The sequence below is a fragment of the Trachurus trachurus genome (assembly GCF_905171665.1).
Source record: "Trachurus trachurus genome assembly, chromosome: 10".
Classification (NCBI taxonomy): domain Eukaryota; kingdom Metazoa; phylum Chordata; class Actinopteri; order Carangiformes; family Carangidae; genus Trachurus; species Trachurus trachurus.
Genome location: NC_139894.1, coordinates 22,190,144 through 22,334,322, shown reverse-complemented (window position 1 = coordinate 22,334,322; position 144,179 = coordinate 22,190,144). Strand labels below are relative to the sequence as shown.

The following is a 144,179-nucleotide window of genomic DNA, read 5'->3' as shown; positions in this document are numbered from 1 at the left end:
TCAGGGACCCTGTATTTGTTACAAGATACAATGATTATTATGACACAGGGGTCATGGAAAATAAAGTTAACTGATGTCTTAGCAGGAAATGCTGTCACTTGCAGGGGAGAACATGCCAACCTGCATCCATAACTCTGGAAGTTTAACCAAATCTTATAGAGCAGTGTAGTCTGTAGTCTGTACTCTGTATCCTACTCAGTATACCCACTGAAAATGTATTAATATTTCAGTATCTAACTAGTCTATGTGATACGGGTAGGCTATTTACCCACCTAAAAAGCAGTATACCCACTACAACAAGGCTACACTGATGTAGAGGCAACCAAACAGAAGACCTCAGGCCTACATCTAGGCTACTCTAGTTGCATATTTTCATTTTCTAAATATAAACTTTGGCTATTCATGTATTGATTTGAGCATCATGTAAAAGCCTACCTTTTAATGTTTATTTGACAGCTGTAGATTTGCAGGTTAAAATTTTACACACAACAAATTGATGCAAATTTTCATTTTCAGATTTTCATTTAGCCTAATCATTAACTTTCCTGTAAAGTATCTCCACCAATGGGTAAATTCTTAAGGGTGGAAGAATAAAACTGAGTGTCTTCTCACCTCATTTGTAGTTATAGCGAAATCTAAAAGCTGAAATTTTTGTCTTGAATTTCCACGTTCTTTTTTCCGTCACATAGGGTAGGCTACACAGCATAGACTGTAAAAGGTAGGCTCCACAGTCTATGGTCACATCACATCCTAGTTTCATTAGGAGAATCAGAACAAAAAGCACAACAGCATAACAACGCCATCTAGCGTCGGGCGAACGAACAGTCTCAAAATGAAACTACAACTACCGGGTTGCATTGTTTTCCGTACGTCGGTTTTTACGTAATGGACAGCTCCCCGGATGCGGCTGTGATTGACTATACCAGGCAAAAAGAGATCGAAAGCCAAGTGGCGGTAAGTCACAAAACCTTCAGATTTCACCCTTACTGCATATTACCGCCCTCGGGACACACTTTAAAACACAGTATAATTTTTGGGGTAACTTGTGGGGTGTTATCGGGTCAGGAACAGGCGTTTCTAAGGAGTAGCTTGCAAAAAAAACTTTGAACTTGTTTGCTAACTAGCTAGGCTGTTAGCCACCTAACGCGCTAGTTCCTTAGCTTGGTGCTAGTTAGTAGGGGAACGCCTAGTATCACAAGTGAACAGTGAGAAATAAAACTCACCAGAACTCTGGTGTCTCGTTTCTGTTTTCGCTACCTCTGTTTTGCTAGGGGGCCGGTTTTATACACTTTCCAGACGTTGTAAATCAGTGAACGACGGGGATTTGTCGCTAATGTTAACATAAGTACCGTTACTTACGTCGATGAGCTAACGTCGGCGGCGGTTAGCTCGTCTGCTAGCTGGCTGAAAAGCTGGATTTACTGTACAAACTGCTGCCTCAGAGTCACCAGCCGGTAGTTTTACCACTGTCTCTTTAAGTGTAGTGATCACCCCACCTATCACTGGGAATGAATCGCTGAGATTGGCCTCTCAGAGCGAGAAGTGTTGTGACTACAAGTTACCCAGGTGTCTTCTTTCTCTGTTGCCAGGTGCTGCAGCCCCAGTGGTCGTAGGCAGGATGCAGACCATAAAGTGTGTGGTGGTGGGCGACGGGGCAGTGGGTAAAACCTGTCTTCTCATCTCTTATACCACCAATGCTTTCCCCGAAGAGTATATCCCCACAGTGTTTGACAACTACAGCGCTCAGATGAGCGTGGATGGCCGCACTGTCAGCCTCAACTTGTGGGACACGGCAGGCCAAGAGGAGTATGACCGCCTGCGTACCCTCTCCTATCCCCAGACCAACGTGTTCATCATCTGCTTTTCCATCGGCAGCCCCTCCTCTTATGCCAACGTCAGGCACAAGTGGCATCCAGAGGTTTCTCACCACTGCCCCAACGTGCCCATCCTGCTCGTGGGCACCAAGAAGGACCTGAGGGGCGATGCAGAAACAGTGAAGAAGCTGAAGGAGCAGAGCCTGGCTCCCACCACCCAGCAGCAGGGCAACGCCCTGGCCAAGCAGATTGGGGCTGTTAAATACATGGAGTGTTCTGCTCTGCTGCAGGATGGCGTCAGGGAGGTGTTTGCCGATGCTGTGAGGGCGGTGTTGTACCCAGTCACAAAAAAGAACCCCAAGAAGTGTGTGCTGTTGTAATAAATGGTTCCCACATTTGGACTGCGTAGAGAGATGATGGAGATCCACAGATGCAAAGGAAGGCTGAGGAACGAAGGTCGTCACCTGGCTGCCTCCATGCCACCTCCAGCAGTTCGGACTTTGTCGTCAGCTCCTCTGTAACTCCTCTCTTCCTGATTCATCTCCTGGAGGATTTCTCTCCGTTGCCATCATCACCAAAGTGACTATGCCAAAATGGGGGCAACAGACAGTATCTCCTCTATTTTTCTTACATTTTAACTTTTTATATTTACACCTTTTTCCAATTTTACATCTGTTCTAGATTTATAGCTTCTCTGCTTTGCCTTATAAAATCCTGATCATGGTTGTCACAAGCCATAATAACATCCAAACCAACCAACAGACCAAGCTACCCTGTTTGACTGGAGAGAAGAGATCTGCCTTTGTTCAGGTGGAGAAATAATGACTACCTCATACTCTCACCTAGGTTGCATCTCATGAGTCTCAAGCAACGTCACCATCAAAATGCTTTGACTTGCCTATTTAGATGTAATAAACAGACAAGTAGAGGGTGAACAAGTTTTAATTTCAAGCAGCTTGATTCCAGACAAGGTGTGATGACTCCCGGACGAATGCCAGTACCCCTTACCCACTATGCACAGATTAGAGGTTAAACTCTGGAGCTGCAGTTCCCCCCTGTGCTCAGTCTGGCATGTTAGAGCTGTTTGGCAGGCTGCCGCTCCAGCCTTTCGCACCGCTCTCACTGCCATGCATGGAAAAGCTAGTAGGACTTTGAAGATAAACCAAATCCATTAAAAGCAGCCGGCCATTTGCCCTCTTCAGTAATGGAGGAGCTGGTGTCATGAGGCTTCTGCCAAATTAACCCACGCTGGTACTGGATTTCTTGGACTGACATCATCAGAAAGTCAGGTTGTAGTACAGCTCTCCTCTGTCTTCATCTTAACTCTTGATGCTCACACAGAGTGCCATTTAAAACATGCCTAAGAATAACTTTTTGACAGTGTGGTGTCAAAGAGACTCTATTTTGTCTAATTATGTTGAATTTACTCTGTAAATGATTTTTTTTTCTTCAAATGTTTTTAACCTATGAGTGTGGTAATGGCCAAAGTTGAATATATTTTTTGTAATAGCCTATGTTTATTTGATCAGTAAAATTTGTTTTGTAATACACGGATTTGTTCAAACAGAACTCCATAACATTTCCCATCTCAATTCCGTTATTGCCTTGTATTTAAGGTCAGCAGACTATTACCACTGCATAATTGATTCAGTATAGCATATAATACCAGAATATGTTTTAACTGGCTTATGCTAGGCTATATACTTCTTTTCCTATATTTTTTTGGTTTAGATGAATATCATTTCATCTTGGAAGAAGCAGTGCCATAGCTGCCTTGTTAACCACGTAACAGCAGTGTATCTACAATATGGAAGGAGCCTTACATTTGGTCAGGTGCCTTATCTAAACCAAAGACCACAGCAGTGCTCCTCTGTCAAACCCAAAGGTGGACAATTATAGCGCTGCAAGTGCCACGAGACCTTTACAGGTCCGACCAACTTTGGGTTTCATTCTTGTAGTTTTTTCAGAAACTTTCTGCCTTTAGTTCCCTCCAGTAAACACACTCCTCCTCATGCGGCGCTCTTTGTAAGACACAGGTGCTAAACTGACATCTTGCGCGGCAAGTTTTTGTGCATTTGTGAAACGGAGCGCTGGTGGCCCACAGCTCTTAACAGATTGTGGTTTACATCCCTGCATTGCACGGTGCAGTGACGGCAGAGGCACAAGCACAACTTGCACATACGGTTAGCAAGAGCTGCATTGGTGACATGTGCCTTGTCATATCTGAGGATTTTTATACATTTTATACAAAAAAATTTAAGTAATGACCGGTTGCTGATGTGTGGTCACAGACAGTTTCCATTAAAATAACAGCAGCCCTCTTACTATAGTTATTTTCATTTACTCACTCGAGTGGGGTTCATAAATCAGCCTAGATTGTGGCATGTGTAAAGTCTAGAATAACCGAAGCGCAGCACAAGCGAGACGTTTTTTTGTGTAACAACAGTAATGCGGTTTGAGATCTGCCTAAAGATGTGTGAAAATTTCCCAGATCGGTGTGTGTGGAGGGTTGAATGTAAGTGCACAATTTGTCAAACTGTCAACTGTGGTGAGCTTGTTTTTTCTGCCATGTCCTGATTTCACTCAGATAATGCTGTTGAAGTGGAACATACACCTGTGGGCTCTGTATGTCTGTGTCCCGGAGCTGTATGCTACCGTGTGCGTGGTACTACGCTTTTACACTGGGAACTTGATTTGTAGAAATCTGTTTGTAATTGTTTTATATATAACAAAAGCATATTTGTATAAATGAACTAACAGTGAGATGATTTTAAATTATGCCAAATAAAGTGGTGGTTAAAACCAGACACTTTCCTTTTTTTCGTGACCTGACAAAAGATCTCTAGTGTTACTTATAATCAGCACTTTACTACACAACTATTTAACACTGGGTGAATAAGGTCAAACCGAGGTGTGAGAAGTCACGCATTTCAGCTACTTGTGTTTTCACTTGTTCTTGTTTGCCGGAAACCAAGCTGTATATGTAGCGTACACACTCTAATGTAGTTCATTTTCTTTCACATGGTGCAACTTCAGTTCCCATGTCCGAACACTAGATGGACACAGCCCACCAGCTCAGCTCAGTGGTATCCTGAATGAGTGCCATTCTTCAAAGCCTGTGTTTTCTGTTTTTTTCTTGCTGTACATTTGGAGTTAATGGTCTATACCGATCCGGTTTTCAGGGCCATCATTCAGTTTAGCTGACACCCACAAGTTCAATCAGTTGCAGAGACTTAAAAAAAAAAGTGTGTGCTGCCTACACTGAAAAATTCCCTTGACCTTTATGGGTGGTGGCTGTGACAAATGACAGATGTGTTGAACTCCACCAAAGGCTCATTACAACGTCACTGCAGCAACATTTAGAGCTCATTTCCTCTGCGGTCTGTCTCCAAAGTGTTTTACAACCAAGACAATGCCGAACGTATGTTTACAGCCTGTAAAGCCTTTGTTATTGCCTGTGTTGTCGCCTGATGTATTATTTCGGTGAATTTTGCCAAGTACCAATTGTAAGGGGTCTCAGGAAAACTGTGCTCAGAGGCAGTGTGATGGTTAAATAAGGTGGGAAAGAATGAGCGCATCCTGCTGTCTGCAATACGCTTAACTAAGGCAGGCGGATTAATGGCACTTGGGTCGGTTAAGGTGATCCATTTTTAGGTGAGTGGACAGCAAACGGATTGAAATGGGGACTGTACATATTTCAGTGGCGTGCGTCAACAGTTTTCTTGCCCCTCACCCCCTTTTTTTTGTATTGTAGTCAAATAAGATATTGGTTGGTTTGTTGTATCAAAGAGAACAGGGGAGTGGGCTTCAATCTCATTGTTGACGATTTGACATGAGCATGGATTTTTACTTTTTATTTTTTATTTTTTACAGTTGTTCAAAAACAGGCTTAAAAATTATTTGAAGCTGTAGTCATGGCAACAAGACGTAAGGCCTGCAAACGTGCATACGTATCAGTTAGCTGGATTATGGGATGGTGTCTGACGCAGAATGATGATAAACAGCATGTGGATTATTGAAGAACATTACAATCAGAGTGTAATTATCACAATTAAATTTTCATGACAATGTGGAAATTACTAGGGAGGGTGCTGAATCCTTTATAAACGAGAAGGGCCCTCAGAGAGTTCAGACCTGTATCAAGGCCAGTGTCAAACAACAATAAAAATAAATAAACTTGTTTATAGTACATGATCTGGTTCTGCCCCAAAACCGAATGGGTTCTTCTCTGGCCCACAACCCAGCCTTAACTTTGGTGCAACGTGGTTCACTATTTTTTTGTACAATCCTTCTGACAAATAAACAGACATGGGTGAGTAAAAAGCAAGATTCACTGCAGCCATATAAATATTTTCTTTAGACCCTCCTCCCTAACTTTAAAAGGATACAGCAGTAACATTTCCACAACCTATTTTTTTTTAACAGTCACCAAGTTCCTGTGTATAGTAGTTGTGTTTAACAAAATAGATCAAGAAAAGATGTGATTACTTTGTCTTACACATTTATTGAATGCACTTAAATGTCCTATTAGTGGCAGACTGTATGTAGTGAGGTTAAAATCATGGCCTTAAATTTTCCTGTATTCCTGTAAGTGCTGATCATGCTGATCATGCTTTTATGCTCCTGTTGCCTTTATTTCATGGTTCAAGATAACATCACCCAGGATGAACAAATTAAAGACGAGCTCTGTGCTCCATGTTTGTGTCAGACACCGGAGCAGATGGGGGTTTAGTTTACAGTGCGCTGTAAATGATGTAACTGTAGATGTGTTTCATGTTCAATAGTCACACAGCAGACCTCGTGCTCGAACATAGCAGGAGGTGAATTTCTCTCTGTGTTCCATCTCTGTCTGTTTGATAGAAGTGTGCAGCTGAGGGTAAAGCGGACCAGCAGATATCGTTTCTGTGAGTCATCGGCATGGAGTGAGTGGGAGTGCTGGCCTCCGTTGGGACCTTGATCTCAGCTCTGTCTATCGCCCCTCAATCTCCCTGGCTCCTTTCCTCCCCCTCACTGTCCATTTGATGATGCGCTTGGTAAAGCCAAAAGGCCGGGCAGCTCCTGGCTCTGTTCAGTCAAGGAACTGGGGAGATTCCTCCTCTTCTCCTTGTCTAAAGATGAAAAAGCAAAAGGCCTTGATCTAATAGAAGGCCCGCAGCTAGAGTGAGACTGAGAAAGCTGCAGTTCTGCATTCAAATCAAACTGTTCCAGCAGAAGGAGAGGGAAAATGAGATTGGAAAGGGACGCGGTGGGAAGGGGGGTGAAGGCCGGTGGCTGTGTTTGCAACAAAATAGGACTGAGAGCGGAGAAAGAGTGAGGTGCTGAGACAGTAATGGAAAGACAGAAAAGGGATGTAAATAATGATGGAGTGGATGAGAATTTGAAGTTTTTTCAAATGGAAAATGAAAGAGGCTGGAATATGGGAGGAACAAGTGATGTGGAAATAAAGAAAGAGAATGGTGAGGTCAGATGGGTTTCGTGACTGGTTGAAAATATGCTTAGTCTTCCTTGCACAGAGGAAATTGATTTGTTGGGTAGTTTAGCTAAGCATGAAGACTGAAAACAGGTGGAACAGCTTGATGGGTTTTGCTCAAAGCTAACAATATCAACAAACCAGTAGCCTACCTGTAAAGCTATCTAACTAACTGTAGGCCTATGCTATATGGACTCCACAAGGGCATGTCTAGACTCTGGCCAAGAAATAGTTTAGCATGTTATCATCTGTTAAACAACAACTTCACACTTTTACACTGACACAGAGCCAGGCTAGCTGACCCGCTCTGTTTATGCTGAGCTAAGCCAACAGACTCTGGTGTTCGCTTGATATTTAGTGTGCAGACAGAAGAGTGATTGATAACCTAACTCTTGATATAAATTCCAAAAATACAATTTTTCTAAAAAAAAAAAATTATCCACACCATTTCATTTACATGAACAGTTTATTTTAATGTTTAACATCAATATTCTTCACATTGCAGCTCTCAGGACAGAGCAGAAACAGCCCAAATCAAGACCTGTAGGCATGAGATGACAAGGAGGAAAGTGAACACATGAGTAGACAGAGCAGAGAGAAGAAAAGAACCAGACACCCAGGTCTAGTCTTTGCAGCTATGTTGATAAACTGATGCCTGTGTGAATCACTGAAGCAACAGAGCTGGGAACAGAAAGTCCTCAAGTGCTCCCTTCACATTCTTGTTGCTCCGACCCCTCCTTTGGGCGCCCCTGAGAAAACAAACGCAGAATGAAAGCGGGCTGATCAGATGTCCCGTGTTATGCGGCCACCCATTGTCAATGCACAATCCCTCTAAATCCATACGAGGATGTTCACACGCTGTCATTCACTGATGTCTGGATCACTGCTGCGGGTAGAGAGGCCAGATGGCATGATGGCATGAGGTGCCAGAGCAAGTCAACTCTGACACCCACACCACCACAGGTTTGGAGTGATGAAGTGAGAAAAAGGGAAAAATCTTTGCTGTGGTTGGATGAAAGTGAGGGAAATTGATTGAGCTGAGTTTGAGCTTTGTGGTTCTTGATTAAGACTGGTTGGGGAATGTGACAGACCACACACAGGGAGCCCTTTGCCCTTCCCAATTACCAACTATAACTTTGGTGTTATGCTCTGTCTGAGCTGTCATAACTCTAAGAAGACAGGACAGCATGAAACACATTTCTTCACTCATCACCCTCCTCACTTTGTTTGCCTTTCATGGGCGTGTGTCTGTTTCAGCTATCCCTCCCACATCTGTCTGGAAGAGAGCAGAACCTTTTCATAAACTTTCCAATTCTATGCAGCAGCGAGCAAAAGGTCACATGGCAATTTGGGTTGCGCAGCTCTGCCCCACACGCTGCCAACTCTGAATCCCCCTGCAAACCTGAGCCCGATTAGCATGCAACCCTGGGGAGGCGATAGAGCAATCACACACTTGCTCATCACTGGGGTCCTGATGCTTCACTGCAGCATTGTGAAGTTAAGCCATTATGAGAGAGAGAGAGAGAGAGAGGGGGGGGGGGGGGGGAGAATTGGTGCTTTGGGGACTGTGGCCTCCGTGCACGTCAAGACAGAACATCCTGTGCTGGCTTGCTTATTGCTCTCCTGCAGCGCCGTGCCTGCTTTGATCTCCCTTGTCTCGTCTTTGAGGAGTAGATTTTATCGTTCCGCTCACATTGTGTAGTTTGTTGTGTAGCCAGGTGGAAAAAAACTTTATAGCTAGAGGAGAAAGATTTTTTCCCCCCTCCTATCTGGACGTTGGGATTTTTCTGTGGTCAGACACAATCTCCTTTGGCTCTGGATCTTTGCTCTTTGCACTGCACATTTCTTTTTCTCATTTGCTCCATTTCCTTTGTCAGGGTTTTGTTGTGACAGTGTTACGGTACTTTCAGGTGCTATAAGCCGCAGAGGAAGGACTCCTCACAGCTGATGTGTTAATCCAATCCTCTCTAGTCCCATGTGAAGAAAAGGCGATTGGGTTCCCTGTGTGCATATGTTTGTGTCTGAGATGTTTATGGATTATTGAGAGGTCAGCCTCTGCAGTTGAGCCTCTTCTGAACAGGGAAGACGTCACTGGTGTGGAGACTGTTGTACTTGGCTCTGAATATACTATAAACCTTGCAGGCCGCTCTGTGCAGTGTGGAAGCTACATTTCAACAAAAACTCAAAATGAAATATGATCGGCTGATTTCTTTTAAGCTGTTTCTTCTCAAGGAGTAATATCTGACACTGGCCTCACTCTGTAGTGCAGCAGCAGTCAGTGTGACTATTGTCTGGCAAAGTTTAAATTAGGTAGTGAGGTCTAATTCACATGAAACATAAGAAAAAATTGTCCCTTTCCCTGGGGTAGCTGCTTCTCTCAAAGTGAGCAAGTAGATGGTTTTTCTTCTCTAATTCTCCCTCCTTTATTCAATCTCCCTCCATCCTTATCTCTTTGTTCCTGTCTGTGATGCAGCCGTAGAGAAATTTATGCATTTACTGCTGCCTCTGTTCATTGTTTTTGAATCTTATCCTGATTTTAACTTGGAAGCCCAACGGATCCCAACATTTGTGGATGGATATTTTTATCCTCCTATTTAGAATCAGGATTCATATTTTGAGAAGTTCCATTTGTATGAAGTAATCATCTAAAATGAACAAGTAGCTTATTGATACTATAAGAAATTGACAGACATCTGTTGATATAGATCATGTGATTTGATTGACAGCTCCTGGCAGCTAAATGACCTGTTCCCCCTCTGCTGTTGCCAAGATCAGGAGTCAATTAATGTCCTCAGTTTCATGACATGTGAGTAAACTTCTGCTGATGATGATCATGTGAATATTTAATTGTCATTATATCGCCATATACTGCTGTAACAGCCTCCACTTTATAGGGACCTGTGAGTGGGTTCAGAAATAATGTCTGGCTCACAGTCCAGTTCAAGTTCCTCCCAAAGGTGTTGGGTCGGGTTCAGGTCAGTATGTCAGGGCTCTGTGCAGAACAGCCAGTTTCTTTCAAAATAAGACTCAGGAAACCATTTCTTTCTGCACATGACTATGAAAATGGGTCATGTTGAAACCGGATATGCCCCCTCCCCCAAACTATTGTAAAAAAGTTTGATGAATCACATTGTCTGACTTATTGTCTGATATATTGTATTAATATAACAGAATTGCTGCTTGGAGAAAAATATGGGCTGGTTCTCTCGTACATGAGCATACATGTTGTATCTAAATGTGGCATTTGTTGATTTCAATGATGAAATCTTCCACTAATATCCATACCAAAGTGGATTTGCATTCGAGTGGCTTCATCACCAAATCCCCATGGTAATCTGACTCACATGTGATGTTAAGTATCTGTATGTAAATACCAAAATATCATGCTTAATATTGTTCTTTCTATGCATGTCTGCATGTGGATAATGAATTAAATGAGTATTGCACAAACACATCGAGAGCTGGAGTCAGAAAAAGTCCAATACACATATGCACCATTTGATAAAATGCACATCTGCTGAAATATTGACTCAAAGAACGTCAACAGGAAGTATCATGGGATGCAGCTTTTCTAGGTTATCTTGCACTGAATTGGCGGAGATGCTCAGCTCAAATGTGTGGTTGTGTTTTCTGTGTTGATGTTTGTGCATGTATGCGCATGTTCGAGTGCTAGATGGTTTGCTTTTATAACATCTGACATACCGAGACTGACAGCTTTTTCTGTGACCATGGAAACGGGAAATTAGCCTGCTCACTGGCTACGGTAATCTGCAGGCTGACACTTGAGATGCTTTTCACCCTGAAGAGCATAACTGAGGACAGGAGGTAACAGCTAGATAGAGAAAAAACATGTAGATGAGAGATACACTTAGAGCTGACATTTGGGTGTGAATGGTAATCAATATTCCACCGTCTCTCTCACAATATACAGACCTACACTACTCTCTTGTGTCACCACGCAATGTACTTGCCCACTTGTGGAGAATATAATGAGTTTTGACTCATGTGACTATCTAATTATTTTCACATCTCTGTAGACCAGTGCCTATAGGGTCAAATAGAGTTGCTTACATATCACACTAATGCCATCATCACACGGTCAACCATTATTTACCTTATTTACTGACGTCTCTCCCATTGACCTTAATACAGATGTCACGTAGTAGTTTCTGTTTCTGTTTCTGTAATAAAAGGTTGCTGAACAGTCATGACTGAAGCTCATGTGATCTGTGTCTCTCAAAGTCAGTTATATCTTTACATCTTGATACAAAATCAGAATGGCCTGCTCAGCATTTACATAGCTGCCACCGAGCAGGACAGGGTGTTAATTTCTCAACTGTACCATACAGTACACCTGTGTAGAAACATCTGCATTTATTATATTTCTCCACTCATTTCTTTCCTTTAATATCGTCCCCTGTCTGTATTTACTCCAGATGCGGTGTGGTTAGCCTCCCTCGTTGGCGTGGGAAGCAAGCTGTGTGCAGTAATTGAGGCAGGCTTCCCCTGGGGCTCTGAACTAATCGCAAATAAAGTCTACCTCCTCCCACTGCCACCAGTGAGCAGAGTGTGTTTGACCCCTGCCTGCCTTCTCTGTGTGGTCATGTACTGAAGGTCAGGAAGACCAATACACACTCAGCGTAGACGAGAAGAGGTCTCACTAAAACACATACAAATAAAGAGTGTACTGTGGCACTGTAATTATAGAACAGAACCATCATGCATGAAACATTTAAGCTGCTCAGACATGCAGTTTGAGCATGCATCACTGGACACAGATGTACATGCATAAGGTCAAGCACACATTTCCCCTCACAGCATCTCTGTGACACCCTCCAAGGTTATTATTTTTTTCCCAGAGTTTTAATTTCACAGCTGAAGAGAGGAGACAACTCTGTCTACTTGGCATAAAGCACAATGGTAAATGAACAAGATTTGTACTGAATAAAACATTGAGTGAGAATCCCTAATGCCAACAGTGCTGAGCTGAATGTAAGCCTTAGAAGTAAAAAGAGGATCAAGAAAGGAATCTATTAAGACTGTTTAAGTTGGCTTCATACCCTTTAAGACATGGACACTGTGACCTCTGCTCATGTACTTGAAAGCCTGTTATCAATGTGTGTATTGCTGAAATCTTTAAACACGATGATTCCTACATATTCTATTGATTTTTTGCTGTGTTTGTTTTGGCAGGTTTGTGACAGTGGAGAGATGAGAGGGAATGAGGGGAGGGATAACATGCAACTGATGTCCCCAGCCAGCCCGAACCAGGGATGTTGTCATGACACTGTCACTGTGTGAAACCCTGAGGCCTCAGGGACGTCATGCTTCTAATGAACTTCAACAGTAAAGCACCGCACAAAAGAGCACATTAAAAATACATGAGATGGCAATAATTACAGATCACCCCTCCACCCCCCTCCCAGCCAGTGGTCAGGCAGGTCGGCCATTTGCCCTTCTTACACAAAGTTTTAATTATACAAGTGTAAAGCATTTTCTCCCCTTTTCAAGTGTTAACTTTTAAATTTTGTTTTGTTTTTGTCATAAGAAATATGTCATCAACAGATAATTTGATCCATATCCTGGTTTTCATTCACAAAATCAAAACAGGATCACAGAACTGTAGATTTCAGTCTTTAGACTTGGGTGAGAGCTTGGTCAAGACTTGACTGCCTGTAGACTTGATTTAAGCCCATAATTAAAAAATTAGATGTAGTCATCATTTACTATAAAGCGCACTTTCCGTTGCACTGGCCAGCACAAAAACACATTAGCCTTTCGTTATGAAATAATTTGTTTACTTGAACAAATGACTGACAGGTATTGTCATAGTCGAAGGAGCTGCTAGTGTGGCTAAAAATAAAAAGATAAATGTCCCTGTGTTCAAGGTAAGCAGTCAGCAGTTATACTCAGAGCTGAAAGCATACATTATTCATCATACAGTGCCTGTTGTTGGGTTTCTAAGAAGGTTCCTCTCCTTGAATGAGTACTAGCATCTTAGAAGTAAGGATTTCAAGATGAATAATCTAAAAAAAAAAAAGTGACCAAAGCTTAATTTAAAATAGTCTGTTTCCTTTGATGGGGAGGTGTACTGACAATCTCTCCTCACCAAAAAGCTATCCTGGGCAGGGCTGTCTTTGATCCATGTTGTGCAAAACGTACTTATAGCAATGAGGAGGAAGTTAAATTCAGATGAGGGGAGACATCCGTCCCCCAGTGGGCATATCTTGAGGGAAAAGCCATGTTTAATTTTCACCTCAGATATCCCGCTGGGCTCCGGGGATACAGACTCTTGAAATTAGACTTCTCTTTCAGAGCCTTATAGCCGTTTTTGAATTTGACTCTACAGTTGTCGACCTGTTTAAACGTGTAAATGCGAGTTACTGCTGAGTTGTGTGTGTGTGTGTGTGTGTGTTTGTTTTTTCCACGAGTGTCTTTCAATCAACCTGCGGGGTCCATCATGTCCTGGCCTCCAACACACTTCCCGTCATTGCCAGAGATGACTGCAATTATATGCTCAGCATTGCTTCCAGAATAGATTTGTGATTCACTAGCCCACGCAGTGTCCACACATGCACAGACACGTGCTCACAAACACACACATAATGCCACACCAACACACATGCACACAAACACACACACACACACACACACACACACACACACACACACACACACACACACACACACACACACACACACACACACACACACACACACCTCGCCAGTAATCAACTCTGATGGAACACAATTAATATCCAATTCCACCAGGCTTTGTTTTCGGCTGTGGAAAAAAGAAATGAGGAGCTCATGAAAACCAATATTTAGTATTTAGTCGTGACATTGTCTGCTTAAGGTCAAGGATAACCCTGCTCAGGTCTGAATTGTCTTTGTGTGGGAGTGACACCAACGGGATGCAGCTTGCACAAAACCGACTCTGTGGTTTTACGTATTAGACTGTGAGAGGCCTTGAGTACGCCCGAGGCCCCAGGTGTTGGGGAACACAGGAGATTCCAATCTTAAGCTTCTCGTCTGGGTCTTGATCACATACGGTGGACAGCCAGCCAATTCATTCCCCCCGCTAGTCTTCAATCAATAGCAGAAGCAGCAGGGGAGGGAGAGGTATCTCTGCGTCTCCCTGTTTCCCCTTTAAATCTCACTTACTATGCAGGGAAGGAAGACAGCCCCTTCATCCTTTATCTTGTTGGAAAGACAAGTCCAAGGAATGCCTCAAGGCAAACTGTGTGCTCTGCACTCTCCTGCCTGGCTGCCTCAGCGATAAACAGTGTCTTTGTAGCCAGCGGTGGAGTTATGTGTTTGTCAGTATATTTGGCCGCTGTGGTTAGACATATAGATAGACTGGTCTCAGGGTGAAGGACGATGACATTGCAGAGTTTTTAGGGGAAAAAAAGAAAAAGAACGCTGTCATGGCTGTAGTTGTGAGGTTTGACCTCGAGGATTGTCAGACTGGTGGACTTGTGTTGATGGTTGACTTAATCTTTTTGTAATGAGAACACTGTCATGGTTCCTGAAGAGGAAAATGAGCCTGCAAGTCCTCAGTGTTTAGGGTCTATGGATGGCACTGTTGCTCTGTTCACCACTTTGGTTCAGACTGAAACATCTCAGTCTCAGTTAATCTTGAAATGTCCCCTCAGTATGAATATGATAGGAGTTGAACCTGTATGAGTTTTTAAAACCCCAAACCAAAGACGTCCCTGTCAACCTGGGATCGACTTTGAGTTCAGTAGCCTACTAACTGTGTTAGCCTCCCAACTTGTTAAACTAGAATGATGAACAAGTTTAACATTAGGCTACACCGGCTACACATCTACATGCTGGCATAATCATGAGCATATTAGCATACTCATGTTAGCGGTTGACTTATGTAAAGCAACAGAGTCGCTAGCGGCTAGACTGTTAGTCTTGTTCAACCCGAGTGTGTCTGCAGACATTTTAATGATTCATAAGAAGTGTTTTGACACAGATTTTTACTCTTTGTTACTTGCAGGCACTAAATTAGGTGTGGTATTTTTTTTCCAGCAGCCTAAAGGGAACTGTCATGAACAGTTTGTTACAGAAAAGAGCAGAGGATACCAGATAATCTATTCCACCAGCTATTCAGCAGGACTAACTTGAGTTTCTTCCAGTCTTAAAGGAAACACTCCTTTGGCTGGCTCTGCTTCAATATATCTGTCTCCCTCAACACCCATATTTTACTCGACTGTCCTCCTCCTTCCACTCCTTTTTGCCAGAGAGATGGATGGCCATAGATCAGGATGGAGGCGGCTGCCTTGGACAGCCTGATGGCGAATGTGAGTGAGCCATCACTCTTGTAATAAGGTGTTGGGACAGAAACTAGGGTGAGTGGGAGTGAGGAGGGAGGGGAGGAGAAAGCAGGATCAGTCAAGTGGAGGTCAGCCTGGAGGTCAGAGCAAAGGGTGTGGACGGGACAAGGAAAAGCATAAACACTGTGGTATTAGTGGGAGACAGAAATAGCTGCTACAGAGGGGCTTGGTAACAGATCGAGGTCAGGTTATGTGAGTGTGTGTATGTTTAACACAAGAGGGAGGGGGGGTTGAGGTGGGGACCCCTCCCAAGTGAGCCGTTTAGAGAGAGAGCGGTCGTGTTACTGTGTGGATATGTCAGAGTCTTCAGGACCTGCTGCGAGGGGAAGGGTAATGAGAGCAGCTCCAGTGTAGAGGTGTTTGTTTAGGGGGCATCAGGAAGCATCTAATTAATGCCACCTCAGAAGCCCTGGAGAGGCCTGACCTTCTGTTCAAAGCCCCAAGCTGCCTCCACCGCCTCACCCTGCCTGGGCTGCTCTCGGTGAGGCGTGAATTATTGATAAGTCTGAGAGGAGAAGCAGAGAAAACTAGGGGAAGGATCAGGATTTCTCCATTGCTTGTGCATTTGTGTGTGTGAGTTTGCATGTGTGCCATCAAACGAGTCCACAGGAAGTCGAAAGATCTATATAGGGAGAGTTAGACGAGATGAACCCCAAGGGCGGGCATTTATCAGGCCTACAGGGAGAGCAGTGTCCTAAATAACATGTATTCTTATGAGACCGGGGTTAAAGGTGATGGGAGAGAGAAAGATGGAGGTGAAGGAGAGCAACAGGAGCGGGATGAGCGAGGTCAAAAGGAGAAACATGCATCTCAGATGGAGGAAGGAAATGATAGGCAGTGCAAACAGAGATGAAAAGAGGAATGAGAGGATTTGTCCAAACATTTAGGAATGTGCGTGCGTGAAATGCAGCAAAATGTGCCCCGGCACGACAGAGAGAGGAAAGGGGGAGTGCTGTGACTCTTAAATCAGGCTGATGCTTTTCCCAAATGCTCTGCTGTTATTTTGCCGCAGCTGGGGCATGCTCACAGGAAACAGATGGAGGTAATAAAGCCCGGAGCTGGGTGGACGCTGCGATCTCGCTGGGCTGTCTGCTAGCAGGCACACTCTATCCCCGCCCTGACACACATAGAGCCCAGTGAGCATTGAGTAGGGCACGAATGGCCTGCGGGCAAGGTGACCAGTGGAGCAGGGATTCAATCTGGGGGGAAACAGGCAGTGTTTAAGGTTTAAAGTTTAAGAATGATTCATGAATGGACTACAGCAGTAACAAAATGCCTGGGTCTTAAATATCAGCTGTGCAGTCACAGACACCGGGGGCTGCATGGAAATGTGGCTCAGGTTTTGAATTGCAACACATTGAGAAATTAGTACACATGATGAATCTTGTAATATGTAATGTGAAAAGGAATATTTCAACATTTTGGGAAATTCACTATAACTTTCTTGCTGAGAGGTAAATAAAAAGTTTGATACCAGTGTTATCGTATGTAGCTTAGCATAGAGACAGGACACAGGGCTAAGTTTAGCGGTGCTGGCTTGCCATTTCCCTCTGCAGTCTCAATGCAACAACAATACAATGCATGCTATGAGAATGGTAATGATCTTCACTGTCTGCAAAGAAAAGGCAAATGAGTGTATTTCTCCAAATTCCTTTAATTAATTAAACCTTGGCCTGAAGCGCTGTTTTATACTTAAAATTCACCATCTACTCTTGAGAAGTCAAATGTAGCAATAATTTGACAGTAATAAACAACACTGTCATTGGCTGAGTTACCTTGAAATTGCACAGATTGCATGAAATCTCTCCAGACTAGAAACCTGAGCACTTCTGCATAAATCTGAAAGACTAATTAGCCTTCGGTGATTAGCTCCTGCTCTTGCTTTTATTCCCTTCTCCTTTAATCCCAACCCACCCACTACACCTACGCTCTCTCTCTCTCTCGGCTAAGTCATTAACAGCAAACCTCCCGTGGGAACTGGAGCTACCTCCGTTGAACAAAACAAATACTAGCTTGTTTCATGCATCAGCCACCGGAGCTCTTGGGACCGGCAGAGTATGAAGTCAGGAGACGGCCGCTGTCGCTAATGTATTTTTAATCTTGTGTACACTTTTTATTCTCCAGTCCAGACAGGAGACAGATGCAGTCAGTCCTCGCGCCACCCCCATTATCTAATATTATTAAAAAAAAGTCTTTTTGGGCATGTTTTAGTCAGGAAATAAGCCATGCTCACATATCTTTCTGGCTTTGGTTCACTCTGTATAAACATTTCATGCAGAAGCAGAGAAGTGGAGAGATACGTGCCGCTGCCAAAGTGCTGTTGTATGTTCCTAAGGCCCTGAAAAGCTTCATCCTTTGACTCATCGAGCATCCAGTCAGATGAGAGAAAGGGAAGGAGAGTTGTCAGCTGTTCGTCCACATGCACCATCTACTGAATAAAGAAACATTAACTTGGCACGAAGGGGGGGAACTTTGCTACCTTGGTGAGATCAGGAGCGATCACATCCTATTAGTATTATACGCCACTAACTCCCTGCACACCAAGAAAAGTCACAGTGCAACCAGGACACATCTCTCTTTTAATTCAATAAACAGAACAAATGTGTTTACATATTGTAGACACTTTTACTCGGTCCCAAGCTATTCCTTTTTATCTCAGCCAACCTCTGGCCTTATTTTGTTTGGCGAAGGCAATTCCAGTATATGTTCACATTCCTGAATATGTAAACACTCACAACGAGGAGGAGGCTCTGACATCCTGTTTTCAACTCACCTTCTCTCTTCCTGTGGGGCTTGCAAGTGATAATGCTCTCCGATCTCTGATTCAAAGTTCAAGCTGCAGCTCGTGGTAAAAGAAACAAAGCGACAGAGTGAGGTGAGAGGTGTGTAAGGGAAATAATGCAAGTGATAACAAGGATGTCGGTGAGGGTTTGAGCTTTCACAGAAGCAGCGCCAGCCAGCTAGATGTAGATGTAACAGCCCGGCGTTTTGTCTTTCCTGACAGGGTGATTGATGCCTCCTTTGATCCAGCAGAGGATCTGACATATTCTCAGCCCTTATCTGAGCTCTCAACACATCGTCACTGGCACGCGAAAGCCCCCCAAACATGTTGCTGTTCGTAAACAAAGATAGTACCGTAGGCTGCTCGAAACAAAAGTCACAGAAAGCCACCTGTCACGGGTGGGATCTGATGTGATGTGATTACAGATTGTTCCATTAACTCTCATCTTCTCTGGGGCAGACTCAGCGAGATTTTCTTGACTCACGGCAGAGCGGCAAAGAACAAGAAACTGTAACATGGGAAATTTACTCCAGCGTGTTCACATCACCCGATGTTTTGCTGGCATTCCACCTGCAGCAAAGTAAATGTTATCATTGCAGAAAATGGACTGGCATGCATGTCTATATGGAGGAGAGCTGTGAAGCGGAAATCCACATATAAACAGCGAAAAGGCCCCTCTTGAATCTCTGTAAACAGTGGACAGGTGCTTCACCCTGTGGTTAAATGTGGGAGCTTCTTTCACCCTCTGTTTGTGTGCTGGTTGACAGACAGTATAAACTCTCCCAGCCTGTAAGTAAAACAAGATTTAGTCCACCTTTCTCATTTTTTACAGCGCGGTCTGATTGCAGGGTGACACCGTGACTTTGTGACACACTCTAGTACTCAGGCTTTGATATGGAGTTAAGGAGCTCTGAGGGATTTACCCCCAGATGCTCAACCGTGTATCCCCATATAATAATGTGCATTTCTGTGCATATAGAATTCCTGTAAGTGCAGATGATCCTACAATACACACTTAGTGGTGCAGAGTAAAATTAATTTACTGGAGCACTGTTTATTTATATATTACTCTATTTTTAATGGATTTTCTCTCCACTGCATTTCAATGGGCAATGTACTTTTTTTTTTCTTTCTTTTTTTTTTTTTTTTTACAGCTGGGTGTAAGTGTTATTTAAGGTTGATGGTTTTCAGTTTTTAGCCATGTTTACCACACGACTCTAGATGACCAGATGATGAATCTGAGCAACTTGAATCATCCCTTTGAGATACACATTGAGTTAATTGGTGACGCTTAAGTGGTGTGAAAATGTGTGAGTGTGAATGTGAGGTGGTTTGTCTACCACCTTAACCTATCAGCTGCTCTGACTCCAGCCCCACTGCGAGCTCAGCATCATCAGCAGTGTAGCTAATGGATGGATTGGTGAACTAAATACCAGTGAAGCCAGCAACAGCCCCATCAGTCTTAACTGTACTTTGTTTTGTGCTCATTACTAAATGTTAGCATGTTAACATGCAAAACTAAGATGATGAATATAATGAACTATGCATGATAAAGAATGGATTTGTTGTCAGCATTTCCATTATTATTATGCTGATGAGTATTCAGATCAGAGCACTACAGTAGCCACAGGCTTAGTCTTGTTTTATTGCACCTCAGCAGAAACACCTTTTCATGATACTATTTTTTTCAAAAATTAAGTTGCCATGGTAATAACAATTTTGATGTATTTGTTTATTTTAGTATGATATCTCTTTTTTTCCCATAGAATGTCCAATTTACTGTCCAATCTAAATTTGTAGTGTACCGAGGTAAAGTCACTTGCAACAATCAAATGCGCTGCTTCCATATAAATGCATAGGGAATATAATGAATAATTAAAAAAAAATTAAAATCTCACATCATAATGAGGACCAGAGTTCTGTTCAGTTCTGTTATGGGGGCTTTGATCATATCGAATGATGTTTAACCCTAACCCTAACCCTACATCTGCATTAGTTTCACATAGCCTAGTATTTCTTTAAGTCAACATGGAATCTCTAGATAATGATTGTGAAATATAATTTAAAGAACCAGAGCAGTCACTAAATGACCCTTCAAAAAATTGTGAACATTGAGCTTTTTTTTTTTTTTTTTTTACTTTTGCTTCTCAGACAGTCGGTAGCCTTCTTCTTTTGCGCGGTATCATCATTTTAATTCCATAAAAGTTTCTGAAAACTTCTTCCATCAGAGGCATCTTGTCACTGAATTTGTCCGTGGGCTGATGTTGCTGCACCATTAATCTGATCAAGCTAATCTTGAATCTTCTTATTCTTCCAGGAAGTAAAGATACATTCTGCACATGTAGACCTGTTTCATTTTAACAGCAGCCCAGAGACTCATTTTGTGTCGCAACATAGGAGTTAAATGTGTTTTGACTCTAACAAACTAGCTCTTCTATTCATTCTCTTTGTCTTGGGCTGTGATACTGAGAATTACAACCTGTAAGCATCTTAAGTGCCTCTTATCATCAGCATCTGCCACATGAAGGATCAAATTGGGCTGCTGATGCACACACAGCTGATCCCTCACCCTCGAGACTTGAACCAAAGAAAATGTTGCAATCGTGAGCCCTGGATTTAGTCTGGGTAGTGTTTATCCACCAATCTGTATGGATTACCAAATAGCGCCGAGGATATTGGTCAGATATGGGTCCCTGTTGTGTGGAACAAAGCTCGTAATAAGTCTGTCTGTTTGCTCAACATACAGCGGAAACCAGGGCTCCAGATATAATCCACCCAGACAGTTTCACAGTGGCGTCACAGCTGTCGGAGGGTTAGTAAGTAAATGGGAAGACATTGAGTTGAAATGGGGAAAAAATGTGTATTGTTCAATTTAAATGATAGATTTCAAATTCTCATGACATGAAAAACTGATTTAAAATAGTTATTTATTTAGTTTTATGTTAAATTCAACTGAAAATAAATCTAAAATGACTCAAGAAACCTTAAAACATCTATTAATTGGGAAAAGGCAGTTTGAGTCTGAGTGACAAGAACATTAAAGTAAGTTTTAAGCATAAATTTACCTGCAGTGCACCATTCACATTTCATTTTTGGTTTTACTGAGCACATAATTCATGTTAAATCTTTCCACTGCAATGGTGAAGGAGGAAAATACACAGTAGTTAATGCATCAGAGGATAGAATGAGATATATATTTCTAAACCAAAATACAGAGCGTGTAAGGGTTTTACTCAAATAGGGAACAAGCTGAGGAGATGCAGTGGAGGATTGTAAGCACTTTATCCCCTGACACGGTTGCACTTTGGAACTACTGTCGTACTACGGTACTGAATCTGTAGCCTATTATTAATATTGTACTGTAAACTGAATGCTGCTATTTTATAACATGCTTTTGTTTTTATTTATTGTATTTGTACCAGGGAACATCTATGTATGGGACAACGGATGGAAATTAGCCTGTGGCTACAATCCGGCTTGTTTACGATTTTATGTTTTGTTCATGAACATGCACTGTCCCACCTCAAATAAATTGAATTGAATTGAATTGAATTTGTTATTGGACGCATCTTTATTACTGAGTTGTTAGTGTTAGTGTTCAAATTTCTGTTTTTAAGGAGCTGTAACTACACAATTGTAGCCTACTCAGGCTTATTCCAGATTCCAGTCATAAAGTCCAAATATAGTTTGTGTAATTGCTCAACCTGGTGAGAGAGAAGACAGGGGGCAAGACATTTCAATCATAAACCTTCACACTTCCCATGACAATTTTTGCAGTGGCAGGAAAAGGCAATGCAATATATACTGCTGTAATGTGAAAATATTAGTTTCAACCTTGCTTCCACTATCACAAAGTGAACGACACAGCAGAGGAGGAAGTGTCCCACCCTCCACCCGCCCTCTTATTTTGACTGGCATATATCCAGTCTGTCAGTTGTGGAAACATACACATCTTTTCCTGTTTTGACTTTTTCTGTCTTGACTGTTTCCTGTTGAGCACTTCTCAGCTGCTGTTGTGTTTGTCTAAAACATGCGAGATGTTGCATGCGCAGCAGCTGGCAGGCGTCGCCCCGGAGACAGAGGCAGGTGGGATTGCTATTGATTTTCTCCATGAGCTGGTGCACGTGCATAAAAGATTTAGGGAGAGAGGGAAAAAGGGAGAATGGACAGATGTGTTCATTGCAGATCATTGGAGCAGAAGCTGTCTCTCTCTCGTCCAGGAGTTCATCAGGTTATCTCTAAGGCTGCTCTCTGACCTCCAACCCTGTCCACACAGACAAAGGCCATCCTGTGTAATTCACTCCGTCTCATGAAGACTCCTGTCCTCCTCAATTTCAAACCAATTTTGCTCAGCAGAGACTAAATGCAGCCACTATTTCAACCAGTGTTGTCAGGTAGACACATGTTTTTGCAACTCCTGCCACTCTCTAGGACTGTAAATATGATCCTTGGGAACTTGGACAGCCTCTCTACCATGCTGCTTGATTACTGTTGGCAGGTTGTGAATCTGTTGGTGTGAGGTAGGAAGAGGTGTGAATGCCTTCCTTCCTGTCGTTAATTTATGAGGTTTGATGAAATGTTTCAGAGACTGCGTGCCAAGGTCTCTCAGCAACCTCTCCATCAGGATACAGGGAGCTGGTTAGCAGGCAACGTGAAGGCACGTGCATGAGTGTGTACACTAAGAATGAATGGCGAGTGAATGGATTCAGCATTACTGGCAGTGGAGTGTGGTGCTGTGATGAATCGCTGTAATTTGTGCAGCCTGCAGAGGAAGCGATACCACAGACTATTAAAGACAGCAGCCCTGCATTGATTACCATAGCAGGTAATTGCTTGGTGAAGATAAAATCAGTGCTAATCCGGGGATGTTGTCAGGTTTTGAAACAAGAAAAACTTTTGATCTTCCCAGCGGGTATGTAAAAGCCTGGCCATGCCAAAAGAGATAAGCTGAAGTGCACCAAATCAATTCCTGCAGTGGGTTAATTGCTTTTCTGTGCATGTCTGGCACATTTTAAGAGTGAGTGGGATTGTTTTTTTTATATATTGATTCACTGCACAGGGAAGATTTTAATTTCCCCAAACCTCGGTGATAGCGCTGACAGTCTGAGGTTAGGAAATCCAATTATCAGGGCTTGCCCCAAAACTAAACTAAAACCACAGGAGAACCATGATATTGAAATGACTGACATGATTCGATTACCCTTTTGAAATTTTGAATGACTGGAGATAAAGATCAATAGATCAAGGTCGCACTGACTGAGATAAACAGGTGTAGGAATGTTGTGTCCTCTGTAGAAGATCTGGTGCTATGTTGTTGAGCTTACAGCATGTTGACTCTGAAAGAATAAAGTGAAAAGCAATTAAAAATAAAGGCACGCACAATAAAAATGTTCTTTTTTCTGAGTGAAATTGAGTTTTTGATGGACAGTATTTTTCTCAGTGCAATTTAAAACTAATTGTATGCGGAGGAGCTGCTGATGGCAATGAAATAATGTCGGACAGGGGTTAGACGGCTCAAGCAACAACTAAATATCTCGTCTTTGATGCATCTGCATAAGAAATATGTTTTTTTTTATTTGAAATTGACAAAATATATTCACATTTGATCTTTTGTGGGATGCCCACCAACAGAAATGCAACAAATACGCATATATATATATGAGTGAATGAAAGTCTGTGTTTTCAATATTTAGCTCTTTGCCTTTGTTTCATGCTGGTTCCATCAGCCACGTTGCATCCATCACATGAAGTAACATGCAGCAGAAATCTTTCGTAGTCATGGTTTGATAAAGCACCTGACCGCCCAGCAACACCAACATCAATGACTATAATCTAGTATGAAACTTGAAATGTGGATTGCGCTTGATTTCATTATCTCCAGTAAACTCGGGGTCTGGGTGTTAAAGAGTGCATTTAAAAGCATGCTAAAAAGAAAAAAGGTTAAACGCTTTCCCATTTAGAGGTTTATGACAATACCCGAGCTCTAAATGCAGTTCTGAGAATATGTGGTGGGTAACAGACAGGAATTAGCATTTTGCTTTTTCAGCCCTCCAGTAATCCAGTAATTTAGTCTTCCATTAATTGGTGGCATTCAGCTGGAATGTTTCAGCGCGACAGTCTCTGATTTAATCTCAATAACTCCAGCATGTTCTGTTAGTAGTGTTTTTTAATTGAATTCTGTCTGTACATTGTAATAGCCCTGCTTCAGGCTAGAGCACTCTTTTTGTTCACCTTGATGTGTTAGCGAAAGAGACACAGCCAAAGGCCATAATAGAGGCTTCACAAGACTGTAGGAGAAGAATACAGCAGTGTGATGATCACTTCAAAGCCGTCAGGGGGCCTATACATAATGGATGACACAAGACCAGTCTGAAGTGCATTGTTCTTCCCTCCCAATTAATTTAGAGGTAATTATTCCTTAGGCACCTTAATAAGATGAGAGGCCACCTTTGAGAGACTGCTGCTGGAATTAGAAAATACATTCGTAAGTGATCACATGTCAATCATGCAGACGTGCCGTGCAAACTTGTCAATCTTTTTTTCTGCCTAGTCTGTAACCACAAGCATTAATATTTGGCAACCTGAGAGGAAAAACACTAAGAGGGGTGTAACTGCAATTCAGCATTTATTCAGCACCTCAAGCCGAAATACTTGAAAAAGACAGATAAAAAAAAAAAAAAGCAGAAGAGAGTTGTGAAAACCAATGTGCGTAGCAGCTATGTTCTCACATTTAGTGGGCCATACTGACACTGCACCTGACTTTTCCCACAATTCAAATCAATAGAAATGCTCTGTCTGGTGTCTGACATCTTACCACGGCTCCCAAATTTTTTGAAGTCTTAAGACCAATTTGATACCGGTGAGAAACTGATGACATCCCTTCGACATCACCAGGTTTTTGAAAAAGTTGCTTCAGAGTTACAGAGGATACATTATACAACAGTTTTCTCAGGTTGAATACATCATATCACTTTTTAAAGTCACAGTGATGAATGTGTTGGCAAAACATACTTTACTGGTTTGTTGCTTTTACATTTCACACAGAGGGTTTTCATAGAAAAATATTAATGACAGTCATTATGTATCACATTGTAATAAAGAAGTAAAGTCAATTTTTGGGAGATGGAGTACCAATTTTTCCAGGAAATTGTTTGAGATGTGAACTTGTGCGCTGTAGTGTTGTGTGTTACTACACTGGCAGATTGCCAGTCGGAAAACAGCATCACTAATGCATACGGGCCCATTTGGATGCAAAGAGAAAGGAAGCCAGCAATCTTCCTGGTTTATTAGGGAACGACGGGGGAGTCGGGTGGGGGCTCTGTTGTTGCTGCAGTGTTTGTTTGTTGCTGAGGAGTTGGCAGGGCCTCGTGGGAGGCTCGCAGACAAGACACACATACACACACGTGGTACATTAAGACTGATGATGATGTACGGCCTCGGTGTGTTGAGAAGTCTCCTCAGCAGTACATGCCAGAAGATTGCAGTGACTCAGGCTGACGCAGCGGGAGTGCGGGGCCAAGGAAACTACAGTCTGCTCTCAGTGCACCACAACTCCTCCTCTGCCAAAAATAGTGCCACTCTGCAGCTTTTTGGGAGCAGAGTATCCAAAGACTCCCAGGTCCTTATTGTTCATGATAATGTTGTTTAATGTGGTCTATCTTTTGTAGTTCTGAGATTTAAAAAAAAATCTATTTCTTGCTCCCCAAAGAGGCTAATAATCTTTATTCATGCTGTGTTGAATAAGTCAAAGTCTGGGCCTGCAGACCTTCCCTGTAAAATAATGATTCACTTATTAATAATAACAAAAGAGGCTCAAACTTTGGAATTATCACCTTAGGGCATGTGGGTAGAAAAATAAAGCAAAGACATGAGGAGATGACAGCAACAACAGCCCCTGTAGGAAAGTCACAGAGCTTCAAAGACTCTGACATTTTGGTGGGAATTCTTTTAATATACTTTTAATTATGTCGGTGTTGCACATTGGGGATTTTCTTCAGACAATAATATCAGTATCCACTGCAACTCTGCTGCAGCTACAGGCAATGTTTTCTATCTCCTGTTGTTTGTCTGTAAAATATTTGGGCCGAACTTTTCAAGGCCGCATAAAAAATGCATGGCTTCCGATTCTGGGTAGACTTAACGTTCCCTTTAAAACAATAACAACACAACGATACTGTATTTCCATATTTTAATGTCTCTGTCTTCTGTTTTTCTACGGTCATGAAACGTTTTGTGGAACAGTAACAGGGCAGGAGAACATGATTATGCATTCATGCCGGATTTCGTCAGCTACTGTGTACGAGCAGGTGACAGCAAAGTGTTTGATGTTCGGTACAGATGGGTTTACCTGGTGAGGATCAGAAGGAAACCATCTGAAGTTGGTGTGATGCAGCAAATGAAAACGTCTGATTAGAATTTAGTTTTCAGCAAACTCATTAAGATTTCTTTTTCAAAATGTCCCTTTTTTCCCGTTTATCAGTGTCATGTAATTTGCATGAATAGTTTTTTTTTGAGAGAAAAAAAATCACAATGCAGGCAAATGATTCTGCCTGAAGGAAAAATCTACTCATTATGTGGCCACGGAACAGGATTGTTTGTGTTGCTTCTGAATGGCAGATAAGACTCCAGCTAATGAGCGACTGAGGGACTTGCAGGTAAGGTTTAACAGTCTTTAAAATGTCAAGGCAAAGTCATGTCAAATAGGATTAAGGGTTTTGTGTTGTAAAAGGCAGCTTTCTCTTTAGATGTCAAGAGCCTTTTCTCCTGCAAGTGTTGGGATATGAAGGTGTTTTAAGCACAATTAGTAACTTAACCATGGTCAAGCCAATGTGTCTGATGATACACTTACTATAGTATGTGACTAAAGGGTGAGCATATGCAGCAGAGAGAAAAGTATGTGAACCTTTGGGAATGATGGTTTTAATTTATCATAAAACTCACACATATCCCTAAACTACTATTAAAAAAAAAAAAAAAAATACTTCCTTTGTGTCTTTATTGAGATAAGCATTCACAGTGAAATATCTTTCGGCACCAACTACATTAAACAAGCTCTTCCAGGAGCTGCTGATCAGACCTGAACAATTCCCAGGAGGACTTTTGTTCTTCCTATAGTGCTGCTTCAGCTCAGCCATATTCTCAGGGTGTCTGTGTGAGCAGTTCTCTTCAGGCCAGTCCTTGGCTTCTTCACTTTAAAGTCTGAACTCCAGCAGGTGGATTTAGAGGTCATTCTGCAGAGGGTTGCGTCTGATCTTTAGGGTCTTTGTCCTGCTGCACACCCACCTCCTACTGAGCTTCAGCAGCCTGACCTGACATTATCCTGTAAGACACCTGGATAACCCTGGGAATTCATTTTTCCCTCAGTGATGTTGAGCTGTCTGGGAAGAGGTAGAAAAGCTCCACATTGTCGGTGTGTAGTTACATTTTTACACCATATAGTGCTGCACATCCTTTCTTAACAATCCGGTCTCCCTTTTGTTGGTGCAAGAAACATTTTGGCAGCAGTGGTGTGGTGTGTCAGACTGATCTTTGACAAACTTCAGGTGTGATCTTTTTCTGGAGAGAAGTGTCTTCCTCTGACACCATAGTCTTTAAAATACAGAGATTTTGACCCACACCAATGATTCCTTTAAACTTTTAGCTGTTACTCTTTATGTTAATGATCATTTTGTATTGCTGGACTCAAAAGCTTTGATAACTCCAGTTTGCTCTTGTTACAGTCATTAGGCAACTGGTTCATACACCGACCTTTTCCAACATCTGCATGTTGTTTTCAGTATGCACAAATATGATTTGTATGTTATTAGTTCCAACTGATTGTAACTTAATAAACACTTTTAGTACACTTTTAGTACACTGTACTGTACTGTACACTTTTAGAGTTCACTTCATTTTTCTTGCCACTGTACTCCACTGCAATATTGTGAATTTAGTTTTTGCATTCATTTTCTCCAAATGACTACTGCATCATTATCATCAGCATAGTGCCTGCTATTTACAACATTGGCATGCTTCTGTTGCCTATCGTCACATATGCTGTATATTTTTAATCCTGTTTATATTCACCTCAATAAAACATCAAAACAAGCTCCAGCAACAGGATGCCTTGCCTCATTTCTATACACAGTGCAGCAATACCACTACAGTTCATATTCTCCACCATGGTTCCCCTGAATTACCATCCTAGTGCTTCACAAAACAAGGATGCTGGACCAGTCAGAGGACAGCACAAACAACTCGGCTCTGATAATGGCAGATTAAACTCACGTCAAGCTGCATTCGCTGCCCCTCTCCTTTTCCACATTGACAGCAGATGGCCTGGAGGGTAACATATCAGCAGGGCACTCATTGCTATGCATAAAAACGCAAGTATCTGCAAAAGCCAAAGAATAATATAGAACACAGTGTGGTGATTTAGAGCAAGAATAGCATTAATGAGCAACAGAGCATCCTGGGATGACTGTCAAAATGACGTGGCTGGATTTTAATCAGTTCAAATGATGTGCTGTATCACATCTCCACTGCCTGGTTATGCCACTATTACAAGTTCTTATAAATATATTACTCTCCTGCAGGAGGCTTAGCCTGTTTGATATTTGTTTCTAAATTTGGTACTTTATAATTCCCATGCAGAGCGAGGGGGGCTGGTCCAATCATGGAGCACTCTCTGAAAAACAGCAACGAGGCAGTGTGCCTTGCATTCAGACGGACTATGACAGTGGACCAGGCTCTTGGCTCACGTATCGGACTACTATCAGGCCATCTGCCGCGCCATCCCACAAATTCACTCTTTTATGTGACGCCTGGTAATCAAGTCATCTAATGTTTCTATCTACTTCATGCAATTTCTCATCTCCACATGCCTGCTACCCTGCCATTATGCAGCACTACCCATGATGCTGCTGTATATCCTCTTACATACCATTAATCATGTTCAGTGGTTGACAAGGAGCAGAGACAGCTGGAGTGAGCATCCAAACCTCTGCATGCACGGCTATCACATGGAGGCATATTCATGTAAAAGGATTTAAAAGCAAGTAGAGTGACCCTACTTATATACTGGAAGTGTGATGGTGTGTGTGCGTGTGGTGAAGAAGGGGCTGCTGGAAACTATAAACTCTGAATCTATGGAAATGCATGATTTTAAATCAGCGAGGAAGAGAGAGAGAGAGAGAAAGAGAGAGAGAATGGGAATGTAGTGTATGCAGAGGGAAAAGGGCCCAGAATTAGGAGATTAAAGTATCTGCAGGATTAGGCTCCAGGTTTTAATGATGGAAATGGAAAAGCTGTGAAGAGAGTCTGACACGTTCTCTCTGGCCCCTCTTCTCCTCTTCACTGCCTCTCTCCAGAGCATGTGTCTCTTACTGATTGTGTGGACAGCCTGCAGGGAGAGCCAGCTCTGCCCTCCATTAAATAACATACATTGGTTTACAGAACACTTATGTGTGAACACATGTTTCCCAAAGCAACGCCTCCAACTCTGGATAGCAAACAACATGTGGACTGGATGGCACATTTTATGTGTGAGTTCCATTTTTATGGTTGTTGCCACTGCGCTTGCTCAGATACACACTTAGTACATTTTCCCTCCATGCATAACGTAGACACTGTAAATAACAGGATTAAGGTAATAGTTTGGTTAAAAGCACATGATTCACAGTAATCAGACTTCCACAGCAACCTGGGTTTACATAATCAAGGTCTGTAAGGATGTATAGTCCCAACTGGAAACATCTTACTAATGCCACAGAATGAGAGAAAAATTAAAGCAGAAGTGAGTGATATATTTGTGTTAATATAAGTCTTAAATAGTTATATCTTCCGACAGCAATCACTTACATAGAGTGTTTGGACTGAAACACGGGTCTCTCAGTCCCTCTGCTCTGCTCTGAGCCGAAGAGAAAACATTTCTCGTATCCTACAGTTTTTATCCAATGAGGAGAGAGAACGGCATGCAGGGCTGTGTGTGCAGCCAAGGAACGCCGTGAATGTGGTGACGTAGCGACGAGGACTGTTATGGTGCGTTCAAGGAAACTCGTATTTTTCCGACCGTGAAGTGGTACCAGTTCGATCTGGTACGAGTTCACCGGTCGGAAGTTACGAGTGGCCGTTATAGTGACTTTCACCGGTAAAACAGGTCGGAAAAACACGAGTGGGTTGTCTGGAACGCTACAAAGTCGTAAGTTGTGACTTGAAGCTGTAATTTACGATTTCAAAAGCCTGCCTGGAACGCAGCATTAGCGAAAACGACCGGATCACTCACTTCTGCTTTAAGCATCTGTGTTGTTCATTTGTTTATATTTCTATGAATTTGCGGAGCCCTTTAACATGACGTATGTGGCTAATGCCATAAAGTGAAAGCTGTTTTGCTGCCACATAATTTCCCCACCTAATGGTGTTATTTATTCCTTCTTAAACTAAAATAAAGGTTGTACATGATCTGTATGGCCTTTAAGGAAGATGCGCAAAATCAAATCAGACACATTCGAATACTGACGTGTGAATCAGCACAGTATTTCTTGGAACTGGGTAAAATTTGATAAAATCACTGTCAATGGCGAACCGTATGAGTTGCTGATAGTAAAATGCTTGTATAGTGTTCTTGATCTTTTATTTAAAGTTTATTTAAGTGGCTGATCACCTCTAAAAATAATTGTAGCAAAATACATGTAGATAAGAGTCACACCAAACCACTGATGTGAAAACAGCAAGCAGGAAATGTTTTACACCAGTATGAGCCTGTGGGTAGAGACAGTTTGACTGTCAGCTCTGCATTCCCATTTCAGGCGTAATAATTAGGCCTCAGTTCTCTTATCTGCCCTAAAGCCACATTTCATTAACACATACGTACCGCACAAAGTTTATCTTTAAGTGTGAAACTCTTCCTGACTGCTGAATTACAAAAATAGCCCAAGACCCTCTCTGCAGCACTGTATTTTACAAGGATCACTTTCAGCTGAGCTTTAATTGTCAGGAGGGCCAACTGTACTGAAGATAACTCATGCCCTGAAGAAATGAGATGGTAATGTATTGCTGGCCATTCGAAATAAATCTGCAGGGTGCTGTTTCATGCAAATGCAAGGCGCCCTGTGTGTCAGCAAAAAGGTATAAAAAATATATACATCTCAGAAGAGTAGATGGAAGATGATGCGCAGGATGTTTGTGGCAAGTTTATCTCTGACATTCTGTTCTTGCTGAAGGCTAAAGTCAAGCACTACCTGAAGAAAAGGGGAAATTTCACTTAAAACCTGGTGTTTTCTCCTCGCGCACCCGTTGCTCAGAATGTGATATGGATCAATGTCAGTCGTAATTGGAGACACTTTTAAAATTGGCCACAGTAAAATTCAAACTCTTGGCTTCGGGTCCAACACAGTTGTTGGAACATCATAGGGGGAAGACTTCATTTAGTCCTTTTTGCGCAGGGTGCCAAAACAGTAACAAGTTCAAGTTTAAAGAAAGAACCCGTGGTTAGCACTACCTCTGTCCACTGATAATCTCCACAGCTACAATTCTCAGGTTTGATCTCACATGCTCAAATATTCTGTCAAAGAATGTTTTTTCTCTCAGTCCTGTTCCCACCAGACTGCTTTACCTCTTCATTTCAAAGGATAAGTATTCCCTTTGTTGCAAGGCTGAGCCTATCAACTTCAGAGATAAAATCCTCATAGTCCATCCATAATAAGTCAAAAGGCCAGCTTCAGAGGCTTCCACTCAAAAAAGACAAAGGGTGAAAGAGAATTGAGAAGCGAACAGATTCTTAAAGAAAGGCCCAAATGCAAATCAAGGACACTGGTATTGGATATGAATGTCTGTTTTGTCTAACAAGACCCAAGCACAGCAGACTGCGCAGCTTCTGCCACAGTAAACATGAATTTTAAATCGGCAGGACTTGTTGTCAATCCTCTGCATGCATCCTGACTGAGGCGCGCTCTGATGACACTCTTTCCAGCCTGGGAGCCCGGCCAGCACGTTATTCCTGTCCAAGCCAACGCCGAGTGATGAGAAATACGAGAAAAGGAGCTGATGAGGCAATACCAGCTAATGAGTTGCAAAGTGGAGTCTTTTCTATGGATTTCTCAGCAATCGACAGCCGGTTGGATAGACGGTCTGCGCGTTGATGTTGGTGTGAAATCAGCAAAGACTGACTGGATGGAATAAATTGTCACCACTCCGTATCTTGTAAGAAGAACAGCCTGCTGTTTAGGGACTGTGACAAACCCTAATCTGTTGTTAAACCGCTACTCAGAGCAAGAGGATATCTCTATCGTTTCTTAGTGGTTTCCAGTGTGCTTGATAAAACTATTCTATTTGTCTGATGTTTAACAAGATAAAACTTCCCTCTCGGCTAACACTCGAGGATTAACGTCTTAACCTCAATATTAACCTGAGGCAACACAGAGCTTAGCTGCATGAGGCTGGACGTGCAGCGCTGATAGAAAGCTCTGGGTTAAGACAACATCATTAGGACTTCCAACCAGGGGTGTTGTGTACAGCCAACAGGCTCATTATGACCAGCTGCGGGGAGGGACCATGACTGTAATGAGACAAATAGGGAAAATAACATCGACCAAATGACCAATGCTGCATTCAATAAGTCACTGCTCTGTCTGAGGCTCTGTGTAATATTTGATGTTCTCTGGAAACTTGATATGAAGCAAAAATTACACATGAATGTTTTTGTAAATCACAAGGAAATAGCAATTTGATGGACTCTTGTATCAGTGATTATTTCCAGTGAAGGCTGGATGCTGGAGAATGCATGAAGGAGAAATGATCAAAAAATCCAGAAGTACTCTGAGAACTATCTTGAGTTGTTATTATCTTCAAGTTCAGATTGAAGAAAAGTAATTAAGATGGAGTTGCAATGGAAAATGGAGAGCAAAGAGTTTTTGGGGCTTGGTGCCAGAGAGAAACAGCTATAAAACCATGATGGGCAGAAATATATTATTTAGTTAATATTTAACTGTGATGTGAGCACTGTTGTTTGCAGTTACATATCCCAGTACCGTTTTTTTGTTTTGTTGTCTCACATGTTTTTCTTTAGCTGGTTTTAGCTGGTTTATTGGTGGACCTATAATCACCTGGTTTTGTTCACACAGAGGTCTAAAGTGAGTCTCACAACTTCACTGTGAACACAGGGCTTCCTGCTGTGTGCAGCCTCCACTGTTAACATTACACTGGCTGTTAATGGTCAGCAAGTGCTTCCAAAACGCAGGCCGACTCCCTGTTAAACCGCACTCCACATCTCATATTCTGTTTCTACTCATGTTAGATAAAGAATACATGACGAGAGGTTGTGAGGATTTGGGAGTTTTTAAGGTTCTGTGGTGGGTTTTCATCAGCCATACCATGAAATGTTACTGGCTTAAAGTCCAGTGTTGACCTACTGGTGGGCCATGATACTGAAATTAATGATTTGTGTCATGTGAGAGTAATATTGAATTAATATTGAAACATGGGAAAATCATTATTCTTTCATTCCTTCATCCTGGAGAATTTGTTCTTGAGTCATAATGAATAATGAGAAGATTAATACCACTGTCATGTCTGTCCACTGTAGTAGGGAGGTTAAGCCCAAAAAATAGGCCTTTGACTTCAAGTCATGATGCAAAGGTCCCCTTTGGCATGGAAGTACCTTAGGGTCATACAAATAAATCTATCCTAAGACACAAGTGAGATCACACTTTGTATCCGAAATAAACACGTTTTTAAAATGCCTTTTTTTAATTGAGAAAACGCATGCTTAAAGCACATTCCATTTAGAATGTCCATAAACTCAGGCAGATCCCCTGATGCCTTCAGCTCCTGGATGTTGTCTACAGCTTCTGAGACAACATGCAGCTGCTTGTGTGACAGGATATTGGGTTTTATTAATGTAAAAACATTAATAAAACTATACTGATACTGATTTGTTGAACATCAGACGGAGTGCAACAAATATAGCCTACAAGTAGTTAAATAATAAGATGTAATTGATATCACAGTGGTGTCAGGAAAGACCAATTAGCCAAATATTGTGTTGGTCAAAATATAGGTCTACCTACCTATAACTAGTTACTGCTTGTGTATGTTGATTTAAAAAAGTTGAATTTACATGTATGACATGTGTTTGACCCATTCTGGGTCATATTAGAAGTCAACTTTAAGTCAAAGGAAAAATGTTTTTATTTCGGATACAAAGTGTGATCTCACTTGTGTCTTAGGATAGATTTATTGACCCAAGGTACTTCCATGCCAAAGGGGACCTTTGCATCATGACTTGAAGTCAAAAGTCGCTTAACCTCCCTACTACTGAGTAGTGTTTGGTATGAGTGCCCACAGGCACAGAGTTTTCTTAGCTTAGCATACAGACTGGAAACAGAGAGGTAGCCTGGCTCTCTCCTAAATTTTTATAATACAAATAAACATGTTGTTTTTTACCTTTCAAAAGACTCCATTCCAGTATTTATGTTAAGCTAAGCTCCTGTGCTAAAGCCCTATATGCAATACAGACACGATGGAGGTAGCGATGAGCAGCTTCAACTATACCTGGGTATCCACATCAACACCACACAGTCAAGAAGGCCCAACAACGACTGTACTTCCTCAGGAGACTGAGGAAGTTCGGGATGTCACCAAAAATCCTCTTTTACAGCTGCATTGTCGAGAGCATCCTGACCAGCTGTATCACCGTCTGGTACGGCAGCACTACTGCAATGGATGGCAAACGCCTGCAGAGAGTGGTGAAGACTGCTGAAAAGATCCCCCACCCATCCCCAAAACAAACTGTTCACACTTCTACCCTCAAGTCGGAGGTACAGAAGTATGAAAAGCAGGACCTCCAGACTGAAAAGCTCTGTCTTTTCCTCTGCCATCAGACTCCTAAACAGCTAAATAGGAGTCTAATACCACCTTCAGTTTGCACATGCACAATATAATAAAATATACACTTTCTTATACCGTTTACCGTACCGTAACTGTTACCTCCATCTGTGTTTAGCTTTTAGTCTTGCATTCTTTTGTATTATTATTATTATTATTATTATTATTATTATTATTATTATTATTATTATTATTATTATTATTATTATTATTGTTATTATTATTATTATTATTATTACTACAATTGTTGTATTATTGTTGCTCTTTAACTTCCTATTTTAATACTTAGTTTTTACCTTTTTACACTGGCATTTGTGATGTGGACACAAAGTAAGAATTTAATTGCCAGGGAAACTTGTTTTTCTACTGTGCAAATGACAATAAACACTTGAGTCTTGAATCTGACTCATGATAAGTGAGTGCATGGATTTCCCAAATGTCTGTGTACAATTAGCCTACCTCACATGGTGATAAAAAAACAACAACAACATAAATGGCAAGCAATTTTTCATTTCAGGACTTATACAATAACGAAGCTATAATAATAATGGTTTACATTTATATAGTGCTTTCTTTTTTATCAATACCCGATACCCAAAGCGCATTACAGAAATCATTATTCATTCATACACATCCACACCAGTGGTGGTAAGCTACGTCTGTAACCACCGCTGCCCTGGGACACACACACACACACACACACACACAAAACACAAAACACACATATACACACCTGGTAATTCATTAGTGAAGCTGGATGAACATTTTATGCAGAGCAGATAGAGGAACAAATGGCACGGTGCGCTGCTTCATGTAGTCATTACTGTCATTATTATTCCACATTCTGGCCGTCTTTAATTACCCACTTCGCTTCCCGGTACATCGCATTCTCGTTTCTGAATTCTCTCTGTCACTAACTTGGAGATAATGCAATCACAAAATGAACAAAACTGCAGAGCTTTCGCATCACAGGCGGAGAGGAGAGGCTTTGAAGTCATACGGTTAATATTGATGAGGTGAAATAGTTTTTGAGTCGATGACGATGATTAGCAGCAGAGATTTCACTTTTTTCCTTTTATTTTGCATCAGCAAGGTCAAATGCCTAAAAAATTCACACTTAGCTCACATTTTCCAGCTGCTTGATCAGTGAACATGTTACAGAGAGCAGGGCAGAAATCTCTAATTAATGACATTACATATATTAACATTTGACTGAGTGCAAAGAAAATGATGATTCAAATAGTTTTTGATGCTTCCAAATGACAGTGTGGAGCAAAGAAACGTCACTAACAATCTCTAAAGGGAAAAGACCAATCTTAATTGTATCATCCTGTATGTGTGGTTGCTAGACTAGCTAAGCCTAAGCACAACACTTTTAAATTGTTGCTCTGATTAACATGCAAAAGCTACTACATAAAATGTGTAAGTATACTTGCTTCAGTCCATCACTAACAACAGACTCCCCCCATAGAAAACCCATGTCAAATTTGATCACCATGTTGCCACAGCAAAGCTCTTTAGGCATTATGCTTCTTGAGCAAGTCACTTTGCCAGTGCCTCTTGCGATCCGGAAAAACTCTGGGCAAGCGGATCTTTTTAAAGTCCTCAATGCATTTCTTCAGATCCTCCTCCAGCAACTTCCTTTCCTCTTCATCCTCTTCCCCCCCAACAGCTGGACTGCCATTCTCCTTCACTACAGGCCGAGGCAGTGTCTTTAGCTGGAGGGTGGTCGGGCGTTGGGGGCTCTCAGCGGGAGGCGGCGTTGGGGGAGTCGAAGGGGCGCTGGAGGTGGACGAAGGTTTGGATAACGGCAGCCGTGGAGGCGGGACTGGAGGTGATGGAGGTGGGAGGTCAGGGCTATCTGTAGAGGGAGGAGGAGGAGGAGGAGGAGGAGGAGGAGGCGGTGGGGGTGTTAGAGGAGGAGGAGAATCCAGGGGTAGCGGATTCCGGACATCCACTATCGGGCAACTACCGGTTTCTGGAAGGCTTTGGGTTCGGCCAGCGCTGTTGGACTCCACTGCGGCAGCTTCAGCAGTAGCAGCAGCAACAGCAGCAGCAACAGCAGCAGCAGCAGCAGCAGCAACAGCAGTTTGAGTGGTCTCTACTTCAGAGCTGAGATCTGGGGGGTCAGAGGTCATTGCCTTGAAGTTTAGTGACGAACCACCTGCAGCAGAAAGAACAAATTAGTTATTCAATTGTGAGCGAAATCATTTTGTGTTCAGTTCAAATCATTCGAGAGCATGAGTCAAATGAAGAAAGATTGATGCACATTCACAAATATACTCAGCTGTCAATCTTCTCATTTAAATCTCAGTAAAGAAGAAGATTTCCCAAAATGTAATTCAGCAATTTAGGAACTAGATCTATTAAAATTCATGAGTGAGATGATGAATAGAATATTCATACTCAGGTATCTTATGTGATTTTGAATTAAGTCTCAGCCAACAGGGGAGTTCCTCTACATAGAATTTTGATTACATTTAGCCTTCTTCTTTTTCTTTAAAAAAAAGGCCTTATCAAATTGTGTCAGTAGCGTGTGGTTGGCACAGAAGCAAACACCTCAGCTCTGAGCTTCACAGTTTCCAGGAGCACAAAGTGAAGTAAACAGACGCTGGCATGAGAGCATTAGGGAAACAGAAATGAGCACAGAAAGGAACTCCGAAAGAGAGGAAAGGAAGTGGGAGACAAGGAGAGTAGAGGACAGTTTGACTTCATTTCCTAATCTTTGTTTTGCATGTATATTATCATAGAAGGAATTCAGTGACTGAACGGAGAGCATGAGACCTCTTCACTTGAAGCATGACAAGCCATTTTTCACGGGATGTTGGTTTTTCATCGCATCTCAGTGTGAAGACTGAGAAGGTTGCTGCTGTGCGACTTCTCCGAATAGTTGGAGTGGCACATGCACATTCTACACCTCTTGGTATTTGAGAGCCCCATCAACCATTTTTGAATTGCCCCTCTCGCTTTACAAACAGCCTATTTCTTTTTTTTTTTTTTTTTTTTACACAAGTGGGCCGTCTGCTCACCCTCCGCTCTTTGATTTTCACTCTCTGCGTCATCGGTGCACAGCCTCAGATTTTGCAAAACAAACTTAGCTCATGCCCATCCATAAAGCGGATAAATTTCAAAATGCATCTTCCTTTTTGGGAGGGGGGGCTTTAATTTTGCTCTAATCCTGAGGACACACCATACTGAGCACATTAAAAACTGACCTTTTTGTGTTTGGCCAAAGATGAACTGGGAAAACAGCCAATCCAAATTCTTAGTGTCATGCGTGATCTGTACAGCGTCTCAAGCTCTCTTGTTATGTCATTTTGGAGAAGATCCACTGGTGCAATTCCTCATGCTGGTTCTCTATACAACCAACAGCATTTGAGGGAACTGCAAAGCTGTCGGCTCAGGAGAGGCGGTATGAGGCTTCTCTTATGGTGGTGGTGCTACTTCATGGCGAACCTTCCCTGAGAACAATCAGATGATGCTTCGTGGACTGAAGAAACTTAATACATAAACATTTTTCAATTCAACCATGCGTCAGGCCAGGGCCGTGCACGCAAGTTAAATGGTAATGACAGCCTTGCATTCATACTGCTCATTGCACTGCATCATCTGATAGAGTCACAGTCACACAACATTAAATCACACCCATTCTCACTCTCACAGTGCAGCGGCCACATACACGACATGCTGCGACTGTATATGAAAATTCAGAGGAACAGCAAATGTCTCCCGCAGCCTCTTGCACAGACTCAGGCAGAACTGTGCAGGTACAAAGTGAAACACACAGAGGCAGACGCACAATACATGCACACGCACACTCATGTGTAATGACATACAAAGACACACATGAGCCTGCACTGTTTCCTTCAACAGGGCTCATCGTCACGGTAACACGTCTTATATAACAGGAAAAGCTGCTTGTGTCAAATGGAGGCGGCACAGAATATTCTCCCACTGCCTTGGCTTTCTGAATACCTGAATATGAGTATGTGTGTGTGTGTGTTTATGTGACAAAAGGTGCACAATATGTGAGAGTAAGTGTTGTCTTGTGTGTCTAATCACATGTGTGCTTACTGTATGTGTAAGTCTGGTCGTGTGTGTGTGTGCGCGCGTGTGTGTATTCTGGGCATGTATTGGCATTTGAAAGAAGGACAGATAAAGACCGAGCAAAAGAAAGGGGATGTAGGAGAAGGAGGGGTGGCAGAGGCATGCTCTCTACTGTGTGTGTGTTTGTGTGTTCGCCACATTCAGTGTCTCTCATAATGAATACATGTGTTTGAGGGCCGCATGGACGTGGGAGTACGGGGGCTTAGCAGTGTTGGAGGAATAATCCACTGGGGGATGGGCTCCATGCTTTCCTCCTCCACTAAGCCTCATGGAGGAGAACAGCGAAAGAGAGCACTCAACCCTTTTCCCCGGGCCACTTCTCCAGGGATATATGCAAAAGCCAAAGCACTTTCTCACACATCCTCTGCCTCTCTCTCTCTCTCTCTCTCTCTCTCTCTCTCTCTCTCTCTCTCCCATCTGTCCACTGTGACACATCCCTCCGTTGCCATCATTACTGCTATTAGCAACTCTAACGTGTCACTGTTGCCAGAGTTTAGCACCTCTCTGTCACAAAATCTCTCCTCTGTGGTTTTATGCTCACCTCAATCTTTACATTTCACTCAGATCATATGGCACGGTGTGAATTCCCACATGCAGCCTTCATAAAACCATGATGAGGTTTGGAAATAGACACATCATAATTTATGGAAAATGATGTTGTGTTACTGTCCTAACCTAAATGTGAATGTGCGGGAGTGTCTTTCATATTGAAATTGAGCTGAAATGAAGGATGGCCTTGGTCTTTGTTTTGACTTGTGTGCTCATTTCAAGTAATTAAAGTTCATTTTGTTGTATTTTGTTCTGCATTTCTTTAGCCAATCAAGAGCTATACATAGACACTGTTCCTACAAATATGTCTAAAAACAGTTCGGTCGTCTTAAAAAAACAAAACATCTGCAGTATCATTATAGCTTAGGGAAATATAGTGTAATTTCAGCTGTTAAAAAATGACTGTATCAGCTGCTGAATTACCTTGAGTATGACCGGGTCAATCCGGTGGATACTTTTTAAAATTCACCGCTGACAGGTGCTGTGACCCGAGGACAACAAACAAGAGGACAGCATCATCTCCATGGTAACGACACAATGATGTGCAGGATGTAGAGCTGAACAAATGCATAGTAATGTCTCTCAGGCTGAGAGGAGCCTTTTATCCCCAGTCTTAAGTTGTATATAGCTCTTCCTGCTGTTCTAAAGGGAGCTCACGCTACATAGGTTTGGCAATTACAGCATGTTTTATATCTAATTACCTAGTATTCAGCTCAGATATCCAACATCTGCTTTGTGAAATGATCCGTATGGCGCTTAATGACAGGGTGGGCCTCGCCACCTACAGGCTTCTCATTCATTGTCATCCTCTTGCTTCCTGATTGCTGTCAGAACAAATACATTCAGGGGAGTAATCAGACATAGTAACACTAGATTCTCCAGACTAACTTTACATGCTGGGGCACAAGCACAGTCACTGGAGTGCACTCACAAGTCTCTGAGCAATTACAAATCTGTCAATCCACATAATGTTGAGGAGATGCGTGAAGTAAACAGCTGGAGACCGGGGAGCTGCTGCCAAGCAAGAGAAGCAAAGGGTTTGAAGGAGTAGAGGCAGGGAGGTACATGAAGTAAACTAGTGAACCAGTCATCAATACTTCAACCCGCAGACAAGGTTTTTTCTGTGCATTTGGAGTGGAAACAAATTTTGTTTATTTTTATTCCTGCAGCCTTGCACAAATCTACATCCGCTCTGAGTGTCCTGCTGATTCACCTGCTCCACATGCCTCCTCTTTATCTCCCCCTGCTTTAAACACCCTGAGCTGCTGCCTGGCTCCCACAGCCTGTAACCAGCCTGCCTAAGCACCCTAAAGCCCATCCTGGCGCCCCCTCAGACTGTACAGAGCCTTCAGCCATAGGGTCCAATCATGCCCAGGACTGCAGCACCAAGGACAAGCCTGACTGTTGCGATTACTGATAATTAGAGGGGGCAGATTAGAGCCCAAGACTCCAGATGGCCGAGGTGAATCCCATCCTGACAACAACAGTGACAGGCACATTTACATTTCACTGCCTCGAGGTGTGCTCACGGTGTTTTCTCAAAGAACTGCTTAAACTCTAACTTTTTACGTAATTGCAAGTGACTTCATATTACAACACAGAGAGGAAACAATTGTGCTGCTTTGTTATCAAAAAATGATATAACTTCTTTCCGTCTGTCAGTGATTGATGACATGCAGTTAAAACTCATTTTACCTCTTGAGAAAATTGTTTTTGAAAGACAATTTAAATGCTGATTTGCTGATCATATTGAAAATATCAGCCGATGAGTATCTGCTTTAGACAGACTATGTGCCTCTGGGGACAGATACATAAAAGCACCAAAATTCAAGAGACACAAAACAAACATCCTTGTCAGCCAACACTGATTAGCAGAATATCTGAAATAAACACCCACAAAATTAAAACGATAGGAGAATATGTCTCATAATAATAATAAAAAACACAACATGTGAAGATAATTAAATTAGAATGATTGAAAATCCTCTCTACAAAAAAACACTGTTTGTAATTATTGTTACTTTTTAATTTAGAAATCCTATACTGTCTTGCTCTGTCATGCAACTGTATTGTCTGGAAAATGAGTATGAATAAAATATATATTGCATCAGACTAAGACGTAAGAGTCTGGCAGGGGAAGTTAAAGTGCTTCAAATGTGTCCTTGGTCAGTTATTACCACCACTTCCACCTCACTTTGCCCAATCTCTCGCCCCCTCTTTCCTTTCCAGCTGCTGTGGCCTCACTCTTCTTGTTCCTCTTCATAGCACATTCACAGTCTTTGTAGTCACATATATGAGGAACTCTGCCATTTGAGTTATCCTCTTTTTTTTTCTTTTTAGTCTTTTTGCTTTCCGTTTTAATCCAGCAACTTTCTCCGGACTGGCTGACTCATTCTCTAACTTATTTCATGCTCCTTCCCTTTACTTTGTGTTTCACCACATCCCTCATGGTTTCAACTGTCAATTATTCTTTCAGTGTCCTGGGGCTTAAAAGAGAAAAGAAAAGATTGCAAAGTAAAAGAGAATAATAAAGAGACAACATGGAAGGAGATATATGAGAAAAGTCAGCACTGTACATCACCAGTGACATTTTTCAGCTGCTAGATGGTAAACCTTGTCCCATGTGAACCACCCCACTCCCTCCCCTTCTGTCTTCCCTCTCAGGGATCGCTACCCCTTGACCTTTCATGACGGAGCCCCCCCTGGAGTTCGAGGACCAATATGTTTTTAGACAGCTGCTCTCTGTAGGAGACATGTGTGAAGAAGAGTAAGGAGGAGGAGGGGGAGGAGGAGATGCATGTGCCCATGCTGGAGGATGGAGCAGTGCAGTGAAGGTACACATCTGGCTCAATGCCTGGCTCACTATAAATAAACCAACACACAATAAGATAAAGATGCCCCGAGCCAGCGCTACTGTACTCAGTGCATGTGGGCTTGTGCGTGAGCAGAGTTGTCGTCAAGGACAAATGCAAACACAGAAGGGCCTGAGCTCACGTACGTTTACATGTGAGAATGAGCAAAAGCATGCAACGCTCTCCATGGACACTGGAGCACATAACATGCATAAACTCTCATTACACACACTCAGTATATCACATACTGATGGAGGGAGCAGCGGGGGAGGAGGAGGGCTCAGGCTGCTGCATGCTCTCTCCCAGTTCTCCACTACATCCTCCTATTGGCTGGAGCTACTCCCGGGTAATTACCAGCAATGATGCTTTTCTGTATTAGCCTGGACTTTTTAATTGCTGCCAAGAGAGGCTGCGGGAGGGAAATGGCTTGTTTGCCTGCTAATGCATTTTTAACTGATCACAAAGCAGAGTGAAAAGAAGATAGACAGATCTTAAACCCTCACACCTCCGAGTCATTAGCCTCACACAGGAGGGTTGTTGCGCATCCTCTCCTAGCAACCTCGCTCCCTCTGTGCATGTGTCCGTCTGCGTTTGTGTCCATGCGCATTCAGAGACGCCAACTGCCTGCTCAGCATATTTGTGAGACAGGGAGTGCTAGTTCATTAGTTCATTGCCCCTGCTTAGCCCCACCAATGCCCCCGCGCTGACCCACCCACCCACCCGTCCCGGCACAGAGGCCCGGACGGTCATCCAGCCAAACAACCACGTAAGCACAAACATGAGCATGAAAAACAAAACACAGCCAAAACATGCGGGTGTGCAGATCCCAAAGTGGACGAGGCCGTGAAGACACAAACAAGTTTAGCAGTAGGCTACCAGATGGCTGGGGCTAAACATGGAAAACAAACAGCGGCATTCAGACAAAATCTGGTTGTACACGCAGTGAGAGATATAGAGAAAATGACTCATGTGCTGCTCTGTTGTCAGTCTAAAGCATGTGGTATATTCATAAAAGAAGCTGCAGTCAGGGAAGCTGAGCTTGTGGTGAATTTAAAGACACATGGCCATGATTCACACACTGTACACATGAGACAGACAATAGCAGTTCTTTCTTGTGGAAAATAACTGTTTCTCCTCGCTTTTATGTTGATGTAATCGTACTATGAATCAATATTAATCCCGACCATATACTGAGTAATCCTGTGGCTCTATGTCAGTCTGGTGTAACTGAATCTCTCTGTGAGTGCTGACAGAGCTGACAGGCCGCTAACAACACGGCCCAGTGAGGCCTTTGTTTGTCTGGGCGAACCAGCACCTCTTCATATAACAGGACCCTTTACGCTGGAGCTGTGCAGGAAGAGAGATAAGATGGGAACACCAAATCCTTCCCCCACGTAAATACTCTCCCACTCTCATCTCAGCCTACCGAGTTATCTGTCTCGCCTTTGCTTTCTTGCCCCATTTTCCAATCCCTTTTTTTCCTTTGACGTACATCCGTTCCTCTTCTTCTTTGCTCTCTTCTTTTCTTTTCCCAAATAGGGGAAGTGATGACCCAGCTGGCAATGAAACAAGAGGATCAGGGGAGGAAAACAGACCGGGCCGAGGCTTGTTGCCATATAGGGCCGCCTACAGTGACAATAGCACCACGGAAACACGACATGGGTCAAATGACTGCCTCGAGGCAGAGTGCTCACAGAGAGAACAGCATTGTGCTCTCAAGGAACATCTCTTTTCTGGCTTGTACTACAGTGGCTAGAGTTAAAAAATGAATTGCAAAAGCTTTTTTGAGAAATTGTCTCAACTTCAAACAATGTGGTTGGAACAAGAATACAAACTATAAATTAGTAAAGTTGATTGTGTGCTGTGTGATGAGCAGGACTCACAAATGCAATCGGCTATTTGGACTCTTCCCAAAAGACAGAGAAGCAGAATTTCATGGTAAAATATCTTTAATGTAACACTCCTAATAAAAGAGGCATACCACTACGGTGACACAACTAAAGCCCGCTTTTTATATGGCAACTGAGCAGGCATGCTACACTTTTAAGCCACAAGTTTCACAACAGAGAATTTGGAAAAAAGAAAAAAGAAAACCCAAGCAGTGTGTCATCACAGCCTGGCCTGTGGACCTCACTGCTGCCACTGTTCAGTGTCTGAGTGTCAACACTTCTCACACATCTACTGTTGAATGTTGAGTCTCAAGGCAAATCATGGAGGTAAAGACAGAGAACGGTTTAGGACACTGATGCCTGAAATTTCACATGAGGCGTGTCTCTCCATGCTTGTGCTAATGACCGACCTTGACGCTCCCAAGTTGCAGTGTGCTGGGGTGTGTGGGGTTGGGGAGGGGGGCACTGACAGAGGAATGCTGCCTGTGACTGTGCAGGCACTGCATCGTCCTGATCTCTGAGGATCTGTCACGCATCTCCCAGACCGCAACAAAAATCATCTGTTTTCCAGGAAGGCAGCCGCATACATTTTTTAAGAATTCATGTGAAGCTCAGCTATGTAAGCCAGACTGAGGTTTAAAGGTCTTATACTAAGGTAATTAGAGTGTGATAATCTCTAGCAGCACTTACGTGAGTCAGAATTTATAAAACACGTGACTCTCTCACCTACATAACCTTGGTTGTTGTTCTGGTGTACATTACGTTAACCTTTCTTTCTGTGGGTGTCTTAATCATTTCTAAAAAAAATCATTGGTTTGCACGAAGCTTCAACAACAGTTATTCAACGTCCTGGATTTTAGGTCCTATAAGATTTTTACTGTACAAAGTAATTAGGTCAATTATTGGCAACAAAATAAAGGTTTTGTAATCTGCTTTAAGATATCCTGTTATCTATGCATGTCCTCATTTCTATCTTGGCTCTATTTTCTGGTCAACTGCTCGATAGAAATTGTGACTGAGGGAGAAGGGGGGAAAAAAGAAAATGTTGAGAAAAAAAGTGGAAAAGCAGATGGGAGAATGAGGGAGATGGTGCCTCGGGGTAGAGTGTTGGACATTTAATATGGAGCACAGTTTATGTCCAAGGACATTTATTTTAATGGGAAATGGTGAGATGAAAATTTGAATTGGTTTCCTTTGTGACTGAGTTGTATTGTCACTAGAAATTACAATTTACACTGCAGTAACAGGAGGGTATATCTACCACCTTCCTCACAGTTTACGCAGAAAGTCGCTCAAGACTGAAAAAATATTGAATTATGAATGGAAAATACACCCGCAATAGGAAGAAAACATTTTTTATTTGACAAATCAATTTGCTTTTTCTGCTGAACACTTTTAATCTCAGCATTGCCTACGCCTACAGCGACACACTGCTGCAGGTCTAACATATTGACTCAGATGTCAACAGCACGTCATCACACTGAAACACAACATTGCGGTTTCTAGACATTTCAGAATACATGTATTCCACTGGCAGACTTTCTTCGACCTGACAACCTTATTGTTCAGGTGAATTCCTGCTCTGCACTGCACTGCATCACAGGATATTTCTCAACTTTTTTTTTTTTTTTTTTTTAAACCTCTTTAAAAAAAACAACTTATTACAGCATCTACATTTTCCTAACGATGTCTGCATTTTTTCCATCACCGATCTTTTGTTGGATTTAAGTGCCTTCAGTTTTTCTTTTAGTCTGAGGTATATGATGTGCAGACCTGTCCTGAGGCTGTAACTGGAAAAAAATCCCTCTCATCACTCACTTCTTTATAACTTAAGTTATAGCTTCTACTATAAACTGCCCTCACGATGCCCTTGCTACAGTTAGAAGACATTGGGCTTTGGCTGGCTACAGTGTAATCCTACCCTTTCTCATGGGTATTCACTTACAGCAAGTGAGAGCTATCATCAAATATGCAACAGTTTCAACAAATACTGAACTTATTAAGAATAACATTGGTTACAGAACACTCTAAACGAGTCGCCCAGAGGACTGCCACATTTTTCTTTTTATGGAAACAACGCGTGGTTATGGTGTAAAGCTTGCCCAAAGAATTGCCTCACTGGCAAAATGCTCCTAAATATCTGTGCAAAAAGAAATGTCAAAGAAGCACAACAAGCTAAAACAGAAATGATAAATAGAGCAGTGGGCTGTGAGTGATGTAACACCTTCCATCTCCTCTGCCCTCCCAGCGTGGGTGATTAAAAATACTGAAAGCTCCATTGCACAATCAATACACACACTTCATCTGGCAACCGTTTTTTTTTCTTTCAGTCTATGAGATCTCTTGATATTTTAGTTTTTTTTTTTTTTTTCCATTGAAGCCTGTTGCTTGGTCATTTGCCAATGAACCATTGTCTTTTTTGAAAGGGAAACACCTGCAGCCAACTTTTCCCTTTCAAAATAAAAAAGTTCAATGTGTTCCTTTCCCCGTGCACGTGGCTGTATTGTCTCAACCCTCAGTCATTTATAAAAACAACTTAACAGATAAACTATGGCACGTTTCCAATCCACATGGTACTGGACACATTTTTATAAAAACTGAAGAAAATTTGATTTTTGTGTTACACTTCTTTCTTGTGCTGGGGCTGCTCACATCCCACAAGGCTGATAAGATGTCCAATTATTTGGTAATTTAGTTCAGAGGAGCAGGAGAGAGTCCAATCTGCTCAAACAAGCAGGCAAAGTATAGCACTGTACATCACGGACGCTCTTTGAAGCCCTTTCCCTCATGCTCTAATGACTGTTTCAATAGTCACAGAGACACACTGGGGCGCTTTGTTAACAAAATTAGCTCTTGGATACAGTATTGTGCTTCACCAAGGCAGATGCAGTATAATATAGAATACAAAAGGGAAATAGTACATAGAGGGTATCAGTCTCTGGAGGAAAAGGCTGCGGGGTCGCTGAGGTTGAGGACTGGGGGGACTACAATTAGATGGAGCGACGGTTTAAGCGAGAGCAAAAGCCGGACCTGAGGATGAGGAGGGTGGATCTGGGGTTGACGGGGAGGACTGCAGGCTGGACCTGCAGAGAAGGTATGAAGAGTCAGAGCGGCTGCTGCGTACTGTTCATAGGATACAAGCTGGATGCTGCAGAGAGATGGAAGGGCACAACATCTATGGAACATCTACTGGTGCAGGAGCCATCAGAGAGAGAGAGACAGGATTGCTGGAGGCTGGAGGAAGGGGTGGGCACTTGGAGACAGGGTGGGGGACCGGGGGAACAAAGCCGAGCTCACTCACGGTAGAACACATATTCAGTGTAGCTGGTCCAGATCTTGTCGTCCGTCTGCTCATGGGCAAAGGCGCAGGTTCCTGTGGAGTTACAAGCCACCATGTGGAAGCCTGCATCAGCCAGCTTGTCAAAAGCCTGCTCCAGAAAGGTGAATTTGAGATAGTAGCGGGATGTGTAGCGCTCAGGGGGGCGGTCGGGGTCGCGGCTCTCGTTCAGTGTCTCCCCAAATACCTCTTTGGCCAGGGAGGTCTTCCCACACACCATGATCCGTGCCACCCGGCGGAATTTGGCATCGGTGTGGCTGTCACGGCCCAGGGTGTATGAGCCTCTGTAGCCGATTGTGATGAACCCAGACTTTTTGCCATCCATGGCACCAGGCACCAGGCTGGCACAGGCAGCAGCAGCAGCGCCCAGGGAGCCGAGGTTACGGGCCGTGTCAATCCCGGGCGAGGAGTCCTCTGGGTCACTCTGACATCCCTCGTCGCCGAGGGAGTTCTGCTTGCTGATTTTGGGTGCAAGCAGCTTGACAAGCTCCGGCAGGTTGAAGAACTCGGCCTCCCTCTGCAGCCGCCCGCGCTCTGGAAAGTGGTCTGGGAGAACCAGCTGCTGGTCCCGCATGTAGTCCAAGATGTAACGGAACAGGAAGCCATCACGGTCCACAAAGAAGCGCCCCTTGGTGTCCCTGGCCAGTCCTTTGGCTGACTTTCGACTGAACATCTCCCACAGCAGAGAGTCTGGCACACTTGTGAGGGTAGAGTAGCGGGTGATGTACACCTGACCACCAACATTGAGCTCTATAATTTCTGGGAAGGGTACTTCCTCCCCAGATATGCCACTATCTGGTAAAGCCATGGCTCACAGGTGCACTTGGACGCACCTTTCAAAAAGAAAAAAAACTCTCTTGGTTGCAGGGAAAGTTCAAATTGCAGGACTTTGCAGGCGTTGAGGAGCGTTGCCAGTCAAAAGATTGTGGGTTCTTAACCGTGGTAGGACCGCCTGTGCGACTAAACGGCAACTGCACAATTGGTATGCGCTATGAAGAAAGCTGACCGCCACTACCGCGTCAAAGCCGGCAGCAGCACAAGCACGCGCTCTCTATTCTAACTACAGCTTTTCCTTATAGTTACTAAATCATAACGCGGGGTGTTTCAAGCAGCGCTGAGTGGAAGCCCTCTGTCCATGTCCTTTACCGACACTGAGACGTGCTATCCTGAGGATGAACTTCTGCTTTTATCACCAGTTCTCTGCTCAGGAAATGCAGGATTTGCACAACTGTCCATAACGACTCGCGTTGCTCTAATGTTGGTCGGTTGTCCTGGCGCAAACAGGATCAGGTGGCCCAACTTCAATTAAGCAATCCATAGTTGGTGAGATCCGTGGGTGTCCACGAGAAAAGCCACGAGATGAAGACGACGTTAAAGATGTAGTGAGAGACGAGGAAGGTGTACAGAAAGATTTCCAACCTTTCCATCCCACGCGGCTGCAATCTTTTTTTCTTTTTTACGCGAGCTGGTCAGCTGTTCGAGTCCAACCCCCCAACACAGCCTCCCGCTCCTCTCTCGTGTCAGACTCTGCTGCAACGTAACGGAGGATAAAGCGGTATATTCATCCCGGTTAACCACGCCCACCCGCCGTGACGCGTCCTCGCCGTGATCCAGGTCAGTGTTCCCTGCCCTCGGAGACCTGTGGAAAATTGGCAGGTCGTTTACCGTTTACACGAAGAAATCAGGCTGTTGTTTCTCTTTAGGTTATATTCAATAATAGTCCCATATAAACAGATAAACCAAAGTCAATTTAAAGCATTGTGTCTTTTTTGAATATTATTTCCATATATTTCATAAATAGACCTGCCAGAGATGGGAAGATGAGAGAAACCAGACCTGTACGCTCCCTCCAGGCTTTCATTCATCCTTATTTCTCAATGTGCTGGCTTGATAAAATAAACAGTGAAGCACAAACAGAAATCACACAGCTGCCCAGTTCTTATTTTGCTGGAGTCTCATTAAAAGCCAGCCTCAGACTTGGAAATGGTTCAGCATTTAATTTTGATGCATTTATTTTTGGGAATCACTCACAGAGGATCAGTGCAGGCATGTCTTACAAAAGGATGGGATAACAGTGACATCTAGTGAGCACTCCAGAGCCGAGGAGATGCTGTCTCTTACAGGACATTGATCACTTCTAATTCTGATCAGACACACAGAGTTAATTAGATTTCAGTACTCTATGTTCCAGCTTTCTCTGAAAAATGAGTTTGACCCATTATGTGTGAGCATCACTGTGCTGCGTTCAGTGGCTGTTTTCACATTTATCTGCAGAAGGATTAGCCTATACCTGTTTGCTTTCTCCTCAGCTTTCAGCCATATCACATAGTCTTCATCATGCTCAGTTACCATGGAGATGGGTGCATTAATATGTGAACTCAATAGCTGTTGTGGTTTCATCTATTACACTACAATTCTGAACGCTTATTTGTGACTGTAAACATAGTTTGACAAAACAGTTTCAACTCAAGGTCCACTTTAAAAACTAATAGGCGCTCCATAAGATGATATATTAAAGTATAAACACACTTGTAGGAGCATGTGTGAGTCACAGACCTGAACTGTCAACAGGCTGTTTGCTATTTATGCTTTTCTCTCTCTCTCTCAAACGTGTGACATTCACAGCCCTTCCTCTGACTAACCAGCCAGCCGATGTTGCCTGTCTCTAAGCAATCTGGCTCTGATTTCCCCGAGGGCCCTGCAGACTCCAGGAAGCTTGCAGAGCCATAAAGCCTTGTCGCCGACAGTCTGGATCGGACGTCTTTGGTTATGCGGGCCGCCACAGGATCTGGAGGTAATATGGCAACACTGCCTGCCAGTGATGACAGACGTCCAGCTAAATTTCCTGTTTTTTTAAACTGTAAGATGCAGCATCAAAAGTCCCAAAGTCCAAAACTAAACATCCTTTGCTCTGGTGCAGAGTCATGTATAAATACTTGGTGTGTGTCAACTTTAAACTTGTGCCACTGATTTATATTGATTAAACCGACTGATTTTTATGACTGAACGATCACCTCCACGCTCACTGGCTTTAAAAATCCCTGAACATCAGCATGTTACCCTGATTTTTACTGACAGTTTCATCATTCTAATCACATCCACACCACAGACCATTGATCCTCAGAAATGTGGACAAAATGACTACATCAAATAAATTAGTTTGACCTTCTGCAGCGGCTGGATTATCTGTGTATGTCAGTCAATTCTCATCACAGTGATGGCCTTTGGAGGCTGTTAGGTGGAGCCTACTGTGCATGTGTGTGTGTGTATGCCTGTGTGTTCAATGCTTTGCTGATTCAGAATAAGCAGAAAAGAGGCTTGCAACCCATGAGAGAGAGTAGTTCAGTATCAGGACAGTAACAGGAAGTAGGAAAATGTACTCACTGCTGCTGCTAAATCTGCCTGTGTTGAGAGAAAACAATGCAGCTGGTACTGGATTCTTGGATAATAGAGGGGAGCAGAGGGGTTACTCTGGCAGGATTTTATGGATATGTCTGCATATTGATCTCTGCGTCCTCAGCAATTTGTGCTGACAGCTGCACCAGTATGTGATTTATGGGATCTACTGAGGGATCAACAAAAATGAACAGGCTGTTGCATCTGTTTTCTCAGGTGTTTCTCTGCACCGTCCATGTGAACCGGCCTGCACAGCCTCATTTCCCTCAGTGCGAGGCATCATACATCTTTCTGGACAGGTGACATGGACGTGCAACAAGACACACATGCAACACATTTAGATTACATTTAAATATGACATTTTCCTTCTAGTTTAGAAAAGAGTCAGCTCCCCCGTGAACCTCTGCAAAGAGGCAGATGCTTTTTGGCAATTTATGTAATATGGAGTCAGAGTTGCCTGGTGCCACTCTACCAGATGTACGACATATTAATTCAATTAAAGTGGATATTAAACCAGGAAGGACGCCTCGCCTTTACAGCCCAATTAAACTACAAACTTTTTAATCAAATCAGTTGACTGCACTTTCCTAACTCAGTCCCCGCTTCCCCTCTTCCTACGGCTACACCCAAATCATTTAATCAATCTGTTTATTTCCCGCTTCTCTGAGGACACTCCCAAACAAGTCCTCTCTGGAAAATAAAAATTATTAATACAGTTTTCATAAAAGTGGTTTCCCATTCATCAACATCTCTCTTATTGATCTTTTCCATCTCATCCACTCCCACACTTTTAGTTTGGGGTCTGAATTTGATGCAAGTAGAACTGATGGCTGTTGCAAAGCCATATTATTTTCAGTTTGGTGAAAGCATCAGCTCGAGACAGTAAATATCTGGATAATGACTCCAGACATGAAAGGGAATATCAAGATTTTGTATATATCTGTAACAGGTCCTTTCATCAATTATGTATCTTAGTGAATCACTGCCTACTAATTCAACTTAGTAGAATCAGTTTCGGGGTATGTCACTCATGTTTTACTGGGTCATTTGAACAGGTCAGACACTACTGACATCATGACAACAGTTTTTCTATTACCCTCTGTGTCACAATAGAAGTGGATGTGTGTGTGTGTGTGTGTGTACAGTACTGATTGAATCTACTTGTTGAGTTGGAGATGTTTTTACTGCCAAAGGATTGCATCATAGCAACTAAGAAAAGAATAATTCTAATGAATTAGTGTGCCCACGGTGAGTTAAACTGCATGCAAGGTTTTGGGTGGATTTGGTGCCTTCGAATTTCAAATCTGGAGCTTTCAGATTATTGTATCATTTTCACTTTGTGCAAGCTGAAGTGAAGATTTGTACTGTCTGCTTGGATGGTGCAGAACAGCTCAGCCTTTCCATACACTAAATCCGACATTTGTGCTCAAATGCGTGGGAGGATGAGACGGTGATCAAGAGAAACTTTAAATTCCATTTAACTAATCGCCAAACGGCTTGTTGGCTACTGGAAGCAGTTACTGAGCCTTGCTGGTGTATTTCATCACATCTCAGTGGTTGACTCAAGTTGAACAATGTTAACAAATGTTGAAACTTTGCTTAAAGGTTATATTGTGGACAACTGAGCACAAATATATTAAGACGTCTTTAAAAATGGACAGAGCTCTACCACAAAATCCTGCATGACGTCCTCCTTTAATCATGTATTTCTATTTTCTGATGGGAGAAATACAAGGGTATGAATCCATTTTATCTGTATTCTTTGATGTCCTACAGGAGTGATTTGCAAAATAAATTAACAGATGACAACATGCATATATTTTTGTTGAATACAAATCAAATTCCTGACCCAGCCTTTCAGCAGTTATGCAGGACATTAAGGACAAAAAGTGTAAAAAGATAATTGTTTATTTTGGTTTTTCCCCACCAGTAGTTTATCCACAATCAGACTGAAAAAAATATATAGACTAAGGTACACGAAATGCAGGGATTTTTAATATATACCACAATTAATTTCATGGAGACAGCATATGTGCATACTTTAAAGACTAATGCCAATATGATGACCACTGACTTCAAGGGAATAATCCATTGTTTGGGATTGGGTTGGGTTATTTAGGACTGTAGGGCTAGGGTATGGGAAACTTGTTAGTGAGCACAAATAAAACACAAAACCCAATCACTTATCCATAGAACAAAACAATAAATGGTTTTCACCCACCACTTTCAATGACAATTCAGTTTTGATGCATTAATGGATCGTGCCCACTTGTTAGAGATGACACTCAAAAACAATCTACTCCTTCACCCACTCACAAAGCTCTGTACGTGTTTATTTCTAGGGTTTATATATATGTATATACATACATGTATATACATATATAGCCCCTATACATGTGATTAAAATACAAAAAAAAAAAGTTATTAAAGTGCTTTCTACTGACTCAAACACACAATCTCTGAGAGAATGGTATTGATACAGCATGTTTGAGAGTTAAAATCACTTATTCTTTTTGATTAGCTGTGTTCATCAGTGCTTAAGGGATAAAGACCAACAGATGTAAGGCATGATTGCGATCAAATGGTTAGCCGAGAGCACATCTGTGTCATATAGGTAACGTCACACATGCAACTTGCAGTGGCAGTCACATATAACCACTTCAGGGCTTTATATTGGACATAGAGCCAGCCATCTGTGTAGCTCATATAATAATACACCTGTTATTTACTGGCACCATCATAGCAGATAGAATAGCAGATTTCTGTGTCAGAAATGTGTACACTAAAGGGATATTCTACTAATATACCAAATCAACCCTTCTCTTTGCTGGGCACAGCTGATCAGACCAGAGAATTTCTGTTTCATCTTTTCAGATATAGTTAACAGAATAGCCTATATTATACATGATTCACTTAATAGAATAGATCCAAGTGTTCAGGCTTAGGAGGAAATTTTAAATGATGGAAATTGAACTGTTAAGAGTCACTGAAATATCTTTTTAAGGTGCGTAACGTGTCAGCATTACTGAAAACCATTTGTGAACTCATGAATGGCTTTGCCCATTAAAGACCACTGAACGGCATTGAACACAAACATCAGAGTAAAAGCTGGTTAATAAGGAAAATAGATACTAGTTGGTACTGTGGAGGCAATCTTCTCCTGTACTCAGTCCACATCATCTGATAACCTGGCATGACGTTCACAAAGCACCGCTTTCTGTTTTACAGGACACAGTCATCACCTTGCAGCATTTCAGCTGAGTGGGTATAAAAATATAGACATTTGAAACCCTGAATATATGTTCATATGTGATTTTCTGCAACAAAACAAAAACACAATTTACAGCTGTCCCACTCAGTGTACACACTGTGTTTTTAGACTTCACCCCCTCTAAAAATGTGTTCTTGTATTACCCCTGGGGGAGGAGGTTTACACCCATTACGACACAGAACACAGAACGGCAATTATGATGTTGTCGTCTTCGTCAACAGCCTACATCGTCATTTCTTTGTTAATACACTAAAATTACCTCTGGGTGTGTGACACAGATTTACTCGGGGAAAAAGTGTGTTTGTGTGCGTGATGACATTACATCAACATGTCTTTATGATGCCTGGCTATGTGCTGGCTCTTCTCTGAAGGTCTCCTAAAGCCCTTGGTGCAGTAGTCGCAGCGGTGGGGGTAGTCCTTGGTGTGAATGGAGATGACATGGCGTTTGAAGCCAGAAGCGTCCGTACTGTTATACTCACAATACTGGCACTGATAAACCTTTCTACCACTGTGTGTCTTCATGTGCTTCTTCAGCTCAGCGGGCTGTCGGAAGCCTCGCCGGCAGCGCTTGCACTTAAAGGGGAGGTCCTTAGTATGCAAGGACAAAATATGGCGGCTCAGGGTGAAGGTGTCGGGAGCGTTGAAGTTACAATGCCGGCACTGGTGCACCTTGTTGCCCTTGTGCGTCTCCGCGTGTTTCTTCAACTCCGAGGGCCTGTGAAAGCCTTTCTCACACACGTCACACTGATGCGGAAAGTCCTTGGTGTGCACGGAGATAATGTGTCGTTTCAGGTCACTGGAGTTAGTGCTCTTGTGCTCACAATGTGGGCACTGGTGGGTCTTGTGGCCTTGCACCATTTCTATATGACGCTGGAGTTCCCGGGCGTCAGCGTAGGCTTGGGGACAGTGGCTGCACTTGAAAGGCAGATCGGCACCATGCTTGCTCTTGATGTGAGTCTTTAGGTTGGACTGATCTGCGCAGCGGAACTCACAGTGCGGGCACTGGTAGGGCTTCTCGCCTGTATGGGTCCGCATGTGTTTCTTCAGCTCTGACGGATGGCGGAAGCCTTTGGCGCACTCAACGCACACATGCGCAAAGTTCTTGCTATGCACAGCCAGCAGGTGACGGTTGAGTAAGCCCTGTTCAGCTGTCTCATAGTCGCAGTACTTGCAGTGATGCAGTTTAGGCTCCCGGTCCTTGACGATCAGCTTGTCAGAGCCCAAGGGACTGGACTCGTGGTAGCGTCGTGCGTACTCAGTGTATTCTGGAGACCGCTCATTGTTGTGGCTCAGCAGCTTGTGACTTTCCAAATGGTTGTGGAAACTAACCTTCTTGTTGGTGGTGAAGTCGCAGTCTGTACACTGGTACTTCTTCTTAAGCAGATGGTCCGGGTGGTTCTTCATGTGGCATTTGAGGAAGCCTCGTGAACGAAACTTCTTTCCACATATGTGGCAGGGGTAGACTGTCAGAGGCATGCCATCTGGTCCAATGATAACAGCTGAAAGGGAAGTTTAGAAAATTGTGTATGATCTAGATAACCGTAAACAACCTTCAGTGAGAATTATCAAATCATATTATGTCCATGCACTGATCATACCAGTCTGACACTGCCGCGTGTCGCCTTTCTTCTTCTTCTTGGCTTTGGGTTTATTAAGAGTACGGTTGGCACCCAGCCCTTCGCGGATTTGCAGAAAAGGTGTAGCTGTGCCATTCTTCACCTGATCAATGGTATTACCTGCGAGGACATGAGAGTTTTCATTACATTAACAACAGGCTAGGCAACATTATTTAAGTTTACTTCTAAAAAAGGGACCTGCTAGAATTGGTCACTTTTAAAATACAGTTTGCTTGAAATGTGTTATTTATTCCTGAGCAAATCACCAATAGAAAATGCTGATACACAGAAGCCTCCCAACTGATGATCTTTTAAACAGCAGACAGTTTGGACACTTTCTAGTGATTTACAAAATATACGTGATACAACAAATGCACCAAAAGCTGTTTCACAACTGAACATACTGATGTCATCATCATCATCCTCATCGCTGTCATCGTCGTCGTCATCGTCATCTTCTTTAGGATGGTTCTTGACTGCCATGTAGACCATCTTGTCACGGCCAACTCCCAGTCTGCCTGATGAGGCTGCTTCCAGGTCCGGGTGGCCATTCTGGTAATCATCCTCTGTTATTACCTCTGTTCCACCTGGTAAACAAATAAACAAAAATACAGTTTCATAAAAAATGACATATACTATACCCACTTGAAAAGGAACAAATATAGTAATTTAATAAATTGTGTAAGTTATGTATTGCCAGCAGACAAAGAAATTGTGAATTTAAAAGTCTCTTGCCTAAATCGTCGTCTGCTTCAGCTTTAAAAATGTAGACTTTGATGACCTCAGAGCCGTCCTCCTCTTTGGATTCTTTATCTTCCATTACCTCAGTGCTGATCTCAAGAGGAGTGTCTCCTATGTCCAACTTCTCTCCCACCTCATCCACTGCAACGAGGCAAACAAATATACAAACTTCCGGTTATCCAACATTGTATTATAGCAGCAACAAGAACAGTGTTCAGTGTTCATCAATCTATGTTGTGTTCTCACAGCTGTTGTTTCATGACAAAATGTCTTACAGGAGATCATGAGGTAATCTTCTGAGCTGCTTCTTGCATCATCATCCTCATCTGTCTGCAGAGGAACCGCCTCAGTTGGCAGCTGTTCGTGTATTATGGTCTCTCCGCTGGCCTCTGTCACCATCAAACCCTCTGACACAAGCTGGTGGTCCAGGGTGTTGTCCTGGTGCTCAGACAGAAGCTCTGCAACAAACACCTGGTCTGGCATGTCATCATGGTGGTGGTTTGAGGCCTGGATGAGGTCTGATGTGAGGACGTGGTGATGGTGGGGATCCAGGGCTTCCTCTATTGCAACTTCTGTCCCAAGAATATTGTCAGGCATGATTACACTGTGCTCTGAGGACACCATGTCTTCACTGGTTATTTCATGGGCCTCAACTCCTTGAGACTGCAGACTTTCCACATCTACCTCAAGCCCTTCGACAACCTCAGCTTCTAACCCCTCCACTTCCACTTCCTCCTCAAGGCCCTCCACAACATGAGCTTCTAGATCCTCAACGTCTACCTCGGTTTCCAGGCCCTCTACCACTTCAGTTTCAAGACCCTCCACTTCCACCTCACCGTCCAGGCCCTCGACAACCTGAGCCTCCAGCTCTACAACCTGCGTTTGTAGGCCTTCAACCACCTCTGCCTCCAAGCCTTCTACATCTGCATGTAAGCTCTCCACCACCTCGGTCTCTAGTCCTTCAACCACCTCTGTCTCCAGGCCTTCCACCACCTGCGTTTCAAGGCCTTCCACCTCAAGCTCATGCTCCAGGAGGATACCCTCATCTGTCATCACATCGGAAAGAAGCATACCCTCGGGGACAGATACCACAATGTGCTCCCCGTCAATGTGAGCCAGACCTCCCATGCCTGCAACTGTAAAACAAAACAAAACAAAAAATGTTTGAAACAACAAAAACGTAATTAGAGCAAGAGTCCACAGCTTTGTGCACATTCCATGTATTGTTATTGTGACTTTACCATTTAGATTTGTATTAATTAAATCATGTTTGCACTGACAGCTTTATAGGATAGGGTACAGAAAGGGTCTTTGGTCTAGGTATCTTGGTCCTTGGTCTTTTTGAGAGCTTTGGGTATCAGCTCTCTTTTTACTAGTGGGGATATTTGGCTTCTATAACATGTTGCATGGTAAAACTAAGAACTGTATACAATATAATGCATACCACCATGTCTTACTTGACCTACCAAAGTCTTGCATGATCATAGCGTGGGGCATCTTTAGCTCCTGAGTGTGAAGCTCCAACACCCCTCCTCCTTGATCCATGACTTTACTCAGAAAAAAGACTGGAAATTACAGTGTATATTGTGTTAGATGTGGTTTTCCACTGTGTTTCTCTTTTTTGTTAATGCGAATTTGAAAGTGAAAGTGAATTAAACTGGCAATGCAACATTGGTTTATATTTAATACATACCTTCACATTTGATGACAAAACCCTTAGAATAAAACCGATGGGATATCTGACGTGCTTCCTTCCATCAAGGTAATCAAACCATCTAAAGAAAAAACATAATCACAAATTGTGTTGATGAACATTATGTTGACAATAAAATATATAAACAAACAGGACAATTACTTCATTCACCTTGGTCAGAGTGTTTTATTGTAAGTACAATGTAATAAAATAACAAACTTTATCTCTGGGCTCAGGTTTATAATAAGGGCTAATGTCATAACAATGAATGGCCTCTATCAAGGAAATACAGCGGGAAGAAGTCTATTTACTACCACTGAGCAGGGGCAAGTATGTTGTTGACCAGTGGCACCATCCATTGCCTAGTAAGAGTACTGCAGGCAGGTTCAACCTGAGAACATGTAGCTATACACCTGGTACTGGTTGAGCCTGATGGCTGGAGCCCTGCAGAGACAAAGGGCTGCCCCGCTCACTGTGCACAGGGACGAGCTCAGAGGCAGCCGCTCGTAGAAGATATACCCTGCTTGTTTTTGTGGGAGGAAATGCACTGTCGTCACATGACGGTTCGAAACAAATAAGCCAGATATGTGATGTCTGCAGTGGTATGTAGTAACGCTGTGGGTGCCCGATTTCCACAGATACATCATCCTGGGGAAAAAATACAAACCAACAATGTGGTGCCACACTTTGGTCGTGAAAAAAAGTCTTGTACACTGGACTCTTTGCACAAAACTACACATGCTCGGAGTTTATGGCCGCCAATGAAAGTACCGCAGACGTTATGCAATGCATACTAGGGCGGCTACCGCCCTCCACCCACAGGAGCTAACTAGCAAGCGAGCTAGGGCTGTTCCTCTGTGCGCCATTTTGTTTTAGCATACCGGCTAATTCAAGACAGACGATAGCCCGTATTAATTAACTGTTCCGACATCAAACACGCTAAACGTCACAACATTTGTAAAGCCACTAGCACAAGCAAACGTTTTAATTATCGCATTATGATCTGCTCTGGCGTGTCGCTCTTGTCTGCGCGACGACGGCCGTCCGTTTGGCTAGCTAGCCTGCTAAGCTAGGTGGCGCAGCTTCTGCCGCATTATCTTCCATGTTGTTTTTCGAAGAGGCTGAAAGAGGCCCGCTACGGCCGACTGGGCCCTTGTGTCTTATTCAACATGCCTTTCAAATCGATTCAAAATAATTTTACCTGATAACGTCGTCTTCCGACTCTATCGGCGTTTCTCCCCCCTCTCAGTTTTGTCTGTTATTGTTTTGGTTTATTTTTGACGGTAAGCTAAGTGCGGCCTGCAGTTTTGGATCCCCGGGCACTCTTTGCTAGGCCTCGGCCAATCAGCTTGCTTCCTGACAAGCAGAGGGAGGGCGGGGGGCAGACAATGCGTGGCCTCGTTTACCGCTGATCCCTTACTATTTGCGTCATGCATAAGAGAGCAGAGTTACATTAACGCAGTCATTCTCTTAATGGGGACATATTTATGCTCCGTTTGTAGACACAATATCCAGACGTTATCACACAGAGAAATAAAAAATAATAATAATGTCATTGCAGACTGTGCGCTCAGAGTTTGTATGCGTAGATGAGGCCTGTAGGCCATTTTGTCACAGGGGGTGGGTAGCTCCACGTTTGTGAAGCGTTTGGTCATGCATCCAGGAAATATCCAGCTGATGATAACGGCACTGCCGCTCGCTGTCTGTGCTGCGGATACTACGCACAGTGTGTGACCAATTAGCATATGATGCAAACAGTCCCCAGCTCGGCATGCATGGATTAAAAACAACCCGAGATACAATTCAGTTCAGGGTAGACTTTATTATTATTTTTCATTACAGCTCCTAATTTTCAGAGGCACTCTGCATGAGGGTGCATAGCTGTCTAAGGCACACGGCCTTCGTGCATAAACATTGTCTTCATTACAGTGGTATCCAAAAGCAAACACTACTGTACACCTCTAGATATGCAGTAAAAATGCCTGGAAAATGCAGTACATTAACAGTACCTTAATGACTTGAGATTATTTCTGGAATTAGAAAGTGTTGCAGCTGAAATGCACCTTGGCACAAACCATATTTTCCTTTTTTTAATATTATTCATAAGGGCAGTGTGGTTGACAGGAGTTGCATTGCTGTGTAAGCACAAAGCAAAACACAAACCTAAGAATTTCACTAGGAACGACTCACACATTCAAAAATTCACACAGATCATTATGGGACACATGGAAGATCTGTCTTATTGCAGTTACATAATGATGCAAAGGCTGAGGGGATACAGAAAAACAAAACCGTGCATGCAACACTCAGCACCTTCATCTAGTAGGAATTCACACAGAAAATGAACAGACCAGCAATATCATATCTTCATTTAAATTGTCTTCATATCAATTACATCAACAGAATAGTAATTACACCCCTTAATATTCCAGCAGTTCTCACAATACCCATAGAAAAATAATTAAAATTGACACAAACAAATCTTCTGGAAGCTCAGAGTTGGTCCATATAACAAGTGGAGTGTGCATGTGTGCCTTTTTTTTGTCTGCCTACACATCCTCTCTGTGTATGTTGACAATGTTTCATGCTAGAGAAAGAGATGAGTCTTAACTATGAATCCAGTGCAGCCCAGCGCTCCAGTCTTAAATCAGGGAGGTTGTACGACACATTTGTGGACACAGTGGCTGTGTTTTTTGTACTCTGAGAGGTATTGTGGAGAGGTCAGGTGAGGGTTGCAGCAGTGGACATCCTTCATCACTGGCCAGACTCAGTAACAGCCATCTTTCCAGGACTCATCTGAGATTTTTGCCATGCCCAAAGACCTATTTAATAAAAGAGGGATTTAGTGTAATTCACGCTTTAGTGGCTTTGAACAAATTTGCTATATATATATTAACAGCTTTGTAGCTTTCCATTTAAACATTCACCTCCTGGTTGGCTGTGAGAGTTTACTCCTGGTGGAAGCTGATGACGCAGCCTGTCCTCGGCCAACAGCAGGCCTCCCTGCCCCAGTAGAGGCCCTCCCAGGTATGTAGGTTCCACCATTGGCAGAACCTGGGGACTGGACCCTGCGGCCACCTCCTGCAGGTGGTCCTTGGATGACAGGCAAACCTCTTGGAGGCTGACGACCAGGCGGCATGGAGCCCACTGGAGGTACAGCTTTAACTGGAGTCCGCAGTGAGAGTGGAGACTGGCCGTTGCTACGCAGCCGACTACAGGCCATACCTTGAGGTGGAAGAAAGGCACAACCAATATAACACAGTCTCAATCCAGACGGTTCCTTTAACACAACTTGGGAAATAAAATAAATATTGTTAATACATACAACATTTAATATGTTATACTTGAAATCCTCATTTGCAACGTGTACAGAGTTTGAGGCAGGCCTGGGAAGATCAGTGTTGGATTACAAAGGATAAGTTTGGAGCAGAGTGGTGGAATAATCATGTAGCAGGTGACAAAAAGGGTTTGGGGTAAAGAGGTTTACCTGTACATTACCTGGGGGTTGTCAGGGAGGATAAGTAGTCAAGGTCTTGTCAAGGGACAAAACTAGTAGGGCAAAAAGTGGGGTGCTTTGTGTGGAACAAGTAGGTATGATCCATATTATATGAGTTAGGTTAAGATTTAGTCACATTAGTTATTTATTAGTTGTTATAGTTATCTATTTTAAAATGTTTTCTTGGATATAAATAAATATATTATAACATGTAATACGTTTTTTTCCCTAAACATTTCACTTCTACACTGCATTGCTGGCATCCATCTATCTGTAGTACAGCTTGGGGGAGCGGCCAAGAATGTGTATCATTCCACCCACGTATGTGTCCTTGTGCACGTGAAGGATATAGGCAAATGTGGAAGCATCTCATAAAAAATGGCTGTGCAGCACTACTGTATTCCACATGGTACCTTTAAGACGTTCTTCCTGTGTACATGTCAAATCCTGCTTGTGGTCATGCAAAGGTTAAAAGGAGGTAAGGTGGTAGGATAGAAGTGACATGATACAGAGGGCTATGTGCAAGACAAATACAGGTGCTATTACATTGGAGGAATGGTGTGGCCCAGGTGAGGAGGGCAGGGTTACCTGTGGAGGGGGAGTGAGTCAGGTGGGACATGCGGTTGCCAGAGCTCTGGAGGTTAGCCTCCATGCTGCGGCTGTTTCTGACTGCCTCCAGTGAACGTAGGCTGGTGCGTGGGGCCAGATTAGGCATGCTGTGCCTCAACTCCTCTGCAACCATACATAACACATTTAACAACAGAATGCATATCAGCACAGCTTTGGTACAACAACAATCTCTGTTCTGATCTTCCTAATAACCATATGTGTAATGGTGAATTATTACTGATTATGGCCTACCCTCACTCTTGGCAAACTTTAGCAGCTCGGCACTGGGGCCCTGGAGAGATCGTCTGGGTGTTCTTGTGCGTGGGGCCCCGAGTCGACCGTTGTATTCCTGACCGTGGTTGGAGATAGAGGGAGACAGGCACCGAGGTGAACCTAAGGGCGAGGGGGTGAAGCGGTGTCGTCGCTGGGGCATAGAGCAGAACTCATCCTCTTCATCTTCCAGGCTGTAACTGTCAAATTCCTGGTCACTGTAGGTGCCACCACGGCGCAGAGACTGTAGAGATGCTGAGGAGCTGCGGCGGGATGCAGACGCTGAGCTGGAAGCATAATCCTGCCTGAGACCTGACAACAACAAAAATGCAGTGAAAAAAAGCACTGATACCAGGAGCAGTGCAAGTGTACTCACAGATTCATGCTCATATGAAAATCAAAGAAAACTGTGTAGGAGCTTCTGACTGACTTACTGAAATGTATGCAGATGTTCATCCTTTGGCTAACTATGCTAATTCATTCTCCTAAATCATCAGTAGCCATTTACATAGTTCCACTCTCTAGATTTTAGAAACACAATTACAGAAAACATCCGGCACTCAATGTGACACCTCTACCCACTTTCTTCCTGCAGGCGAGCCATGATCTGGACATCGGTGAGATCCTGCAGCTTGTAGCCCATAGAGATGGAGTCATCTGATGTGCTGAGCTCACTGTCTATTGAGGACTGAGAGCTCAGGGCTGATTGCATGCTTGTGACACCTGTAAACACAGTGGGATACGTGTCACAATGAGCTGCTTCTCACACACGTATGACAGCAACATTGGCCGCACTCTCTCAAACGTATTTCCACCTCTGTTGCTAAGAAAGAGAGTTACCACAAAGCTGGATTTGAAATAATGCCTTTGAGGGTTGTTTGAACAAATACAGGTCAGGCAACGCACCTTCATACTCATTCAAAAGGAGTGACAAGATTTTGCTTGACTGTGTATAAGGACAGTTAGAACTGGACATGAGGCTAAATAAAGTGCTGTCTTGATTAATCTGCCTGCATTCATAACACAAAATGAGTGTGACAAATGTTCACCCATCACATATGTGGTTACTAAATTGATCACAAAAGATTAGATGCTACCAGGATCTGTCACACTCTGCTCAGCAGATGACAGGGATTGACTGATAAGGCTTAAAGGGATAGTTCAACATTTTGGCAAATTGGCCCATTGCCATAATCCCTATAGTCATAGCAGTAGGTTCGTTACCTTTATTTGTCGGTGTAAGCTATTTTTAGAATGGAGGAGCGGAGCGGCAGGCTGTTCAGAGCTACACTATGGAGGCTAATGGAATTTCTTGGTTTCCCTCATCAAACTCATCAAATACAAAATCCCAAAACTCCAAAACGCTTTCGTGGACAAGTTGTGAGCTGCACAATCACCACGCTATGAGATAATAATAGAACGTTACGAGACAGAGTTGTTTTAGAGGTAAATTCATGCAAAACCGCTGATGCGCGTTGCGTTCAGGGACAGTTTTTCAGCAAGCAGACTCTGTATTTACCTCGAAAACGGCTCCGTTTCGTAACGTTCCATTATTATCTCATAGCGTGGTGAATGTGCAGGTCACAACTTGTCCACGAAAGCGTTTTGGAGTTTTGGGATTGTGTATTTGATGAGTTTGATGAGGGAAACCAAGAAATTCCATTAGCCTCCATAGTGTAGCTCTGAACAGCCTGCCGCTCCGCTCCTCCGTTCTAAAAATAGCTTACACCGACAAATAAAGGTAACGAACCTACTTCTATGACTATAGCGATTATGGCAATGGGCCAATTTACCAAAATGTTGAACTATCCCTTTAAACAACTGTGTGATTGCCTTAAGGTAATTAGGCAGATAAGCTTATAACAATGTTCTTTTTTTAAGTTGAGAAATATTGAGGCAAAGTTGCCCCATCATTCATAATCAGCTAGAGGTATGTGAGGCTTAACTCATCCTAACGCAGCTAACGGTGCAGTGATGCCTGTATTAGGGCAAACAGAGATGTTTGAAAATTCACCAGATTAATATAGTATATATTTTACAAAAGGCATTGGACAGACCACCAGATCTTTGAGAATTTAACATGAATGTAGACAAAAGTTGTATGACAATCACAATTTAAATTGATAATCAGTTCACCCTAACTTCACTCAAACGTATCCAGCAGCATCAGTCTGGAAAGGACTGTCTGCTGCTGCTGCTGCTGCTGGCCAGAAAAGCTGTATGCAAAGTTCTCCTGCCAGGCGTGTCTGTCTGACACAGGCCCAAAACTCAGACTGAGACAAACAGGAAATGACAACATCATCCAGGGGCATTTGGTTATGTAAAAAGTCTGAGATTAGATAGGGTCACTGCCATCGAGGCAAGCATTTACAAATTCATGCAAAGATTTGTTATTTACACAGTTTTCACAACAACATGAGCATTGCTGGTCTGTCAGGCGCAGCGAGACAATGTGAGGAATAAATGCAGTGTAACAATCACCACAAAGTCAAGACCATTAACATTACATTACTATACAATATACATTATTTCACGCAGGTTAGCATTGCCAAAGACCTTCAATACACCACATGTTTTCATTTCCATTACGATAACCATCTTCCAGTGTATCAGCCAAGCACACATGCATGCATGCATTCATGTGTTTCCTGCAAATTTCCCCTTCATGGGTCTAATAATAGAATATCTTACGTGTTGGGCAGAAATTGCTACATCTATCACTTCCGAGCTGGGAGACCAACGGCAACCTGTGTAATAAAACAAGCTACCAAATACACATTTGCCTTTTCCGAGCATCACTTACTTGTGCGACAGGGCCCAGCACAGTGGTACTGACCTCTATAGCTATGAAGTATAGTAGTTTATAGTTTTTGATCAATTGCTGTTCAATGACTGCAATCATTTTGAGATTATAATGGGTGTGTATTGCATGGAATGTTCAGGCTAGAGTGGGTGACGTCATCTGCTAGTGGGAGAAGTTGTCTGAAATTGTCTTAAATTTCATCTTTACATGCTGCTCCCAGCCACAAATTACACTCTGCACCGATGATTTTTTCCATAGTTGTAGACAAACCTATCATCTTTCTCACAATGTGCTCGAACAAGCAGAGACTTACAGAATTTGAGCTTTGAGCCTCTGAGTGAGGCCAGTCCCATCCACCTGCCCAGAGAAAAGCAGAAGCGCTTCTTTTCTTGGCTCTCAAGGGTTTCCAAAATATTAACGGTAGAGACACCAAAAACATATTAACGAGTTTGGGAAGGGCTCTGGCTGCTTATAGTCTGCTTCTTTTTTTGACAGAAACTACTCTTTTGTCACAATAAGCCCAAATGTGAGGACCATCGCCAAGGCAGAAAATCACCCTCTTTCTCCATTTTTGTGCCTGCACCATTGTCGTGGTAACCCTTTAAGTTGTCATAGAAACTTCTTAGTTTCAGGCCAGAGCCACAGCTGAGACCAATTAATGAATTAGGGACTCCTCTACAGTTTAACAACTATTTCACTGATATTTCTTACCCCTTTCTTTCATACATTCATATGACATCTCTGTGAAAACACAACCAGACACACACATACATCAGTAACTAAATGTGATAACAGGAAATTTAAGTTGTAAGCCTGAGTGTGACAGAAACAAACTGATTCTCGCTAGTAAGTTTCGCCCATATTGATTATGAAATTTTGACTTGTTTGTGTATGTTAATGTTTTGTGGAATGGACGAATAAATCAATCAATCAATCAATCAATCAATCAATCAATCAATCAATCAATCAATCAAGTAGATAAATTCAGTTTGGTGCGCTGCAGTTTGGCAACATTTCAGTTCTTGTTGTAAAAACGTTCTACAAGTTCTAAAAGTGATATATAGACAAAAGATATTATTATTTACTGTTATATTACACTGGCACGGTCTGCACGGCTGCAGCATGAAGGGTGGTGCTAGTGTAAGAAATGTTGCAGATTATCATTTTATAATTATAAGTTTAACACTGAAACATGCGTCATGACATTCAGCTATAAGGTCCTTTACTTTTACACTATTGGCTGACATATTCAGACGAGGTGAGTGAGGACATCTATACTGCCCTACAACGCAAGAAAGGGGTAACTCATTTTTTGTCAAAAATGAGATTTTGTCATTTCTGGGACATTAAAGGTCTGCTACATCATGTGGATAAATATCTTGACTCAACTTTATCTTATTTGGGATATATTTGTGGGTGGTTTTCACAGTAACTCCCAAAAACTGTGGTGAAACAACAAGAGAACACAGTAACTAGAGTTACCCCTTTCTCTCTGTGTATAGAACTACCCAAAGCTGTGGGGAAACAACGAGAGAACACAGTAACATGAGTTACCTTTTTCTTCCTGTGTATAGAATGTTCAACAGGCCCTACTGTACAACAGGCTACTACCATTTTAGAACCAATGGGAGTTACCCCTTTCTTGCGTTGTATGGCCAGCTTATATTTTGCCTCAATGCACAGACAGACAGAGGTAACTCTGAAATAAGGGTAAAATGTTAAGTTTGAGTTAAATATTTTTACACAGCTAGAATACTACTCGCAAAAGCAAGGATTTGACCAATTTTCAGAATCCTAAGTTCAATACAGTTGACTGGACAACAAACATACTTTAAACTAATTTTTCTCAGAACTGCACTCTGAGGAGTTACCCCTTTCTTCCGTTGTAGGGCAGTATACTGTATCTGAGTGTTGGAGTGCATGGTGACCTATGACTGAGTGAAACTTGGAACAAATCTGCTCCTCCACCCTGAGCAGGAACGCACCTCATTTTCAAATGTCATCCTCCAGCAAAAAACACTTGACATTATTGGTTCTACTCTGGGAAACAGACCATATCAGGAGAAGAGATTTCATATTTGTTATTTCACCAACTGTGTTTCTGACTGAGACATTGGTCTGTGGTGCTTTGTCACTGTTTCCTACTACACCTCTCTCTCTCTCTCTCTCTCTCTCTCTGACCCAGCGAGTTGGAGGGCAGTGCAGTGCTTTCACACACCTGGCAGCATGATGCAACGCACACAAACACGCATACACACACACAAAAGATTCAGACCAGTCAACTGACTGACTGACTTTGTCGTCTGTGTTGAGTCATTGTGAAGTCCAACACACACATACACAGGTTAATGTCAGTGTTCGGTGTCCGTCTGATTAGCTGTCTGGACTTGAGGCCATTGGTTTGATTTCTATGCTGGGACAAATGACACATTGCATGAAGCTCTTTGTCATGAAAACCTGACTGCAATACAGAAATACAATGAATGGCAAACAAAGGCTGCCTCGTAGAATTAAAAAAATCTAAATAAACCTGTTTTGAAAAATGGTTAGTAATGTACATTCAACTACCCCACTCCCCAAAAGAACACACAGCTGATGCATTAGTGTACACACATATCAAGTGACCTATATCCTTACATGAACTGAGGTCAATCCCATTATTGTGTTGAGCAGAAAATAAGGAGCACAGTGTGTTAATGTCATGCCATACCTGAGCTGCCACAAGTTAGTAGGGATTTGTTAGTTGATTTGTGGTACCCAGGAGAGATCAGGCCTGAGCCTGCCGAGCCTGCCTCTGCTGATGGGCTGCTGTACATGTTCCTCCACCGAGATGCTGCAGGGGACAGGACAGGACAGAGGAGATCATACACAGTTTAAAAGGACGACATCAAAGAACAGCCGTGAAGTAAAGCCAAGTATGGCTGGTAGTAGAGTAAATAATATAAGATGTCAGTGCAGATTGAAGTTTTACACTACAGCCTTTTATACTTTATAGTTTGATGTACATTATCATAAAAGGTATAAGTACACTAGAGCGTTGAGGAACAGTCAAAACATTAACCTGCATAAAGTTGTTAAAAACGGATTCACAATATTCAAAATAGTTTTTTTCTTTTGACCCATTTCCTAACCCTTAATTACTATTCCTACATGTTCAGAAGTCAAGCTAAACCTGCTTTGCACCTAGCAGTTTCATGGCCCGGTGCTACCGTTTAAAAAAGAACACCTGAGCCTAGGGGGGAAGGTAATTCAACCCAACCCATGACTTCATGAAGTCATTCAGCCCCCGTGTGAATAACTTTGTTGTTCAGGTTCTGCCGTGCACAGGAAGCTGGAGCTGCGAGCAGGATAAATAATGAATAGAGAACGTTGGAACACACACAAACTTCTGTCCACACATGAAGACATACACACCATGTGCACATTCACTGTGAGTGCTCAAGCATTGTCATATGACTAAAACCCACACAGTCGCATGCACATGCACAGTGGAGGTGAACTGTAAATAAGAAAGCAATACAGGTCAGACACCTAAGGGGGTAAGACTGTCTCTGTATGTGATGGGCTGAAAGACTATTCCTCTAAGGGCTTTTTCAGTAAACGTTTCAAGACACAGATCAATAAAAACGTTGGTTCAGTTAAATGCAAATATATGTTCATTAAAAGCATACTCTGGTCCAAGCGGTTGATCAGGGTCCGACATGCCATTTCTGTCTCCGGGCTGCGGTGATCAAGAACCTGCCGACACCATTTCAACGGAGACTCTGGCCCTGGTTCTGCTACTTGCTTTTTAGGAGACACATACAACCTGAAGAGAAGAGGTAGACAAGAAGAAAACTTGTTATGACTCTGGGAAATTCGAGCAACAACAATGGGTAACACAGACGGGAAAACTGTAGTCTGGAAAAGGCTGAAGAAGTAAGACTAATCTACTTTTTATTAAACATGCTTGTCAAAGGTGTTTGCCAGTAACTGCAGTGCAGACAATTTGAATAAGAGCAAGCCAGAGATTAGTGTGAACCACTGGAGTGCAAAGTATGCACTCTCTAGCATTGAACATGCGGTGTGTGCAGTGGGAGTGCTCTTCACAATGTGTGACACAGACTTGACTGAGCAGAGGGAGAAGCTAGCTGAATGTTTTTTTGGCAAAAGGACACCATGGCGCTTCAAAAATCCCACATCAAACAACCAACGAGGCTGTTCTGTTTAGAGTTAGTAACGTGATCAGAGCAAACAGCGAGTGAGCAAATACTTTAGATAACAAATGCAACTTTATGACAGCCTCAACCCGGGCCAGTTATCAATCTAAATTTGGCTCAGCAGGCTGTATGGAGTGGACTATTATAAATTTAGAATAGGTTTTGTGTTTGAAAACATTTTAAATCTGATGGTGATGGACAAACCAATATCTAAAATGTGATGTGTGCAGTTATACACACAGTGCAGTGTACAGTTGTGGACCAGTATGCCAACCAACTGAATCAACACTTGACTGGGTGTTTTCGATGCTTCCCCTGCAGCATGTCCAGTGTTGCCCCAGTGTGGGCAAACAGCCATTAGTTCACCACAATCTTTGAACTGGCAACCACATGGGTGGATCCTTTGAGATAGATACACAAAGAGCCCGGACTGACTGGTTCTGGACCAATCAACTACAAATCATCTTCCCATTGGAGAAATACAAAAGGACCCATTTCCCACTGGAATGAGCAACAATACAGAGAGCAATATATTCGGGTCACGCAACCTTCCAGAGTGCACAGCTCCTCTGTGTGGGGGAGTTGGAGCTGCTTCCTTCAAACACAATCCTGTGTTTGAAGTGGAAGAATAACGCACGTCCTGCCTGCGTTTGATCCATTCAGGAAAGAGTTTTGGTTGCAGGTTGTCACCTGTTTGCTGCCATCCACAAACCAATATGGCCCTTTTAGACCAGACATCGGGGTTGTAATTATACTGGAGAGGAGACTGTTAGATAATACTGTAAGAAGAGATTTTAAAGATTTTTAAAATTAACCCTATGGCTATTACTCTAATCTGATCATTTTGGACTGTGAAGCTGAGAGACATCACAAAGCTAACTACTTTACTAAGATCTGAAACACTGTCTGTGGTCCAGAGTGACAACACTTTATGTTTCTTCTTCTCTTATGAGGTCAATTCTCTAATCTCTTGTACAATTTTGATTCTACAAATACTACAAAAACATATCAAGTGAAATCACGTGGCATCTGCCAGTGTGTTTCAGTGCCTGCCGCGGTCTGGTCACACAGGGAGGCCCTCAGATCACATGCTGTGCAATCCCACCCAAAGCAGTTTAGCCATGCGGCAGCCTCCTGCCTAGAGCAGATCAGATTATGTTGCCGTTTGGATTATTGGATGTTTTGGCTATGATAACCTCGCAAAGCACATATGGTATGGCTAATGATGTGAAACTGAAAAACAAGTCCTGAATGGTCCGGCTGTTAAGCTTCATGGCTGAGCTGCTAAAGTAGCCAGTGAGAACACAATATGGTATCTGTTTTAGGCAATGCAATGTGCAACAGCAAAAACAAACACATACTGATTACTGGCATAAAATTAGCACGGATTATTAATGATTAATCTTCTATTTCGGTTCCTTTTAGGTGATTACATTCTGCTAATTAAACTGGACCAAAAGAAGCAAAGTCCACCTTGTTTCTAACAACACTGGCTTTTTACAAGCTTTTCAATGACCTGCATTCAGGAACAAGCTATTGCAGATATTGCTTGCTGATCTTTAGCACATTGTGTAACAAGACTTAGATCATGAAGATGAAATCATCATATTTATTATCATTATTTTAATTGTTTTCTGAAACTTATTTTTGTCCAACACAGGACACTTATGGAAGGCATTCGTTTTCAGATGGCGATAAAAAAAAAATCCCCTCAATTGTTTCATCATAACCTGCCAAACAGGAAGCACATAGGTCATGCCTTTTGTCTACCTAGACAGTCAAGAGTCAAGTTTAAGAGAGAAGAGGCAGCAGCTTCTCACTCTCTAATTCAAATGTCAGCTGTTTCTGAAATTAATCACACAGGCCCCCGCTCCTTCTACCGCCTCCACATTCTTCTCTCTGTCTAACACCTCATTCTTGGATCCTCATAGTTACATGTTTACCACTGTCAAGTGGTACAAGAAAAGACAACTTGTTTTTGCGGATTAGAAAAATAAATGCAGCATCAATGTCAGGAGAGAATTATGTCTAATTTTAGATCCAAAAACCTAACGTTTCAGTATATAGGCATTGCCCTGTGGGGGACTGACGCTGTTTAAAATTAGAGGATAAAAGAAGAAGGTATATGACTCATCTTGGTGAAGAGGCTTCCCTTGCTATGTGTAGGTGAACTTCCAGTGAACCTAGTATTACTGGGTGTATTTCTAATTGTATCGTGTCTTACATTTGCAACGGTGTTAGTCCAGCAACCTGCTCAAATCAAATGTAACTGAACTAAGTATGCACAGTACAGCTGATGAAACATACCAGCTGTCCTCGTCTTCTACTTCTGCACACTCATCTTCCAAATCGAGAACATCCACCTCATCCAGTGCAGTTTGGTCCACCCCTGAGTCGCTCTCTGCAAGTGTCTCTGACTCATAACTTTCCTGAGAAGGGCTCTCTGGTGTCTGGCTCTGCCCCTGGGTATCATCTGCTCCGTTGCTGCAGCTCAAGCTGAGGAAGCCCCCACACGGACCCCGATCCACCTCGTCCTCGTCCTCCTCCTCGTCCTCCTCCTCCAGCCTGTTGGCCACAGGCAGGGGGGACATGTCCTCGCTGCTGCTACTGTCTTGTGGGGGTGACAGCTCAAAGTCTGTGCTGCCCAGCTCACCACTGTGCTCCAACCTGAGACAGGAGTTGGTCACCCCTTCACAAGTCAGCCTCTCATTGATATTAGCAGCGGCTGTGAGGTTGCTGTTGCTGCTGGCACCTCTGTGGATGATAGTCTTGCTCCCCCTGTTGCGCAGGGTCTCATTCTGGACTTCCAACCTACGGACGAGCTCCTGCAGCTTTCGGACCTCCTCCAGCTCCACCCCTGCCAGGTCTTGACCCCCCTCCTCTTCCTCCTCGCACCCGGACTTGGAGCTCTCTGTGAGGCCAGTGGGACTGCCATTATTATCAGGCTGGGGGACCACGCTGGCACTGTCCGGGACCACCACCATGCTCGCACTCTGTGAGCAGAGAGAGCAACATTAACATGCATGACAATAGAGAGAGCAGCTGGATACGACACGGTTTCATGTGAGCACATATCAATGGTGCGTTTCAACACACCACTGGGTAACGTTACAGCAACACAACCGCAACTCAGGTCTGGGATAAACCAAACCACAGAGGTTAACAACAACAACACAAACTCTAGCTACTTGTAACCACACACAAAGTTTTTCGTTGTAGTCACTCAACTAACTCTAGTATCAAGGGCGCCGCTGTTAGTTTGTGCCAACAACGACCACAAGTATTTACGTGACGCCAATCACTTTTCCTCAGCGTTACCGTTGCTAACTGCAACTGTATTAACCGCCTCCTGGAGCTAGCTGCATGAGGATGCTCCACACACCGTTACAGCAACATGTAAAGCTGCGGTGATAGACAGGAACACCTCACACAATACACAGCTACATGTATGTTTACACACTCCGGCTAACCTGAGCTACGGCTAGCAGCATGCTAGCAGCCAAACAGTCGTACCGGTGAGTGAGCCGTGTTGTCCCAGTTGTCCCAGCGAGCTGCTGATGACTGAGCTTCGCCCGCCCGCCACCCGGAGCTCAAACCCCTCTGTGCGCCAGCGACCGCATGAATGAAGCAGCTAATTAGGACCGGCCGAAACGGTCCACGGCTCGGTACTGATTGTCGAGACACCGGGATAACTCTCGGTTGGCTAGTCCATGCTCTCTTGTTGCTGCTGCACCGCCGACAGCGTTCATCACCTCGCTCTCTGCTAACTAGCTTGTTGATGGACTTCTGATAGCCCACTGACTGAACTGAACAGACCTGCAGCAGCGGCGGCGCTCGCCCCTCCCCCTACTGGAGTCCCCTGGTGCTTGGCGCCCCCCATGGACGAGATGTGGTACTGCAGTAATATATATTTATGTATTCTCTATTGTGACCATTGGGCGCCGCTATTTGCCTAATTATGGTCCAGCACTCCTTTGTACCAAAAGTGAAAACTCAACCAGTATTTAATTTGCAGACAGTGACAAATGACTACTGTAGAGAATGGCAGTCAAACAAAGAAAGATAAATCAATATTAGGTGATGATTGAGATGTTGAGTTTTTCAAATGTGTGTGTACACATTTGAAAGATACAAGATAGGCTACACCTCACTTGTCATTGTTGTTCATTACAAGGTGATAATCAGGAGGGTACATGCCTCCTGATGAATACATTGTTGTACTTATATATTCTGGACTTCACTTTGTCTCTGTAGCCTATACAAAAATTGGCAAAATTAGACTGCTAAAGAAAAGAAAAGAGGTTATGATATGAATAAATGCAACAAATCAAATTATCAAGGACTTCTTCTAAGTTAACAATAACCTGTTGGGTCACCTCAGTTTGTTGTGTTTTTTTAATTTATTTATTTTCTTTTCTTCGTTGGTTGTACGGGCAACGTAAGACTCATGAGAAAAAAAGTACAATTCAGGTAACCCCCCACTTCATGTCTAGACTATTATGCCTGTTGTTTTGTTTGGGCAAGATGATGCTAAGGAAGCAGTGATGCAACCAGAAGTACCTGTATAACTTGTTTTATGAGAGACAACAGTAGTGCTTCACACCTCAACTGTTGATGCATGAAAAATACAATAATGATGCTGGTGTCACAGAGAAACTGCTTATATAATCCTTACATAAATCACATGTGAAAGTCTTTCAATAGATGGATCCATAGTGCTTTTGAAGGCACAGCATAAGATGTGTTTCTAGTACCTCCTGTCATTCAGTTGTGTCCTCCTCTGACACAATGCACAAGCAGGTCTGATCCTGAAAGATAACCAGGAAAGAAAACAACATGTAGACTTTATCACTTTTCTGCAGATTTGTGAAAGCTGTCATTTAATTATTTAAATACATAAAAAAAAACAAAGTCAGTTACATGATATACAATACATCTTCGTTCTCAAGTACTTGAATGCTGTTGTATGAGCAAGTTTGAACAGGCTATGGTGGGAAAATAGAGCATTGAGCAACCGTCACACAGAGTCTGGGGGGAAAACACATGCTTACTGATCCATGATGTGCTAATTTCCTTCTTCAAAATATGCTCTCAAAAACACATTTATAATACAAGGACATGACTTATGTAGATATGTTGCAATGCATTACCTGCATTAAAGTTGTAGATATGACAAAACTAAATTCAGACAATTCAAAATCAGTTTTCAAACATGAACTGGATTCTGGACTGTGTAACACCTGCAGCCGATCCAAAGCCTTCAGCAGGCTTTAACCTGTTGTAATTCTGACATAGTCAAATGTAGGTAGGCTACCTAATAAATAGACAAGCATAAACTAGTGACTTTGACCTAAGACTACTTTAATATCTCTTCTGTTCCTCTAATTTTGTCCCCTTGAATATGTAAAAAAGATCATTATGACAAAGTCTGTTACAAATAACACCTTATAAGTTATAATAAGGTGTTATTTGTAAAAGACTTGACAAAAAATGTAATGGGTTATAGTTTATAACCCATTTACGTTTTTCTCATTTTTTCTTTTCTCAGCATGTCTTATGTTGCTATTTCACATGCATATGACTGGAAATAATACACAAATTTAATAGACGAACTCGGTCCATCTCAAACCATTAAATGCACTTAAACTGTCTTAACTTTCCTGTCTGACAGCTGAATAATCAGTGTTTAGAAAAATATGAAGCCCGTTGCAGTATCTGAGAGTGTAATCCAACTTTTTTCATTTTTCTTTGCCACTCATGTCCATCACACATTAGAAACAAGCTTTGCTCAGTAAACTGTGTTCAAAGGGTATGCTTTAGCAAAACATGGTGCTTTAGGAATATTATGACAAAATGCAACTCAAGCAAACACATTTTTTGACACATTTTTTTATTAAAACAAAAATATCATCTTAAGTTTTATTTTTCAGAACATTTCCTGAATGGCACCATTTACAGGCATACTTATGGTATTGTTAACATAGTGGTGTCTCTGGTGGATTTCCTTTGATACAGTTATTGATTTATGATTTTCTGTCCTTGTCAAATAGTCATTGTCATTCTCTGTTAAACTTTTTCTAATCTGCATGAAAAAAGCATGATAAAACATAGCAACTGAATCAATTTACTTGCATGGGATTACAGACAGATCTTTCCCTATAGCGTCAACCCCAACACCATTTCTAATCAATCATGGCGGGATGGAACAGTGACAGAGGCTGAGGTGATGGGCAGGTTTCTTGATTGGTTGAAGAGCAGGTTAACAGGGCAGGAGCGAATGAGAGGAATCATGGCAGGTGAGTTTCAGTTACTTCTCCTCTTTCATGGCTTTCTTCTCCTCATCGATTTCTGTGTGATCACAAGATAGAGACACAAATGAGGTGATCAGTCTTTATCTGTAAAAGATTAGTCCTGCAATACTGTCAGTCAGAGCAAAAAAAAAAAAAAAATCGATATAACAAGCTCCAACATAACATAATCCACAACACGCACACATCACAGGACAACCATAATCTAAGGTGTCAATGACAAATATTGGTAGTTTAGATTTGCCTGTGCAGCAGCTGGTGCGACAGATGGCTCCACTCGTGAGTTGGGCTCTGTTACTAATAAGCTGCCAGTCAGTGGTCAAGTGTCTCCCTCTCTCGGCTTCCCTCTAAATTATAAGGTGTGTACTGACTGAAGTGCAGATAATTTAAGAGGCGCTTTAGTGATTTAGCAATGCCCTTCTACAAAGTTGTGCCCTTCTGTAAAAATCCAAGCAGTGGAGACGTTTTTCAGTCAAATGCCTTCTATGGGGTAAGCTTCAGAAAAGATAGATCCTACATTTCCTATAAAGCAACTCTGTGTCTTTTTTTTTTTTTTTTACCCCATGCTCAGGCTTTCTGTTGCAAATGTGTAGCTTCAAGCTGATAAGATCATTGTGATGTCACCAGGATTTAGAAAACCCCCGTCAGAGCAACAGGACACATTGTGCTATTGTTTTCACACTGGGTATCCTACTACTTGTGAGAATGAAGTTTAACTCCATGTGTGAAATCTACAAAATGCCTATATGTTTGTAGCAATGTACGACATTAGGCCATGAAATTAATATAGGCCTGAGTGCAAATCCACTTTGACATGAGTAAAAATATAATCACAGTAAATATTTCTCCAAGTTATCTAAAAAACAAAAACAAAATTCAGTTAAAGTCAATATATGAAATTATGATAACAGTGTCTGTTACAAGGTAAGGCCAAATGCTAAAACATTTTTAGTAGTAGTTCGAACAGATAAGAGTCATACAGTGAACTGGCTCAGTACTGTCAAACACAGCAATTCCTTATCAAAAGTTTGCTAACACTATACAGAACAAAGTGAGTTTCAATTTATTGAATTGAAAGGTGTGTTTTATTCCTTCTGACTGTAACTTCTCAAAAAGAATCATGTGTTACTCTTTTCTCGCTTCAGTGCCTGGAATTCAGGTACAAATTTGACTGTAAAATATTTGCACTGCAAAGTAGAGTGAACCACAGCTTCCTCCACCTACTAGAATATAGCTCTCTTGATAAAAGTTAACTGAACAGTTATGGAGTCATAAAAAGTCAACATGCAGCCACTGTGCCACCTACGTATGCTCTCCCTCTGACACACCAGTCAGGGCTGCACTCAGAGCTGAGAAAGAGCAGGAGTCAGTCAGCAGGGAGCCTCTCAGCCTCTGGAGGCAATAGGTGAACACCTTGCCACACTTTAACTTAAACGCTCCTCTTCCCGCTGCTTCATTCATGTCACACCAAATGTAAAGTCGAGGTTTCTCAGTATGTCTTCTGGGCTTCATTATTCATTGCTCTGCTTTTCCCTGTTAAAAGGGTTTTCCATGGAGTTTTTTCCACAGTCGATGTGAGGGTCTAAGGACAGAGGATGTTGTTACGATGCCATGTAAAGCCCTTTGAGACAAACGGGCTATACAAATAAAATTGCCTTGCCCTGCCTTGCCTTGCCATGTGACAAGATTTTGAAATTTGTTTCTTTCCCACAGGTTGGGAAGCATGGAACTCAATTGGAACCCACAATGAGGCAGAGATAATAAATAAACGTGGGTGGGGTTGGCGTTAAGAGTAAGGAGAACAAGTTCTCAGGTAGCAGGGTGTGTACCTGCAGTTAATCAGTAATGCAATGTTTACTGTTCTGGTTCAAAATGACAGACAAGGAGGACCTGACTGACTGTGTAGGTCAAGGAGCTAAGGAAGTGAAACCTGGACAGGAGGTGGATGGTTGTGAGCACACTTTTCTGCAACACTTACCCGCCTTTGTTGGAACATAATTTTTTTCACGTGTGTCAGTCTTCTTTAACTTCTGCTTGTTAAACTGCTCGACCTCCTGGTTAACTGGGTTGCTGTCGCCCATTTTGGAAGAGTTCTAATGAAGAGGAGAGATAATATCATGAGGAGTCCGATAAAAGCATAGAGGGGGCCTGAGAAAATGTTACAGGCATGAGAACACACTGAACTCATTATCATTCAATCACTCAAGAAGTAGTCTGCAGTACATGCCCACACAGGTGCACAAATGAAGCTCCGCCTCATATGAAAAAAAAGACAGAACTGGATTGAACTCTGGAGTTATGTAACCCAGTCACAAGAAGCAACATGCACCTATACTTTATTACCCCACTTCCCTCAAAGAACAAGCCGCACCAATGTGGTGTCCTGTGTCTACTGTTATTTACAGCTATTCAGTTCCATATAAGAGATTGGATTAAAGAGACACATGATATACTTGTACACTGATTTGCATTGATATGTGTCCATTAAAGGGATTAGGTAAATATTAAATACACACATGGGACAAAAAACCCACACATTAAAAATTTCAGTGCTTCAGTCACACAAAATGTTTAAAGGAAAACCCAACTAACCCACTATGTTTTCTGTGAAATTGATTCTGCTTCTAATAGGGAAATCCACTGTGCATACTAACTTTGGAGGGTGCAACGTCTTGGCACTGTCCACACCTTGCTCTGCACCCTCATGCACAGCTGCAGGCATGAGGGTGCGTTTCATATTCTACATCGAGGTAAGGCTGTGACAGGTGAAATAACTCTTTTTGAAAGGTTTAATTTAAAAGCAGCTGCAAGTGATGAACACATGCAGAGAGATACAGAGAGTGGGGCTTTCGTGCAGAGGAATGCAGGCTGCAGGTAGGCTATATACGCACACCCTACTGGAGCGGAATAACACAGTCACTGTATCATCAGCATGGCTGTATGGCCTATACCAGAAATGTTGCATAACACATATAAGCCTTTGCAAGATAGAAAAGAAATATTGAAATTAACTATGGTGTTTGTTCTACTTATAATGATTTTGTGTCATTCTGAATGCACGATAAGAAGAAAGTACTCGGAGTAGATTTACCTGGTGCAGGGGTGCGCGGTGACAAAGTCGTCTGTACAGGTAAGATGCGTCTGTGTAATCCGTGCAAAGCCAACGGTTTAAATAGAGGCAACACGCCCTTCAGCACGCCAACATGGGTACTGATGCTCTGCCTCTCATTGGTTCCCAAAGCTCACGGGAAGAATTTCAATTGGACACCCATGATGCCTGACTTTTCCAGAGAGATTATAGGCTGCTTGTTGGGACACTGTTGCCCATTCTTGCCCCAATATGTTGTAATCATCTGAATCATTCGTTCCTCCCTGTACCTGCTACAGGCTCTGTGCTACTGATCACTGATCACTGAACTCCCCCATTGTAGTTGATGCGGTAGGATTTCATGTTGGTTTTAACACAGTACCATCTAGTGGACTGGTTATGGTATGACACATTTTGACAAAAATCCACAGCTTCACTGTATGATTAATGATAAGATTTTTATTAATTCACAGACAAAACAAACAAACAATTTTGCTCAACAACTGGAAGATTGTTCTGTGATGATTTTACATTAAATGATGAGATTACAGAAAGACAGTGGACACTTTTCTTTCACAGTCAAGCTAAGACTTGTTTGAATGGTCTACATTGTAAATAACAATAATGTTTCATTGCAGGTGGGATAAAATTAGTCCCTTACTGAGCTAGAGACAGGGCAGCCAGCACCCCGGATAGGTTAACACAGTGTCATGATGCTATATTATGTTATATATATATATATATATATATATATATATATATATATATATATATATATATATATATATATATATATATATATATATATATATATATATATATATTAGCTTAATTTATCCAACATGCATGTCTATGGGCATCAATGCTGACATAGTAACTTGACACAGAAAGGCCCCAGTTGGTCGACAGGTCCTTGTCTCGGACCTTCTTGCAGTAAGGCAACAGTGTTGACCCCTGAGACACCGACTACTAATTCATCAATTTGATTAATATGTATACCGTAATAACAATAATTTTAATTCACATAGTACCTATATCATACAGAAATTTAAATACATTCTTACTATACTTCTATCATCTCTGTCACATAAAGGGCAACTCCAGTGTGTATTTCATTTCCCATAAGGTTGAGTCTCTCCCAAGACAAAGACAGTCAAAAGAAAGGCAGCAGGGGATGAGGTATCATGACTTCTTTGGGCTCCAGCCCTAAATATTTTTGATTCTTGCAGTTTTGTTAAGGCCAACAACCAACTACACCCACACCTGGAAAATTTCTCCTGACATTTCTTAAGCACACCAGAAAAAAAACATTTAGACAGAATTGTGCTCACAGCTTCAAAAAGGATTGGCATGAAATCACTATATCATCTTTGAACAGTGCCACCTGCATTCTGGCTTTGAAATGCACCTGGTGAACCTTCCATGAAAACCTCTCCCTTCGAGTAAAAGACCCCATAGTTTTAAGACCAGTAGTAAATATCCAAATCCTTAGCATGTACATGCACTTTAGTGTACACTTTAAGGGCATGGGCAATGTTGTTGCACTGTCTGTATGTATTTATGGCACTTCTGACCTGTTTTTGTTTTGTGGTCTTTTCTATTTAAAATGTGTTTATATGTATGAGCACCATGAAACAAATTCCTCGCGACATTTGGGTTTATATGACAATAAATTATTGAATATTAAATCTTAAAGTTGTTGCCTTCAAGCCTAAAATTGAGAAAATTATAAAATAATCTCCAAACCTCAGAAAACTCTTGACAAGTGATTTTTGTTGCATGTCATCCTCGAGCTGATTAAGGCAGAAATGCACGAAAGTCTAATAAAAGAAAAAAAGGTCCTGTAAAACAGTAGAAGACATTATGATTGAATTATCAGAAGTGTCAGGTGCAGATCCCCTGTAATATTATGACAACCCAGGAAACCTCTGGTGAACAAATAACTTCACCTACCCACCTCAGAGATCAGGGATCAAATCCTGAGAAGTGGTCCTTTCACTTTTGCTGGTATATTTGTGTTGGTTTAAACCAGCTGATGGATCATGTACCTTTGCCTACTGGACTACTATCAAAGCAACTGAACAGTGATGAGCTGTGGTCTGGCTACATTTTCAAAGGGGCATTTCACAGTAATGAATATTTGAAATAATCTAAAAAGACTATTTTGAATTTGTCATTTTAACATAGGCTATAGATATTTCCTCGGCCTCCTCAGCCTGAACGTCTCTCCTGTCTGTCATACATAGCAGTGGTGATTCCCCATGTGATACACGATCTCAGAATGACCAGAGAACCTCCCCGGTACAGCAGAGCCACACTCTGCTGCCGAGATTTCCACAGCATCCTCCAACAAGCCATGACCCCTATGGCCTCTCCTCCCACCTGTGCCTGCATGTTTGCCACGAGCACAGAGAGTGGGTACAGGGCTAAGCTGATGGCCATGGAGGTCAATGTCCCTGAGACGAACGAGGAGGCAACCGGAGAGAGTCCTTGTGCCTCCACTGCAGCACGTACAGGACCCTTAAGGCCAAAGTAGAGGGAGCTACCCAGAGTATTACGGGCTGCAATAGGCAGAAAGGCTCTGTAGTAGCCTGCGGCCGGGCTCTGTGCATTCAGCCTAACAAGAACACTCTTCAAGGTGGGTAGGTGACGGTCATTCTTGCCGTTCTGCAACACATTTTGAACACGCTCAAAGGGGGTAAACACCACGGCTTCCACCACACCTGCACCAAACCCAGCCAGAGCAGGCAGGGCAGATACAGGGATGACACTCTGGGATGACCCAGAGAGCTGGCGGACGAGGGTATCTTGCAGGCCAAAGAGCAGTGTGCCATTCAGAGTCCTCATCAGTAAGGGTGGGGCCACGCCCCTGTAGAGCTTTACAGGACCCTCTCTGAAGAGCTGTCCCACTGCCTGTTGAACTTGAGTGTTGTGGATTTGTTGTCGGAAAACAGTCTTGTACACAGGAAAGACGACAAGGGTGGGGATGGTGGACAGCAGGCTGGATGTCCCTCCATGCAGATAGCTCTTAAAATGAACCACAGGGTGTGCTTCATCTTGTTCATGTTGAGAGCTGGAACTTCCTGTCATACTTGAACTGGGTGGAAATCAAATACCAAATTATTTCATGCTTGCATTGATCCAGTATAGTTAAAATGAAACTGAAAAAAAAAGAAAAAAGAAAAACAATTGTTGGATAATCACAGCAAATAGAAAATAAAATTAAATAACTGATGGCATTTGATCATACAAATTTAAGAATGGTAAAAGGACAATAACCTTACCTCGAATGCGTTGGTCCGTCTAAAACAGAAAGCGTATTGTCTATTTAAAAATGCCCCTATTCATATTAGATATTCCGATCTGCACGTCAGGCCGTTTATTCTCCAACACCGCGCGTAGACAGAATTAATTTCTTGATGTTCGTCTTCATGTTAAGTGTTAACACGTTTCCTGTCCTGAGAACGAAAGTATCAAATCTTTTTTCTAAGCGGCATAAGGAGCGAAGATAAATAACAGTCTGTGCTGAGCCGGGTCACTGACTGTGATTGGTCGCCCCTTTCTACAATTGTTATTGGTCACGACTGAACACGTCATGTTGTCGGGGATTGGTTGTTTCGCAACTCAATTGAAATATATATTTTTTTTCACCGAGGGGATAAGGCATGTCTAAATAGAAAACACATTTGCTGTGTTGTACCAAATGTACCCTTTTCTTTTCTTTTTCTTTTTTTACTTAACATACATTATCACCAAAAATAGGTCCAAAAGGAGGGAAAAGACAAAAGATGAGACACCTCTAATCATTTAACCTTCACTTCACTGCTGTTTAAAAGCTGTATACATTCAGCCAAAATTTTAATTGTGTAAGATACTGACATCTTTAATTATGCAAAGTGCTGAGTCTGGAATGTTCTTATAAAATTCATATATGTGAGATGCAAGCTCCCTTCAAGTCACTACACCTGCAGATTTTCAGAAAGAGCCAACAGCACCACCTGTCCTCTCAAACTGGAACTTGTGGCAGACTCTCCTTGTACTTATTGACTAAATTAAATATTTAGTATTTACACTGAGGTCGGCTACTGCATTAAGCTTTAGTGGTGGTGTCCATCATTTCTACTTGCTTTGGATAAATGCATCTAGCAAATGAGAAAATGTCAAATTACAGAGAACATGACTTCATTGCCCTCAGTAGTGGCCACATTTCTGATTCTTGTGCTTTTGAGTTATCGCATAATACAGTCAAAGCTTATGAACACATTTATAAGTTCAATTTATGGTCAGCTAGTAACGAATAACAAACCATATACCATTGTAAGATTTTACACATTTTCAATTTTATTACGAATGCATCTTCAGATGACTGGTGCATTCATACTACTGAAAAAGTAAACACAAAGGCTTGGAATATGCACATTAGTGACAAATCCTTCCCTCCAGACATACAAAAAGAAAAAAAGGAGCAGGTGAACATTTCTGAAGGAAGCTCCAGCCTGCAGAGACCCCAAGCTAAAAACCCAACAGCTTCTCTATAGAAAGATCTTCAACGCAGAACCTCAAAGGATAAATCCTGGACACTGGGTAAACCCCACTCAATGAGGGCACCTCAAGAGTTGAAAGAAATATCTCAAAATATCTCCTACAGTCTACAAAGACATGTGAAAGCTCTATGTCCAGTGAGAGAAAAAAAGCAAGATAAGAAGTGTGGGGGCAAGAGGATAGGATAAGAGGAAAAAGTAATTTCATTTCAGACTGTTGAGGCACTCTTGGTTGAGTGGAGCTTCAGTGGCACCGTAAACTAGTTCAATACACATTCACTTCATTATAATCTTTCGAACACCAGAGGATAAGAGCACATGAAAAACTACACTCATTTATAGTAACAAAAAGCACTGTAACAGCTTTTGATGCCAGATGCTTCTCCTGACCACTGGAACCTGCCAGGGATATTTATACAAGCTCTGTGACGACAGGTTGAAAAGACTCCTGGAGAGGTGAAATGGTCAGGAGAAACACTGTATCTAAATATTATGAAAAGAGGACAAAGGGAGTAGGTGGATAAACTCTAATTTATCCATGTACAATAAATATGCTGGCCTTAATAGGTAGCTTGCGATTGCTTGGTTGTCCCAGACATGAGGGGACACTGCTCAAGGGGGAGGGAACTCAAGAGAGCAGGGAATCAGCATTAGTAAAAGACATGACAGTTCTTTTTCTTTGTTTTCCATGGTTAGTTAGCTGAGCATGTTTGCTAATGGTTGTGTTTGGGGTTGGGGAATTCCCTCTTCTCATATTTGGTGTAACAGCACAAAAAAGGTGATGGTATACATCATTTGTTACAAGGGGACATGGCTGAACAGGTACGACACAGACTCTCCGTTGTGAGTTCTACGGATGGCCTCGGCGAGGATCATGGAGATGTCGATAACCTGGAGGCAGAGAAGGAAAACAAGTCGTGAGGATGATTCATTAGTTTACAGCCTGATCATTAATGAACGCATGTAAACCTTCTATTGTGTACAAAAACTAGCTGTAGCCCTCTTACCTGTATTTTGGGACAATGTTTCATCTTCTCCTCCTGAGGGATTGTGTTGGTGACCACCACAGCTTCAAAGCAGGCATTGTTGATGCGTGAGATGGCTGGACCAGAGAAGATTCCATGGGTTAGGATGGCATACACCTTGGTGGCTCCAGCAGAAATGAGTCTAGGTGAAAGAGAGGAAGGGTATGATGCATTACAGGTGTTCACTTGGATCACTGGACATATCACTGGAACAAAGGTCTCTAAGTGAAATTCAGTAATGATCTCTTGTTTCACACCAGGACCATGGCAACCACAGTAGCTCACTTGGCTGTGGTCAAGTCTTTTGTTGTGCGTTCTGTTTACCACAAAAGGCAAATGAAAGGGCTTACTTGTCAGCAGCATGGCAGATTGTACCGCACGTGTCAGCCATGTCATCCACCAGAATGGCGACCCTATCCGTCACATCTCCGACGAGAACCATGCGGTCCACCTCATTTGCCTTTTTCCTCTCCTTGTGAATAAGAGCAAAGTCGACATTCAGCCTGTCTGCTATTGAGGTGACCCTGCAAAGGGAAAGTAAAATGTCCGTTATGAGTGTATAAACTTGATTGTACATGTCTAATGTTCTTGTCAGAGATCAGTCAACAAAGATGTAATCAAAAGTAAACTCAAAAGGAGATATGGTGAAGATAAGTTATGCTCAAGGGTATAGGGCCGATGCTCAGTGGCCCCACAATACCTCTTTGCTCCTCCAGCATCTGGTGAGACGATGGTACAGTTTTTCCATTCAGGGATGTTCTCTTTGATCCATTTCAGCACAGCTGGCTCTGCATACAAGTTATCAACTGGGATGTCAAAGAATCCCTGGAACAAGAAAACACAGCTGGACTGATTGGGTTGCAGGTGTCTCACATATACCACCTTCGTTGAAATGTTGGTAAATGAAGGGCCAGAAAGTCAGGCTTTTAACACAGGTTAAAAATGTGCTTTACCCAAAATGATGATAAATGGCAGGATGGTAAATAACCTGCTCACCTGTATCTGGGAAGCATGCAGGTCCATGGTAATGATATGGTCAGCGCCCGACACTGACAACATGTTGGCAACCAACTTGGCAGAGATCGGAGCACGGCTCTGCAATGAAAATAGATCTCTTCAGTCACATGGAATAAGTGAACTGGCCAGCACGGCTCCTTTCTAAAAATAACACTTAACTGAGAGCTGAACATTTTAGTAAATTATAGGCTAACAGTCAAACATTACAGTTTAGACCTCATTATTTTTTTAAATTGTGACAGTACTGGATTTACGACCATTGATATTATATAACATATTCTGTAACAGCTGTCTGAAAATCACCTGCATTTACAGTACATACAAATCCTAAACAGAGAGGTGTTAAATTTAAATTTTGCAAGAAGGAGTTTAATTTATTCAAAATGAATATTCGGCCCAGCTGTGGGATAGCTTATATAACAATAAAATATATTACTTATTGCGATAGACATGCGGCATTAAAAGATCTCACAGTTTTACTGATTAAGACTTTGATTTGGTTGTCATGCAAAACATTCCATTCATGCAATATGACTGAAATGTTGTGATGAGAGTAAATAACAGGCATATAGCTACACAGGGAGAAAGGGGAAGGTGACAGCAGTGGAGTCAGCAACCCATACAGGAAAGAGAAAAGGTAAACAAATGGAGAAAAAGGAAAGCAAATATGCTTTGTGGGGTCTTTGTTGATTGACATGGCTGCAGGCTTCTTGTCATGATGCTGGATGGCAAATGGCATGACAGAAGTAATTAGACAGATATCCCTCACCCCCACCTTGTCCTTCTTGTCTTGCCGGGCATACGGGAAGCAGGGGATGACAGCAGTGACCCTGGAGGCTGAGGCAATCTTGCAGGCGTTGATCATGATCAACAGCTCCATCAAATTGTCATTGATCTCTCCACAACCACTTTGCACGATGTAGACATCTTCTCCACGCACGCTCTCCCCTATCTCCACGCTGCCAGTGGACAGAGGTGACAAGACAAACAGCACTTAGTGACATGCAGCCAACACACCATGGCAGTCAGAGGATAGATGAGACAGGGTAAACAATGGCCTGTGTCTACGTGTGGTGTGATCTGATCTGCAGAAGGGTTAATCGGGGGAGAGAGAAGGATGCTGAGTCAGAAAACTGACAACCTCAATGTGACATGTAGCAGGACGTAATAATTACTAAATATAAACGTAATTCGGGTTGATTTGTTGTTTAAAAAAAATAGCAGACCGCTTGTGAACATGACTTCTTGGCCACGCGTGGACTACAAGTTCCGAACAGCACTGCGCGGCAATTCCACCATGACAACACGTTTCTAATTAAATAAATGTCGCTAGGCTACAACATTTGCGTACTCGACACTCCTATGGCCTCTTCAGAGCGGCCACAACATAAAACAACTCACCATGTTTCTTGGTTGCTAAATTTCTTCGTAACAACCTTCCCGAGCTCGAGACCCAGGCGGTCTGCTATTTTCTGAGACAGGTCCGGATGTGAGCTCCCGCTGAATATTTTGATATTAGGCATTTTGTTGCGGTCCAGGGCGTCGTTCAGTCCAAGCTGGCAGCGGCTGGGAGCAGCTGTCGAGTCGGATGGAGACGAAGAGTCCAAGACGGTTACTGGAGATGGATCAACAGCCGAGGAGCTACTCTTACAGAGCTAAAGTGTGTTCCCTACCTATCCACCATTATGTCCCACACATCACGCGTGCAGCTCTCACTCCCTGGGCGGCGCGCACGCTTTCACTTTACGTGCCGCCGCGTTTTACGTCATTACGTCCGTGGTCCAGAACGCTCCAGAAGAACCTGAGAGAACAGAGTGACGTGAACGCGCCGAGCAAGGTACATCGAGAAACACTAGCACAACCGAAGTTTTCTCTATGATTGCCTCATGTAAACAACACCTTGAAACTGTTTGCTTTTCCTCTAAAGCTTCGATATTGGGTCTGGGCCATATAATACATCCATGGTATGTAGCCTACCACCTGCCTACCACCTGTCTTGACATGTGGAGGACATTGCAGTGTTTATCAGCTACACTGCTCATAAATATAAATAAAGATAACATCCAGTTCATATTGTAGGAGGAGAGGTAGCCTACAATTACTATATAATTGCACCAGCTAAATCTAATATGAATATTTATCTCCCTGACACAGTGAACTTATGGACTACAACAAATGTGTCACCTGAATGCAGTTCCTAAAAGAGGTAAGAGCCTAAGATGTAGGCCTAGAAACAACACTGTACAGACCCTGGAACAGACATTTGACTTTTTGACACAGAAGGAAAAGCCCAGGTGTATCTGCTTTATTCAGGTGTCAATCAAGCCACAACAGCGTGACAGTTAACATTAGCAAGACCAAGACCCTTACCGGAAGTAGCTAAATGTAATTTAGCCATTCATTTCATGTGCTTTTCCTACCATGATAACTTTGCTATGCATATTACTGTAGGCTATGCCAAGCCTTGGCTTGAGTGTAAAATTAGTAGTTATAGCTGTACCCTCTAATAGGCTATCCACAGAGGGTTGTATTTTCACCAAATTATCTGTTTTGTTTGTTTTTGTCGGTTTTGTAACTAAATGTAAATTCACTGCAGTGTTCTTCGCAGACACCCTCTGGCTGTTGGCTGGCTCAGCTTCGATTTGCTTTTCCAACATTTAGCACTAATACAAATAGGACAGAGAAAAGAACAACATTTTAGATAAACGTATCTTAACTGACTGCACCACGCGGCCATTTAACTGTCAACCACTGGTGTTGTGTCAAGTGAATGACGTTTGCACTTTTGAGTCAACATCACTTTGTGCCAAAGGCAAATGGATGAAGCAAATACAGCAATAAGAACCTGCTGGTAGCAACAAGAGAGACTTTTCCAGGTTATTTATCTTTCACATGAAGGCATTTGTTTGAAGTCATTCTAATGGACACACCATCACAAGTTTTCTGCATGCAATGTCATTTGCAAATTCTGTGAAAGAGTTTATATAATATACTTTATTGCTCTTAAAACATGAGTTAACTTTGTACACAGACAGAAGACCACAGTGAGGACAAGATCATTGACAGTAAATAAAAACAGGAATGAATAGGTGCACATAAAGAAACAATGGATTAAGCCATGGAGGGCTCATTGTGTGAATGAAACAGACACAAATCCACACAGTTTAGCAAAGCAACTGAACAGTGACAACCACAGAAAATGTTTACTATCATGTTAAAACGTTCAAGTGCTGATGAGAGAACATTGTTTGATATTTTTGTTTATAAAAATAAACATGTCCCATGCTTTATACTCATAATATATTCTTTAAAATATATGTTTTGCTATTAGTCTCTATGTTACATTACTACTATAAATAATTACCTTACAGACATGTTTTATCTCATCCTTTTTACAAAATAGTCAAGAGTTTGGATAAATCTTAATGTTAGAAGTGATGTTTTAAAAGTGTTTCTTGTTCTCTCAAATATCTATCTTAGTATTTACATTAACAGTGTTTAATAATACTTGTCCGTACCGAATATCATTTGCAAAACATTAACATGTTGCCGTCATGGCCTTTCAGTTTTTCCCCATTTTTCCACTTTAGAATGGGAAAATGATCTGAACAAACAGCATCATCAGTATCTGCCCCTGAAAGTCTAATACGTAAGGGAAAACATGCAGTACAGTGAAAGAGAAAACACTGCATATGGTTATGGAAAATGCTACATCAACAGCGAAGGAAACCCAGTTAAAAGAAAGTGCTTGTCAACACCACCAATATGTACTGAAACCAAGAAAAGAGGTGCAACAAAGCTGATATCCTGATTTTCTCTTATGTTTGGTGTCAGATTGTCAGAAGAAAATCAAAACAATTATTTATGGGATGTATTTCCTTTCACTGGTGAATAACCACGCTGTGAGTGTGATGCTCTAACCCTAACTGAAATGATAATCATATATTTAAAACAAAAGGAAAAACATAACTGGCTCAAATCCGTATTAGTATTAAGACATAATCTGGCCAGGAAATACCAGGTGCAATTAAATGACATTATACATTAATTTATAATGTTTGTCAAACACAGAACATTTGCAAGTTTGTTTTAAAGCACAGTATGTATACTGTGTACTGAATAACACACAGACATTTACAGTAAATACCTTGATTCAAGGGTGATAGATACCATGTCTCACTGTGGATGTTTACATCATACACAGAATTTTAAAAACATTCAAATTACATTTTCTGGTGCACCATGTTATAACCTAAATGACTGACCAATACAGCCATACAACCATATTGTATTTCTGGACCTAAATATTTTGGCAGCCAGTTGTCACTATTAATTTGGTTTCACAGCACTTTCTTTTAACAGTATGTCCAGTATACATGTTAGGCCAGTACAACTACAAAGCCACTGTGAATAATTTCCAGGAATAACAGGAGGATGAGACACAAAGGAGATTTCAGACAGGAAACAGATGTGTTAGTTTTATTAAAATACATAGAAAACTACTTTGTGTGTTTCTTATATATTTGCTAGATTGCACAATGTATAACAGCACATAGAAAGCAATTTTTATATTGTATTTGAAAACCTGAATAAAAACAAAGGATCTTTTGAAATGGGTAAGCGTTCACCTTGAGGATATGAGTTATGTGAAACTGTTGGTGTAGACTCAAGTGAGGTTTTCAGCAGCAGAGAGAATAAAAAACACTGAATCAAACATTAAAAGATACATTTTGACTTCAGAGCTAATTTCAGAGGTTGTGCAAAATCCTAATGACACACTCACTCACTTGCAAGTGGATGGCAATATTCAACTATGATTCACAACAAGTGAGATGCAAGTGAGCTGTGGATTAGTGATGGTGTAAAATACACAACTGTGCGTTATTTAGTACAGTGGGGGTATTCCTTCTCTACAGCTGAGTGACAACACTGAGTGCTGTATGGTGGATAAAACTGTGACTCGGGTCTCTGCTACATTGTCTGCCCTGAGCAGGTGTATTTCATACCTGCACTGTTATAGTGAGAGAATGGGCCTCTGCCAGTAAGTAAAGTTTAATATGTCATACTTGTCTTTCAAAGGTTTCATTTTCCAACACTGTTACTTACATTTCGACTCTTGTATCAGTATGCCAGACATTGTCAACATAGCCAACAGAGATCTCCATTTTGCATTACAACAGTAAGAAATTTCAACAAACATACACATCACCATCTAACCAACGCTTTGGACTACGCAATTTACAGAAGTCGCTACTTAACGAGATCTTTGAAATATTTTTGTCCAGAGCATACATTTATTTATGGTTTGTTATAACTTTTATAGTTCTCTTAACTCAATACATTTCAAATATATTCTGTACCTTTTTTTCTTCACAAAACTTTATATTATTTGCTAAGTAGACACAACTCAAATATACATTACATATAAAATATTATACTATAATGATTTATGTATATCGTGAATAATGAAATGAGGTGATTAGCCCTGTATCACCCAGTCTGTTATAGGGTTCTTAATCCATTGTGCATTAGTTTGGTGTATCTTTATATTTCAAAACAAGATCCACAAGGCTACCTCAGGGCCTGTAAACATGGGATGGAACAGCTGCATTGCAATTTTTTTTTACTGAGGATGATTAATTGCACATCTTGTAAAAAATGTAAACAATAAATAACTAATGAATTTGTATAGAGTAGCCACCCACATTCTGGACTGTTGTGATTACATCTCTGCCAGGTTAAGTTTTACTGGGCAGGCAGAGTTTTGATGGGTCGAGTTAGTGAGCCCATGTTATTGGTGTTGGAGGAAACTTGAGGGCTTAATGTCTTTGTTGGCAGGCTGCTCGAGTGTCCCATTGACTCCTCTGCTGCGCGCAGAAGCAAAGTATAGTTGATAGCTACTTCCTCAACTTTTCTCAACAGCTGCAGCCTTTGGGCCTCTGAACGAACCCCTCTGACCAGTTTAATGAAGGTCTGAGTTAGTTCACACAACACTTGAAAGCTTGCTGAGACAACAGCAAGCATACGTGTTGGGCTCTTTTCAACACTTGCCACTCTTCGACAAGATGCTCTGAATTCTTTGAAGCGCACTGCCAACTCCTGTTTGTACTCTGCTATCCGTGAGGGCTGAAGACGAGCCTCACCCTCAGCTTGTGGGCTGTTAGCACACTGACGGAGGATAGCAAGCAACTCATTAGCATCCAACTGGGCATTCAGGAAACCATCAGGTAAAGTGAATGTTTTCCCCTGTAGTGCCTGTACTCGTGCCAGGCTCCCCTCCAGTGTACGGCAGGCTCTCAGGTCAATCTCCTGTGTCTGTGGCTCCTCCTCATCCTCCTCTTCTTCCTCCCCACTGCAGTCCTCTGCATTAAGAACCTGGAGGGTTTTGCTTACTACAGGAAAGGTGCGTGAGTCTAGCTCCATGCCTGGAAGGACCTGAAGGGGTATAGAGTATGAAAGCTCATCCTTTTCACTGCTTTCATCTGTTGCTTCGCACTTCCTGTAGCAGAAACAGAATGAGCAGCATTTGTCCTTGTCATCACTGTCTTCACTAGGCAGGTTCAGCAGTACCTCGCTTGTTCCTTCTTTACTTTCACACAGTAACTCTTCTCCCTGAATGAAAAACACACCCTTTTTCCCCTTCCCTTCTGCCTGATGAGACTGAGTGTGCACTGGCTCTACTGGGGTGGGGAGCCTCAGCCCTGTGGCCCTCACTCTCTCCATCTCCTTCTCTAGACTTTTAGCTTTGGGCTTCACCTCAGCATACACAGGTGTGCTAGTGCTGTTATCCAGTTCACCAATGCTGTATCGTCTCTGTAGCTTCTTATATTGTGGAGCTCCCATGCAATCTGTTTGAGAGGTACAGGTGGGCAAGCAGGAGCCCTGCTCTCCCCTTGGCTCTCTTGATTCAAGGCTGGTAGAGCGTATTCGAGTAGTCTTGATCTCCAAGGTCTGGGGTCTCCTTGTAGCACCTTGGGTGTGAGGGGCTTTGGAGACTGCTGGAGGTGTCTTTGAGATTTGAGTTCTGTCTCTGCCTCTGTGTTGTGTCTCTGTTGTTGAGCCAACTGGTGTGTCAGGTAGTCGCATGCCCCTACACATTCGCTTACAGTCACAGCTGCGTCTCTGCTCCCTGGAAATACCTGGTGCCTTTAGGACAGGGCTGGTGCGGAGCTGGCAGGCACAAGGAGTGCCTGAGGGCACGGGAGAGGATCCCTGGGGCAAATATTCTCCCTGGGATGACTTGGGTTTCAGCAGCTCCTCCAAAAACTCTAGCTCATACTGGCGGACCTTCTGCAACTGAGCTCTCCGCTCATCTGTTTCTCTTCGCATTCTTGCTGGGAACGTAGCTGAAAGAAGGTTTCTAAAGCTCAAGAAAGGAGCACTGCGCTGGGATTTCCCTTTACCTTGCTTCTTTGAGTCTCTGGCTGGGAGAGTGGAGACCATTTCTACAGATGGGCTAGATGTCATTGGATCATCTAAAATAGGTAAAGATTTTATGGGGCCTTTCTGTGACTCGGGATGGGGTTTTCCCTGGGAATTCTCAATCTTGTTTTCAGGTGTTTCTTTTCTCTCTACTTTTACAGGCAAATGAGGGGAGTACTTTGTTTGTATTTGAGGGCTGGGTTTGGCTAAACTAGAATCCGCTCCTGCTCTAACTGCATTTTCTTTGCTGCTAGCTAGCTGGAGGCCCTTAGCCCGAAGACGCTCATCATCCGTAGGGGAGGAGGACTGAAACACCACTACCTTCTGAACCTGTGGGTCTTTTAATCTTAGTTGAGGCCCAGGCTCCTGTTGCACTGGGCATGTGCAGAAAAGGTCGTCAACTGGCAGAAGTTCTGTAGAGCTTGAAGGCTTCATGGTCTCGCTAGAGGCAGTCTTGGCATCTTGGCACATTTTTGTGGGGGAAATCTTGGCAGAAGCAGTTCTGTCCACAGGCAAGAAGATTGGTAAGGCTTTGTTACTAGGGTCTGTATTAAGAGGTGCTGTTGTCTTCCCCTTGATACCCTCAGTGAGATTTTGGCACAGTGTCTCCCCAGAAGAATTTGATAACTTCTGGTCTTTACTGACTTGAGCTGTCAGTGAAGCATCAGATACTTTAAGTTCTTCGGGTAACTTTGAAGGGGGATCAGGGGTATTTGCTTTGGTGGGTTCAGAGTTTGCTTTCATTTCTGTTTTCTGTTCAGTCTTAGTGTCTTGATTGCCCCCTTGTTCTGTCACAACACTGAGTATTGCTGAGTCTTGACTGGGACTGACTTTAAAGGGAACAGTCTTGCTTAGGATTACTTGCTTGGGTGGACAGCCAGCACGGATCTGACCCACAGAGAAGGCCCCCGTTCCTATGGTTTTTGCAGTACAGCCAGGGATAGCCAGGGGAAAGTCACGGCGGCAGAGAATACGTTCCTTGTTGATATGATGAGCCAGCAGGTAGGCCTGGTTCTGGTTCTGCTTCATAGCTGACACCATCTCAGAAACATCTGTCAATTCAGAGGAGTTGGTCTCGTGGCCTGAGTCCAGTGATGACTCAGGTGTAATGGCAGCTAAGACAATCAGCCCTGAGGAGGAAAGCAACACATACATTGTTAGGACAATCAAATAAGAACAAATAACAAAACTTAGCAGTAGTATTAGTAAGTATAATACAGAAATATGTTATAGTAGTGTAATATTGTAGTTTTTGAGCCAGTCATTTTCAGCTGAGTAGATTCATTTTGTTCACAAAACAACAAAGATTTTGACATAAAATCAGTCTTTCAGAATTACAGTTGTAACTCTTTTCAACATTTATCTATGGACTGGTGGACTTGCCTAACCTAATGTAGACCCATAGCTTTTCCATGCAGATGCATTGGTGAAATGTGCAAAGACTAGCATTTTTTTCAAGTTCATGGAAACATAGAATTTAGATCTACAAAATGTCAGTTACAAAACTATTTCGTTTTTATAATGAGCTGCTTTTTTTTTAGTGATGTCACTTCTCAATCAATCTACAATATCTTCAGCTTTGTTGTCATATTATTCTAGCTTGGGCTGTATATCAATTTGTTGTTCAGCCCATATGAAGTATAGGGTAGTTTTAAAGTCCCTATCTTATCATATTACGTGTCTTGTTGCCATCAAATCAAGAGATTACACGATTTTTTTTTTTGCCATTTCACAAAGATATTTACTTTTGTGGTAATAGAGATTATATGCTGTACTGCAAATGCACTGTGTAATATCAGTTGATAAAAAAAAACATTTTATTGGATTAGTGTTACTTTTAATTTTGAGATGTGGGCTGTGGCGTGACTGAGGTTGTTGACCTGCAGTCTGTGTTGGCTGTTGAGGGTGATGTGGGTAGTCCTCAGAAGCTGCCAAAGCCTCTAGTGCTTGTAAGGTGGACACCAGCGCATCGTCAAGTTCCTGGGCATGATCTCGGACAGTTCTTGTGGCCACATTATCAATCAGTGTCACAGGCACATCTTCCTTGGATGGGGCTAGCTTTCCAGAGGTAACTCCTGGGCTAGCACTGGTTCGAGCCTTCCTCCCTCTCTTTTGGTCATCCTCATCTGAACTGTTGTCCCTGAATCCAGGTGGTGGTGCGGCAATAGCAGGTGGTGGTGGTTGCAGCCTCTCTCCTCCAGCATTTGCCTCCTCCTCCTCCTCCTCTTCTTCATTTCCTGGGGGCGGAAGGGCCATGAGGTCAACAGCACCTCCATCACGGGAAGCACAAGCACTGGAGCAATGTTTCCCAGAGCTCCCAGTACCATTTATTGCTGCTGACATACCCTCTGCCCTGAGTCTGGCTTTGCAGGAGTCACAGAAGAATCGTGAGGCTTTCTGGGACTGACCCAATGTTTGGGCTCGGATTCTGAAGCTTGCATTGTCCACTACTTGGCTTTCTGAAACCCCAGCTATTTCCTCTGTACTCTGTTGGGTGGGGTCTGACTTGGTGCGAGGTCGCCCAGGGAGCTCCTGAGAAATAAAGTTCTCATTGATGTCGAGTTCAGCTTCAGTGTTTGTTTGGAGCTCCTGAAATTGTTGTTGTTCTCGTAGGTGGACATGACACAAGCCTAGATGCTGAGTCTCTGTTGGAACTAGGGCCCTTGAAGACCCTGACTCCCTGTGCGAACTTTCCCTCTCGTCCCCTCGTCGACCTCCACTTGGTAAGCCGGTTGCCCCAGAACGTGGGTGAGCATGGTGGGAGCTTCTGTAATCTGAGGATAGAATTGTCAGAGCAGTGGAGAGTTTGAGGTGTTAAGAGCTTGTGGTGGATAGAGAAGATCCAGATGGGAAAGCAGAGGCTGGTGGTCACATGGGGATTATTTGTTATTTCAGAGATGGATGTTGAAAGTTGAAGTTTGTTTGAGGTTGGAGGGTTAGATTCTGGTGGAATGTGATGGTATGATGATCCTTCTCTTATGTGGACTACAGGTTGAGACAGCAGATGGCAGACAATCTGTTCATGTTTGAACAGTAAAATGTTTATGATAATTGTAAAAAGTACAGTTCACTGTACAATTTCTTAATGGTATTATAGGTTGCGGAAAAATATGGATTATCCCAAATCCAGTGAGTCAAGATGGAGATGACAGGAGAGACAGCAGAGGGCGCCATGGGATGATAGTTCCAGGATGACCTGGTTACTACAGGTAATGGGTTCAGTCAATGAAGAAGCAGATCAGATGTCCATGTAGACTGAACATATAATGAGGACTGCCAAGTATTGTCTGACATGCAGTGTTTAATATGATGCTCAAATAAAGACACTTTCACTAGTCAACTCTAAATGTGTGATGTGAATATTTCATCTTAAGTTTTTAAGTAACCCATGTTATCTGTAAAATCTTGGCATTTGATGTACAATGTCTAGTCAGAGAATGTTTTCTTAATTAACCTCTCCAAGTCAAGAAGACCACTAACATACCTGCTTTGGTCAGCTGAGACTGACCAGGAGTTCGGAAGTAGATGGTCCGTTTAGGGTCTACAAACAGTTTGTAGTAGCCAGAGATGAGACACGCAAAGTTACTGGCATCAGGCCATTCCATAAGTAGGACCAGGGGCTGCAAGGGGTACAGGACATGTAATTTTTCTAGCACCGAAGAAGGTAGTATAATAACCCTACAAGCATTCTAGTTTGATATCAAACTCAAAGAGAAGAAGGAGGAGGCAAATGGTGAATAGAGATATTTTGTACTTGATGTGCATCAGTGGGGACAAGTTATAGATGACCAAAAAACAGTATACAAATGCGCCCGGGATGAGTGAGTTTCAGTTGTTAACCTCATTTTAACAACATGTTTTTACAACAGAACGTTAATGGCCTGGGGATTGTTACCATTTTTGTTTTGGAACTACGACGGCTGTAGTCTGTTGTAGCAGAGCTCAGAACACAACATTCACAATCCTATATTAGTTTTTATGTAGACACAGTCCATAATGCGAGTTGGATGCTCACAGCATTGGAATGCTACTAACATCACCATTCAGTCTGACAAAAATATATTTTTTTAACTAAATATTTCACACCATGGGTCCGTCGCCATAGTGGATAATTCGAACTACTTATGTTCTATGACCAGCCTATATGGACATTAATATTATTACACTGTGTGTGCGCGGCAACTACTCGACATCAAATTGCACTCTTATTGGTACCAATTATGCCAATTCTGCTATTGTGACATCCCTATCAGAGTTAAAATAGAAACTACTATCTGTAAATATATGCAATGCAAAATGCACATTTTCCCTGCTATACAAATTAGTTGTCATTAGTTATTGTCACATGTAATTAGAAACTGTTGTATTACCTTAGCCTCATGGATTGTCACTTCTACACGAGCAACTCCTTGACTCTCTCTGTAGAGTTGGATCTTGGCAACCCTACTGAATTCAGCCAGAACTGTTGTGAGATTGTTTTTCAGGTCAATCACATGACTTATGCCATGGCGTGGACCCACAAGTAGTGTTGTAGCTGATTGTTTCTCATCCTGTAGAAAAACACAGGAGGTTAACTACTTTTAAGGTTAATTATTTTCTTTTACTCGATCATCATATTACAGCTTCTCTAAAATCCATTGAGCAGGCCCATAAGGAATATAAGGATAAGGTAAAATACAATGGTGAAGTATAAGAGACATTCCTGAGAACAAAAATTAAAAATAGGTGTTACCAGTCCAACAGTGTGGAACAGTATCCCTCCAAAAGGTGGAAGGTCATTGAGTACACGCATATACTGCAGCTTTCCTTGGAGAGGAGGGACCTGTCAACAGAATGACAAACAAGAAACTCTCATCTTTGAAAGAGGGATCCTCTTCCATTATTAACTTCATCCTCATGGGGGCACCATTGAGCTACTGAGGTTGCTAATAATGTCTTACGCAACAGTTAACATCTAGAGAGATGAGGGGCTTGTCACTGGATAAAGGATTGGCTATCCAGCAGACATACCCGTAGAGTACAGTAAAGTAAGTGTTGAGATTGAAATGTTAATAAAAATCAGGAGCATGGAAATTTGACAAAAGGTCTCTAAATTTGCAATGCTCATAAATGTGTTGTTGTAATCCTAGGCAGATATATTATCCACACAGAATACTCAGTTATTGGTGAAATTATTTATTTGGAGAAACCTTGTTGCCAGATGGTGGTGGATGCTGATAGGTCTTCAGCAACTGAGACAGGGTCTTACACACATTCTTCTCCTTGACTGTTGGAAGGAGAGTGAGGGGAAGGAAAGGCTCTAGACCCCACTCTTTTCTGTGAGAACAAAAAGAAAGTCGGAATAAAAGAAGAAAAACAACGTGATGTAGTTAATCAGAGCCTAGGGAAGATGTCACAACCGAGGAGATGAAGCAGTTACTACATCCCATGGGAAGATAGAGTGTGCCTAGCTTACATCCCCTGCAACTCGTGGCCACCCTAAGTATATTACAAGCGCAGTGGTCTGTTATGCTTCTGTGGTTGTGACTGCAGAAGCTAATTACTTGCTAGGTTGAGGTTTTGTAGAATAAATGAGGAAATTGAGAGAGAGATGTAATTTCACAAAGCAATAGATTTCTTTGTCTCATAACGACCCTGGGGAAAATGATCCTTCAGTAATTTGAGTTTTTAATATTATTGGGATTAACTATTAATCATAGATATTACTGAATGAACGAACTTCATTGTGGGACTCCCTGACATGTTACTCAGAATTGCAATACATCAATTTGTGTCTGTAATTTCTCAATAGTTCATTTGAAAGCTATTCAGTCTTTTGGACTTACTCTACATGCTTGAGAGAAATCTTCTGATTGGGCCTTGCAGAGGACACAGTGATGTAGATATGGAGCGCAGCCAAGCGTAATGTGATGTCAGATTTCCAGTCCATGCCAAAGCGCTCCTTGATGACGTCATTGCGACTCTGTGAGGATATGATGAAGCTGATTGTAAACAATACTGGAATCACAATGTAAGTCATATCATTAGTTTAATTGCTAGGAACACCTTCCAAATTCAGATGGTTTTCGGATATCTGCAGCTAATGTGAAAGCGTTTTTGGATTGCCTGCAGCAAGGCCATTGTGTCCAAAACCCATTCTGGCACATATCTTTCCAAACACTAGAATTACCCAACCAACTCAGCAGAATGAACTAAGTGTAGAGTAAATACATAAAATAACTCAAAATCCTTGACTCCCTGCTCTTCAAGGCGACAACCCTCCATCAGTGAAATGGGACTCAATGAGATCCTTAATCCAGTGCTTTACCTGTATATAGAGATACTCAAATGCTGCAGGGTCCCTTCTCAGCAGGTCCGCAGGGTCCTTGGGGAAGAAGCAGACGCGGAAGAGACACTTCATCCCCTGGAAGTAGGTTCTGTGCACCACCTAAGGGAATACAACATTATCAGCTAGATAACAACTACATCTCTGGCATTAATCATACTGTATGTATCACTGTATCACTTTCCATACAGACAGACTGAATTCCACATCCCTTCTACACCCTGCATACTCACAGTTTCATGTCTGTGAGGTTGGTTTAAGATGTAAAGAAATATATTATAAACCAAACTATTACAACAACTGCATAATGTTAGTGGTACAAAATATGATAATGAATGAAATAAATGTTATTTTGCATGCAGCATTACAGCTTCAGTTGTACAGAATATCATATCAAAATTATTTTATTTTTAAGTTTTAGAAAGTAGTTTTTCAGATGGCAACTGACCACGTTAATGTAATGTCAGACTAATATCAGACAGGTGTTGAATTAGAATTTGAAATGACAATCCCGTTGATGTGAAAACCCATTGTCTGACGAACTGCCATTGTGACACTTTGCAAACATTAAGCAGATATTTATCAGAAGTTGGCTTGTGCTCATGACTGGAACTTAGGTATTTTATGTCAAGATAATGTTGACATATTTAGAAGGTGTTTGATTTGGGTTACTTGATAAGACAACATAAAACGTGCAAAATATTGATTTGCCAATCTGTCAAATTGATGTTAGAATTAGGCATTGTCCTGACATTGAATTTTGGTCATCTGACATCATGACCAACATTCAACCAAATATAGTGTCTATCATACAGTGTCCAGCTGTGTGCCTGTGGGATTGCCTGGATGCCAGTGGCATTGCTTATTTTGTTCTTCTGAAAGAGTCATTGGCAGTTTATCTGACTAATAGGAGATCAGTAGAGCCTCCGAACACAAATCTCTACCCACAGAATTTTGTCCAATAAACACAAAATCAAACAGAATCACAAATGTTAACTAAAAGTCAGAAATTCAAACTAAAATGCAAGCAGTGGTTTCTTCTATACTGCCTGTCCTTTTTTAAACACTAATAATCATTTGAGGTCTTACATGTGTCAGCGGCAGGTTCTCCTGCAGAAGATGCAACCTCTGATTCTGGTCTAGTCCACCTGCCTCCAGTACTAAGGCAAAGTGCTCAATGTAGCGCAGTGAGAGGCGGTCCTGCAGGGAGGAGATCACATCCTGGAGGAAGAGAGAAGTAAACAGATTAGAGATCGGAATACACCTCTAGCAAGCATACATTCATTCCACTGCTAGTAAAACATACAGTATAGTTAATATATGGAGGCTATTTTCACCCTGAATTCTCTCCATGTTTAAACAGAGTAGTCTGTCAAATTGATATCATTGTGATGGGTATTTTCTGTGTACGTTTTTTTTTACTTTGATATCATACTTTGTCAGCTTGTGCAATAGAGAGCCTCTATAGATATTTTTTATTCTGCACAGTAAAAGTATCCTTTTAAGAAAATACCGTTCATGTGTTGGGTTGTGCTGATGTAGAGCTTTTCTAATATCCGTCGAAAATGGGTTGAGAACACCTTCTGAGGGGGAATTCACGGTTTATCACATTTTACTGTGGGCTATGCCTGAGGATAAAGTCTGATAATTTCTTTGCCCTCTGAATATATTAACAGTGTGGGCATTCAAAGGGATTCTATTGTAGTGATATGTTGCCATAGTTTGACTGTGAGTCTCAGTGTGGCAGCTCATTAACAGCTGTAAAATATTTACACTAATGATTTGCTCTCCATAAACAATTTAATTGACACTTGCTGATGTAATCCAAGCTACAACCCTGAAAAACAGGGAGTTTTAACAATATTGACCTGTGTGATTTGCATTAAATGATGCCTGGGGAAGCAACACAGAGGACCCACAGAATGCAATAGACTGTATCCTAAAATACTGCAGGAAAGCTTCTTAAGTTGACAGTCTAATAGGCATACTACTGGGCATCCTATTGTGCAATTGATTTAATCTGTGGTATTGTTTTATTGATCTGAGCTTTCTTATTATGCTGAAATTCCATTTAATTAGGCTGACGGGGGAGAGCTTCCTCCATCTCTCCCTTAAAGTGCTGCTCTGTTTCTCCCTCCATGAGCAGAGGAGATATTTGCAAAATCTAATAGAGTCTGTTTAATGAGTCTGCTCGGAGATGTCAGACTCATCTTAGAGGCTGACATAGAGACAGAAATGACCTCTGTCTGACTGAATCCATTTGTTACTTTATAAATTATAGATTTTAGATTCCAAACAGTGAGAGGATGCATTTCACAAAATTAGCTGTTTTCCTTTAATTTTCCTCAAAACAATCACGTAATAAATATAAACTTTTTTGATTGAATTGTTAATATATGTGCATATCAGTAATTTCTGACGTGTAGTAAATCATACTATGTGAGAAAGTGCAACTGGATTGTATTGGTAATGATTCCTGTTCTATATTGTAAAACTTAACAGATATTCAACATTACATCATGGAAAAGCTGTAAAGATATAATATTACTATTATATTTAATTTTAAATAATCTGTTTTAGCAAGTTAGGGATGTTTGTGTTGTACACTGAAATTATTCGGCAAAACTGACCATTTGGATAAAAGACATACAACAATAACATACTGCCAAACTTTAAAGATGATATTGCAAACTATTTACACATACTGCAGAAATTAGGCAACAGTTTCATTCCTCTGGGGTCATTCTTCTTGCCAGATGATGAATGTCAGTTCAATATTCACTGTCCTCATAGCCCTTTGCATGTGTCCGACAAATTCCTGAGAGAAATGTCTCCATATATGCTCCATATATTGACCATCTTGACTCCTGTCACTGACTCTGTCTGGACAGGCAGTGTACACTAGGTTTATTTATTAGAGCTTTTTTGCTGACAGGCATAGTGAATGCATATAGTAACGTCAGAGCTAAAAGTTGTCAATAATTCCCCTGGTTCACCACTATGAGTGATTCTCTCCAAAAACAAGTGGTCATGTGATCCATTGTTAAAATAAACACACGGATCAACCTTGCTGTGAATAAAAATCACAGTAACATTGACATTGCTCAGCTCCATACAGACATGGACGACAGACTCAGCTGTTGTGGCCACATACCCTAACAGTGGTTCGGCTATCAAACGTAAAGGACTTAATCTGTCCATTCTCCAAGAACACCTTCAGCACATTTGGTATGAGAAGCAAGGAGTCGTCCTTTAGCATTGTCTGAAAGAGAACGAGGGAGAAAACGTCTTCAGTTTAGTGGCAAAACAAAGTGAGAATGTGTCAAAGGGGTAATCATCATCAATCACACAATAAAAACACAATCAACTCTATAATGGAGGGTCTGCATTTGCAGTACTATTGAGTCAGAGGCAGTAAATAAGTAGGGAAAAGGAGTTAAGAAACGCAGTCATGTGTGAACAATGGAGAGACACTTGAGCTGAACTCAGGACAGACTGAGACGGAGCAAAACTCTGCCTCAGGATCCCTATCAGGATCAAAGATGGGTTCATTCAGTTTCTTCAGTCTATCAATTCAATATGTATGTCATGCAAAGAAAATTGGATGTGGGGATTAAAAGCACTAACCAAAGAGTGGCAGCAGTGAAGGAATAAGAGGTGAGGCTTGATTCAAGGTTACTGCTTTTACCCAAAGCACTTGTTAGAAGAAAAGTTGTGATATGCAGCTCGGTCCATTCCTGCTGGGATGTGATGTGATGAGCACCCTGACGTTCCTGTCACTGTCACTTTTTTTCCGCTAATGGCTTTTTAAGAAAATGACTCCACCATAATCATAATAATAATGTAGTTGTTAAATAATCACAGTTGTGATGAAGCCAGATGAGGGTTTTAATGTGACATCTTGCAAAAATGCATGAAGATGCAGGAGTTTGCCTGTTCTCCCCATGCATGTGTGGGTTCTCACCAGGTACTCCGGCTTCCTCCCACAGACCAAAGACATGCAGGTTAGGTTAATTGGTGACTCTAAATTGTCCATAGGTGTGGATGAGAGTGTGAATGGTTGTCTGTCTGTCTATGTTAGCCCTGGGATAGACTGGCGACCTGTCCAGGGTGTACCCCACCCCACCACCTCTCGCCCTAAGTCAGCTGAGTTAGGCTCCAGCTCCCCCCGCGACCCCAGTGAGGACAAGCAGTACAGAAGATGAATCTTGCTAAGATGCAACAAGAAACAGCCTTGAGGCACAAGCTTCCATAATTCTAGGCCAAAACAAAATCAATCGGTATCTTCTTCCTGTCCATTTCTCCCCTTTTTTATCTGCTGATCAGATTTGTAAGAACACTGGGCAGACCATACACACAACAGTAAACGGATATGAATTTACTGCAACATCTCAGCAAATGCATTTAGTTGGAATAGAGAGAGTTGTGGCTGCAGCAGATGCCTGGCAGTCTGCTTTTGGAGAACTTAAGTATTCAGAAGGCTCAACAAGCTGTTCCCGTTTGCAGATTGGAAGGCACTAAAGCCTGCGTAATGAGTGGACAGATCCTCCTCCATAGTTTGGCATTTAGACGAAGTTGCACCAGCGAAAATACACTGCACTCAAGTCCATCACTTTCCATCGCAAGCCACTACCTTTGCCCTTGTTAGTGAGGTTGAACAGGAGCTGAATCTGTGTCATGCAGAGGAAGTGTTATGAGGGGCACAGCTCAATGCCATGGCCTCATCACTTTCCTTCTCTCTTTCTCTCAATAAAAACCAGGCAAGATGGCCAAGAGTGATAAGCTTTCAGATGATCAATAGCAGCCTGTGGTTCCTGATCACTGGGGAGAGAGATTAAGACATGTCTTGCCATAGGTAGGGGGTTGGTAGCTGAAATATCTAATCATTTCCAATCATAGCCTCCCGCTCCCATCTCTGCATCAACATCAATGACAACTGTAAGAGAAAGTGGGAGGGAGATTGAGAAAGAGAACCGATCCAGCCTTCGTGTTGCTAGCATTTAATGAAACTCGTGTCTTTTGCTGAGTTGATTCAAAACTGCTAAAGGAAATCTATGATGTTCACATGAGTGTGACTGCTGGTCATGTCTGGCTAGATTGGAGGGTATAATCAGTTGTAATGAAACATGATCTGGAGTCGGTGGCCGGACACTATGTGTTGGCTTATTCCAGAGGTTATCATCAGCGACCTGTCGACACGTGTGATGGGCAATCCTGTTCTCTATCTCCTTCCATTACGATCAGCTAAATGGAAAATAAAATGTTGAAATATGCTTTCCTCCAGCCCTTGATTCTCTATTGATTGTCTGTGGCTTGTCATCTTCATCCTCCCCCTTTATTTACAGTGTTACCTCCTTTTACCTCGGATAGATTCTTGTTTGACGAACATGCATTTGGGACTGAATGAAAATCTTTCAGGTGAGGAGTGTTGCTTTATATTTCTTACCAAATTGATGTAACCATTTGATCTATTTTTATATAATTAATCTCAGAAGTATATCATATGAAATTGGATAGCAGCATTCCCTACTCTGTCACCCTCCCTTTTGCAAAAAAATGTATGACAATATCTCATCTTTTTTTTCTGACCCTGTCACTCATATGAGCCACACAAGAAATCCTAATTTTAACCCAAGACACTTAAAGTTGGACCCTGGTGGCCAGAAATCACAAACATTTCTCAGTGATGTTGGGACGGTTGGCAGAATATTAGATTCTTGAGATTCATATCAGTCAAACTGTTTTGTCAAATTAGTTTGACAAATTGTCAAACTAATGGACCCCACACAAACACACACAGACTAGAGGAGATCAGATTGAACTAAGAAAGCATAGAAAGGATACTTAGAGCTTTGGTAATTGCTAATTAGACAAAAGAAATGCACAATCACGTCTCACAGAGAGACATGACATGTTGAACTTACTGAGTCTGGGTCGCTGATGGACACTTGCTCTGAAAAGCGCACTTTAGGCGGGTTAGTTCGCAGGCGGGCCTTTTTGGCTGCACTTATGAAGGCAGACTTAGGTGACTGAGGATAAGAAAAGAGAGAGAGAGAGAGGAACTCTTAAATCAGCTTGAAAGAAGGGACGTAAATGAGAGTAAAGCCCCTGTGACAGCCACTGTTAAAGAGACGTGTTCGGGAGTAGGCTCATGTTGCTGCAATGCGACAAATCTACTTTATACATGACACACACCTGCTGAAAATGTCTGTATTTTGAAATTGTTCATCTTATAGGTCTGAGTGCACTGTAGAGCTACTTCATAGGCAAATCCCTCCAGAGTAGCTGCCTAACTCATAACTCTAGGTTCCAAATTATGACGCTAAGAGACAATAAATGAGATTGAAATCTTTTTTTCATTTTCATTTCTATTTTTCATTTTCTAAAAATATACAGTAAAGTTAGTCGGCTAAATAACTATTTTCTCTATATGGAGGCACACAATTTTTATTTAACAAGGTCTTATGTAGGTGTTTATGTGCCCACATGGAGCTGTACTGACTGAGCTTACCAGGAAAAGAAATTACTCTAATGTGTAGGCATGGTCTGTGAATACTAATGTATGTCTGAATGTGCACTGCTGGAGCTGAATACTGCACAGTGTTTCAGTATGATTCAGAGTGAAAGGAGAAGTGTTAAGACTGATGAAGAGTAAGAGGAATCCTGAGGGAGAGGAACATGAAAGAGAGAGTGTCCCATTATACTACCTGATGGGGCTGCAGCACAGTGAGAACTATAGTGTCTTTGCAGCGTCTATGGAGAAACAACAGAGAGTGGAGTGGGTTAGATAACGCCACGGACAGCACGGTATTTAGAGAGCTTCTCCAGTTTATATCTGCCATTTCCTCACTGTCCTTCAGCTGCAAAAGCACTGACTCATCCACAGATTTGTGTTGATGTAACGCATCACCGGCAGTAAGAAACAGTTTGTTCCTTTTGATCCATGTGCTTTACCCATGTCCTCTTTTCCCCCCTATTGCCCCTGCTGCTGGTACCCTGGCCCATTCTCTCCCCCTCCTCCTCCCTCCCTCCCTCCCTCCCTCCCTCCCTCCCTCCTGGGACAGTAAAGGATGTTACCTTACAAGGTCTATGACTCTCTCTCGGGGCGCGTCGCTCACCGTCTCCTCGTTAATGGCCAAGATCTGGTCTCCGGGGAGAAGCTTGCCAAAGGAGGGGCCGTCTGCAGATGAAACGGGCCACACAACCAGCACACAATGTCATATACACACAGTAAAATGGAAAGCTTAATTTGAGTCATCACAGTGCCATCACTCTCCATATACTCTATATCTGCCTAACATACACATACACACTAACCAGTAGAGACGGAGCGTACAATGACAGGCCTCTGGCTGCCTGCAATGAAGCCGAAGCCTTGAGTCGGATGCCGCTGGATGGTGACCTGTCGAGCTGAGGCAGGACTTAGGGTACCACTGTCCATACCATCTTGGCTCTCCTCTAACATTGCAGAGCTGCAGAGCACACATAGACATTCATAACGTATAATAACAGCTCATTAAACATCCATGTGCATTTGTTAAAGCAGAAGTAAGCGGAATATTTGTGTTAATATAAGTCTTAAATAGCTATATCTTCTGACAGCAATCACTTATATAGAGTGTTTGGTCTGAAACACGGGTCTGTCAGTCATTCTGCTCTGCTGTAAGCCGAGGAGAAAACTTTCCTTGTATCCTACAACCTTTATCCAATGAGGAGAGAGAACGGCATAAAGGGGCGGTCCTCTCTGTGTGTGCAGCCAAGGGATGCGCGTGAATGTGGTGACGTACGGACGAGGGCGGGGACTGCTAACTCCATCGGCTGACAGAAAGTTAGCCAAAACGACCGGACCACTTACTTCTGCTTTAAATCAGAGACTGTGTCGTGTCATTTGTGCAGGCTATCTGTTGCACCATGTACCTGTCACATGCGTTCGTGTGTCCATCCTGGACCTTGGCCATCCCCTGAGAGGAGGGAGCAGCATGGGACAGGGTCGCACTGCAAATGCCTCACTCCGTTTTGCAATCATTCACCTGCACAATAGAAAAGGGGAGATAGGGATGCAAACAAAGACATTAGATAAACTGTTTTCTCCACTATGGAAAAAAACAAAACAACTTTTGGCTTTCATTTCCTGTGTTGAAACCACAGCATCACTAAGCACAACTTGGAAAACTAAAATAATGACTCTGAAAAAAGTTCAGGATTACACCCACTGTCAGCTAGTTGCATTTTTCTCACAAGGTTCTGCATTGTAATGAATAGAGCAATATGGAAGTATGTAAAATGTGGACAATGTGGGCATTTCCATTAACATATATTTGCTAAACACGTCTTGACATTAGAGACCTGCCTTCAGAGAAACTGCAGCTTAACAAGGGCCCATAAAATAATGCACACAGAGTGTGCATCACATTAAGATCTCTGAATCTGCCAGTCTCTGCCAGTGTGGGCCAGGCTACTGCTGTGAACCACACATGCTCTTTTACAGATGCCTGTGTGGGAGGCAGTGAAAGCAAGATTACTGAAAGACTGTGTGTGAGTGTGTATGTGGCACGTGGGTTTCTGTATTTGTGGCAGGAGAAATGACTAGAGACAAAAAAATGGATGGAAATGATTGCGTGAGAGAAAGGGAGCCAGATATTTATGCTCATATCTGTGATCGAGGACTCTGATGACTGCTGACTAAAGATTGAGACACTGATTGTGATGTTAATGGGGCAGATGGGCTGAAACAGAAAGAGACAGATAAAGAGAAGGAGTACTGTTCAGGATTATTATGCAGGGGTAGGCTTTTGAGAGCAAATACCTTCCTCGGTGCCACAGGCAGAGAAGAAACTGTCAGGCTGAGTCACATTAGTCAATAGTTCAGATTCATATTCTTGTCACTTGTTGTTTCTGATAACAGTGGCTTATGAGGGAGCATGGCTCACTTAGGATTCCAGTGATGCATTACTGATCTCTGCCTTATGCCATGGTATCAGATGATTGGTTGATGCATCGTAGATAGGCTTCGTACTGAGCTCAGTCCATGTCTCAAAATCCATGACATTATGTGTGCTTTGAATTTCAATGCAATACAAATCATTTGAAAGGATCAGATTTGAATAAGAAAAAAATCTATATTCAATATTCAGCTGGATCATCTGTCTGTACCAAAGGCGCATCATGGTAACAAATGCTGGCACACCAGCTGGTTGTGCCTCCAAAAAGGATTACATGTTTTTGATTGAGAATGATCATTTTCTCCTTTGATTCTCCCAATGCATTCTGACAGTGCACTTCTCTCCCCATTTATTCGCCTTCTTTCTGTCCCTCTAATGTCTTCCTCTTTCCACCATCTGCCCCCTCCCACTCTCTTTTCCAGGTGCTGGAAGGACACCTGTTTAGTTACGCTGGCTGTTCATCAAGTGTTTATGATTGTTGTGTGTCACTGTGAATGTCAGAAACTCCCTAGCCACTCGTCTCCAGTGCAGAGGAGCCAAGATTTCTGACCTCAGCAAGGAGAGAGTATAAATATCCTTGTTGTGAAAAACCTGCACCATAGTCCTTTACTCACGAGGCTGCGTTGTAGTTGATAGTCTCTGAGTCTTATTGAATTTATTTAAGATCAAGTGAAAATAACTGACATGCAGCTGAAATTTTGCATCACAATTTTGCCAGTATGTGACTATTGCTGAATCAGAAACAGAGGAATATATCCTCTGCTTCTGTGGCTTTGTGGATACCACACAGCGTTAAATTCCTCACTCAATTTAGAGATGAGTTCAGGCTTTCAAAATAAGTGGTGAGGAGGAACGGAGCCGAAGCCGGGAGTGATGGAGGAAGCCATGGGACACTGAAACTTACACGCCTGCAAAGATAAACAGCCATTCAGAGAGGGGCCGACCTTTTACTGAGAGAGGACACCGAGGAATTCTGTCAAGAAATGATCCCCAAGGGCATCGGCAGGTCTGCCCGTTGCTATGACTACAGCTCTCAGTAGCTTGTCGAAGCTCGGCTCGACGGAGGGATAGTGGGTGGATAAGAATAGTGATGTGGCCACTACAAGGCAGAGAGGACCAGTCTGATGCTCTTCGATCACCGTGCAGGCTCTCTGGCCAGATGCCAGCATTTCCACGGGCCCCAGAGGTCAGGGCAGATACTCTACCTGCCCTGCTCCAGTGTCCCAGCCTGCAGCAGCTCACTAGGCCTCAGGGTCTGGGAAGATTGACCTTTCACCCATTGTCCCCCCAGGACAAGTTCATCATTAGCTTGGACGGATCATGCGTTTCATAGAGCTGCTGCATGTGCTCACTTCCAGTCACATCCTGGTCTTCAGAAGTGAAAGTGACAGGTTGATCACATCAGGTTGAGCACATCAGTCAATCATCACATCGTCACATGCAATACAGGCAAATCTGAGTTTAACAAGTCATCAGAGACGTGTTGATGTTTGTAGAGATGTCTTTTGTCAGCCACATCTGACCATATCAGACGCATTTGGGGACAGGAACTTTTCATGTTTTATAAGCCAATAAAAAGATCATTACAAATATTTAAACAAGTAACAGACAACCATGGGTCCTCGTCTGAGCACCTGCAGCCAGGCTTTACAGTTCACACATGGCTGTTTCTTGGTTTGATCAGCGAGGAGGAAAATCACAGTGGAGCGAGTGAATTGTCACATTAAGTGAAGTACAAAGTCCGAGATGCAGTCCAGATTTTCTGAGGCAAAGTCAATAAGAAAAATATCTATTGGTCAAGTATAATTACATAAGTGACAGCCATTTAGGAATGCCTTAAAAGTTACTGTGGGATCGAATTGCATTATCATGAAGAGAGAAACAGCCTATCTGATGGAGCTATACCGTGGCAACTGGATGGTCTCTGCAGGAAATTTGCCGTGAAAGGAGGCAAATTAGTTTATTCTGAAAGCAAAGATGAAGGACATCTTAGCCACTGAGAATACAAATAGCAAAGGCTGAAAGCTGGCTGATGTTTTTTGTGTGGCGAATAGAATGCACTTAAAGTCTTCAGTGCCAGCCAATGCATTTGCTCAGAGTCCTGAATTGCACTTCAATTGTTCCGTGGACATTGTCTCCTATTGTTAAAACAATTACTGTCATCCTTGGCTAATGGAGGATGAGCTTCATTTATTGTGCAGGTCTGTGTGTGTCAGGTCACATCAACCACAGAAAACATTATTCATAAACCCTTTAAAAAGCATCTCAAATCTCACTTAGGCTTAAAAGATATATGCTTCATTCATGGTAGAGTTGGTTGATGTGGTTAATCTATAACTCCTTTATCACATTTCACAATACACCAATACAAAAAAAAACCAAATCTGTGTCATCTTGAGTTTGATGGTGAAACATAATTACCCTGCTTGGTGAATTAAGCATTTGTTAACATGATAAAAATGCAACAATGGAGAATACTGTAGAAAAATGATGTATATTGTATGTAGCTTGGACTATTTAATAAAGTGACAAACTCACTTGATAAAAGTCAACAAGCATAGGAAACACTGATTTAAAACACTGATTTATGCATTTAGGTTAAATGAATGCAACATTATTTCTGCTTGTGCAACATTATCCAGACTTAATTAGTTTAGGCTGTTCCCATGTGCAGGAGTTGCAGCTTAGCCTTTTAGATGCTGCGTCTCAAATAGTAGATTCTTAATTATGGCTTAATAGGAATTAAAGAGTCCATTCCAGTGACAATTAGCATTTCCGCACTCTGACTTATCTGGCTACTTACCCTGTTGATGCTTCAGGAGCTTTCGCTTATTTTACTGTTGCACTAATTGTTAATCTTTCTGATTAACTGTGTCTGGTAAATGCCTGAATTATATGTTATAATTTGAATCAGAGATGGAATCAGAAACTGCAAACTTGGGAATTGTGCGGCACTAATTGGAAATTGAGAGAGAGCCATAAGTGTCTGCATGTTATTGGATCATTGCCTTGAGAAGCCAGACAATAGGTGTGTACTATCGCAGTGATTATTCATAACTGACTGACTGACGCTTGTCCTCTGGGCCTCAGCACTGGTATTTTGTGAATTCAATACTGTGAAATTCACTAGGGTTACTTATCAAAAGTGTAAGAAGGAGCTGCAGCGAGTCAGAGCGATATGTTTTCTTCTTTAGCACTAGAGCAGGGTCAAAGGCTTAGAGATGAATTACTTGGGCTGGAATATAGCCAGACAGTACAAGTACCTGTGGTGGGTGCCATCTACAACATGAGCTGCACAGATTGTAGTTTCACACACAGGAGTGATTTACTGCAGTTTGCTGCATCATTTTCTAACTTGAACCAAATGTGAAGAATGTGTTTCTCTAAATGTTATATCTTTAATACACTCGGCATAGGTGACACATCAGACACACTGTTTCCATTCATGACTTGATTTATTAGTCATTAGTCCAAGATTGACAGATTAGTTTTTTATCCTGAGGAGAATAATTGTAGGAGATTTAGAGAAATTCATTAATGATGTGTTTTGCTTCAGCCACATATTAACCCTTAAAATATTAAACATAACCATGTGGTAAGGAGACATTAATCTAATTTTAGTTATGTCTTGTTTTCCATACATATGCACTTAAAGTCATGTTGTTCACTCATCCATCCCATCCTATCAAAGAGGAATCCTCTGTCAGACTGGAGTGCAGTATTTCTTATCAAATGAACAAATCCTTGAATCTGCAAAAAAAATCCTGTTAGGATTATGAAAGAAGTGACACAATAATCTCCACTGTGTGCTGTGAAATGAGCCTTCATGGACAAAGATACTTTGCCTGTTACATGTCTGGCCTCTAGGAAGCTGCAAACATAAAAGTCGTTCTGGCAGCGGGGCCGCCACTGTCTTCAATGTGCTCTCAATTGGCAGCTGTGATAAAAGCTCTGCTAAATATTTATGCTGTTTTTTTTTAAAGGATTTGAGGTTTGTGACTTGTGGTGATGGACAGGCCTTTGCACTGAGAGGGCCAATCAAGTGAAAACATCTGCACTGGGCCTAATCCTTCCTGTCACTGCAGGCTGCCCCGGCCGGTGCTGCAGAATTCCTGCAGGACAACATAACCAATTCATTCTGTAGGGAAAGTGGAGCCTGATATATGAAAGTCAGCCCTGGACTTGCTTCCTGATAAACCTTTCATTGTGTGTTTTATCTGCGGGACTGAATCACTCAAACCTCAGGCAGTTCTTTGCCAAAAATTTGATGCAGGTCACGTTGCTTTTCCATCTTTATTTTGCAAATCTCTTTTCTCTTGTCCTTCACCATTATTATTCAGTTTCATTCAGCCTGTCTCTCAATTATACCCGCGCTCTGCACCCTGTGACACCCATGTATATACATACAGAGATGCTTTTCTTTTTTCATTAACAAGCCTTTTCTCGCTGTATCTCACTTCTCATTCTTGCAGGTAGATTTTCCAGCCCGTACCCCTCTTATCCCTCCTGACTTGTAAACAATACAATAACCTCCATCTCTGTAAGCCTCACTTGACATGCGGGTTGCTTGCAGGGTCCACAGAATAGTCATTCCTGTCCTGTGAAATAAAGATACAGACAAGAAGATTTGTGCAGCCGCAAGACCCATCCTACTGTCTGTCTCTGTCACCTGCTGGCCTGCCTGCCAGCATGGCTGCATCCTTTCCTCTCTTTACACAAATGGCCTCCCTCCTAAGGCCAGATGGCGTCCATTTAGCAAGTGCTGCTGACTGCTTTTTCACTTTCTGGACTCGTTGCCCACCTATGCTCTTTTTCAGATTTTTTTTCTGTGTAAATCTCTGTCGCCCCCACTCTCTGTTACTATCTGTCTATCTGTCTGTCACCACCCAGTCCCACTCCTCTAACAGCCAAAGCTGACTGCCTATTTGAAAATGGATTGTGGCTGTGGGTAAAAGCGACAGCTTGAGTGGTGATTGATGCAGCAAGGAGGGAGTGCTATGGCTCTTTGTAATTTGTGTGGAAAATGTCCATTGGATGTTTACAGGCAGTTGACTGGGTTGTTTACCTTCCTTGTCCTGCCAAACAATTAGCCACTTTCTCTATTTCCACTATCTCATGTTTGGGCTGACAGACCCAAAAGGTTTAGACGTAAATGTTTTCAACCTTCCTACAATATGTGTTTTTGTGTGCAGTTGCACAGTCTCTGCATCTTTGAGAGTTTTAGATCAATGAGTTCCAGCCTTAGGGGCCATGTCTATGAGTTTATGTGTGAAGAGTGCGTAGCCACAAAGCTCATCTTAAATAATATGAATTAGGATTTGGTGAATGTCTATATTTGTGTTTAGGAAGGAAATTAAGAAATAAATAGGATTAGAAATGTAAGAATTATCCTCTTATCCTAATACCATATCTATTATCAGAGAGACAAATAAACTACCAGCTGTGACGGATTGTCTGCAAAGATACGCCTCACACAAATCACAGTCACTTGTAACATCTTAAAACCACATGCTGGGAATGACAGGCATTTGCAAGCTACCAAAAATAACCAATAGGATATTGGATAAAGAATGACATAATCTATTCTCTGGCTCTCTAAGTGACAGCGATACAAATGCAAAGCTACTAAAGAAAACATATGAGTCCAAACAGCAGAAATTCCAGTTTAACTATGGTTTGTAAGAGAACCCAAACAACAGTTTTTCTATAACAGTGTTCATCAAAATCAATTCAAATAAACACATTCGTAACGTGATAGGTGTTTTTTTTTCCATGAAGAGAGAGTGCCAGAGAAAAACAGGTTGGAACCACCAGTCTGTAATCTCTTAGAAATAGTTGGATATCATAAATTGTCAACAAGGCACTGCTGCATCAGCGTTGTCGGCCTTGTTGCATTCCTCATAACTCCCACAGAAGCAGTCGACACACACAACCAGGTCTGAAATGATATCAGCAGCCCTCTGAGAACGAAGATGTAAAACTTGATGAACATCTTAGGAAAAGTTTTGTGATAGAGAAAAGTCAGAGACAGAAATTTCATCATCATAAAAGTGCTGCTGTATTGTCTTGGAGATTGAGATTGTAAAACATCTTCACAATGGAGTTTAAAACATTCAGAGGGTTATGGAAAATCATTTTGTTTTGGTTCCCCAAACTCCATCTGGCGACAAATGCAAATGCAGACTAATCATTCTTACCTGCACTGTCCCTTCACACTGTGTTTTTCATGTTCTGATTTTAAATTGCTATGAGCTTCAGTTAGATGTGCACACCGTGAAATGTGACTAGACTACACTGGACAAAACCCATGCTGGCACACTGTTATTTTCACTGGGGATCACCGTTAGGGGGGATGAAGGCACATCCTAGGGCTGGGTTGCCCTATTTGACGGGACTTGGCTGACATGTTGGTCTTGGGCTTAGTGGCTCCTCTGGCTCACTGCTACATTTTTTTTTTTTTAAGTATATTTTTTGGCGTTTTTATTTGATAGCACAGTGAGATAGACAGGAAAGGGAGAGGCAGAGAGAGGGGGGAATGACATGCAGGAAATGTCTGCCCGACGTGGGATTCGAACCGGGGACGCCTGCTTTGAGGACCATAGCCTCTACATGGGGTGGCCGCCTTAACCACTGCGCCACGCACCGCCCCTACTGCTACATTATTAATGTGATCATCACACCACACGACCTTCACCACAACATGGAAATTATTAATATCTCACCTTCCAGAGTGCACTGTCTGCAGACTAGCTTAACCCCCGCTTTGCTGAAGAGTGGCGATACACTGGTGCTAGTCAGGTTCACTATGACAGGACTGCAGGTTAGAGGGTCTTCATCCTGGTCTCTCATCTGTTCCCTGATCCTCTTGTATTGTTTTGTACCTGCTGTGTTCCTTAATCCGGCTTTATAATGTACCATCCTATTTCTACTGCCACAGTCTAGTGCCTGTGAAATGCTATAGAGCCTACGAATGAGATCACTTTCTGAATAAATGAATAAATGTCATGTGATATTTTCATTGCAACAATAATTCCTACTGATGCTGCAATTAATAGAATTAACAGAAGATGAACCTATTGTTTCAATGCTGTGATTTTCTTAAGTATATATAACTGTGAAAAAATTGGGATAAAAGCTATTTGATCACATCGCGTTAGACTGTAGGAAATTTTAAATTCACCACAGTCTGACTTTTAGCAGCCAAAGTGACTAGGCAAATATGTAAGATATTTCAACTCTAGTTCTTACTGATTTATTATGACCAGTGTTTAATTGGAACAACAGTTGGTTGATTGGAAACTTTATCTCTTAACTCTTTCACTGCCAAAGACGAGTTATCTCGTCTTAGCGAATCCAAGCGTAGTCTGCCAAAGACGAGATAACTCGTCTTAGCGTTTTTTTAATGGCAACGCCATGTTGAATGTCTTGCCCTACTCCTCTGTGAAGATCAGACTTGTATCATCAAAATAAAGTGCAGAAAAACACATTTGGATTGAGAGATATAAAAAATATAGCGTGTTTCTCCCCCCTCACGGAGCGGAGCGGGTGTCTGACTGCAGCGGCGCCGCTCCGTGACACTCTGGCCGCCGGTGAGAGCTTCGGGGGCGGCGGCGGGGCTCATGGCGGCTCGGCAGCTCGTCGAAGCTCCGCGCAGCTCCGTGATACAAAGCACAAACGTTAGTAACAACAACCCCGTTGATCGCTCGTCGTTAGTCGTCAAGGGCGTTTGGAAAGTCGCCAGATTTTGCGAGAAATCACTCGGATAGCAGCTTGAAAATCCCGCGATCTAGTGTGGATGAGGAGCGGAGCGGACGGCGCCGCGGCGAACGAGACCAGGAGAGCTAAAGATGGAGTCTGTCTGTTGTGAGCGTCAGCGTACTGTCTGTGGCTGAGTTCAGGGGGCACGTGACGTCAGTCAGAGCTGTAGGCTGTGTGTAGATGTGTGTGTGAGACAGAGAGAGTGAGAGAGACCGCTGCCTGCTGACCAGAGGAAGCTGGATCTGATCTAATGCGCCGTGTTTTCGGCTACAAAAACCTGTCGAACTGATCCGCGCACACGCGCACACACACACACAGACAGACACACACGCACGCACGCACACACACACACACACACACACACACACACACCCACACACACACACGTCACGTACGCACATACACTAAAAAAAGGAAAGAAAAAGTTGTAACTCAAAGAAAAGAAAGAAAAAAGGCTGCAGTAGTGTGTGTCAGTAGCTAAATGTTTTGTTTTTTGTCATCAAAAGTCATTTGTCAGTGTTGATTTAGTTGTTGTTTACAAGAGAACAACTGTACAGATGTTGAGGCATCACTAAAGCAAAATATAAAGGAGCCAATTGTACTGGTCCACCTGAAAATGACAGCCGACACAAAAACCTCTTTTCTCAAGATTTTGGTGCCAGAATGGCATTTTGGGCTAAAGTAACCTATATTCAACCGCCAATTTCACAAGACTGGAACAAGATAGAAACAAACAGGTTTTTTTGCTGGAAAGTAGAGACCCTCATCTTTCCTTTGATGGGTTGAATGTGTATGTAGTAACAGTACATAATATATGGTGGGTCTACGGAAATCAGTCAAAAAGCTGGAAAATGCCTGGCAAGCTGGAGGAAGCTGCTGTGAGAATGGCTGGCAGTCAAAGAGTTAACTGATCATCAGTCATTTTGTGTCTGGTTCAAGCTTCTGAAATGTGAATATTTGTTGGTTTTCTCTGTTTTACTAGCCTAGAAATCTAGACGCACCCTAGCGGCAGCAAATATATTTGCTCCGTAGGTGGGTCTAGAAACGAGCCATAGGAACTTTTTGAGTCTCGAACACCGTTTGTGTTCACCAATCACAGCGCTCTTATCTGTTTAGAGAGTCGTTGGGCGGGCTTAATGCGATATACGTTTTAATTGGCTTGTCAGGCTAACGTCATCCTGCTCTTTGCTCTGATTGGTCGTAGCGCTACCCTATTGTGTGCAGAGGCAGTTTGAAGGACAGCCTTCATCGCACCCCCTGGATTGAGCCGAGGTCTACCGGTCGTTGCCAGACTATACATTTTAATGATATAGTCTGGTTTATCAGGCTTTACATAAATGTCAGTGAAACATCTTCTACCTTTGGACTGTTTTTTTTTTTTTAAACAGACAAAGCAAAACATTAAAAAGACTCAAATGGTTTGATATTCCAACTGACTAATCGAGAAAATAACAGACAGAAAAATGAATCATGAAGATAGTTATTAATAGCTGCCCTAATTATAAACTAACCACTGATTACCACAGGCTCTAGTAGTACAGTGCCCAATTTGGCCTCTGTAGGTACAGTGAAGCAGCTGCTGTTGTTCACATGCACAGGCTAGCCTCTGAATGATGAGAGTTTATTTTTTATGTGTGTTTCTGCACAGAAAATTAACGACCAGTGCAGCATCAATCCCAGTGAACTACATGTTTATGATGCCTCGGGTTCACATTCAGATCATAATTCAGTGCTACCCAGCTCCACCATTAACACTGACAGCCAGATCCCCACAGCTCAGCACAGACCTCGTCTGACTGTGACCAAGCTGAGTCCGACTGTGGGTTTCTCCTGTAAAGACCTTGATCCTGCTTCATTTAGCTGAGATCAATAATATCCCTGCCTCCTCTCTGGCACACAGACTGTCACAGACAGGCAGACAGACATGACATGGGGAGCAGGGGCAGCACACAGTGATGGAGCAGCACGGTGATCATAAGAGCTTGTCTGTCATAGAGCAGAGATGGGTGGAGCAGGTTATCCAAACAGATGTTCGGCTCTGGCGGACTCTGCAGGTCACTGAGCAGGATCTCACTTGATAAAAGGCGGATAAGGTGAAGAAATGCATCTCATCCATGTAATAGCTTGTTACGACTTTCTCTTACTTCTCTGGCCATAAAGGCAATATTTATAGAGGGCAGGTGGCAGACTTTAAGTCTGTCCAGAGACTGCAGTACCCCTGTAGAGGTCATAAATATTAAGGCAAATATGGCGGTGTAGTCTGATGAAAGCCAAAACAGTCAGGGCATTCTTCTTGTTTTTATTCCTCCACACTACACTCATAAATATACAATACCCAGAGTCACCTCCCTGATGCTGAGAGCCAGAAACTTTGTACTTTATTACTCTGGATTCTTAAGAGGTCATTTGCTCTGCCAATTTTACAGAACATGGACAATGTTCTCCATACCTGTGATACATGACACAAGGCCGTAATCCCTGTCTACTCTGAGCTCCAGCTACTTTCCTGCAGCAAGGATAGGCTTTTAAACTGAGGGAGGTGAGAGCAGCCAAGTGTGGAGCTGCATCTCCATAGCACTGGGGTTTGTTGAATACCGCAGAGGCAATCTTCTTAGCCCTCCATTGGGCCCACTTTAGCCATCCATGACAGCGCATGCTTATTGGCCTGCTGAATGTAAATTACATACAGTGTATATGAGAGGCAGACACGGAGAGCCATTACCCAGCTGCTCTGTGGGATGTGCTGAGTCAGATGTTTGCTTGTTAGTCTGATTGTGAATTAAAATAAGGCGAAAATGTAAGCACATTAAATAATGTGCTTACACGTGTTAACCCCCGGTGTGCTGCATATCTTCGCAGTAGCAGCTCTGTTTGTGTTTGTGTGTGTGTGCACGTAATTGGGAGTGTTTGCTTATTTTTAAATTATAGCATAGTGGTTGAGGGAAAAAACTGGGCAGCAGTGGGGATTAGTTTAGCAACGAAATGAAGCCGCAAGGCAGTAAAACTGAAATGTGTAAAATTAAACATGGATCAGAGAAATAACTGATGAAGAACATTTCCTAAGTGAAATAGAAAAGCAGAGAGTAAAAAAAAAAAATCAGCTGTCACAGTCCACTAAGTTTCCTGAGATGGCAAGGAGATGCAGTTTCCGTGGCTGGTTATTTTGAATCTATGTTCTCCGACTGAGAAGGTTCCACTTGACTACATTCGATTCATCAGGAGCTGAAAGGAGAAAGCCCGGCCAGCAGAGCATCACATGCTCCCCGAAGTCTCAGGAGCCTGTGCTCTGCACACACCATGTGCCCGTGTCAACTTTCATCCGTTTCTGATCTATTTCCCATTATTTACCTGACCTAACCTTTCAAGGCGTCTAAATACTGTAAATAAGACGGAAGTTTTAAGTCTTGGCAGTGTGGCTAAGCTACCATCAAAGGCTAATACACCTGACCTTTATGAAATCAATTCAAGCCCACTCTGTGTGTGTGTGTTTTTTTCTCCAAATGGTCAGTAAATGAGAGCATTAGCTTTCAGCATAACTTTCACATACATAGTGAAAATGACATGATTTGCCACTCAGGTCCAGCAGCCTGCGGCCAAGTTGCCCTGCAGCTGAGAGGCAGAGCGGCCGTTAGAGCAGCAGTAGCAGCAGCAGAGCGACTGTCTCTTTCCTGTCATCCCTCACTGAAGCACACTGCTCTCAGCAGCTCGCCTGACAGCCCAACGACACACACTGACACTCAGTCTCTACCAAATGCAGCATGGCTGCCCCCCCCTCCATCCTCCCTCCTGCATCCTCACACTATCACTGCCACCCTCAAGATATCACCCTCTCACGCCCCTCCCAACTCCGCCCTTTTGTGACTAGCAATAAAGTGGCCCTCTCCCCGCAGTCTGCGCCATGCTGCTCGTTTCCCACACCCTCCCCATTTCTGCTCCTGACTAATATTCAGTTATGCATTTCACACGGAGTAAACAAATCTTCTGACTCCCTCTCTGCAATATTAATGCCTGCATTGTGCTTAACTACACAAAAAGAAGATGTTCCTAGCTCTGTTTTCCTCCTCTGTGCATTTACACACGGCAGCATAAGAAGCTAAGGATAGAACATCAATAAGCTTTGCTCCAACAACAGTTGCTACAACTGTTCTGCCCATATCGTTCATTTACATGTAATAGTGACAAGGTGTGGACACAACACTGTAGCGCCTCATTAACCACAATAGCCACTTTGACCTCTCTGCTCTGGCCCACTATCACTTCACTCACTGAGAGTTGTATCACCTGATTTTGCCATTGTTGCTTTTCTCAACAGCTTTCTGACCAGTGGGGGAGTCCGTTTTTACTGAGGTGATGAGATGTTTTATCTCAGACTCTAATGCAGCCTTTTGTCCTTGGTTTTGTCTGTTAAATAGCTCCATACCTCAGGTTCAGGCCGCAGCAGGGGGTTGATTTGTCACTCTGCCTCTCTGATGTCTGGGTCGGGCTGGTCTGGGAGCTTCTTTTGCAGCTCCCCTTCCCTCTGTCTCCCTCCCTCTCTTGCCACTGACTTATCTAGTGCTGGTATGTTTTAGTGGATGTGCAGAGAATACCAATAGGCTGCTCCATCAGGGTGTGTAATTATCTGGCCTGCTGAGCTGCCACGCTCCTGCTGCCTGCATGCTCGGGTCCAGCCATGTCTTCCTAAGACTCAGCTTGGACCAAAGTCCACCACTGTGCAACTATTGTGCGGCAATTGTTTATTTCTTTTTGTTGTTATCTTTGCAATCTACTAAAACAACTCCTATTCAAAAAATCATGTTAACATCTTTTCGCCGCATTATCCATCATGCTAGGCCTTATTGCTGCTGTGGTCGCTAGCACGGACGTAATTTTAGGGGGGGACGCAGGGGACATGTCCCCCCCACTTTTTCAAAACACAGTTTTTGTCCCCCGCTGTTTTAACCGTCCACAAACAATGTTACACTGTATTAACACTAGCACCGCCATTGCACACTATATACCTATAACCGCCATGAGTCGTTCATTGGACGAACTGTAATAAAGCGTTAATTAGAGCTGTATAGGTGTTACATTTGTCGTAGTCTTTTAACAGCTACTCTGGGCCATGAAGTAGGCTGCACCCCGCAGCCTCCGCGAGGCAGGGGGGGCGGGGGGGGGGGCATACCATAGGAACCCCGCCCCGCCTGTAAAGCCAGGTTTCCACCGTATAAACGACCTTTTTTTTCTCTCTCTCTCTTTTACGGCAACATCCATAGTCCTTAGTGATCTTTGTTTGATATGTCAGGTGGAGCTGCCCATCATACCGACGCAGGATTGCCCGTTGCACGTGTACACACAGAGATACACATTAACACGCATGCACGCACGCACACACACACACACACACACACACACAGAGAGAGAGAGAGAGGGGGAGAGAGAGCGCATAAGCCCAATAATGCCGGCGCAAATCGGTGAAAACTGTAAGAAACTGAAAGAGTTTGGGTTTTATTAAAATATGTCCCCCCCACTTCTAAAATCAAAATTTCGTCCATGGTCGTGCTAAATTTTAAACAGCTTCAGAGTAATTGTGATGGTTGAATAAATGACTTGTGACTTGTTACAGGGACAACAGAGGCTCTCTGCCTTCCACGTAGCGTCTCTTGGCCGAAAACCAACCTTGCAAGATCAGCGCCGCCGACACGGCATCCCAGCTCTCACCTCAGAGGCACCGTGACACTGTGATCCGTAATCTCTAGTTTATGACAGATAAGACTACACAAATATACACATTGTAACGCGTGTATGACGTTATCCACCGCTCCATTGATTGCTTTCTTGCTGGTTTTGTTGAAAACAAATGCACATGGTCAGGAGGAGGGTTAGCAAAACAGCAGAAAAGAGACCAGACTTGCATAGTTCCCCTTTATCTCGCAAATGCTGCAGACATAGCTACATATTAAGTGTGCAAGATTACAACTTGTTAGGACTGTTTTCTGAAAACAATCTATCAGCAACTCAGAACGTTTATATTAGACCAGAAACAACCTGGGTCCCATCCCAGACCTGCACTTGACACTTTGCCTTTAGTAAACTGTCTGGATCTGTCTTGAACTCTTAGCCAACTTTAACCAAACCTCAGTGATATTTCATCTACTACAGTCATTGTGTCTCCTTACACTATTGTGTAGATGAGCAAAAGAAAAACTATTGTACATAGTCGGGGTTTCAGAGAATCATACAGTATTACCTTTTTTGTATGCAGATTGGGTGGATGAAACATAACATTCACTGTTGGTGTGTTTCATTAGGTTTAAAGAAGCCAGAGCCAGCAGGACAGACAGTGAGAAATTGTGGCCTCAGTTCACTTTTGAAAGAAGTCAGCGCTGATTTGAAACACGAGATGGTTGTGTGTTAATTTCCGTAGTGTCTTCAGAGTCTAATGTGAGTTTCAGACTAAAAGCTTAAGTGTGACAATGTTCAGAGCGAAGCTGTTATTTCCAACTGAGAGAACAGCTGGGCTCTCTCAGCCTGAATAGAACAAGCGTGGCAGAATAGCATGCATTAGAAATTAAGATGTGTAACGATATGTATTTACATAGCATATACTGTAGCTTGTACTGTACCTTATAGCTTCTTATGACAGGCTATTAGAGATCCTACTTCATCAAGTGTGAAACATTGTCTTAACATACTCCAAGCAACAGTTCCCCTGTAACATTTTTGCTAATTCAAGTACATTTGTACTTGTATCTTTTTTGTACCTATTTATGTTGGTAGAAAAGAGCAATCAGACACTGTAGCATCAAAGCAGCTTAATGGAGAAGTTTGCATCTGCGCCAAAGATTTGAATCTTGTGTCTTTGATTCAGAGAGATGGTCCAGGGACTTTGTGACACTCCATAATATGCTGTCTACAGTCTGCTGCTCTCACCCTCAGTGTGGAGGAAATAAATATATGCTTGGCTGCTCTTAGTGCTTTAATCCATTTAATGCACCCTGGGCAAAGGAGAGGAGAGAGGAATATGTAGCTTGCTGTGTTGCACATATCAAAAAGAGCTTGACTATTGCATTGAAGCAGAACCCCTGACTGCATGCAGCTCTTGTTGCGGTTTTCATTGTCATGTGTAATTCGCTTGCTAGCATTAGCCAGGGTGTTCAATATATGAAAAACTGTTCCTAGATATTATTCTAAAGAGTAAATAACTGTGTGGAATACATTTCTGAGCGCTCAGTCAACATGACACTGCCTCTCTGCAGCCATATATTGACCATTTCACCAACAAAAGTCTGTCTCCCCAGATGTTGATGCAAGATGACACATCGCAAAGCCCAGTGGAAATTATGAGAGGGGTTAAATCAGCACCATTAATAGAGAGCACACAGACTAAAGGTTTCCAGAGGACAGCATCTCCTACCACTTCCTTTTTGCCTCTCTTGTTTTGTTTGTTAGTACTGTGCCGTATGCACCCAGTCACCCTTCAGCTCTGGATCTTCTATGCTTCAGTGAACCCTCTGAATTCATTTCATGGAAGGAATCCGGTGTAACAGTGTATCTGCAGAAGGATGTTTATTCCAGATGCGAAGTGTAGGTGGACGTGTGAATGATGGCACCACCATGAGTTGTGATGATCATGCTGCAACCGTGCACTTTTATCCCTGTTAATGGGCTGTGATCAATAATGTAGCTCGGTATCAGCAACCACAGAGTGATAACTGAGTATGAGCAGGGAGGGAGGGGAACCACGTGATAATCGATGTGAATGGGGAGATAATCAACAAGATTGCAGGTAATGCTCTGGGTGGTCTGTCTTATTGAACCTTTTGCAGGACCATTTGAAGGGATCGATCTATAAAACTGTCTCTATTGCGCAAAGAGTGGGGCACTGCACCTACAGTGCACTAGGGAACATTTGTGTGAGAATATTGAAGGCCAGAATAGGAGAATATGAGTGTGTTTTATTCATAGATGATGAAGATAGGTCTCTTTTGTGTAAACGTGTCGCTTTGTCGTAATTTCACCTTTTATCTTTAACTCAGGAATATTGTTTTTTTGTTTGTTTGGTTTTTTTACCTCTACAGACACTAAATGTATCCATCTTTGTCATAATAAGGAACAAAGGTTGTCATATAAGATGCTGCTAATGCCTCACCAAATATTTTAATTTCACTTCTTCGTGTGAGTGAACCTGCAGATGGCTTGAAACTGTGCCTCATGTGTTTAGTGTTTAGTGGCTGTTGACTGCATCTCTCCTTGAAGCCTCTCCTCTCCTCTCCTCTCCTCTCCTTTCCTCTCCTCTCTTCCTCCTCCTCCTCCTGCACAGTGTGATAGTCTATGCTCAGCCATGTGTGTGAAGTTTGCCAAAGCCAAGTTGATTGCAAACTGGTGGTGTTGTGACAGGGGCACTGAGGGGTTAGTGCAATACAATGTGTGTTTACATGTATTTGGATGTGGGAAAGAGGAAGGATGGGACTGCAGGGGAGTCAAGGATTGGATGGGTAAATTAGATTACCTTGTGTGGGGGTTTTGTGGGGGCAAATATGGGAGGTTAAGCATGAAATACAGACAAAGGTTAATAACATTAGACACTGTGGTTGTTGTTAGTGGTAGTGTTGATGCCTGACATGTCAGAAGGTCATTGTAGTCTAAGCCTTATATTCTGAAATTAGAAAAATGCCCATGCAAGGTGACAGTCGAGGTGCTGGTATAGTGTGGCGTAAGAGTACAATCAATAGAAAAAGAAACACAAAATGTGGCAACATACCGCACACTAGACTGGGTGAAGAGGATCTATGATTTATTGAGCAACGCTATGTTGCGGTATAACAAAAGAAAAATTCCAAGGCACTCTCTTAACTATAAAATGCCTTTATTAAATTATGGCATGGTCGAAATGACAATTAAAAACTCCGATGCGTTTCGGCGTCTAGCCTTCATCAGGGAGTCAAATGGAGTAGGACAGGAACATGGTTCATTTATACAAGTGTTTATCCAATGACAAGTGTCCACCTGGTTGCCACAACCCAGAGTGGGTGTGGTCGTCAGCCCATTAAAGGGACATATCCATGGCACAGGCCTCAACTAGTTGAGGGACGTCAGAGTTTTTACATTTCGACCATGCCATAATTTAATAAAGGCATTTTATAGTTAAGAGAGTGCCTTGGAATTTTTCTTTCGTTTTCCCACATCCTTGATCCCTTTCCAAAGAGCACCTCTTTTTAAACAACGAGTCCACGAAGCGCTCCTTTGTTTGAACATTTTTTTTTAGCTATGTTGCGGTATGTTGCCACACTTTTTATTTAAAATTCAGGACAAACAGATTTCTGATTGCATGAAGATAATTAACTGCTGTGTTTTGTGATAGTGTGCACTGAATTCGATTCCTAGCCTTCCACTGAGCAACAGACACACCAAAACAAACAGAGCACAAACAGTAGCTGGAAAGACAGATTATGTGCTTATGAAGCGTTCAAGGTAATAAGGTCAGGCTACAGAAAAGACACAAAATATTTACAGTGTCCACATAAATAGGAGAGAGAGGTTTTAGGAAGACATGATTGGAGATGGCAGAGCCATTATAGCACAGGTACAAGCTGTGAGAAATATAACTGTACTGACAGGAGCTAACCTGTCAGCAAAATTACTGCAGCTTTTTGTTGCACAGCGACAAAGGTACTGAGGCTTATGGGGTTTGTTTTCAAGGCTATAGCGCCTGCTTCTTCTTCAAAGCTATAACTTCTTATCTTTCCTGAGGATTGATCTCATGTTGAAGTCAAAACAACAAATAATGAAAATTCTGTTTTATTTTTAATTTGTCTGATGTTGTTAATTTGTGCAGTCAACGCTGGGAGGAAATGTATTCATCGGCAGAAGTGAGCTTTAAAGTTTGCACACTGTGCTTTATTTCCTCATTATAGTTTTGGGATTTTTGCTGTGACAACGGAAAAAACTCCACATGCAATCAGCCTGTGTAGTCAGTCAATCAGGAGGCAGGCCAGCAGTGTTGGGGAAACTTCGAAAGCTTTGTGAACAACCAATTACTTTAGGAAGAAGTTGAACTACAGAGTTGAGAAATCCAATTTGGTTACTAAAGCTATTTAGAAATTGAGAAATTGAGTATGCACAAGTGAAATAAAAGTTTAAAAATATATAAGAAATATATACTGAATTTAGTGTATTGCAAAATTGGCTACTTGGTCATAATAACATGAAGAAAACATACCACTATTCATGCAGAAGCGGAGAAATTACGTTTTGATTCTGTGAGCACTGAGCAATGGCCAACTTTGGCTTTTGAAAATGCTCAACACTAAGGTGAAGTGTGTGGTATGCACTGTCTGGATACACCTTCACATTGGTGAGGATGGTCAGCAGGGATTCAGTAGCTGAAGACCCATGCAAAAAAATGTAATACTGTATATAAAATATATCTCCCTATGTCGCCTTTATTACTACTGTATACATACATCTTCTGGATATATGAAGATATTCATAACATATACACATATGAAATTTCTATGGAAAGATATTCACCTCCACTTATATATTTTTTAAAATCTCAATATGATGATTTTTTAAATATATATTTAGCATAGGATGTTGGAATCATATATGCTAATGATATTTCAATTACATGTGCAAGTTTATAAACAGCTTATATGTCTTATCAATGATCAGTTTTTAGCTTTTTGGGGACATGATCTCAGACTTTTGGATCAATGTAGGTTTTTATATAATATACGGTATGTCCAATACTAGTACACAGACATAAACGTACATAACTGGGAAAGACATACATTTTAATAGAATTTAATAAAATTACATACATAATTTATATACAGTATATATGATTTTATGTACATTTATGTCATATAGAAATTCAGTTTATGTAGGCCTACTAATATTGTATTTGCATAAAGGCAGAAATTATGGTAAACATAACATAACTGTGTGTAGCTGATACCAGCAAGCTACTGCAGAATGTAGTTAAACTAGTGGTTTGATTAAATGTATTTCTCCTCTCCCCAACACTGCAGGCAGGCAGGTGCTGAGCACCGATATGTTTCTTATCGTCAAGCTGCCTCCTCTCAGCTCATCAGTCGAGAGCACATCACGCACATGCACACACATACACACATCACACATCCTTGGGTGTGATATAGATGGAAGAAGGGAAGGGGGAGGAGCATTGTGAATCTATTAACCTGTTTTGGAAAAGACGCTTTTGAAAACTGTTGTGTGTTTTGACAGCTGATCACTAGAAAAGCAATTTTTCACTCAGACACTAGATTTCATCATTGAGTTCATGCTTAGGATTACAAAATAATGAATGACCCATCACTGTAGCTACAGAGCCCTTCACTCGCACTATTTTTTATTAAGAATATGGACAAGTGTTGCATTAGTCAGACTGCACTACAGCATTTTACTAAAGAGCCACAACCAAGAGGAAGGAGTGGAGTGGTAGCGAGGGTCTGTGAAGTGACATTAACGATTTTAAGATGGCGGCTGCATGTGCTTAATTAAGAAATAGCAACAAGTATCAGCCACTCTATTCTTCATTGTCCCCTAAGAGAGCTTATTTCATGCTCCAGAAAGTCTTTTCACATGTCATTTCACATGTATACGTGTGTGTGTGTGTGTGTGTGTGTGTGTGTGTGTGTGTGTAGATCTATACTCAAGATATTGCACCAAAATTATACATCACTTGCTTCATTATTATTCTTGAGGACACACATAGAGTAATCAACTTTTTTTTAAAGTGATTTTGGTGTAAAGCAGTGCATCATAAAATGTTGGCATCATACTTGCATCAACAGATTGCTTATTTAATTCAGCCAAAAGTCCAATATCCAAAGATATTCTCTTCTCTGTTAAAGAATGGTATTATACATAAATCTATCATTTTTTTCAAAGATGAAATATAGATATATAAAAAATAAAATGATGGTGTGTACACGTCCCTAGCCCATACAGGTCAGTACAAGCATACATACAGTACATCTTGCATGTATGCTTGTACTGACATGTGTCAATATATGTCCATCCCAAAGCCTGTCGATATATGTTGAGTTCTAAATAAAAAATTCTGAGACCACTTTCCAGAATGGAAATAATGTTTGAAATGATTTTTTTTAAAGAGAGAAAAACATATAGCTTTCCACGTGTATGTTATTTTAATAAACTTAAAGCTATAGTGCGTAACTTCTGTCGCCCCCTAAAGGATTTCTGCGTTATTACAACGATACGGCCGGCACCTATGGCCCGGTGTAACCCTCCCCTCCCCTCCTCTCCCCACCGCTACCCCTGTAGCTGCATGATACATCACACACAGTAACAGTAACTGGGGCCGGCTCTACGCAGGGGCAAGAGGGGGCAGTGCCCCCTCAAATAAATGTCTTGCCCCCTCAAATCCAAATTTTAGAAGTTGAGAAAGCACATTTTAATATACTCAAAAATTGTGTGAGAAAGAAGTTCAGTTGGGGGTCCGCCCGCTATTCAGACATCCCTCTATCTAGACATGCCGGTAGTCCGACACTTTTTGATACCGCTATTCTGACACGTCGTCTTTTTTTCTTTTTTACAGCTGCGATATTCAGGCGCGTCTCTCTCTCTTTTCTTTTCAGCATGCCTATCACTGGTTTGATGAGGGAGTGATGTTCTTAATCTCAACAACTAAACTATCAAGTCACAAACAAAACTGACACACATGATAAACAAACAGAACTATGCTGCAGTTTGTTTGTCAAGTTAACCTGTCACCTTCAGCACCACGGACAGCGCCGCGGATGAACCGCAGAGCTGCATCTGTGAGCGTCTGGGCTCTGGGCTTAGGGCCTGGGGCCTCATTTATCAAAACTGTAAGTAAGCAGTGTAAAACTGCTGCTAAGACACCCAAAATATTTACACCTTTTTCAGATCTATCAAACTGTTCGTGCACAACTCTCCGCAATTTCACTTTGATAAATCAAACTGGATCCAAGAATGGTGCGCAGTGCACGTGAACACACCTCCGTCCCCGGAACGCCTAGACACAACCATATATGGTCAGCACGTACATATTAATTAGCCATGTGCGCTCTGTGGAGCGACAACAAAGTGACAACGAAGACAATGGGCGGAGGGCAGGGGAAAGAAAGCGAGATAGCTACACGGCATCGGGCAATAAATCAGTCAGAAAAATGATCTTGCATTTTAACAAAGCTACAATAAAAACAAAAACCTCCCAAATCTCAACAAAAGGGAGCAGAAAGAAGAATAATCTTATGTAATCTGCCCCTTTATCCCAGAAATCTTTTTTTTTTCTTTTACCTATGTTAAAACAATGTATAAAGCAGGACGATAGTTACCATTACTTTGAACGCCTTTCCACTACACAGTTACAGCTCTACTGGACTTGGTTTAGGTCATTTTCCATTACAGCTGAGTCCTTCATAGTTCCTCCTCAGGGCCGCGTTGTCTCACTCTTTACCCCCCCCCCCCCCCCCCCCCTCCCTCTACACCAGAATGCTTCACTCACATTTTAAAATCACAAAAATGTTCTGGGGGGGATGCCCCCAGACCCCCCTACAGGGGCCACGCCGGCCCCTAGTTGGACAGGTCTGAAGGCAGAGGCCTGACAAAGTGCAATCAACTTCTCCAGGTTGGGGTTGGACACATAGCCAACAACCCAATTCAATGAAGTTACTATAAGCACGGAGAAAAAAAAGTGCTGGAGCATGATGTGTTCACATGATGCCCCCTTCACATTTCTGACTGCCCCCTCATACGGTATATGCCTGCCTAGAACCGGCCCTGACAGTAACACTCGCAACACACCACATGCTGCTGGTCACGGACCACGGTTCACGGACTGACTCGCCGCACACTGCTCGTCACAGCACACAGACTCCCCGCAGTAAGTTACACACAGCAACACGGGCTACACACCTTGTAACTTACTGCTAACGATGTGGCTAACACCAGGCTGCTAACAGGTGTTGCTTCTAGCAGCTGCGGAGCGCTCTCCTCCCTCCTCCCTTCTCGTTGTCAGGTAAAACCGAGTAAAACACGTCGTTTCGGTCGTTTCCTGTCCGCCAGCGCGGGAAAGTCGTCCAAGACAGTAAATACAAAAATAACAAATACTGAAAAATACCGCGAGGCGTTTGAGGAGCTGAACGGCTTAATCAGCGTTGTATCATCTCCTCTTGTAGTGGCTTGGGTGAAACGGATATTTACAGACACGTAGAAGTTACGCACTATAGCTTTAAATATATATTTTATATACATTGTTAATATATGATGCCAAATCTTTTCAATGAAAAAATCTCCATATAGATATTTCTTTTTAAAAATATGCACAAACACAAATCCTACTATGGGTATTTCATATGCTGTAAACTTATATCTTCACATACTCTATGTTCTAATAACATGTATCCTATAATTAACACATGGCAACATCACTCTTGATATAAGGGCATATACAGTTATATATTAGATTTTGCTCTGAAAATGTCAGACATCCATGAACCCAAGTGATTGTCCATCTGCTCAACCTCTCTAATAATGATTTAAAATAACCTTATACTTATAACTCAGGAATTTATTTCATCCAGTCTGTCATTATTCCAAAACATTTTCTTCTGAAATACCTGTGCAACTCGGTTGTGATTTACATACTCCTCAGGTCAGTGATCACCATAGCAACCTGTGGAGCAAGACGCAAAATATCTTCTCTACAGTGCGGCAGCTGTAAGCCTGAGGGCTGTGGAACGAGGAGAGGTTATGAGTAAGAGGACACACTGTACAAACCCCTGAGACTGCATCTACATGTAGCGCTACATCAGTGGCGGCTGGTGACTGAAAAAATTAGGGAGGACAGGAGGAACACCAGTCCACGGCCTCATTTTATTTTATAGCACTACTTCTCCCTACTTTATTATATTCAATGAAAATTAAACAGTAAAACAATGTCTTACAAGATTTCTTAAAAACAACATAATTTTATTAAATCTTACTGTTTTCAGATTAACACAGGCCTAATGAAAAAGACAGAGCCATGATCTTGGATGTGGGATGTAAAAAAAAAAAAAAGCAGGCCAGTGTTCAACACCTGTAAATGCCACAGTGGGGATTTACACCCTCTGATTTAAAAAGGAAAAACAAAAACCATGAAAATCTGTAATTATTAATAACAAAACAAAGTGTTCCACTCAAATTACATATTTGGCTTTTACCTCTTAGATATAGCTATGCTTTTACCTGAGCTGATGGCGGAGAAAAAAAAAAAAAGTCCGGTCGTGTCTTTGTTTACCCTCCAGCTGCCCAGGTCACGTAACTGAAAACTATTAACAATCTCTCTGACTGCTTCTCTCTGATATCTCCTAACAGTTTATCCAGAAATCTGCTGATATTTCCTTTCAAATCGATGCCAATATCTCTGAAAACTCCGTATTTCTTGTGCTAGGAGCAGCATAAGCAGCACGGCTGGGAGTGAAAGTTTGGCGCACATAGCAACAGTAACCAAGGGGGGTTGGAGAACTGTCATTGGACCAACCTGCTGTCAATCTTGTGTTCTGATTGCTGATTGGTACAGAAGAGCCTCCTCCGTCATGACGTCATTTTACGTGTCTTAGCCAATCACAGGTCAGGATGAAGACATCCTAAATGCATTGAGTCAATGGAAGAAGATCCCGCCCCGAGGCCAGTTAGGGAGGTAAAAATCTTGCCACCTCCGTAGAGCCCCCACCTTCCTGCTCCCTGCTCCTCACACAGCCTGCTCTGTCTCCTGAGCCTGCTGGCGGCGCAGTTGAGCCGTTTTAAGTGGATTTTCTTCCAAAAAACTAACTTTTTTTATGATAAAATACATATATAATATTTTATAAATTATACTGAGATTTGGTAATGATTTATTTCAACCAGTTACTCTTTCTTAAATAAAAAATAAATTTTCCTTTTGCCTCTCAAAAATAGAGGAGGACCAACCTCCTCTGCCTCAATGGACCAGCCTCCTCTGCGCTACATCCACATCATCCTCGTACTCTTTCTGCTCTTTCACAAAACCTGTCTTTATTTATCTGACTGTCTGCTATGTCATCGGATACTCTGTTACACGGGTTAATACGTATGCCTTCTATTGTGGCGATCTAGTGAAGCATGTACAAATCGTATGCATTTAGTTGTTTTCAGTACATGCACAAACTGATTTGCATGGATAAGTGTAGCGTGCAAGACCCTTACTGCCTCCCCTGGTCTTATCAAACTGACCTTCACAAAGTATCACTTGAGAAATAGGAAAAAAACAGGTATTTGTGTGTTATTGTGTGTGTCTGTGTTCATATGTGCATTCATGTGTGTATCTTTGCACCTTAGCTTTACTCCTCGCCTAGTTTTTTTTGTATTCTGCTGCAAACCGCCTGTCTCCTATTCATGTTTTGTTTCTCTCCACGTGACACTCATTTCTCTCGATCTCAAGTGTTTATTCGTATGCACATGCAGGCAGGTGTGCGGGCGTGCTAGCCAGCTGTCAGCTTGCTAATTTCCGAGGAGTTACATAAAGCATAGCCTGAAAAATGACATTTGGCAGGTCTCAGCACCATGGAAACTGTGGATCAACAGAGCATTGTGATGCTTTTTATCAACCTAATGTTGCTGTGTTTCTATTTTCCAGATTTTTGTAAGATATTGAATTAAGATAAGCTTTAGAGAGTACTGCCATATTGGCAGTGATTGCTTTGCTGATATACTGTAAGATTGCAAAATGCTGGTCATGTCAAGACTTAACTTTGTTTTCATAGTTAAATCTCAACTTGTTGCCCTATGGCGGCTAAACAATTAGGACTGCCAGCCATGTTTTTATAGCTTTTAGTCTTGGGTTCCAAAAGATGCTGCATGCCAGTTTCAGAGATTACTGGATCAGCAGTCTTCGAGAAGTTTCGGAAAAACAGAACTATATTTCATTCCACACCCTCAAAACTGACTGCACCATGCTTTAGAGATTCGATATAATAGGATTTTAATGACTGGTCTTCAGATGTGAATACTGTGTATGATTTACATTGTATTCAGTATTTTAGACAGAAACAATTTCAATGTAAGTGTTCTCCTATGTAAAGCCCAGAGAAATCTGACGTCGTACAGATCTTTCTGAACTTGGCTCAGTATCATCTTATAATACATATTCATTGTCCGATACATCAGGTAAATCATAAACTTCAGTTCCTATCTCCTATCTCTAGTGCTTAAAGTCAGTTTTGATAGGTCTGCTTAAGTGTATGAAAAAGTCTGCCACCTTACTTGAAAATATGAAAACTGTAGATATGCACAGTTTGAGCCTTATCACTCATCCTAACAAAAGATGACACTTATCTCCTGAAATGGATGGTATTGTGTGACTGGAATAGTGTTTTTTAAACACTAAAAAAGGCAGACAAAAGCAAAGGGAGAGAGCTCGGGGAGGTTGGCATATTATACTCCACTGAATGTGTATGGGAAATTAAATTTACTCTGCATGCAGTTGTTGAAGAGCAATAAGACTAAAAGTAAAATGAGTTGAGGGAGTGCTTCCCAATGTTAAATGCTGGTGCTTGGGCAGTGCTGTTTTGTCTGCAGTAGATTACTATACTTCAACAATACTGCTTTCTGCCAACTGTAGATGAGCAGACTATCTATTACAATACAGCTCTGTCTAACACCTTGGTCAACAGCATCAACATAATTAACAAAATTGATTTAATTTCATGTTATTGATTATTTAGCATTTGGCCTGACAGCATTAAAGGGATGCCGAAAATCAATTTGCTGATGACTGTCACTTAATCATGTTTTCCCATCACTTAGATAAATACGACTGAGGACACAAATTACACTGTTTGAGTGACTGGTGAAACCATTTAAAAAAGTGGGAGAATACAGTGACAGTAATGTAGCACATGCTCGATGCACTCAAATAACAGCAAATGTATTACTTCATCGTTGAGTCTGGTTTTTGTTTTTTAGGATGTACGTATACGAAATGACACTAAAACCATCCTAAACAAGCATCAGATACACAGAGCAGCCTGCCTTCTTTCACTCTGACATCCTGTCTTAGTGAATACTTGGCCTCTGGATACGGATTCTACTTTGACAATGACGTAACCAACTCTCTCTGAAATGGAAGGGGCTACAGCACTTTGTTCTTGGCCTCATTAACATAAGGGAGTGAAAAAAAAAGTATTCAAGACGTGATGACAAAATTAACAACAGAGTGGTAGCAAGAGGACGGAAATTACATAAACACTTATGCTTTGCATTAACAACCCCCTGTAAAGAGCAATCACTTGTCAAACTGCATTTCTGCTAATCCATTACCACAATGCCTTTAAGCCTTTTACGTGTATTTCTGTATCAGTCATTTCTCGAGTGGACAAACCATGGACGTCTTGGTGAAAGTCTCAGAATACATAATGACTTCATTAGAGGTCCTCTCTGTGATTAATTGGAGTGCTGTGTCATCCAATGTGACAGAGCCGCTCACTGCCAGACTGTGTTGTGACAGGAGACGAGTACCATGTTGATGAGGCTGGAGATGATCACACACACACACACACTGATGTACACTTGTAAGACAGACACACACATGAGTAAGCAGTGTCATCACACACATCCTGTCTGATCTAATGAGCATGAGGTTCCCATTGAGATTGGAGGGGGAAAAAGGGATTTCACAATAAGACCTGGCATCAACTTAATCCAGTCAACTTTTCACAGCAAAAAGAAAAAGAAAAGGGATGGTCTACCTGTGAATGTCTGATTGCAATTTCACAGTTTTGCCAGCAGTGATTAGCAACAGTGCTCTCTGCCTCAATATTTACCCGCAGCTCTTGATATCAACATGCTGGCACAAGCTCAACTGTGTTAGTGCCCCAAAAGAAGTTGGCATCTCTCTGAGCAAGAGAAGAAAGACATCGGAGGGGGCCACAGCTTCTCAGCTCAAGAGGCCTGAGATAAGAAAATCCAATGTGTTTGATGGTTGCTGTTAGCTCACCATCACAGAGTGTTCATCTACAAGGAGCAGCGGCAAAAAAGAGCAAAAAAATACGTTGTATCTACTGTATACAGCAAACTGGGGGGAAGGAGAAGTAGAGATAGAGCAGCTGTAGAAAGCAAGAGTAAATGTCAAGATGCAGAGGACAGGGATGAAGCAAACATGGGTCATGGTGTCTAGATAAGAGGAATATAGCAGACGCGGAGGATCAGTCTGCAGGTTTTGAACTGGTAAATGCTCCCCAGTAGGAAATCTAGCCTGGCCTTTGATGGGTTCCTCTGACTGATGTTGGCTCTAACGACTTTGAACAGGGCGTCTGGAGTCGGAGCAATGAGGGGAATGTGCCGAGGGTTCGGCTGCAGAGCTCGATTCGTCAGACACAGAGAGATCTCCACGGTGCAGAAGTCAAATGGCAGACTGTTATTCAATCAATTTGATCAATATAACCATCGGATCAGGTCACGTCTCACTTGGTAACAAAAGAGTATAAGAGACATCTTAACCAGCGGGTAGTGCCATTTGAGGCCGAGACTCAATGTTAAATGGCTTCACTGTATTAAACTACTGTATTAAATCATATCGTTTTGCACAAAATCCCAAAACATAATTCCATAATAGTGTCAGCTACATCAACCACATCTCTCATATTTATCAAGTACCTTATTCTTAAACAAACATTTGAATTCATACATTGACTGGCACATCTTCAAATCGTCATCAAGTGCATTCCATATATTTACACCCCTTACAGAAATACATTGATCTTTTATTTTAGTCCTGAACTTTGTTTTTTCAATCATACGTTTCCCTCGGAGCTCATATCTACATTCCCTTTTTTTAAACATGTTCGCAATTTTACAAGGTAACAAGTTGTTATACACTTTGTACATTATCAATGCTATTTTATAATTATATATATATATATATATATATATATATATATATATATATATATATAAAATATAATTTTATATTTTCTAAGTCCATAAATTTGAAGGCCCTTAATTTAATAAATAATTCATTTGATGGTTCTCTATAATTTGACTTGGTGATAATCCTTACAGCTCTTTTTTGAAGAATAAAGATCGGTTTAGTATGGGTAGGATATGCATTCCCCCATATTTCTAGACAGTACGTTATGTAAGGAACAACCATTGTACAATACAAAATATACAAAGCACGCTGGTTCAACATATCTTTTACCTTGTATAATATGGCTTTTGATACAGACTACATCATCGGAGAAAGTCTGAACCCCCGCCACTGGCTGCTTCAAACCGTTCAGTGTGTTCATCATGGTTAGCTGCAGTTTCTCATATTGCTGAATCTTAGAGGGATTGTTGCGGGTAAATCCCAAATTTATCCCAGAATCAGCAACAGCCTATGAATCATTTAGTAAGAAATGAGACGCAGAAAGTGAGAGGTATGAGTCCGATAAATTCCAGCTTAGTCACATTTGCATATTATTAAGTGTCTTCAAAGTGCGTCTGATGATGTAACAGTGGCTTATCTGCACCCCAGGCTTAATCACTACCTGATCTGTCAGTCTGAGCTATTCCCCTCCACCGGTTTATGTTCACATGCAGTCAGAAATAATAAAAGGTCGGGCAACAGATCACACAAGTGTCCTCCAGCAAAATCATCATTATGCAGACCACACACATAGAAATACAGGTAAAAAACAAACTCTCCTGCTCTTTGCCTGATAGCAACACCTTCCATATGCTTGAGTAGCTGTTTTTATACCTGCTGGCAGATCACAGAGTTTTTTATTCTTCTTCCTTTTTCCCCTGCATCTATGTTGTCTGTCCCAGCACACCAGGTCCCCACTCAGCACAGCTCAAATCTCTCTGAAGTGGTGAAGGGCTCTGGCTTCTCTCTTCAAGGTAATGCTGAGATATTTGGGAATGGCATTTTATTTGTTTGCTACAACAATGTGTGCAACTCTGAAGTGAGGCAGAAAATACCTCAGATTTCCTTTGCATTTAAATGAAACATTTTAGCCATGCTGGCGTACAGGTGGTTCAGAGCCTATCAGTCTATCCACAGATTTGTTCCAGACTAAAATACCAACAACTGGATCATCACAAAGTTCTGTCTGTTTTGTCCAAACACCTGCAAAACTAATTCCCATCAGCTGCACTTTGTGTGTGATGCTAATCCACAATTGTTAACATGTAAAAACCATAAGCATGGCGGGCATGATACAGTAGCATCATCATTGTGAGCATGTTGGCATGCTGCTATTAGCGTTTAGCTGAAGCCCACATGACACAGTGATGTCACAGAGTGTCAGAATGCTTGAATCCACAGTCTATGTGACAACTGATATGAATTCAGCAGCAGAGAAAATTACATTTTACAAATAAATCCTGTCGCATTGCACTGGGAATGCAAATTTTGTGATTTTTGACAGATCATGAGAGTAAGTTTACAAACTTAACATCTCCCCTAAGTTGTTGTTAATATCAGCTCAGCATGCTCCCCACGGCCAGCTGAAAAATGTTAGACACACATCAGGCTTTTTCACTTCAGCCTCCTCTGACACGGACACATATTAATTTGTTGAAAAAGCAAGGTGATAAAACATGTGGCAGTGATTCAGCAGCACAGAGGAGGTTCTAACAAGCGCAAGTGGCCACCTCTCTGAGACAATAAGTGGGCTCGTGAGTTGATTATAATCCCAAAGCGCTGAGGGGATAAACAACATGTTTTTGATGTTTGAGAACATTGTGTTTCATATGCTAATTAAGCGAAGCTTCCAATTGTTGAGAATTCCTTTTTTGTGCGATGCAGTGTTTGTTACACAGTGTGTTAATAATGCAACAAAGAATGAATGTTTCCAAAACTGAAAGACGGGAATAATCATAATTGCATATTAATTGTGCACACAGTTCTTTTCGACACAATTGCGTATGACTGCAGCAAATGTGATTACGGTACTGACTGCAGTCATTTTCCCTGCAGCGTTATTAAACTCCCTCACACACATCCTGTTATGGCAATAGCCACTGGCTGATGTACCTGGCTCTAACAGAGAACCCACCACTCTGCATCAGCTTTCTGCTCACTGGCATGGAATCAATGCAGAATTGCAGATGTGAGCAAAAAGCTGCAGAGGACACACACACACACAATCTACTGCTGCGTGTGTGATCGCACCTTCACTGCAATATCATGACAGTGGAGGGTGCCCACCAGAACGCAATTCATAACCCATTCATCACCCGCCGTAACCCTCGAACAGGATATACAGTAAGTTACATTTCTTGGTGGTAAAGAGAGGTTAGAGGGTACAGCAGCGGGCAAAATTATACATGACTTGTTTTAAATAGCTTATTAAAGCAGAATGATCAGTCAGTGAGAAAGAGGTTATGCATTTGAGGGAACTCTATAATTCTATAGCTTTTGCCTATGGCACACATTGATAAAGGATTTAGCATTTAATCCTTTTAAGATTAGGTTTAAAATGCTTTTGTTAGATCAAACTGAAAGGGAAGGAGTTTGAGAGCTTTATTCAAATGATTTATGTTCTGTCTAATAGTGCTTTTAGCTAACTGGGTTTAGCTTTTCAACTACGTAAACAATCTCTCTGTGTGATATTAACACAGAGATCCTGAGGGATCCAGATACAGCTGGGGTTCGTAAAAAGGCAGAGGGAGAAGATGGAGGTGTACTTACGATCTCTGAATGCAGACTGGTGGACAAGGAAGTTCTTCCTCTAAGCAGGGATCTCCCACAAACATTCACACACACACACACACACACACACACACGCATGCACACACACTCTCTCAAGCGGCTGGACGGTGGTGTGAGTACCTGTTGAGAGACACAAAAACACAAATGAAGTTAATGCTTGTCACACTGACTGATTCACCGGCCATCTGTGACAGAACTCAACACAGCAGGCTACTGAAGCAGCGATGGATGGAAGTCTGTTAATGACTGTGTAATGATGTCGTGTAAAGCAGCTGAAAGGTGGCCAACACACACACAGGTTTATGCTATGAGACAGTGGTAACGACATGACAGTGTGATGTTCTGGTTTCTGATGATGTGAATTTGAAATAAAATATGGAAATGGACAGGTGATGGTTAGAAAGCCCAGTGCGAGTGCGACAACAACTGTTTCTTTCATCCATGTTACTGCCGAGCTGAAAATGATTTCATTTGTCACTGTCGTACAGCAGCACCACAGAGAACAGCTGGCAAGGTGGAAATAGTCTGAAAATGGAAAAGTGTATAATGTAAAACACATTAAGCTCTCATCTAAATGACTCAGCTGTTTTGCAGAAATTCTAATTCAAATTGTGCTACCTCTGTTCATATTGGCACATTTGAATACCACTCTCAATCTGACTGCTAATGACTTGCAAACCCAGCGCTGTATTTTCTAATTTATAAAACTAGACCGTAAATGATGTTTGACTAGACACGCCACTTTTTGTTTTGTAAGTTCTGTTGAAACTGGATAAAATTCTAATGAACTAATTAACAAATCATACATGTGCACTCTGTCTAATGACTCTGTCTTCTCTGCCTCTGACTATGTGTTGTTGTTATACATAGGTTTGCTCTAATTACAGATGAGATCACAGGCACACTCTCTAATAAGGTTGCTCACTCGGATAATTCACTTGCTGTTAATCAGGTTGTTTGTGTACTTTCATGGTTCAAAGTCTTTTTTTTTTTTTCAAATACTCTTCTACATTATTACAGGACATGAAAAACCTTAAATTGTGTAATTGACCCCTCAAATGTTTAATGAAACTTTTGCTCAAATTGGTGTCAGGGAAATCAACAAATGATGTTATTGATTTCCTATATTTCAGCACTGATTACCTTACTTACAAAGATATGCGGCTCTGACTACACTGAATTTACCTTCAGTTTAACAACCTCAGTCACCATTGCTGCAAGACTCAACCTCCTGATTCTCAATAACCATGACAACTGAGATGTACTGGACAAGCTTGACACGTGTATCTGCACATGTCCTACAGTCACACACTGTGTATAAATTCCATTAATCCATCACACATTGGTGCGCATATCATCGATTTGTGTGTGCGACGTGTGTGTGTGTGTTTGAGCATTGGTGGACTGAAAATCTGCAAATTCATTAATTCACAATGTCACAATGTCATTAAAGGTACCTTGCATTTTTTTTTCCTGTAATGGTCCTGTGAAGCCATGTTATCATATACTGTACTATACAATGGAAGGTGATTCAAACAGTGGTTGAATAATTTGGGATTAAAGCGCAGGAACAATTTGGACAAAGTTAAAGGTGCACTGCGTATAGTTTTCTCAAATACAATCAAAGTTTCTCTTTACATTCAGTTTTACCTGCCTGAATGCAAAACCAATGGCAGCTCTGTGAATCATGTAGGAGAAGAGTAACACACACTGCAGATTATCTTGTTGAGGTGCTGGCAATCCAAGTAAAGTCTTATCTCTGTGAATCATGCCATTTTTGTGTTGTTTGTAGATGAAATTTCAAAATTCCATACTTTTTCCAGACCCTAAATTCCAGACTTATTGGTAAAAACATTCAAATAATTTGTGACATTTGAGTATTTAGATGTGTATCATGTAAATAAATGATGCAATTTGTTGCAATGCAATGATGCATTTGTTTTCATTATTCTGAATTTGCATGCCATTATGTCACCAAATAATTTCCAGGAGATTGTAGCTAATACAAAATAATGAACTCAAATAACTTCCCAAACTCTATTTCCAATAGTTTCCATTTTCCATACTTTTCCAGACCTGGAAATGTATAAAATCAAATTCCATACTTTTCCATACTTTCCATACTTGCGTAGGAACCCTGCATAAAACAACAAATGAGTTAGTCTACAGTATAGATCTTCTGTGTCACTTGTCACTACTGTAGTTGAAACTTCTTATTTCTTAAGCAGCTTGTAACCATAGAAACTAAAACAGTAAGTCCCTGCACTGGTTGTAATTTCTTGCTGTGAGAGTAGCCTAATGATGAACATGATGGAGGAACAGCATCAACAACTATGTCCGTGTCCAGATATTTAAGGTGTCTTCAAACAAAATAGTTCAGTGGAAATACATGGACAATATACTCTTGCGTGTATTTTAGTTGTTTACCCACTCCAAGCCCTCACTGCATGATTGAGGAATCCTTTTCTTTGATGCCTTTGTCATTATACAGTGTTTAGGGCACTCGCTACACTGATTTAAAGTATAGGTCTCATGATACCACATTGAACAAACTAATGACTCAAATCTCTGAAACATGCTGTAATTTAATAATATTTCACCACACTTTTCTAAAGACAGACAGTCTGAAATACCCAGCTCTCGTCGAGCGCAGTGTTCCAGTTTTAATGGGCTTAATGACATCCACATTCATTTTATAATTGCTCAGATGATACGTTTCAAAGACAGGCAGCCTGCAGCTCTGATCACAAGAGGCAGAAAGACTTGGAAACTCACTAGAACCAGGAGGACTCATATGTAATAGTCTCCCACTGCTTCCAGAGGATTTTTTTTTCAAATATATAATCCAGAAAATGAATCAGATTTGACATTAAAGGAGGAGGAAATTAATTAGCACCTGTAAGCCCCAGTGGTGGCTTCTGCAAGAATAAGGCTAAATGTTTCTCTAGCTTGCCCGTAGCAGTTGCTCGTGTCAGCACTGTATTAGACACTCCAACTGCTGTGGACACTGTTTGTTCGGAGACACTCAAGCTTTTTTTTTAGCTGCAAGAGTCAAAAGAGTACTTACACAACACAGAGTTGGACAAAAGAGTGAAAAGAAAAAACCCGGTTGGAAATGCTGGGGTGGGGCAGGGTTGGGGGGTGGGGGGTGTAACAATTCACAGATTTGTGAAAATTTGAGTACAATGTTGACCTCTCACTATTCACATCTTTACACTGAGTTCCATTCACTAATCCGCAGTTAGTCTCTTAAGCGGCAAATAACAGATAGAGTAGGACGGGAAAAAAATGATCAGTGGTAAAAATTTCATAAGTCTATTTAAAGATACAAGACAATCTTTAAAAAATGAGGTCCTCATTTCTGGAATGGTTAAGCCATAAACCTGCAGTGACTGATAACACTTTTTTTCTTTTTTTTTGGCCACTTGGAGGTCACATAAACAAGTTCGGCCAGCTGGTGAGTGCATGGCAAAATCTGGCTTCCACTATGCTTACCAGCTATATCTGCTATGACTGTATCTGCTGTTTGCAGTTAAACATCTGCTCATTGTGCCTGAAACAGTGCCATTAGAGCCCCGAGAGTGAACAAAACAGAGAACAATAGTAAACGTTACTGAAACTATTTTTGGCCAATACTGGGAAGCAAGGGAAACTACAGATTCGGACGATTCTCAGTGAATTCATCACTAGTGATTCACATTGTCGCACAAGGTCATAACAAGACACTGTTATTGTGAAGATAGCGACTACACTTTGGAAGTGTGAAAAAGTAAGCAAGGTTGAATTTTTCTTTTCATTTTTTGTGCATGATATTGCATGTTTAACTTGAGATTATAAATTAAAAGACACACAAAACACAGATTAATGCTGAACTAATGTCACCAATGGCATGTCTATAGTTTTTTAGGCTGTTCCTTCCTCCTAAAATCATCATTATGAATTGAATCATTTGTCTTACATGCCTGCATGAGCCACTCCAGTTGCATCACTGGTAAACACTCATTTCAGCTACATCTGCACAGGATGTTGCTGAAATTGTATATGCTGGAGGTTATAATTACACACGTTTATTATAGAATAACAATCAATTGTGTTAATAAGCGCTCCCACAACACTGGAGTCGGTCAGCATGGTCTGTTACATTTGTATTCATGCCTACACCATGCTCTTTGACTCTCAAACACACAGTCTGTGGTTCTTATTGATGTTTTTTAATGGATTCCTGTTTGGTTTGTGACAGTATGTGCTATGAAACAAGATCTGGGGGGGATTTTGATCTCTATCAGTCAAATACAATATATTGTATAAGACACTCTTTTCCTACAGGCATCAGTGAGGGTTAACAGTTGTTGATTTCCTGCATAGACACATTTGAGTGTACAGGTGCTGCATGGAGCACAATCATTTGATCATTTAGTGTGCGATGATATGCTTCAGCTTCACTCTTCTTCAATAACACTGTCAGATCGCCATGTTTGTCTGCTTTTGTCTTCTGAGAAATCATTTGTTGAAGCCATGTGGACTCTGAACCCGTTTGAGGTCGAGCCAGCTGAATGTTGAATGTCCTGCCAGGGTATAGCTGCTGATTTGCCAGTTGTATAGTCGGGGCCCTTTCGCCACCTGGTGCCATGAATCAATCAACATCATAAAGTTAATATGACTATTCACCATTCTTTCCCTTCAGCTCATTCCTCTTTGCTACAGGTTTCTTCAGCACAAATAAATTATGCCTTTGTTTCTCTACTGTTTTTCTCCCAACTTATCTCCCCTATCCCTCTGCCCTCCATCCATCATCTGACTTTTATATTCAGTAAACAGAGCCTGACCCTTTGTCCATTGCATTCAGACTATTTTCTTGCATAACACTCTCTGCATTCTCCACCCTCTCAGCTCCTTCCCTCTCCCTAGACAGATACTGTAGAGTTTTTATTTGTCCAGACCAAATAGTGTCTGAACCGTCTCTT

General features: G+C 42.1%; 7 protein-coding genes and 1 long non-coding RNA gene across 11 annotated transcripts; 1 reads left to right on the top strand and 7 right to left on the bottom strand.

Annotated features, from left to right (window-relative positions):
• The first annotated feature begins 887 nt into the window (after positions 1–887).
• Positions 888–4,619, top strand: rhogd (ras homolog gene family, member Gd). Its single transcript, XM_083980566.1, has 2 exons — positions 888–954; positions 1,590–4,619. The coding sequence occupies exon 2, from the start codon at positions 1,619–1,621 to the stop codon at positions 2,192–2,194; it is 576 nt and encodes a 191-aa protein (XP_083836692.1). The 5' UTR covers positions 888–954; positions 1,590–1,618; the 3' UTR covers positions 2,195–4,619.
• A 41,464-nt stretch (positions 4,620–46,083) lies between these two features.
• kctd12b (potassium channel tetramerisation domain containing 12b) lies at positions 46,084–49,521 on the bottom strand. The gene has a single exon (XM_083981097.1). It carries the CDS (start codon positions 48,811–48,813, stop codon positions 47,962–47,964), a length of 852 nt encoding a protein of 283 aa, XP_083837223.1. The 5' UTR covers positions 48,814–49,521; the 3' UTR covers positions 46,084–47,961.
• A 3,805-nt stretch (positions 49,522–53,326) lies between these two features.
• On the bottom strand, positions 53,327–60,327 carry znf711 (zinc finger protein 711). Of its 2 annotated transcripts, XM_083980755.1 has the most exons (8): positions 59,924–60,327; positions 58,723–58,804; positions 58,496–58,594; positions 57,305–58,165; positions 57,024–57,170; positions 56,693–56,875; positions 56,271–56,408; positions 53,327–56,171 (listed from the first exon to the last, which is right to left on the bottom strand). In XM_083980755.1, the coding sequence occupies exons 3-8, from the start codon at positions 58,572–58,574 to the stop codon at positions 54,991–54,993; spliced, it is 2,589 nt and encodes an 862-aa protein (XP_083836881.1). In that variant the 5' UTR covers positions 58,575–58,594; positions 58,723–58,804; positions 59,924–60,327; the 3' UTR covers positions 53,327–54,990. The 2 variants fall into 2 exon arrangements, with proteins under 2 accessions (XP_083836881.1, XP_083836882.1); XM_083980756.1 differs by lacking the exon at positions 58,496–58,594.
• Positions 60,328–60,524: 197 nt separating this feature from the next.
• LOC310993028 (SLAIN motif-containing protein-like) lies at positions 60,525–73,880 on the bottom strand. Of its 2 annotated transcripts, none has more exons than XM_083981273.1 (9): positions 73,613–73,880; positions 72,407–73,092; positions 69,572–69,708; positions 68,611–68,733; positions 63,680–63,820; positions 63,080–63,409; positions 62,807–62,950; positions 61,650–61,947; positions 60,525–61,544 (listed from the first exon to the last, which is right to left on the bottom strand). In XM_083981273.1, the coding sequence occupies exons 2-9, from the start codon at positions 73,081–73,083 to the stop codon at positions 61,490–61,492; spliced, it is 1,905 nt and encodes a 634-aa protein (XP_083837399.1). In that variant the 5' UTR covers positions 73,084–73,092; positions 73,613–73,880; the 3' UTR covers positions 60,525–61,489. The 2 variants fall into 2 exon arrangements, with proteins under 2 accessions (XP_083837399.1, XP_083837400.1); XM_083981274.1 differs by having other exon boundaries at positions 63,086–63,409.
• A 2,136-nt stretch (positions 73,881–76,016) lies between these two features.
• LOC310992345 lies at positions 76,017–79,559 on the bottom strand. The gene is made up of 3 exons (XR_014595680.1): positions 79,499–79,559; positions 78,386–78,500; positions 76,017–76,447 (listed from the first exon to the last, which is right to left on the bottom strand). It is a non-coding gene; the product is annotated as an uncharacterized lncRNA (long non-coding RNA).
• An 808-nt stretch (positions 79,560–80,367) lies between these two features.
• Positions 80,368–82,971, bottom strand: LOC310992519 (solute carrier family 25 member 53-like). Its single transcript, XM_083980603.1, has 2 exons — positions 82,780–82,971; positions 80,368–82,592 (listed from the first exon to the last, which is right to left on the bottom strand). The coding sequence occupies exon 2, from the start codon at positions 82,583–82,585 to the stop codon at positions 81,707–81,709; it is 879 nt and encodes a 292-aa protein (XP_083836729.1). The 5' UTR covers positions 82,586–82,592; positions 82,780–82,971; the 3' UTR covers positions 80,368–81,706.
• Positions 82,972–83,838: 867 nt separating this feature from the next.
• prps1b (phosphoribosyl pyrophosphate synthetase 1B) lies at positions 83,839–87,820 on the bottom strand. 2 transcript variants are annotated; one of them, XM_083980799.1, is made up of 7 exons: positions 87,480–87,820; positions 86,848–87,037; positions 86,058–86,156; positions 85,762–85,886; positions 85,412–85,585; positions 85,044–85,203; positions 83,839–84,927 (listed from the first exon to the last, which is right to left on the bottom strand). In XM_083980799.1, the coding sequence occupies exons 1-7, from the start codon at positions 87,599–87,601 to the stop codon at positions 84,835–84,837; spliced, it is 963 nt and encodes a 320-aa protein (XP_083836925.1). In that variant the 5' UTR covers positions 87,602–87,820; the 3' UTR covers positions 83,839–84,834. The 2 variants fall into 2 exon arrangements, with proteins under 2 accessions (XP_083836925.1, XP_083836926.1); XM_083980800.1 differs by having other exon boundaries at positions 83,841–84,927; positions 86,854–87,037.
• Positions 87,821–91,823: 4,003 nt separating this feature from the next.
• On the bottom strand, positions 91,824–107,849 carry frmpd3 (FERM and PDZ domain containing 3; the record flags this gene model as incomplete). Its single annotated transcript, XM_083980371.1, has 15 exons — positions 107,743–107,849; positions 107,143–107,297; positions 106,903–107,005; positions 106,533–106,578; positions 105,750–105,854; positions 102,980–103,087; positions 100,915–101,046; positions 99,808–99,927; positions 99,326–99,462; positions 98,690–98,816; positions 98,233–98,322; positions 97,871–98,050; positions 96,985–97,120; positions 95,381–96,274; positions 91,824–94,630 (listed from the first exon to the last, which is right to left on the bottom strand). Exons 1-15 carry the CDS (start codon positions 107,781–107,783, stop codon positions 91,824–91,826), a joined length of 5,181 nt encoding a protein of 1,726 aa, XP_083836497.1. The 5' UTR covers positions 107,784–107,849.
• Positions 107,850–144,179: the final 36,330 nt, after the last annotated feature.

Excerpts from the sequence above, each read along its gene's own strand:
- rhogd (XM_083980566.1), top strand. The coding sequence starts at position 1,619 with ATGCAGACCATAAAGTGTGTGGTGGTGGGCGACGGGGCAGTGGGTAAA.
- kctd12b (XM_083981097.1), bottom strand. The coding sequence starts at position 48,813 with ATGGCTTTACCAGATAGTGGCATATCTGGGGAGGAAGTACCCTTCCCA.
- znf711 (XM_083980755.1), bottom strand. The coding sequence starts at position 58,574 with ATGGATCAAGGAGGAGGGGTGTTGGAGCTTCACACTCAGGAGCTAAAG. Across the intron at positions 56,876-57,023 it reads TGAAGCAGACGACGATTTAG|GTGGAACAGAGGTAATAACA; the intron begins GCAAGAGACTTT and ends TTTGTTTACCAG. Across the intron at positions 56,172-56,270 it reads CACGCGGCAGTGTCAGACTG|CTGTTATCATTGGACCAGAT; the intron begins GTATGATCAGTG and ends CTTCCCTTTCAG.
- LOC310993028 (XM_083981273.1), bottom strand. The coding sequence starts at position 73,083 with ATGGTGGTGGTCCCGGACAGTGCCAGCGTGGTCCCCCAGCCTGATAAT. Across the intron at positions 69,709-72,406 it reads GTAGAAGACGAGGACAGCTG|GTTGTATGTGTCTCCTAAAA; the intron begins GTATGTTTCATC and ends TCTTCTCTTCAG. Across the intron at positions 61,545-61,649 it reads CTCTCACAGCCAACCAGGAG|GTCTTTGGGCATGGCAAAAA; the intron begins GTGAATGTTTAA and ends TTTATTAAATAG.
- LOC310992519 (XM_083980603.1), bottom strand. The coding sequence starts at position 82,585 with ATGACAGGAAGTTCCAGCTCTCAACATGAACAAGATGAAGCACACCCT.
- prps1b (XM_083980799.1), bottom strand. The coding sequence starts at position 87,601 with ATGCCTAATATCAAAATATTCAGCGGGAGCTCACATCCGGACCTGTCT. Across the intron at positions 86,157-86,847 it reads ACAAGAAGGACAAGGTGGGG|AGCCGTGCTCCGATCTCTGC; the intron begins GTGAGGGATATC and ends TTTTCATTGCAG. Across the intron at positions 85,586-85,761 it reads GATGCTGGAGGAGCAAAGAG|GGTCACCTCAATAGCAGACA; the intron begins GTATTGTGGGGC and ends TTCCCTTTGCAG.